Source organism: Drosophila rhopaloa, unplaced genomic scaffold (assembly GCF_018152115.1).
Source record: "Drosophila rhopaloa isolate 14029-0021.01 unplaced genomic scaffold, ASM1815211v1 contig_133, whole genome shotgun sequence".
Lineage (NCBI taxonomy): Eukaryota > Metazoa > Arthropoda > Insecta > Diptera > Drosophilidae > Drosophila > Drosophila rhopaloa.
The window spans coordinates 355,702-499,880 of NW_025335010.1; the positions used below are offsets into that span (position 1 = coordinate 355,702).

At 43.6% G+C, this 144,179-nt stretch overlaps 4 protein-coding genes across 4 annotated transcripts; 2 read left to right on the forward strand and 2 right to left on the reverse strand.

The window, feature by feature from the left end:
• Window positions 1–51,244: 51,244 nt before the first annotated feature.
• LOC123037101 lies at window positions 51,245–53,398 on the forward strand. Its single transcript, XM_044456596.1, has 4 exons — window positions 51,245–52,039; window positions 52,136–52,463; window positions 52,589–53,262; window positions 53,315–53,398. Exons 1-4 carry the CDS (start codon window positions 51,245–51,247, stop codon window positions 53,396–53,398), a joined length of 1,881 nt encoding a protein of 626 aa, XP_044312531.1.
• Window positions 53,399–79,185: 25,787 nt separating this feature from the next.
• Window positions 79,186–79,911, reverse strand: LOC123037102. The gene has a single exon (XM_044456597.1). It carries the CDS (start codon window positions 79,909–79,911, stop codon window positions 79,186–79,188), a length of 726 nt encoding a protein of 241 aa, XP_044312532.1.
• A 1,923-nt stretch (window positions 79,912–81,834) lies between these two features.
• Window positions 81,835–83,152, forward strand: LOC123037103 (polysialoglycoprotein-like). Its single transcript, XM_044456598.1, has 4 exons — window positions 81,835–81,863; window positions 81,901–82,261; window positions 82,376–82,532; window positions 82,623–83,152. The coding sequence occupies exons 1-4, from the start codon at window positions 81,835–81,837 to the stop codon at window positions 83,150–83,152; spliced, it is 1,077 nt and encodes a 358-aa protein (XP_044312533.1).
• A 14,280-nt stretch (window positions 83,153–97,432) lies between these two features.
• LOC123037104 lies at window positions 97,433–98,935 on the reverse strand. Its single transcript, XM_044456599.1, has 2 exons — window positions 98,828–98,935; window positions 97,433–98,773 (listed from the first exon to the last, which is right to left on the reverse strand). Exon 2 carries the CDS (start codon window positions 98,747–98,749, stop codon window positions 97,433–97,435), a length of 1,317 nt encoding a protein of 438 aa, XP_044312534.1. The 5' UTR covers window positions 98,750–98,773; window positions 98,828–98,935.
• Window positions 98,936–144,179: the final 45,244 nt, after the last annotated feature.

Genomic DNA, 144,179 nt, shown 5'->3' on the forward strand with positions numbered 1-144,179 from the left:
CATTGGTTGCACAACAAATGCCCCCAATAAGTTCACACGAGCTAAGCCACGTGCGCTGAGCTTGCACCTTTCGGTCAGCGATCGTGGGAATGCAGAATAGCCAATTGCCAAAGTTGATCGAACTTGGCCAAGTGCATACAACAAAAACTATAACGTTAGTGCATTGGCCAATGACAATTAAAATTGGCCAACAGCGACAGCGAAGAATAGCAGCAACCAATAATAACAAAGAACGTTATCAGAAGCAGCAACAGCGGCAGAGACGGCGGCAGCGATGGAACGACGCGTAGTCATAATGAATAATTGTTTAGCTTAATTAAAGTCAGTTCTTAATCCAACTCAATAAAGAAAAGTTTGATTTTTTAAAATAAAATTATAATCAATCTTTTAACTGGCGCCCGAGCAGGGACCTGATTAAAAGCCGCGAAAGGATAACAAGTTCCGCGCCTCGTGAAGTTCGGGAAAGAAAAAATCCCGACGTTTCGTTTGAACCCCCGCCTAATCCGTGAGAAGTGAAAAGAAAAATCCGAGACCCGGAAGTGCGAAAGTGCCGTTTAAAAAAACCGCCACAATATCGTCACTCCTGAAAAAACAGGACTTGTGCCTAGTGGACTAATCAGGCCAAACTTATCGCCGTGATCCCTTTAGTATCCGTTCGGAGGGAACGTGAGTAAGGTACAGAGGAGGCCCCTTAGTAAACCCGCACTCAGGAGAGATCGCTGCAGCGTGGGATAAACCGGAATCTGTCGATCCTGTCGTCACGAGAGCACGCCGAGATATGTTATTACTGTAAGAATAGTTTTAAGCAATCTATCAAAGGAAACAAATTTAAATTGAAAAATATTAAAAATACTACACGAAAGAAATTAAGAAATTAAGCTTAAAGAAAAAATCCACAGACAAAAAGTCAAAAACTTACACAATAATCAAAGACCCACACTATATTTCTTTAATTAATAACCTTCCGAATTCTGAGTAATCAAAATTAAAAGTTAAGCTCAACCTCTTATTGCTCATATCTCCCAAATGACTGAACAAGATTTAGCAGACAGACTCGCTAATCTTGTCACACCTTCGTCAGTTAGTAACGCACAATCAACCACGCGAATCATGACCGAGAGAGACATCGAGGAAAAAATTAAAACTGTCCTAGAGGCAAACCTAAGCAGCCTAGTTAAAGAAATACTTAATCCCAATAAAGATTTATCCAAGTATACAGACCAAACAATTAAAAGAGAATTAGCGCACAATCTTAGTGACTTAGACAAATTACCAGACATCGTGCGGACACTTAGAGATTTTTCGGGAAACAAAAGCGAATATTCTTCATGAAAAAAAGTGTAGAAAGGGTGTTAAAAATCTATGAAATGAGAATCGGCTCACCAAAATATTATGGAATTCTTTTAGCAATCCGAAACAAAATCATCGGACAAGCCGACGCAGTACTAGAATCCTATAATACCCCCTTAGATTGGACAGCTATCTCAAAATGTCTAACAGCGCATTTTGCTGACAAACGTGACCTAAAGACTCTCGAATATCAGCTTTATGCTCTTAATCAAGGTAGCGATAGTATAGTCGATTATTATCAAGCAGTGTACCAACAGCTATCACTAATCCTAAACCAAATTGGCAACTTAGATGCCTCACAAGAAACTGTGCAATCTCTGACAGCCATGTACAGAGAAAAAGCCTTAGACACCTTTGTCAGAGGCCTCAACCCAGACATAAGTAAGAGTAAGTTCACACGAACTAAGCCACGTGCGCTGAGCTTGCACCTTTCGGTCAGCGATCATGGGAATGCAGAAAAGCCAATTTCCAAATTGATTGAACTCGGCCAAGTGCATACAACAAAAACTATAACTTGAATGCATTGGCCAATGACAATTAAAATTGGCCAACAGCGACAGCGAAGAATAGCAGCAACCAATAATAATAAAGAACGTTAGCAGAAACAGCAGCAGCGGCAGAGACGGTGGCAGCGATGGAACGACGCGTAGTCATAATGAATAATTGTTTAGCTTAATTAAAGTTAGTTCTTAATCCAACTCAATAAAGAAAGGATAGATTTTTTTTATATAAAATTATAATCAATCTTTTAACTGGCGCCCGAACAGGGACCTGATTAAAAACCGCGAAAGGATAACAAGTGCCGCGTCTCGTGAAGTTCGGGAAAGTAAAAAATCCCGACGTTTCGTTTGAACCTCCGCCTAATCCGTGAAAAGTGAAAAGAAAAATCCGAGACCCGGAAGTGCGAAAGTGCCGTTTAAAAAACGCCACAATATCGTCACTCCTGGAAAAACAGGACTTGTGCCTAGTGGACTAATCAGGCCAAACTTATCGCCGTGATCCCCTTAGTATCCGTTCGGAGGGAACGTGAGTAAGGTACAGAGGAGGCCCTCTAGTAAACCCACACTTAGGAGAGATCGCTGCAACGTGGGATAAACCAGAATCTGTCGATCCTGTCGTCACGAGAGCACGCCGAGATATGTTATTACTGTAAGAATATTTTTAAGCAACCTATCAAAGGAAACAAATTTAAATTGAAAAATATTAAAAATACTATCCAAAAAGGAATTAAGAAATTAAGCTTTAAGAAAAAATCCACACACAACAAGTCAAAAATTTACACAATAATCAAAATTTAAAGTTAAGCTCAACCTCTTATTGCTCATATATCCCAAATGACTGAACAAGATTTAGCAGACAGACTCGCTAATCTTGCCGTACCTTCGTCAGTTAGTAACGCACAATCGGCCACGCGAATCATGACCGAGAGAGACATCGAGGAAAAAATTAAAACTGCCCTAGAGGCGAATCTAAGTAGCCTAGTAAAAGAAATACTTAATCCCCAAGTATACAGACCAAACAATTAAAAGATAATTAGCGCACAATCTTAGTGACTTAGACAAATTACCAGACATCGTGCGGACACTTAGAGATTTTTCGGTAAACAAAAGCTAATATTCTTCGTGGAAGAAAAGTATAGAAAGGGTGTTAAAAATCTACGAAATGAGAATCGGCTCACCAAAATATTATGGAATTCTTTTAGCAATCCGAAACAAAATCATCGGACAAGCAGACGCAGTACTAGAATTCTATAATACCCCCTTAGATTGGACAGCTATCTCAAAATGTCTAACAGCGCATTTTGCTGACAAACGTGACCTAAAGACACTGGAATATCAGCTTTATGCTCTTAATCAAGGTAGCGATAGTATAGTCGATTATTATCAAGCAGTTTACCAACAGCTATCATTAATCCTAAACCAAATTGGCAACTTAGATGCCTCACAAGAAACTGTGCAATCTTTGACAGCCATGTACAGAGAAAAAGCCTTAGACACCTTTGTTAGAGGCCTCAACGGCAACTTAGCACAACTACTGGCCATTAAAGAACTCCAAAATATAATACACAGTCAAATAAAATCAATAAAATAGAAAAACTAAATGAATCACGAAATAAATTAGAATTTGATACTAGATATCGACAAGCTCCACTAGTTAAATCAAAAACCACTAATCCGTTTAAAAAGACAGGAAAAATTACACAATTACGAAGAAGTTAACAGAGGAAGAAAAATAATACATTATAAGTCTAAATATAAGAAAACAAAGAAAATTAACGAAAATAAATGCGATAATTCCAGATTCACGCCAAATGAAAATCAAACATATCTTGTTGATCAACACTTTTAAGATCCGATTGATTGTAATACTTTCTAGAAACCAATAATAATCAAATATTGATCATTTCTCATATCCCAAATGACATAACAAAAACTTCAATATTCAAAATTTTGCCTTACCCAAATGAATTCAATGACATATTAACAGAACCTTTAGAAGACAAATACTATTTTCAAAATAAACAAACATTTTCATTTAATACAAAAGGAAGAGTTCCAAATAAATGCATTATAGGATTATTAAACTAAGCCAATTCCGAATGTAGGTACACAAAAATGTATAAAAAATATGAAACAAATTATATAGAACCAAATATTATAATTACTTGGAATTTACCTAAAACAATTTTAAACCAATGGATGGTAAATGGATCTCTGTGGGAAGACGGCTTTAGTTTCCGAGTCTTCAGCAAGTTTCAGTGCGGAATTTTAATCCCTTTAGTAGCCAGATCGCGAAAACTGTGCGGCAGTCATGAGAGAGCGGGAGGCAAACAGCTGGCGTTCATTTTTCGTTGGGTTTTTTTTTTACCTCGGTACTCAGACCGACGAGAAAAATACCAGAAAATTGCATAGCGTTGCTAGTCTGCTGAAATGAACTTTGGGTCAACCCCTAGCAAAAGATTAAAAAATTTTATTCAAAAACAAGAGAGAAGCTATAGTCAAGGTATCAAAGGAAACAAATTTAAATTGAAAAATATTAAAAATACTACACGAAAGAATTTTAAGAAATGGTACGCTTTAAAAAATAAAATCTACATTTCGATAGGTATTGATAAACACAATAAAATGTTTTTTTTTCAAAAATATTTACACAATTTTAAAATCGTATAAGACCGATTTGGCACTATATTTCTTTAATTAATAACCTTCCGAATTCTGGTAGTAACTCCTCAAATATTAAAAGTGCTAATCTTCAAGCTTTTATAGTTCCGTCTCGTTCATATCTCCCAGAAAGACAGACAGACGAAGATTTAGACAGACAGACGCACTAATGGCTATATCAGACCTTCGTCAGTTAGTAACCCGAACAATCAACCACGCGAATCATGACCGAGAGAGTACATCGAGCTGTTAATACTTTCAGAATAAATTAAAACCTTTGTCCTACGAGGGCAAACCTAAACAGCCTAAGTAAAAGAAATACTTAATCCCAATAAATTTGATTTGATCCAAGATATCGACCAGCACCAAACAATTAAAATCAATAATCACTAATCCATCTATAGAGACTTAGGACAAATTACCAAATTTAGATGGTAATCACTTAGAAGAATTTTTCAGGGAAACAAAAGTAATATTTCATGATAAGTTTAAAAAAGTCATATCCCAAAGGGCGTTACAAAATCTTCAATATATAAATAAATGTTAATTAATAAATAAAAATATCAGAAATCGGCATTTCATCCAAAAAAATAGTTAAAATGGAATTGCATTATAGGAATTTTAAACCAAGAGAATGCCGAATGTCGATACACAAAAATGCATAAAAACAAGACCGAACGCAGTACTAGAGTGCCTCGACTATTAGATACCCCCTTAGATTGGACAGCTATCTCAAAATGTTCTAAATTATCATTTTGCTGACATTCGGCGACTCTTAAAGTAGCTCTCGAATATCAGCTTTATGCTCTTAATCAAGGTAGCTGATAGTATAGTCGTTTATTATTTTGCAGTGCACCAACAGCTATCACTAATATCCTAAACTCAAATTGGCTAAACTTACATACATTCTCAAATAGTATTATGTACAGTCTCTAACAGCCTAAAATTATATAAAAACCCTTAGACACCTAAGTAAGAGTAAGCATTGATTGCACAGACAAATGCCCCCAATAAAGTTCACACGAACTAAGCCACGTGCGCTGAGCTTGCACCTTTCGGTCAGCGATCATGGGAATGCAGAAAAGCCAATTTCCAAATTGATTGAACTCGGCCAAGTGCATACAAAAAAACAAGAACTTGAATGCATTGGCCAATGACAATGAAATTTGGTCAACAGCGACAGCGAAGAAGAGCAGCATCCAATAATAATGAAGAACGTTAGCAGAAACGGCAGCAGCGGCAGAGACGGTGGCAGCGATGGAACGACGCGTAGTCATAATGAATAATTGTTGAGCTTAATTAAAATCAGTTCTTAGTCCAACTCAATAAAGTAAAGTGGATTTTTTATTTATAAAAATAATAATCTATCTTATAACTGGCGCCCGAACAGGGACCTGATTAAAAGCCGCGAAAGGAAAACAAGTTCCGCGTCTCGCAAAGTTCGGAAAAGTAAAAAATTCTGACGTTTCGTTCGAACCTTCGCCTAATCCGTGAGAAGTTAAAATAAAAATCTGAGACCCGGAAGTGCAAAAGTTCCGTTTAAAAAAAGCCACAATATTGTCGCTCATGAAAAGCAGGACTTGAGCCTAGCGGACTAATCAGGCCAAACTTATCGTCTTGATCCCTTTAGTATCCGTTCGGAGGGAACGTGAGTAAGGTACAGAGGAGGCCCCCTAGTAAGCCCGCACTCAGGAGAGATCGCTGCAGCGTGGGATAAACCGGAATCTGTCGATCCTGTCGTCACGAGAGCACGCCGAGATATGTTATTACTGTAAGAATAGTTTTAAGCAACCTATCAAAGGAAACAAATTTAAATTGAAAAATATTAAAAATACTATCCAAAAAGAAATTAAGAAATTAAGCTTTAAGAAAAAATCCACACACAACAAGTCAAAAATTTACACAATAATCAAAGACCCACACTATATTTCTTTAATTAATAACCTTCCGAATTCTGAGTAATCAAAATTTAAAGTTAAGCTCAACCTTTCATTGCTCATATATCCCAAATGACTGAACAAGGTTTAGCAGACAGACTCGCGAATCTTACCGGTCCTTCGTCAGTTAGTAACGCACAATCAACCACACGAATCATGACCGAGAGAGACATCGAGGAAAAAACTAAAACTGTTCTAGAGGCAAATCTGAGCAGCCTCGTATAAGAAATACTTAATCCCAATAAAAATTTTTCCAAGTATACAGACCAAACAATTAAAAGAGAATAAGCGCACAATCTTAGTGACTTAGATAAATTACCAGACATCGTGCGGACACTTAGAGATTTTTTCGGGAAACAAAAGAGAAAATTCTTCATGGAAGAAAAGTGTCGAAAGGGTGTTAAAAATTTACGAAATGAGAATCGGCTCACCAAAATATTATGGAATTCTTTTAGCAATCCGAAACAAAATCATCGGACAAGCAGACGCAGTACTAGAATCCTATAATACCCCCTTAGATTGGACAGCTGTCACTTAAAGACATTGGAATATCAGCTTTATGCTCTTAATCAAGGTAGCGATAGTATAATCGATTATTATCAGGCAGTGTACCAACAGCTATCACTAATTCTAAACCAAATTGGCAACTTAGATGCCTCACAAGAAACTGTGCAATCTCTGACAGCCATGTACAGAGAAAAAGCCTTAGACACCTTTGTCAGAGGCCTCAACGGCAACTTAGCACAACTACTGGCCATTAAAGAGCCACATGACTTAGGACACGCCCTACATCTGTGCAGTCTACTTGAGAATCAGAACACTAGGAATAGTCAAACACCAAAAATTTCATATTTAGGGAAGGCACCTTTACTACCTCCAAAACCCCAACAGTCATACAGATGGTAGCCGTCAAACAAAACTTCCATCCACAACTCTATCATAACCCGAACCAAATGCCATGGGTACCAGTAACTGGAGCAACCCCAATTACCCAGACTAACCAATTTAAACCTTATAAACAGCCCTATACAAATCAGGCCGGTGCAGTAGCATCCTACAGCACCCCTATGGAGGTCGATCAGTCAGTTCGCTCGCGTCATATAAATTACATGAACAGGCCGGCAAATAACGATTATGCAGGGAAAAGACCTCTTAGTGCTTCCAACGTTACAAACAATAACAAAATGCCACGGCGATTTCATATTCAGCCAGAGACAGAAAGCACCGCACAACAAAATTCAGAAGAAACTACACCAAGCCCAGAGCAAGAATATTATCAGTTGGTAGAAGAAAATAATGTAAACGAGCTTCAGGAAGAATATGTATGGCAAAACGATACTGAGCAGCAGGAATACATAGATATGTCCGAGCTTTAGTTTTTTAGAATAAATCGTTCCTCATTACCTTACTTTAAAGTAACCACGGGGAACGGAAAAATCCTAAAATTTTTAATAGACACGGGCTCAAATCAAAATTATATTCAAAAGCAATTAGTACCAAAACCAAAACAAAATGAGAAAAATTTTTCCGTTAGCTCAGTTTGAGGTACAACTAAAATAACACAACATGCAATACTTAAGCTCCCTAAAATTTCAGATTCACCCATGAAATTTTTTTTGCTAGAAACATTAAAAACCTTTCACGGTATACTGGGCAATGACACAATGAAAAGTCTAGGAGCCATTATAGATGTGAAGAACGATACATTAATTCTCGGAAATAAACGCAAAATTAAAATTCACCAATTAGCAACACAAGCAGTAAATACCATTGGACCGCAAATCAGCCATATGACCGAGTCTCAAAAATCAATTATAAATCTCCTCGTACAAAGTCACAAAACCCTCTTTGCAGATCCTGATACAAAGTTAGCGTACACAACTAAAGTAGTAGGTGAGATCAGAACTTCGTCCGATTCCCCAGTTTATGGAAAACATTACCCATACCCAATATCTTTAAAACAGGAAGTAGAAAAACAAATAAACGAGATGCTAAAAGATGGCATTATAAGACCTTCAAGATCGCCATATAATGCACCAGTATGGGTAGTTCCGAAAAAGTCCGGTCAGTCCGAAGAAAAAAAGTACAGATTAGTAATCGATTATAGGAAACTTAATGAAGTTACTATCTCAGATCGGTATCCGATCCCTGAGATAGGCGAAATTATTGCACAACTTGGGGACAACAAGTATTTTTCGGTATTGGACCTCAAGAGTGGTTTTCACCAAATACCATTGAAAGACACAGACATAGAGAAAACAGCATTCGCTGTAAACGGCGGAGAATACGAACTGAGAGAGTACATAGGGAAAATTTGCTATGTATACGTAGACGACATCATAGTCTTTAGCAAAAATGAAGTAGATCACGGTCAAAATCTCGAAAAGGTATTTTCAACCCTACAAAACGCAAACATGAGAGTCCAAATAGATAAATGCCATTTTTTCAAAAACGAAGTAGATTTCTTGGGTTACACAATATCAGAAAATGGAGTTAAAACAAATACACAAAAAATAAAAGCGATTACAAAATTTCCGGTCCCGAAAACATTAAAAAATCTTCGTTCTTTCCTGGGCATGACAGGATATTATAAGCGGTTTATAAAAGATTATGCAAAAATAGCAAAGCCCCTAACCATTCTCCTAAGAGGCGAAGAAGGCCGTATATCTAAGACCAAGTCAAGCAAAACTGCTATTAACCTAAGCAAAGATGCGATTACAGCGTTCGAAAAACTTAAAAATACCCTCGTCTCCAGGGATGTAACCCCTTTAATATTCAGATTTCGGAAAAGAATTCCAGTTAACTACCGATGCTTCAAGCTACGCAATAGGCGCAGTATTGGAACAAAATCATAGGCCAATAACGTTCATTTCACGCACCCTGTCAAAAACCGAAGAAAACTATGCAACCAACGAAAGAGAGATGCTTGCTATAGTTTGGGCTCTCCAGAGCTTAAGACATTATCTTTACGGGTATTCGAAGGTGGTAATATACACGGATCATCAACCCTTGAGTTTTTCAAATAGCGTAAACAATCATAACGCTAAACTATAACCACGAGATCAGGTATAAGCCCGGAGTAGCTAACGTAGTAGCGGATGCGCTATCCCGAGCCCCTGCTGAAATAAATTCAATCAGCTCCTCAGGATCAGTCCACAGCGACGAAAGCTCATCACACAACCTCATATTTTCGGTAGAAGCTCCAATCAATGTATTTAAAAATCAGATATACTTACTGACAGCTGACACAGATTCCTACAGTTTTGAAATACCATTTCCAACATACCACAGACATATAATTAAACAAAAGTCCTACACAGAAGAAAAACTTATAGCAATTCTAACTACCAGACTTGACCCTAAACTTGTAAACGGAATCATTACATCCGAAGAAGTAATGGGAAAAATTCAAAACATTTACCCTATACTATTTCAACTCATACAAAATAAGGTTTACTCAAAACGAAATAGACGATGTAACTTCAGAATCTCAACAAAACGAAATAATTACCCTCGAACATAAAAGAGCCCATAGAGAAGCAAAAGAAAATAAAATACAAATTTTAAAAAATTATTTTTTTCCACAAGCAATAAAGAAAATTCAAGCAATAGTTCAAGCCTGTCAAACTTGTAAAGAATCAAAATATGATAGACACCCCCCAAGAGGAGAAATCCAACCAACCCCCATTCCTAATTATCCAGGAGAAATAGTTCACATTGATATTTATATTACAGAAAAACATAGAATCTTAACAGGTATTTACAAATTTTCTAAATATGCTCAAATAAAAATTTTAGAGTCAAGGGCATCTGAAGATATTAAAAATCCGTTGAGGGAGATGTTGATTGCTTTCGGTATGCCGAAATGGATAATAATGGACAACGAACGCTCATTAGGCTCAGCAGCAATCAAGTTCATGTTAGAAGATGAACTCAAAATATCAGTACACACGACTGCTCCGTATGCATCGGCAAGTAACGGACAAATAGAGAGATTTCATTCAACCCTATCAGAAATCATGCGGTGCCTCAAAATATCAGTACACACGACTGCTCCGTATGCATCGGCAAGTAACGGACAAATAGAGAGATTTCATTCAACCCTATCAGAAATCATGCGGTGCCTCAAAAAAGACAACGGGAGCATAACATTTGAAGACTTAATTTTTAAAGCAGTTCAAGAATATAATAAATCGATCCATTCTGTAACAAAAGAAAGCCCCATAAATATATTTTTTAGAAGCACAATCTCCAGTTCAGTAGAAGACATAGAAAAAAATCGAGAAGAAATTAAACAGAAAATCCAGAAGAAACAAACAGCCGACCTCAAATATCACAATCGAGACAAAATACAACCAAAGCTTTTTAAACCTGGCGATGTAGTCCACTTAAAATAGATAAAAGGTTAGGAACTAAACTTACACCTAGATACAAAGCTGAGAAAGTGGCAGAAAACAAAATGACCACTATTAAAACACAAACCGGAAAAATCATACATAAAAATAATATAAGAACATAATTTTTCAGGCTATTTCTACCAACATGCCTGGGGATAACCACAGTGCTCGACTACTCCAACTCACAAATCATCTCACTCGAAACCGGATTAGCGGCTAAGCAAGACGGAACATTTAAAATCATCCACATCTTTAACATACACAGCTATGAAGAAACTCTGGCGAAGTTAGAAGATTCATTTCATTCACTCACCTCATCTCATCCATTACACCCCTACCTTTCATACGAACTAAAACAGATTCATACTGATTTACGCATTCTCCAAACACAAAAAGACAAAAAAGGGCAATAGAAGCAATAGGTACTGCATGGAAATGGCTGGCGGGATCACCAGACCACCACGATTATGAGATCTTAGAAAATAAGATAAATGAGCAATTAGAAAACAACAATAAACAAGTAGTAATTAACAGATTAATTAACCAAAAAATTAACCAACTTACTAATGCAACTAACGCAATACTAAAAGTTACCCAGAGCTCGGAAGAAATCGTAAATCAGAAAGCAAATAAAAGAAGAGATAACCAATATAATATACGCAATTACATGGGCCAAATCTAACACAATAAACTCTTTTGTATTAACAAGCACAGAAACCACAGTAGTGGAAGATATCTTTAAAAAGGAAAATGACTTATTTTTTAACATAGAAGAATTATTGGAATTTGCTAAAGTTAAATTAGCCACAAATGCAACGACCTCATCTATATTATTAGCCTCCCAACAATTAAAACAGATAATTGTAGAACTTTAAAAATTAAAGCAATAAAAAAAGCCCAAATAATCAATGATATAAAATACGAAAATTTGTTAGAGTGTAAGAGACAATTATTTGCAATTAAAAAACCTTGCGAATCCCATAATGATAAGACAATTTGTAATTCAGAAAATTTGTTAGATTTAAGCAATGACACTTGTGTAAACGCTCTCCTGAACCTTCAAGAACCTGAATGTAAGATGATCAACAATCAACACATACCAGATTTCGAGGAAATACTGCCAGGCACCATACTACTGAACAACTTCAATGGGCCAGTCTCGCTAGACGAAAAACTTCTACAACTGCAAGGCTCCTTTATAATACAATACCGTAATTCAACAGTAACTATTGGCGAAACTACTTACAAATCAAAAGAAGTCAACTTAGTCGAACCAGAACCACCGTTATTCCAACTAATGGGAGAAAAGACGAAGTTAGAGGAAGTTCTCTCACTACAAATGGTCAAGGAACTCAATATAAACAACACAAAAGCGCTGGAAAAACTAAGAAGCAAAACAACTATAGAATCTTCCGTTAGCTACGGATCGGCCATCATTCTACTTCTACTAATAATAGGATCGATCACGGAACTCCTACGAAGACGTAAATTAACGGAAAGTACATCAGCTTCCGTGCCAGAAACGCCAGAAAAGCCCCCACATTCTGGACCATTCTCTACGTCGTTGCGACCGAGGACAGTCGCGTTTAAGGAGGGAAGAGTTAACACCTAAAATTATATGAAGACCCAGACATAAGTAAGAGTAAGCATTGGTTGCACAACAAATGCCCCCAATAAGTTCACACGAGCTAAGCCACGTGCGCTGAGCTTGCACCTTTCGGTCAGCGATCGTGGGAATGCAGAATAGCCAATTTCCAAAGTTGATCGAACTTGGCCAAGTGCATACAACAAAAACTATAACGTTAATGCATTGGCCAATGACAATTAAAATTGGCCAACAGCGACAGCGAAGAATAGCAGCAACCAATAATAACAAAGAACGTTAGCAGAAGCAGCAACAGCGGCAGAGACGGCGGCAGCGATGGAACGACGCGTAGTCATAATGAATAATTGTTTAGCTTAATTAAAGTCAGTTCTTAATCCAACTCAATAAAGAAAAGTTTGATTTTTTTTAAATAAACTTATAATCAATCTTTTAACTAGTGTCTTGTAGAAATTTCTTTATTCAATAAATATGCTGCGGGCTGCTGACAGCGGCTAGCTTGAGAGAGGTAGTTGTAGTGGTAGTATATGTGCAGTCAAGGCATGGGAATCTGCTGACTTATGCACTTATGGTCTTCAAGGCAGAGCTCGGCTGATCGTGTTACGGTCAACTCGAACCATGCCTTGTGTTTATGTAAACACATGCAACAAAGTGTTACAGTGCGTATCCCTTAAGTACTCTTGGTAGAGTGGGTATTGGTTATATGTATACATACTACAAGATATTATCAATTTAGACACAGAATTTATAAACAATTATGACAATCAAAATGTACTGAATTTACTGAAAAATATACCACGATTTAAATATTATTAAAATACTTATATCACAAATAATATACGGTATAAGAGGTGTTAATGAATTAGGCACTATTTGGAAATGGATAGCAGGAGCACCAGATCATGATGATTTCATAACAGTCCAAAAAAAATCGATGATTTAATTCAAAATAAGTAATTCCGATGAATTTGAAATTAACTCAAAAATACACCGAAGTTATGGAATTTCCGATCAATCAGTTTAATGGCGGCTATAGGATACGGTCGGCCGATCCGGCCGAGACTAGTTTGCGTAGAAACAGACAGACGGACATGGCTATATCAACTCAGGAGGTGATCCTGATGAAGAATATATATACTTTATAGGGTCGGAGATGTCTCCTTCACTGCGTTGCACACTTTTGACCAAAATTATAATACCCTCTGCAAGGGTATAAAAATGGGAGCGAAATTAGGGAGCGAATCGGGAGCACGACACATGTCACCCACATAAGAAATTTTACTGCCACGATGAATAAATTCGCAGTCGTAGTCCAGTATTCTAATAAATAAATAAATTCTCTATTGACCTTAGCAATGGCGGAACAATCAGTAATGAGTCGGAAGGGCTTGCCTAGAATGTATACTCTGAACCTTTATAGCGTTTCTACGGCAGTCAAAGTTTTAAGGTCGTAGCTATGGTACCTACTTTCAGGGTTAGTACAGTGCCTACTAAAATAACACTCGGGTCGCCAATTCGTTTTGTCATGGGAATATGACTCCTGCTAGTCCGATTGCACTAGTATCTGTATGTACTTCACGATGAGCTGCAAAGTCGTAAAGTACTAAAACTGGAACGCAGCATAATTTGCGGATTAGCTATTGCCTGTTGTTGGCCATTTCCCCAACTAAAGCTATTTTGCTCTACTTTATACATAAGTCGTTTGAGGGATCTTGATATTAGAGAGTAGTACTCAACAAATTTTCGAAAGAACCAAAAATCTAACAAGTCTGACATCTTTACGATATTGGGGACTTTAGGGGTGCAGACGTGTTTCGTACATCACGATTTGCGACAAAGTAGACGCGAGATATTAATCGGTTCAAGAGCGGCAGAGATTCTAGATTTGAGGATAAAAAAAAATACTCTGAAGGGATCAAGCAAGTCATACTTAGATCGACAATTATTTAATATTAGGGGAATATCATTTCTAGTTAATCTACTTGGCACAGACAAGTTAAGCCGACCTACCAAGTCGGGGCCATCAAACTCACCATGAATTATTTTATAAATGAAGACAGTACCAATCATCGATCTACAGTTGGCTAGAAAGTATAAACCAATTTAAAGTAGTCTATTAGAATAAGAATGTAAGATACGATTTGCATCCCAATTTAGGCGCCGAAGGAAAAAGTATAAAGTTTTTTGTACTGATTCAATTCGGTTCATATGAATGTGCGTTCTCCAGACGGGAGACCCATACTTCAGAATATGACGAGATAGCGAAATAAAAAAGGATCATCGAAAGCTTTTGACCATTTTTTAATAAACCTAAGCACACCTCTGGCTTTATTAACCACGGACGAAATATGATCAGAATTTAAATTTAGTAAATTATACCGGCACCAGTTTTTAAAGTTATCTAAATAGAATTGTAACTTTAATATCCTCAAACTGCAGGCATAGTTTACCATAATCTGCGTATATAAGTACGCGAGAATGACTTATAATTGATGGAAGATCGTTAATAAATAATGTAAAAAGTAACGGACCCAGAATGCTCCCTTTTGGGACACCGGAGGTAACACGGAGAATTTTAGAAATTGAATTTTTAAAAAGGACCTTTTGTGACCTGCCATTCAGATAACTTGAGATTCATTTAAGTAGATCGACTGGAAAACCTAACAGGTCAAGAATAAGAAGTAAGTGATTTACAGAGTCAAATGCTTTACTTAAGTCAGTGTAAATGACGTCTGTTTGAAAACTACTATTGAAGCCTTTTATCACAAATGTAGTGAGCTCTAGAAGGTTTGTGATTGTGGATCTACGTTTAATAAATCCGTGTTGACACGGAGAATTGATTGATCTACAAAGGTGTTGCAAATGAGGAGTGACGATTTTTTCAAAAAGCTTTCGAATAGCTGACAACTTGGATATAGTTCTATAATTACTGGCTTTTAACTCGTTACCTTTTTTGTAACAATTGATTACATCCAAAAATTTGGAAAATGGGAAGTTTCTAGAGATATGGTAAACATCTTGTGGAGAGAATTGCACAGGGCCTTTCCGCAATACCTCAGCACGCACCCAGGAATACCATCGGGCCCTGGCGAATAAACAGGCTTAATACGAAGAAGATCCAAAAGAAGAGAGCTTTCTGTTAAAGTGGGACAGAATATGAGGTTTGACTTGGACATGGTGTAAGAATAAGGCTGTGATAAATAATCTAAAGTAGAGTAAGTCGTTAGAAAAAATTGGGCAAATAAATCGGCTATGGCCTGATCTGTGGTTGCCGTCCTGTTTTCGAACGACAGCGTGGAAGGATAAGAATTAGATTTACGCTTGGTGTTAACGAAGTTATAAGACTGTTTCGGGTCCTGAGAGAACTGGACCTTACAACGGCTTAAGTAACTATTATAACACTGAGCTTTAAGCACGGTATATCTTGACCGAGCACTTAAATATCTAGTTAAAACAGATTGAGAACCGGTATTTTTATATTTTATAAAAAGTCTGGACTTTACGTTTCTGTGTCAACTCTTTGCTAAACCAATATCTTACTAATATATATATATATATATATAAATATCTAGTAAAAACAGATTGAGAACCGGTATTTTTATATTATTATTTTATTTATATATATATATATATAAGTGACGTATACGCAAATACCCTAGCTACCAAACCCAACATACAACCTGTATATCCAGAGATACTCATTATTCCAATTGTCAATAACATAAGCCCAGAGCCTACTATTGCAGTTATTCAAATCAATCCGACATAAACATTTAACAATTGTCAATAACATAAGTCCAGAGCCTACTATTACAGTTATTCAAATCAATCCAACATAAACATTTAACCCCTCAGACATAAATCTTTCCCACGCCTTCGATCGGCGGCATCCGAATTATAAACACTTCACACGCCTTTATCGGCAGACATAAACAATATTCAGACCTTTAAACAAAGGGTCCAGCCTGAGAACCAATTTGTCAGCATAAAAGCTTTGGCCAATCCAAATTAATTAAACAAAAGATGCAGCCTAGAAACCAACCCATCAGGCCACAGTTTTGACCAATCAAAATTATCTAATCAAAGTCCACTTTCGCTGCTCGCGCGCTGTCACCGGTAGAAGCCATAGTTATAAGAATAATGCATTTTGTAAAATCAGTTTAAGATTGGGGATCTAACTTGAAAGAACTTTACCAATAAAGACTCCGCTATATATTAAAATAAAAATCGTTTTTTTTTAATATATTCCGAACCGAAAAACATAATTGGCGCAGCCGGTAGGATACAAGTAATATCCTCGCGAGTGACTACCTAAAAAGGAATTAAAAAATTACTTCGCGAAAATAAAACATTATTTGTATCCGCAAAACGAACTTACTTTTAAAAAAAAAAAAAAATTTTTTTAAAAAAACAACATTAGTTAAATCACGAATGAGGATTTCTAGTGTCTAAACCAGTGAAAATAATCTAAATTATTTCGCCTAAATACAACAACTAAAAAAAAAAAAAAAACATTAAATATGGATCTGCCATCAACATCAGCAGCAGCAGCAGCCGTAGCCGCAGCATCAAAAGCTGCACAAACCCTTTCAGATGTATCAATGAACCATTTCCTTCTGCAACTGAAGCAGATAAATAAATTTAATGGAGACCCACTCTATTTGGCTCTCTTCATAAAAGAAGTCGATGAATTAGTCTACCATTATCCTACAGCATCAGAAGGCCAAAATCGAAATCAAACACATTATTAAAACAAAACATGAAGAACCAATTTATAGGAGACCATATAGCTATCCGTATATTTACGATACAGAAGTAGAAAAACAAATTGAAGAAATGATAAGACAAGGTATTATCAGAAAATCAAAATCTCCTTATTGCAGTCCAATTGTAATGGTACCCAAGAAAAGGGATGCATCGGGCATACCCAAATTTCGTATGGCTATCGATTACAGAGGATTGAACGAAGTAACTATTAATGACAAATTCCCTATTCCGAACATGGACGAAATCTTAGACAAGTTAGGGAAATGTCAATATTTTACAACATTAGATCTTGCTAAAGGGTTCCATCAAATTGAAATGGACCCAGACTCTATTCAAAAAACTGCATTTTCCACTAAGAATATACTAGAATGCCCTTTGGTCTTAAAAACGCACCCGCTACATTTCAGCGTTGTATGAATAATGTATTACACGACATAATAGGTACCCATTGTCTAGTATATTTAGACGACATTGTTATATTTTCTACCTCTTTACAAGAGCACATTCAATCTCTTAAAAAAGTATTCGAACGTCTTCGCAGATCAAATCTCAAACTACAATTAGATAAATGTGAATTTGTGAAACAAGAAACGGAATTTTTGGGTCACATAATTTCAACCGAAGGAATCAAAGCAAATCCAAATAAAATTCAAGCTATTCAAGATTTTAAAATTCCAAACTCTCCAAAACAAATAAAATCATTTTTAGGCCTTTGTGGATTTTATCGAAAATTTTAAAAGACTTCGCAAAAATTGCAAAACCAATGACTCTTTGCTTAAAGAAAGGATCAAAAATAAATATAAGCGATCCTAATTACAATGAAGCGTTTGAAAAATTAAAAACTTTAATAAGTAACGATCCAATTCTCATTTATCCAGATTTTGAAAAGAAGTTCGATTTAACTACAGATGCAAGCAATTATGCATTAGGTGCAGTTCTATCCCAAGAAGGCAAACCCATTTGTTTTGCCAGTAGAACATTAAATGAACATGAGTTAAATTATGCAGCTATTGAAAAAGAATTATTAGCTATTGTATGGGCGACTAAGTATTTCCGCCCCTATCTCTTCGGAAGAAGTTTTAAAATATGCTCTGACCATAAACCGCTTGTTTGGTTACTTAACATAAAAGAACCTAATATGAAATTACAACGTTGGAAAATAAAACTTAGAGAGTTTGACTATGAAATAAAGTACATTAAAGGAAAAGAGAATTACGTAGCAGATGCTTTGTCAAGGATTACAAAGAAAGAAACTAAAGATAACAAAATTGAAGAAGTATTTCAAAATGAAGACGATTTAGATACTACTGCAGCAACGGTGCATAGTGCACAAGAAGATAACGGTGATTGCATACAAATTACCGAACGACCAGTTAACGTTTTTAATCACCAACTTATATTTGAAAAGGGAAATCAAGACACTAACGAACTTACTCACTACTTTAATAAAACTATTAATAAAATAATTTACAGTGACATGACTGAAATATTGGCAAAAGACATAATTATAAAATTTATATGTGGACACAATTTTGTTATGTACATTAATAATGACGAAGACTTTGCTATTTTTCAACGAGCCTATATGAAATTAATTAAACCAAATACTGGAACGAAATTAATGAAAACTTCAGTTATACTTCCCAACTTGCCCACATATGCAGACTTTCACGAGAAAATATTAGAAATACACGAAAAGACAATACATCAAGGTATAAAAAAAACTTATGACGATTTTAAAACTAAATACTATTTCCCAGACGCACAAAAATTTATTCAAAACATTATTAATAAATGTGAAATTTGTAATTTATGCAAAGCAGAGCACAGAAAAGTTGCTCTTCCTTTTGAAAAAACTCCAGAAACCAAAAATATTCGCGATAAATATGTTATAGACTATTATTTTATTGACCAACGTAAATTTTTAACATGTATCGACATTCATTCAAAATTCATTTCTATTATTGAAACCAAAACGACAGATTGGATTGAAAGTAAAAAAGCTCTTCTAAAAATTTTTAGTATGATAGGTAAACCAAAAACAATTAAAATGGATCAAGATCCTGGCCTAATATCTAAATCATTACAAAATTGGTTAAAAAAGGAAAATATCAATATTGAAATAACAACTAGCAAGAATGGTATAGCCGACATAGAAAGGGTCCATAAAACAATGAATGAAAAGCTCAGAATTATCAATACACTTACAGACGCAGAAGATAAATTAATGAATATAGAAAAAGCAACATACGTTTATAACCATGAAATAACCCATGATGCCACAGGTAAAACTCCTGCCGAAATATTTCTTTATGGCATAAAACCGAACAGAAATATACAAAAACGGAAAGAATACAAGATAGATAAAATTAATAAAAACCGCGAGGAACATGAAATAGATTTGGAATATACTAAAGTTGAAAAATATATAAAAGTTGAAAAGAAATGAAACGTAAAGCTAAATTAGTAAACCCATTCAAAAAGACAGGAGCATTAGAACAAAAATATGAAAAGCACTGGCAAGAAACTAATAGGGGTCATAAAGTAATAAAACACAGAAGTAAATTCAAAAAAGCTAAAATGCATAATCTTTCTCATCATTCCAGGGAGACTGACAGTACTAACTCTGATACTGAAATTGATCATGATACTGACATGGACGAAAATACCATTGATAACAGCTCAACAAATTAGCATTACACCCATTACTTCGAACAACGGTTATTTACTTCTGAACAAATTCTAAATTATGAACACCATATGATTAAAATAAATCAAACTAAAATATTTGAAACATATCAAGATTTTATAAAATACGAAAACCAATTTAAACACGTACCGGACATTGCTTTAACATTGAAACATTTAAAACATGAAATCAAGGGAATTACTTCGTCACAAAGACAAAAACGGGGATTAATCAACTTTGTAGGAATAGCTTACAAATATCTATTTGGAACATTAACTGAAGATGATAAAAAGGAGTTGGAAGATAAACTAGAAAACTTACAGGAAAAAATAATTGAAAACAAAGAATTTAATGACATAATTCAAATAATAAATGAGCAATCCAAACATATAAACAGACTCGTAAGAGATGAAGAAGAGGAAGATGCTTTGCACATTTTTAGATACTCCCTAAATATATTTCTAGAATACATTGAGGATTTACAAATGAGTTTACAATTAACAAGAGTAGGAATATTTAATCCTAAAATATTAAAACATGAAGAGTTAGAGAACATAAACGAAGAAAAATTACTATCAATCAAAACTTCAGCTTGGTTAAGCAGTCAAACTAAAGACACTTTTATTCTAGCCCATATACCCACTTCATTTAAAGAAACACAAAAATATAGAATTATAAAATACCCAGATAATATCGGACGACAAATTGACATTAATGACAATTATGAATATTTTATAAACGACGAAAAAAAGGTATTTTACTTGGAAAATTCACCAAATTCATTAACAACTATATTAGACCAAAAATTTATAATCACGGATCAATGTATCTCTCAAATCCTTACTAATCAATTAGCAAAATGTCAACACACTTTTGTATCAGAAAATGAATCTGTAAAATACATTGAACCTAACATCATTATTACTTATAATTTAAGTGAAACACAAATTAAGCACGATTGCGAAATGTTCAACAAAACAATTCAGGGTAACAATCTAATACAATTAAGTCAATGCTCCTTAGAAATAAGAGATATAAAATTTACAACTTCAAAGAATATAAATGAATATAAAATTATATTATCCAGCACTAATGTTACTTTATATGAACCAATACGATTGTTAAAAGTTAAAAATTCTATTACCCATCAACAAAAACAAGAATCAATCTATAAGTGGGTTGTTTTTACGATATTAATAATTATACTTTTAAGCATCACAACTTACATCATATTTACCTATAGGCGCCTAGCCACACAAAAAAGAAATTTTGTTTAAATTCAACAAGGATGTTGAATCTTCTAAAGGAGGGGCGAGTGACGTATACGCAAATACCCTAGCTACCAAACCCAACATACAACCTGTATATCCAGAGATACCCATTATTCCAATTGTCAATAACATAAGCCCAGAGCCTACTATTGCAGTTATTCAAATCAATCCGACATAAACATTTAACAATTGTCAATAACATAAGTCCAGAGCCTACTATTACAGTTATTCAAATCAATCCAACATAAACATTTAACCCCTCAGACATAAATCTTTCCCACGCCTTCGATCGGCGGCATCCGAATTATAAACACTTCACACGCCTTTATCGGCAGACATAAACAATATTCAGACCTTTAAACAAAGGGTCCAGCCTGAGAACCCATTTGTCAGCATAAAAGCTTTGGCCAATCCAAATTAATTAAACAAAAGATGCAGCCTAGAAACCAACCCATCAGGCCACAGTTTTGACCAATCAAAATTATCTAATCAAAGTCCACTTTCGCTGCTCGCGCGCTGTCACCGGTAGAAGCCATAGTTATAAGAATAATGCATTTTGTAAAATCAGTTTAAGATTGGGGATCTAACTTGAAAGAACTTTACCAATAAAGACTCCGCTATATATTAAAATAAAAATCGTTTTTTTTTAATATATTCCGAACCGAAAAACATAATTTATATATATATTCTTAAAATAATCAAACTTAAATTCAACTATATATATAAAAATGGTGCAAAAAATGTACGACATCGTAAAACAAGAGAACGGCTGGGCCGATTTGGCTCAAATTTTTTTTCAGTTGTTTGTAATTGCCAGAAGAAGCTTAATGCATAAGAAAATTTTCGGAAAACCTGCCGGAAAAGTCGCTATCGGCTCAAGAGATGTATTCATTGTTGTACATAAAACTGTTTAAACAGCAGGCTTTGGAAATAATGCCTTCATTGTTGTACATAAATCTGTAAAAAATCGAGTTAACGAAATATTGCCAAAGTTTTAATTGGAAATAATGCCTGCTTTGAGATCAAGACTTGGACGGCGTTCACGAAATGCGACACATTCTCAGAATGTCTGTAATAATCGAACGCAAGAGGTACGTTCAGAAATAAATGCATCGGCACGCGCCCGAATTGCACAGCTTCGCGCTGCACAAAGACCACCTCAAGCCCGACAAAATGTGAGTAGAAGAAGACCAGCCGCAAATGATAACTTGAATCGCGCTGCATTCGCATACAAATCCGAAACACCCTACAAAGATCATAGCTGCGTTGTTATTGGTTCATTGTCTGTCGTATGCCAGCATTGCAATGCACTGAAGTTTCGATTGGAAACCCCCGGCTTATGCTGTGCAGGTGGCAAAATTAAATAGCCCGTTTTGGCTCATCCATTAGAGCCATTGTATTCGCGACTATATGGAAATTCAGCCCAATCAAACAACTTCCTAAAGCTTGCACAAAAATATAACGGATGCTTTTAAATGACGTCATTTGGAGCCGAGGTTGTTCATCAACCAGGCTACAATCCGAGTTATAAGGTAATGGCGTCGCTTTATTATTTCTTTTTTTCAAAATTGCATCCCAACATTCAGATTCAAGGGCAAATTCACCATCGAGCGGGCGCTTTATTACCACCACCAAACAAAGATCATAAATTCCTTCAGATCTACTTCATTGGTGATTCGGAATCAGCGTTGTGCAATTTTCACTGCAACTAAACGTGAAATTATACAACAATTGCAAAATCTTCTGCATGAGCGTAATGAATTGGTCAGATTGTTCAAAACCGCATTGGATACAATGCATTCTGACGACCACAAAATCATTATCAGCGCCGACAAAAGGCCCACTGGAAGCCATGCAAGACAATTTAATGCTCCCACTATTAATGAAGTCGCAGTGGTGATTGTTGGCGAGAATGTGGGATCACGCGATATTGTTCTCAAGCGTCGGGATGATGGCCGATTGCAGCGAGTTTGTGAGACTCATCGGTCATATGATGCACTTTAATACCCGTTGATGTTCTGTCGTGGAGAAGATGGGTATCACTTCAACATAAAGATGGTCAATCCAACGACAGGTTTGTTTACAAGTCATTATTTCTTTTTGATTCTACAACTTGAATTCAAATTTTAGGAGAAGAAACGAATAAGGTCAGATCTATGAATTTTTATGCGTATCGATTGATGATTCGACTAGATGTTGACAATCATCTGTTGAGATACCGCCGTTTGTTTCAACAGTACTGTGTCGACATGTACGTCGAAGTAGAAACGGAGCGTCTCAATTTCATTCGTTTCAATCAGTCGAAGTTGCGCTCAGGCGAGTACATCCACATGCGTGACTCCATCGCTACTGAAGGACACGCGGCCAGCGTCGGTTGTTTGACCATTCTCCCAGCTACTTATGTTGGAAGCCCGCGCCATATGCATGAGTACGCTCAAGATGCGATGACGTATGTCCGTAATTACGGACGCCCGGATTTATTCATCACGTTCACATGCAATCTGAAATGGCCCGAAATTTCGAATCGGTTGCTTCCAGGACAAACATATAGCGATCGACCTGACATCACTGCACGAGTATTCAAGCAAAAGATCACAGAACTTACGAATTACATCGTTAAGCGGAAGGTTTTTGGCGCAGTTCGTTGTTAGATGTACTCGGTTGAGTGGCAGAAGAGTGGCTTACCACATGCGCACTTTCAGCTTTGGATGTTCGACAAGATCCGACCAGATCAAATTGATTCGATTATTTTATCCGAAATACCAGAAGTTTCACTCTGGGGTTATATGAAGTCGTGAAATTGTGGCGAGACAAAGTTCGCCGGGTGCTCTGGTTATTTATGAATCACAAGATTCATGATTTAAGGGGCTATCCGGGTCTTAAAGCACGAAAAAAGGCTTATTTTCGTGAATTTTTTTAAAAGATCTTACGACAATTTAACAAACTTAATTTGTTGTACATTAATGTATAAGGTTTGACCAACTTTGTGTAAAAATTTGAACCAAAAATATTACAAATTGAGCCGTTGAGGCAGGCTTGAACTTGACCACATCAAAAATTGTGTCCTTGTGGTAGGCAAAATATCTCCGTCAATTTTTATCTGAAATCAAAAAACCAAAGTTATTCTGATAGTGAATGTGTCTGGCTTGTTCATAAAAAGTGTAATTTTTTACGTAAATTTTGGCCATATTTTGGCTTATAAAATGATTTGTAATTGAAAATAAAAAAAATCCCTTCGTTAAGGACAACAAAAACATGTCTAAAAGAAGTGTGGAAAAGCAGAAGTGAATCGGTGCAATAGTTTTTGAGAAAACGTGACTACCGACTTCAAAAAAGTGGTTTTGAGAAAATCGGGTTTAAAGAGCCGCATCTGCTCGACGCCAGAGCCCGAATTGTCTGTTGTGACTCATTCGACGCGCCGGGGTTTATCTTCTCCCATTCCTAGTTTTGCTTCGATCGACTTGAAATTTTCGGACAACATTCCTGACACTTTGTACTATTATATAAAATAGTTTGAAAAAAATGAATTTTTTGAAGTGTCAAGACCCGGATAACCCCTTAAGTGACCATTCGCCATATATATATGGCATAAAATATAGAAAATTGGAAAATTCGCCCAACATGGGTCTTATAGATACAAAAACTGTCGATTCCAAATAAAATTGAATCAGAAAAAAAAGATACAGAAATGATAACAATATTGCTAATAATAATCGTCGTTATAATGGTAGCAAATACGTTTTTTAAACTATACAAATTGCACAACAAGTGCTTACTTAAAAAATTTCAAAGTCAAGCAAACGACTTAGACAAAATTTAAAACTTTCCAATAACGAATAACGATTATTATTAAAATATAACAAAAAAAATTAGGTTAAAAAAAAAGGAAATTGTTTTTCAAATACAAAACAATAATTTCCAACATTTTTGTTTATTTTTGTTGAACTATTTTGTTAAATAAATATGAACACATTAGAAGTAATACAGAAGGTTTACATTAGGAAACCAATTTCCGTGAAAGGATTCGAATATACTAATATAGAAATGTATAGATTAGACCTCTCTCCATTTATACATTGCGCAAGTACACAAAAAAAATATTATTGAGCACCATTCCAGGTGTACAAGTAAGATCTGTCATAGACGATCATGAAATACTTGGAAGAAATCTTATAATGATGGTTTCAAGGAATTAATTCATATTCCGTTAAATAATGGAATGGAATGAATTATATGAGGAGTTAAATAAATTAAAACGTGATTTTGACAAATCTTATAAGTCATTAACACAAAACAGAACAATACTGCAAATTACTATAAATAAACATGTTGAAATTTTAGTAACCCGTTTCAACACAACGCGTATACTAATACATGGCCATAGAGACCGGTTAGACAAAGCCCACTGGTCTCAAGTATCCAAGTTCTTGATCAAACTACGATCAAACTTAATATCAATAATATAAAGATACAATTTAACTATTTCGGTACCAACTATCTTGAATACTCAATATATCCTTATCAATATATAATTCAATGGTCAAAAATTGAATCAACGAAGATTCATAACAGCTGTCAAATTTGTTGACTTTACATAAGGACCTATTGAAGTAATTAAGTCGAAAATAGTATGATTAAAAATTGTGAGCATGGCAGACTAAAAACCATTCTAGAAGCTGGTAATTTTACAACGATGAACGATGCCGTCACGAAGTACATACAATGTAGTACGGAAATGACAGGCAACGCGAACTCCATATTATACGCACGTGGAGGACAAGCCCATCGAGGTATTTTTCGTGGTAAAGGAGGTCCTGGTAACTACAACGTTTACTACTACTACCAAAACAATGTATATTACCGAAACAACGGTTATAACCAAAATTATAATAACCCGACCAATAACTATAATAATAGAATTTTGTTCTCAAACGTTTTTTTATTTTATATGTATATATATTCAATGTAGTCCCCTTTTAGCTCGATACACTTATTCTAGCGATTTTCCAACTTCTTGATCCCATCCGAAAAGTAATTTTTCGGAAGGTCTGCAAATTACTCCTCTGCGGCGTCGATGACTTCCTCGCGTGAGCTGAATTTTTTATTAATGAGATATCTTTTCAGGTTCGGGAAGAGATAATAGTCCGAGGGAGTCAAATCGGGTGAATAAGGTGATTCCGAAGCAATTGGAGCCCTAAGTAACTTATTTTAGCCGTGGTTGCTACGCTCTTGTGCGTCGGTTCATTGTCTTGCAAAAACAAAATTTTTTTTCGCTTCATTTGAAGCCGTTTTCCAGCGATTTCGGCCTTCAATCGCTCCAACAATGCACAGTAATACTCGCTGTTGATGGTTTTTCCTTTTTTGAGGTAGTCCACGAAGAGTATGCCATGACAATCCTAAAAAACTGACTCCATAACCTTTCTGACCCATCGAGCCTCCCTCGGCCGGGCACTCATTCTGTTCTCTGGTGTGTAATAGTGGATCCAGGTTTCATCAACAGTTACCACTCGACGCCAAAAGTCCGCCGGATTCCGCATCAGTAAGTACAAACACTCTTTCGAACTGCTCTCGCGTTCGAGTTTTTGGTCCGGAGTGAGCATGCGCGGCAGGATAACTTTTTCATAGTTATCTCGCTCAAAATATGGCGTGTGCGCTCAGTACTGATCTTTGTGGCATCTGCTAACTCGCGCACTTTCACTTTGCGATCAGCCAATACCATTTCATGTATTTTTTTGACATTGTCCTCTGTAACCGCATCGGGAGGCCTGCCGCTGCGGACTTCATCGGTAGTGGAGTTGCGGCCACCACGAAACTCTCGAAACCAATATTTCACGGTGTAATCTGACGGATCATTTGCCCCATAATATTTGTCCAATTTTTCGCCGTTTTGCCTCTCAAAAAATAATGTTTTATGGGAGAACGAAAATAGTTTTTGTCCATATCCAACATGATGCCAAACACGTCAACAACAATCAGCTGCCAAAACCAAACTAAGGGCAGTATCGCACTGAAATTTGGTATGCTTGCCGAAATATGAACGCACCGTAAGGAACCATAACTTCTTTGCAGAAGTAGCTCATTCTGGCGGTCAATGAGGTTACTTTTCACCCCACCTAGTAATTCCCAACCAGGATATTCAAAATGGCATTTAAGTTGCAAACACAGTTGCAACTACCAAAAATGCATTTGTCCGATTACTGAATACAGCCAGTACTGATAAAATAATAAATATTAACGAGTTAGAATACGAAACACTTTCGAACTACGAAATAGTTCAAAATAGTCCCGAATTAAGAGAAAAACTGTCTTATCTCAACGAACAAAAAATTTTCGCCCACAATTCAAGTCAAAATTAACAGATATATACACCAAATATAGTTATATATATTCGGTTCGAAACCGAATCAATTTTCACAAATAATTTTTACAAGCAAAAGTTAAGATTGAAAAATGACGAACCAGTGTACATAAAAAATTATAGAAATCCTCATAGTCAAAAAGATGAAATTGAAGAACAAGTCCAAAAGCTAATTAACAACAAAATCGTGTAAGCCCCTGGATCACCATACAATAGCCCACTTTTGTTAGTACCGAAGAAATCTCTTTCCGGTTCTGACAAGAAAAAATGGCGATAGTAATTGACTATCGTCAGATTAATAAAAAACTGGTGTCGGATGAATTTCCACTACCTAGAATTGATGATATTTTAGATCAACTAGGAAGAGCGAAATATTTCTCATGTCTAGACTTAATGTCTGGTTTCCATCAAATTGAACTCGAAAAAAGTTTAAGGAACGTAACTTTTTTTCGACAAGCAATGGTTCATATCGCTTCCCGCGACTATCATTCGGCTTAAAAATAGCGCCAAATTCATTCCAGAGAATGATGACTATAGCAATATAGTTATTCCGGACTAGAACCTTCTCAAGATTTTCTTTACATGGATGACCTAATAGTCATCGGTTGTTTTGAAAATCATATGCTTAAAAATTTAACTGATGTTTTTGAGAACATACAATCTTAAATTACATCCTTAAAAATGTTCATTTTTTATGCATGAAGTAACATTTTTGGTACACAAATGTACAGACAAAGGAAACCTGCCAGACGACAAAAAATTACCCAGTCCCACATGATGCGGACAGCGCTAGAAGATTCATTGCTTTCTGCAATTATTATAGACGTTTTATCAAAAATTTTGCCGAATATTCTCGTCACATAACAAGAGTATGCAAATAGGATATTGTATTCGAATGGACAACTGATTGCCAGAGTGCCTTCGATCACCTCAAATCGGCACCAATAAATCCAAATTTATTACAATACCCAGACTTCAGCAACTTGAACTAGAGGAATATAATTTTACAGTAGAATATCTGAAGGGCAAGGATAACTATGTCGCAGATGCGTTATCAAGAATAACCATCCAAGAGTTAAAACCCATCACTGCAAATTTATTAAAAGTCACTACAAGACAAACAAGTAGACAAAAATCCTGCGCAGGAAAAGAACAAGTAGAATCGCCTAGGCAATCTCTACCAAAAGCTTCAAAGCCCAACGTATATGAAGTCATTCAAAATGATGAAGTACGTAAAGTAGTGACCTGGCATGTAAATACAAATTTCTGTTTATTTAAAAACGGAAAAAAAATTACAGCAAGATTTGATGTTAGCGACTTGTATACTAATGGAACCATTGATTTAGGTCAATTCTTGCAAAGGCTTGAAAAGCAGGCCGGTATTAACAAAATCAGCCAACTAAAAGTGGCACCGTGGGAAAATATCTTTGAACATGTTTCAAGTGATAATTTAAAAAAAATGGGCAATAAAATACTGAAATCATTGAGAGTAGCGCTACTCAACCCGGTGACCCTAATAACGAATAAAAAAGCTATATTGTCTACATTCCATGATGATCCAAAACAAGGAGGTCATACAGGCATTACAAAAACCTTAGCCAAGGTCCAAAGACACTATTATTGGAAAAATATGTCTAAGGATATAAATGATTACTTAAGAAAATGTCTTAAATGCCGAAAGTCTAAAACGACTAAACACACCAAGACCCCATTAACTATAACCGAAACTCCACAAAGAGCTTTCGATAGGGTAATTGTGGATACAATTGGTCCACTACCAAAATCGAACAATGGCAACGAATATGCAGTAACACTAATATGCGATTTGACCAAATATTTAGTAGCCATACCAATTCAAAATAAAAATGCAAAACTGTAGCTAAAGCAATTTTTGAAGAATTTATTGTGAAGTACGGTCCAATGAAGACGTTCATTACGGACATGGGTACAGAATAAAACAAGAGAAATCGCTATAGTCGAGTGCCTCGACTATTAGATACCCGTTACTCAGCTAAATAACTTTAGATTTTGCATTAACATAATGTGAATTAGAGTGACCACAGGAAAAAAGGACAAAAAGTTCAAATTATCAATTTGAATTCGGCGATCTCTTAGAGCTGGCAGCTTTACAGTTCGAGCATCAGCTCCAGCGCTGCTTTAGCGCAGGCAGCTTTTGTCCTGCACCAGCATACACACATACGCCATTGTTTGACTAAGACCTCTAATTTGGCTAACTTGATTTGATTTGCATAGTTCTTGGGATATAGTTCGGTATTGACAAATGAAAACCATCGCAATTTCCTTTAATAGAAATCCTTACAGAGAATTAACGTTGACTCTGTTGAGCACCTTGACCAGCTGTTCCAAAGTCATCCGTTAGATGGCTCTATTGTATTGCGCCATCTACCCCAAGACATTGGTACCACGGGCCATGAAAGGCGGAAATGTAGGCGCTAGCCAGGCTTAAGCGTTTAATGCGTTTTTGGGCGTTAGAGTGGGCGTGGCAAACTTTTATTAGGCCAATCGATAGGTATTGACGAAACAAATACATATCAATTAAAATTTTCATAATAGCATCAAAACTGTGGCCAGAGCTTATGGCTTGTGGGCGTCAGAGGGGGCGTGGCACCATTTTGAAACAAACTTGCGCTGCGTAGGAACTCCTAAAATCTACATGCAAAATGCCAATCTTCTAGCTTTTATAGTTTCCGAGATCTCAGCGTTCATACGGACAGACAGACAGACAGACGGACAGACAGACGGACAGACGGACATGGCTAGATCGACTCGGCTAGTGATCCTGAACAAGAATATATATACTTTATAGGGTCGGAAACGCTTCCTTCTACCTGTTACATACATACGAGTAACGGGTATAAAAACCCAATAATCAATGACTTATGCAAATACTTAAAAATTGACAATATAACATCTGCTGCACACCACCACCAAACAGTTGGAACAGTCGAAAGAAGCCATATAACCTTTAATGAATTCATTCGATCCTACATTTCAGTAGATAAAACTGATTGGGACGTATGGCTCCAATATTTCGTATACAGTTTCAATAAGACACCCTCTATGGCACATGATTATTGTCCATATGAGTAAGTTTTCGGTAAAATTAAGGTTTTTCCGATTGTTCCTATTGAAGCTATATAATATAGTCACCCGAACCAGAACTCTGCAACGAGTATCATCGAGTCAACTCGATCAGCGTGCCCAAATTTCGCTCAATTCAAATCAACTCATTCTGCAGAAATGTGATCGTGAGTGATTCACACCCGAAATTAAAATTCGGAGAACAATCATGCTCATGCATCATTTTGCCTTTGCGTTCTTTTAGCTCAATGTCGCGCTTCGGGTCGATCAAAATGCTGATTTTTAGCTTCGTGTTCGAGTCCATGAAATGAACGTTGTCGACCTCGCAATCATCTCGAACAGACCGTGATCGTTTCGATTTATTGTACAATGAGTAAATGAGTTGATTGTGAGTAAGACTAAAATACTCGAGTTGATTGCGATCAACAAATAAAATGAAAAGGAAAACTATTTGGAGGATTAAATGAACATGTTTTTTTCTTTTCATATTAGGTTAAAATTCAAAATTAAATTAAAAAATAAACAACCTTTTTCTTAAACAATATAAAATAAAAAAAATATTTCATTAAAAAAATATACAACTATTAACAAAAACATTTCATATTCTTGTTTTCATATGTACATATGTAGTCTTAAATCTAAACTAAGTATTATAATTTTTATAATAAGAATTTAAGAAAAGCAACGCGTGCCAAAAAACTCACAAAGTGGCACGAGCCAAAGTCGATCAAACCGATCTCAGACGAAAAGTTCCGTACGAAAAAACCACTCATGTAAACCATCTGAACACAAGCGAACCCAAATATTTGATCACAACAATCATGTATGAGAAATGTTGCACTCACGAACGATCATGCCTGCGGTTGAGAACGATCACACAAGGTCATTAATAAGCTTTGATCGTTTGATGCAACAGAAATGTTCACTCACAACGTTCGCTCACCGCTCATACTTTTTGGATCGAGCTAAGTGATTGGATCATACCAGATACCAGCACGTCTGAACATATTGACCGTCGATTGTTGTAACAGCCCGACACCAAGAAAACCACCGATAAGGATAAACAACGGCCTGAATTAGCTGGCATGCGAGTGCGGATGCAATTCTTGGTGATACCAACCATGTTGGATCGCGTGATATTAGGTATGTATTTCTTGGCGGCGATGGGAAAGCGGATACAGTGTGCAGAAACCACCCTTAAGGTAAAATTGAGCGCATCGGCGGAAGACCCCCGACTGCGGCCAAGTAAAATCGATCGGATGTCGTCAGAGAATACGAGCCCGGAAGTACTCGAAGGATGGAGTAAGACGGTTCTGGGGAATCAGGAATCCGACGACAAAGACACTAGGTATACAGAGCAGAGTGAGGTCGCCGCGAACAACCGGGTCCTGCGTCAGATGACCTCATCAGGAGAACGAAAGATCGACCACGGAGGAGACGATATCAGGAGGTGCAACGAGCCGGGAAGGGCCTTGGAGGACTTTCGGCCGGACGAAATCGACAAAGCAGAGGGTGGAGAACCAATGACGGAAGAGGATGTCCTAAGACCCGACCAGCGGGAATTCATCACCCGTGAGTTGGCGCTTTTCAAGGAGCTTCAAGGTGTATCGCAACCTTCCAACGCGCTTTGGATAGCGTGATTGGTGCGGACATAGAGCCGTTCGCCTTCGCCTATTTGGATATCATCGTTATAGGTGCCACGGAGGAACAAAATTTGGCCAACCTGGCCGAAGTCTTCCGTAGGCTGCGGAGGGCGAACATGAAGGTAAACTCAAAGAAGTGCACGTTCTTCAGGCGGAGATTAGTTTACCTAGGCCACGTGCTTAGCGCCGAAGGAGTCCAGACCGACCCGGAGAAAGTGACGGCCATTACCAACCTTAGAACCCCTACTTGTCTCAAGGAGCTCTGGCAGTGGCTAGCCATGGCATATGGGTATCGCCGGTTCGTCCCTAACTTCGCGACTATGGTACAACCGATGACGGCCCTTTTGAAGAAGGGACGGAAATGGGCATGGAGCCACGAACAACAGAACGTGATAGAAGGGGTGAAAAGGAGGTTAACCACTGCCCCCGTGTTAGGATGTCCCGACTTCGACAAGACGTTTGTTTTGCAAACTGACGCTAGTGACGTGGGACTAGGAGCTGTCCTGTCGCAAGACATGGAAGGCCAGGAGAAAGTTATCGCTTACGCCAGCCGTCGACTCACGGCCACGGATGGCAAGTACACAACGACCGAAAAGGAGTGTCTGGCCATCATATGGGCCATTACGAAAATGCTGTGTTACTTGGAAGGGTATCGGTTGGAAGTGGTTACCGATCACCTAGCCCTCAAGTGGTTGAACTCCATCGAAAGCCCCTCTGGTCAGGTAGCAAGATGGGCGCTGGAGTTACAACAGTTCCAGTTCGACGTGCGTTACCGACAAGGCAAATTGAACGTGGTGGCAGACGCATTATCACGACAACCCTGTGAAGTCTTGCAACAGATGGCCGAAGTGGAGGCACCCTGCAAATGGATCCAAGGTTCGAAAGTTAAGATAAGAGAATACCCCGAGAAGTTCTCGGATTACGGAGCTGATGACGAGGACTACTTACCGTGGAAACTGTGAGTCCCTAGTTCAAGTAGGGTACGAGTTCTCCAAGAATCCCATGACGCACCTACGGCTGGGCATCTGGGGGTCCGAAAGACCGTTTCTCGACTGTCCCAGAGGTATTTCTGGCCCAGCATGTTTAGAGTCGTTACGTTCCGCGCTGCGAGTAAAATGTTAACCCGTAACCCGTAACCCGTAACAAACGAACCGTTTGACATATTATACGCGGACTTTGTCGGCCCGCTACCCCGATCGAAACACGGAAACACCATGCTACTCGTATTTCATGACATCTTTTCCAAGTGGGTGGAGTTGATCCCGTTACGGGAAGCTACCGCCGCGCAAGTACAGAAGGCTTTCCAGGAACGTATACTAGGTTTCGCAGCCAAATTGGCGCCCAAATATGACGGCCCCTACACCGTAACGAGGTTCACATCCCCTAACCTTGTTCTTTTGCGACGCCCCGGAGAAAGACGCTCACTCTCCGACAACATCACCCAGCTGAAACCCTACTACTCTGAAGACTACGAGAATGCAGTCGCAGAAGAAGGTGACGAGGGTACCCAGGGAGTTGACACGAGAGGATAAGCAGGGTAGGATAATTTCTAAGTTGAATTGTACTAAGGGTCTCATATCTATAAGTTTAGTCTTCGCTTTTAGATGGAAGAAGTCATCGAGTTGTCGGATAGTTCCGACGATACTGAGAGTTTTCACCACGACCTTTCTGATCGCGACGAGTGGGTCGCGGAAGGGTACGACGGAGGAGGTTAGGAGGTATCGGAAGGCGAAGGCGAATGCATCGAGGAGGTCCAGGTCACCGACGATGGCGCCCAAGATGAAGAGGACGCATACGACTGCGCAGAGTCTTCCGACGACCAGGAGTCTGAAGACACGGGTAAGTCTCGGTTTGCGGGCCTGTGGAGGTAGGGCTCCTTTAGACTGAAAAAGAAAGACTAATGATGCTTAACGATAATTCACGAACATCATTTAATTCATATTATAAATTTGACAACTATAATCAGGGCAATCATGGCGTCTCAATAGAACAATCGATAATAATCAAAATTATTAATAATATTTGGACACAAGCGAACCATACTTACAATACTTAATTAATAATTTAATTGACACAGCCTGTTATAGAAAACAAGGCATTTACCAAAACGGGATAGAATTACCCATTTATAAAAGAGTGTTTACAGTCAATTGATACTCAAAAATTAAAAAATACCACTAAACAACAATTTTTCTAATGAAAGACATTTTTTATAAAATATAAGGTTTACAGGCAGATTTATTAATTTGATATAATTTATAAGAATGCTATTTAGGCTTACAAATGCGCCTTGAATCTTCCAGTGAGCAATGGACGATATACTTAGAGAACATAATGGGAAATTCTGTCATGTTTACATGGACGATATAAATATTTTTTCACACACCCTCGGCCAACATGAAGAAATCACTAGAAAATTACAATTTTTTAAATTAGAAACATAATTTCGAGGATATGTAGTATCACAAACCGTTCTTAAAACCGACCCTCCAAAGAAGAAACCATATCAAAATATCCAATTCCCAAAAATATAAGTAATAGAACAACTAATAAACAACAGACGCCTCCGCTTTCCCAAAACGGAAAACCAATCACCTTTATATCTAGAAACACTTAATAAAACCGAAAGAAATTAGGCTACCAACAGAACTAGCTTTTAACGAAAGTTGGCGCACTAAAAAACTTCAGAAATTATAATTACTATATATCAAAGAAATATTTTAATAAATAAAAAACCAGCAAAATAACATTTTGTTAAATATATTTTTTTTAATTTTTTTATTTTCCTATCTTTATTATATAGAGGTGTCCGACTTCAGTTTAATTAAAACCGTAATTCCATAGTATTTAAATATTACCAAGTCCTAAAGAAAATAAAAAAAATGTAAAACAACAAAGTTGGTATGATATAGTCGCCCGATCCGCTCGTTCCGACTTATATACTACCTGCAATAGAAAGACAACTTTTGGAAAATTTTAAAGCAGATAGCTTTAAAACAGAGGGACTAGTTTGCGAGTATGGAAATCTTCACAACAATGAACGAAGCCATCACCAAGTACATACAATGTAGTACTGAAATGACAGCTTATGCCAACTCAATATTATATACCAGAAGAGGACAGGCCTACTGTGGTAACAACATAGAGGTAATTACCGTGGTTCAAGCTATAGTGCACACCAACAAAATAATGGTTACTATCAAAATACCGGTATTAAGCAAAACTATAATAATCCGACCAATAAATATAATAGAGGTCGAGGAAATTATATAGGAAATAACCGTGATGGAACCGATAACAATAATGGAAACAGGCAACAACACCGTCCGAAAAGTACCAGCGAAGTCGGAAACGCAGTAAAATTTCCATTTCTTTACTAAAGGAAAATACAGATTAATTTACTAATATAGATTACAAAGACATTAAAGAAATATCAGGTATTGGCGAAAGAACAGCCAATACAAAAGCAATAGTATCAATAGAACTGTTTTTAATAACTATGCCATACTACATAATTTTCATTTAGTACATTCTGAATTTCTGATTCCAAGTGATGGAATAATAGGCTAGACTTCATGAAAAAATATAACTGCCAGAAAATGATTGGCTCATTCTGAGACCAGACAATCTCTATAATCCCATTAAAATTCCAATACACTCCGAAAAATTGATTTTAAAAACAGTATGCAGGTATATATTTATACCAAACCAAGAAATCGAAAATTAGATATTCAGTGCAAGCCCCATTGCCGATTTTGAAAACAGCTTTGTCCCATTTTGTAAATAAAACAAATATAAATGTAGTAGCTAAATAGGACACATTAAATATTAAATACACCGTAGCAATACCAATCGAGAAGAAAAGTGCGAGAACAGTAGCAAAATCTATATTTGAAGATTTTATTCTGAAGTATGGTCCAATAAAGACGTTCAACAGAATATATAAATTCAATAATTGAAGATTCATGCTGGAGTTTAAATATTCAGAAAATATCTTTTGCCGTGGAGCAAGGCGTGACACTTCAAAAAATTCATTTTTTTCAAACTTTTTTATATAATAGTACAAGGTGTCAGGAATGTTATCCGAAAATTTCAAGTAGATCGAAGCAAAACTGTGGGAATGGAAGAAATTTAAAGCCCAACGTGCGAATGAGTTACAACTGGCAATTCGGGATCTGGCGTCGAGCAGATGCGGCACTTTAAACGCGTTTTTCTCAAAACTACTTTATTAAAGTCGGTAGTCACCGATCGACTTCTCCTTTAGCACACTTCTTTTAGACATGTTTTTCTTGTCCTTAACGGAGGGATTTTTTTATTTCCAATTACAACTCATTTTATAAGCCAAAATATGGCCAAAATTTACGTAAAAAATTACACTTTTTATGAAAAGCGCTAAAGAAAAATTCAGTTTTTAATTAAAAAAAAAAAATGGCTCGTAGAGGACAAGCCAGACACATAACTATCAGAATAACTTTGGTTTTTTGATTTCAGATGAAAATTGACGGAGATATTTTGCCTACAGCAAGGACACAATCTTTTATGTCGTCAAGTTCAAGCCTGCCTAACGGCTTAATTTTTAAAATTTTTGGTTCAAATTTTTACACAATGTTGGTCAAACCTTAACATTAATGTACAATAAATGAAATTTGTGAAATTGTCGTAAGATCTTTTAAAAAAATTCACGAATATAGGCTTTTTTCGTGCTTCAAGATCCGGATAACACCTTAAGGAGTTCATGCTTCGAATATTGCTTTAACCCCCTCCATGGCACATGATTATTGTCCATATCAGTTAGTTTTTGGTAAAACATCAAATTTTTCAAAACATTTCAATAGTATCGATAAAATAGCACTATTATATAATATGAAGATTATCAGTCACCGACTAACTCTCTTCGAGCGCAGACGTTCGTGAATAATCCCGTGCCTTAACTCTATTTTGTTCGTGGTTTCAATCCCCTTCTCTTATAAGCAGTTGTTTTTTTTTCACGTGCAAGTGCCGCTGATTAGCTCTTGTAACCATGGGCCCAGGCCCTCCCAGATTAGGGGACAATCGCTAAATATTATAAGCAAAGAAATAGTAAACATCTCAACCCTTCGCGATGGAAACCCCGTATTGCTGGTGAAAACCAAAAATGTTGCAAAAAAATTCCTAAAATCCAAAAGTCTTGCTGGTATATTCGAAATGGATTGCAAACTCTATCAATCCCTTAACTTTGTCAAGGGCACTATTTATGCTTCCTTCCTTATAAACATTCCCGACGAAATCATGAAATAACTGGCTGACCGAAATGTGCACTTCGTATATAAGTTCTCGAGGAAAATAGACGGCAAACTAAAACCTTCTGGTGTTATACTTGTAACCTTTGATCAATACAACTTACCAATTGGTCATTGGTGATTGATCATCCAACCAAATTCTGCATAAATACGCCCACGTGCGAAACATGCAATCTGCCCCTCACACCCCCAACCTTGCTTACAAACCCAGTGCGCAAATCGCTTAGGCGCACACGTTTCCTCATCCTCCTCTTGCCAAGGATACCAACAACAAAAAGAGCAAAATTAAAACTACACGAAAATGTAGTATAAGAGAAGCTAGACTGATTTTCAAACAACATTCTCCTACAACAACCAATCTTTTACCTTATTATGCACATGCTGTGTCCAACTCAAAATCTACACGCAATACAAACAGTAATACTCAAAAAGAGAATACTATTAACGAAAACAACGACAATCACTCTAAAGAGTCTAAAAACCAAGACTCTCAATCGCAACCTCTCCTAATTCCACTTTCCACAAGTAAATCTATTAAACGCTCGTAGATTAGACCCACAATATCTAACAATAACGTGCCAACAAGCCCCAATATGAAAACAATTGAAAACATCGCAGAATACAATCGGTCAACCAATGCTCTCTCGCCCACCTCAAGCATAAACAGTAAACACTTACAGCTATCTATACCTTTAATGTATTCTGATTTTAAAGAGCGCTTGAAACATAGTCGTTCTCATAGATTAGAAGCAGATGAACTCTTAAATGATATGAAATCATATAGTAACTCTAGTAATCACTCATCGGATTCAGATGCATCAATGACTGAAGCCGACCACGCATCAGCCTTATCAACATCTTACAATGGAACATAAAATACATTTTAAATAATTATCACGAATTAGTATTACTCATAACCGAACGCTCTCCTTCAGGAGACCCACTTAAATTTAATAATTTTAATGCCCGCCGGTTATTTTTTGAACTCTCCCCATAATACTTCTGCAAAACAAGGCGTAGCTATACTCATAAAATGGCAAATACCACACTCCCAAATACTAATAAACTGTAACCTTCTCTGCACTGCTATTAAACTCGAACTCACTAACCTCGTTTCAATCATAAATATACCCATAAAATGCATTAAAACCACAAAAGCTTTGATAACTGACTCCAGTTCCATATCGAAAGAATTTAGGGAAGTCTGGGCCAAATACGTAGCTGATGCAATTTTTAGAAACTCTTACACAGGTCTCAAAGATTCATATCTGTCCACACCATACAACCCCACCTAAATATCCCCAACGGCATTAAGTATGGACACTTTATTTAAACTGCATAAAATCGAGGCAGCACTCCAAACAGCTAAGAGCAAATATCCTGGTGCTGATAGAATTTCCTATCCCATCCTTAAACAGATCACTCCATGCCTTTAGCAAAGATTACTTAACATATATAACTGCATGTTATCCACTGACAATTACCCCCACACCTGGCGATCTTCTATTGTTATTCCCATCCTAAAGCCCAATAAAAAATCTTCAGAAATTAATGGCTATCGCCCAATATCCCTAATACCCTGCCTAAGTAAAATAACTGAAAAAATGATTGCCCTCCGACTTATGTGGTTCATCAACCGCCATAATATGATCAGCGGCAACAAAATTGCATTCGAATGGAACCACAGTACTATGAACGCTCTACTCAAAATCCAACATTTCGTGTTGAATGCCATTTTGACTAGAAATCATGTCTCCATTCTGGCGACAGATTTCGAAAAGGCCTTCGATCGCGTGGGGCTACATGCAGTTCTCTCAAGACTCCAACTATGGGGCATTGGTCCAAGACTTTACAACCTGGAAAACGGAATCCCACAAGGCTCACCCTTAAAACTTTAGCAATGTAAAAAATACTTTCCTAAAAATTCTCGAGGAGTCAGTATCCTGGTGATTATCTTCAGGCACCTCTCTTGCTATAGAAAAATACCACACACTTCACATTTGTCGTAAAATCCGTTGTTGCTTACCAAATTTGGAGCTTAGAAATATGTCCATCGAACCAGTCAAGCATTTAAAAATACTTGGAATCACTTTCGACTCTAGGCTTAGCTTTAAGGAACACTGTATTACGTAAAGAAAACAATTTGAAGTCTGGGCTAACACAAAATTTCTGAGTTTTCGCACATCCATCCCAACATCCTAACAAACATAACCCGTGCCCTAGTCCTCTCCAAAGTCGAGTACGGACTCTCTCTCGGCTGGTGTTCAGCAACACACCTGAAGAAAATTCAAGCACCCTATAACACCTCAGTACGGAGATCAATCAATGCATTCCCAACATCGCCTATATGGTGCATTCTGGCCGAAGCAGGGCTTCCAAGCATTACCGACAGATTAAACGAAGCCACTATTAATTGAATACCTGGGCTTTTCATAAGCCCAAATCGATCGTTGGTTAAGGAATTCATAGCTTCCTTCAAAAAAAAAAGAACTCACAGGGTTTGGTCAACCCTCTACTAAACGCAGCCTGCGAAAAAACCATATTTCCCACCAACCTCAGTAAACTCGATCGTAGGATTTTCACCCGCCCTCCCTACCGCTTCTGCGGGGACAGGATTTCTTCAATAGACCATCTTCTTAACATTCCATTTTTGGATCCGTTACCCTTCCATCTTCCCTACTTACTTCCCTCTCCAAATCAAATATTAACCAAATTAAGAAATTTTTTAATAAAGCCCATCTCCGAATATAAAGCAACTAATTAAACTCCAATAGCCAGGCCGAAGGACTTCAGTTTCCAGTGCCATTTTCTTTTATATATTAATTTTAGTATTATAAAATAATGACAAAATAAAAAAAAACAAATAAATAAAAAATAAATAAATGAAGATTATACTAAAGAATCTAAATTCAGATTAGAACAGGCATATAAAAAAGCTAGAATAATGGTAGATACTAAAAAACAAAAATAAATTAAGTATGATAAAAGTATATTTTGAGTTCTAATAGTAGATTAGTTTTTATTAAATAATAAATCTGGCATTAAGCTAGAAATTTAATATACAAACCATATAAGGTAGAACAAAGAGAAAACAATTTCAATAAAAAAAATAAAAAGGAAATAGTGCATAAAGATAAGACTAAGGGAAACCCTTTAGGCACCTGTCAAGCTTTCATTGCTTGTTCTGTGACCAAACACAACCATTTTTGCATTAATTGCCAAGGACATTCAGTAAAGAAGTCCAATGCGGCAGTTTGTTCGAAACCCATTAACACGATTTTTTTACAGATACACAGCAGAGCCCAACCACCCGTTTAAGGCTCAGTACCTCATGTGCAATCCCAGACAAATTCAGTAGTTCTTGATCATCCTAATCAAGCCATGTAGCTAGCAGAAAAATCAAGCTTAGTTATTACCACAGTTGGGAAAAATGATTCAGTTGTGCGGCTCAAAGTCCACACTCCAGTTTATTCCCGGGATAGTTCTCACAGTTTTGCCACCGAATTTCGCGTTTTAAAATCAACTCGACCATGAAGTATCGAGCTTGCAGACTCTTGTTTCTACAAGCCTGCAAAGGTAGATTGACTGATTGGTGCAGAATCCTATTCCGAAGTAGTAATCGTATGTCAAATAAAGTTCGGTTTCCAACATCCATCAGTTCAGAAAACGTTATTGGGATGGATTGTTACGGGAAAATATACTCAAATACACACAATATATTTGGAGCATCACTAAAAATAAAAATATCGGTTCTCTCGACTGTCTGGTGAAACATTTTTTGGAATTGGAACAAGTCGCAGAGGGATGGAAGACTGTTTATATAGCTGTACAAGTTGCTTGCGAGAAAACCGTACAGAGGCTTTTGTCGGGTCGGTTCGAAGTGAAGCTACCATTTGGTCACAAGTGCTTTAATCTTGTCCTTTGAAACGGCAGATTTCTTGCATTAGAGCGGAGACTTACAAATAACCTGGAGCTACATGACATGTATCAACATTTTATAAAAGAGTACCTTACTATTGGTCATATATCATTACTTCTAAGCCTTCCTCCAGGACACCACTACTATATTCCGCTCCAATGTGTCCTGAGACCTGACTGTAGCACCACCAAGTTGTAAGTTGTAGCATCTCGAAAGAAGATCGGAACTTCAAACTAAATTATAGGTAAAAGTCCGGGGAAAAGATCAATTTTGTGCTATTGAAGTCAGTATTAATCGTTTTAAGAGCGACAGAGAATCAAGTTTTGAAATTAAAAGGAAAAATCTATTATAGTCAGAAGATAATACTTGAATAGTCAGAAATTAATAACTATTATTAATCTGTTTCCGTCAGGAAACAGCCACGATAATGAGGGACACGGTGTGGATCTGTAGAGTATAATTTTTCAACTGCCTTCACTGGCTTTAATAAAGTTCTCATATGCATAGAGCTTTAGCCGAGCGCAGCGGCTGCGTGTGCAAATACAAGAGAGGTGCCCTTCACGAGGTTGTGCTGATCTTTGGTCCACTTCTGCTTCTGTTGAAGGCTGAGAAGGTACTCTCTCAACCAGCTGGTCCAAAAGCGCTCCTTAATGGCAGACACGAACCGCCATCTGCTCAAGTAAGAAAGCTTGTCGTCGTTGACGCGTTGCACGGACACGGGTGGCAGCGCACCTAGCGTTCGACCAGCTATTAGATGTGCTGGGGTTATGGCTTGAATATCGTTCGGATTGGTGGTGACGGCTATTATTGGCCTGGTGTTCAGTATAGTTTCCACTTCCACGACGATTGTGTCGAGCTGGTCCTTGCTCAACAAAGCGCTGCCGATGGCCCGAATGAGAAGATGCTTGGCGACCTTCACTGCTGCTTCCCACAAGCCACCGAAGTGGGGGGCTCGAGGGGGAATGAAGACGAACTCTGTCCCGTGCGGTGCAGCATGTTCTACCATTGCGCAGCTGTGAGCAGTGAAAGCCTTGACAAAGTCTTGAAGTTCGCGAGCTGCTTCGACAAAATTACTTGCATTGTCGCTGTATAACCGAGCAACAGGCCATCGTCGTCCTATGAATCTGGAGAGACACATAATGAAAGAGTTAGAAGTCAAATCTGTGACAACGTCCAAGTGCACAGCCTTGGTGATAAAACACACAAAGACTGCAATATACATTTTGACAGGTGGCTTGCCACGCAACTTTAGCGAAACCTTAATTGGACCACAGAAGTCCACACCACTAACTTCGAATGGAAATTGTCCGTTTAATCTGTCAGCGGGTAGATTTTCCATGACTTGTGACAGTAATCGAGGTTTATATCTGAAGCAATGCGTACACTGCCTGACGATCGTGTTGCATAACTGACGTGCGTTGACGAGCCAGATTTGTTGCTGAAGTAAACCGACAAGTATGCGTGGGCCTGCGTGATGGTTGGACCTGTGAAGATGTTCTACGAATAGTTTAGCAAATTTTCAAGATTTTGGTAATAAAAGGGGGTGCTTTGCATCGTATGGCAATGGCGCATTTAGCAAACGACCACCGACGCGTAGAAGAGGAAGGTTTCGTTGTGCATCTTGATGCTTCCAAATAAATGGAGTTAGCTTTTGCAAGGATGGTTTAAGTATTTCCGATTTTTCTATCTTGCCAAACTCCTCAGCAAATTCGACTTGTTGTATGCTGTGTATTATTGTGAGAAAGGCATGTCTTAATTCTTGGGCCGTGATAACACCTGGTGTATACTGCTCAGCTCTGCGTCCTCGAACGAACCGTAGTATGGACGCGACAATTCTCAAGATTTTCAGATATCTTGACTAAGTTTCAAGTAAGGCAAGAATCTCGTCAGGTTGATGATTGATTGCTACTAAGACCGCTGCCGAGGAACGTTTTTCTAGTCGTTTTTCAACCTCTGAATGCGTAAAATGTGGATTTTGAGGCCAAAGTTCCATTTTTTCACTTAGGAATGATGGGCCATTGAACCACAAGGAATCATTCAGCTCTGTAATTGGGCATCTGCGAGACACAAGATCTGCTGCCATTCTTGTCTATCAGCAACTCTGTTTGCAACAAATACATTTAAGGTGGACGAATGCTGTTCTAACCAGTGTAAAACTACTTCGGAGTCAGACCAAAAGAAAATACACTCTACTGCGAAATCCAAATCTTCTCTTACGGTTTGCCATAGTTTTGCCAACAAATGTGCGGCGCATAACTCCAGCCTTGGGATCGTTTCAGTTTTTAATGGCGCAACCCTTGATTTCGCAGTGATAAGCCGGACTGAGATTCCATTGGGCGTAACAACACGAGCATACAAACAGCAGCCAAATGCCCTTGCCGAAGCGTCTGCGAATCCATGGATCTGGGTCGACCCTTTGTTAGTAACTCCAATATGTCGGGGTATAGACACTTTATCCAAATCAAGGAAACAGGAGGCCATTGATTCCCAACTTCGACGGAAGTCTTTCGGAAGTGGATCGTCACACCCGAGTTTACACAACCAAAGTTGTTGTATAAGGATTTTAGCGTTCGTTGTTATTGGGTTTAGTAAGCCAAGAGGGTCATAAAGGCGTGCTGAGAAAGATAAAATAGATCGCTTTGTGTGAACTTCGGTTGGACTTACAGCTGAGAAAGAATATTTACTAATATCTAAATTGGGGCTCCATATTAGACCTAATGTTTTAATGTCATCTTGGTCGCCAAGAATAATAGTTGTTGACGAGTTAATGTTTTCCGAGGCAACATTGGACGACCATTTCGCCAAAGACAGGCCTGCTGAACTTAAAATGTTTTCCAGTTCTTGGCGCATAACCCGAAGCTCTTCTACCGTCTCAGCTCCAGCTAGTAAGTCGTCTACATAAAAGTTTCTGGACAGAGCTTCGGCACCGAGAGGGTGAGAGCTAGCGTACAAATTACTAAGGTATTGAAGACATCTGACGGCTAGGTAGGGCGCTGATGCCGTCCCATATGTAATCGTATTTAGTCGATATGCTTGCACAGGTTCTGTTGGACTTTCTCTCCATACAATCATCTGGTATTGACGCTGACTCTCATCGATCTCGAATTGCCGATACATTTTTGTTTTGCAGATATTGCATATGCACGAATACGAAAGCGTAATAAGATAGAAAAGAGAGATGGTTGAATTGTTGGCCCAACCATAAGCAAATCATTTAAAGATAGCTGGGTTGACGACTTACACGATGCGTCAAAAACAACGCGTAATTTCGTTGTCGAACTTTGCGGTCTCAGCACACACTGGTGCGGCATAAAATAGTGTGGTTCACTGGGAATACCACTGTCGGCTAGTGACATGTGCCCTAAGGCTAAGTACTCCTTCATGAATGCGACGTATAAAGCTTGGACCTCAGGTTGTTTTTGAATCCTTCGCTCTAAGGACAAAAATCTTCGTTTGGCAGTTTCGAAGGAATTGCCCAAGCTCGCAGGGCTCGATTTGAAGGGTAAAGAAACTCTTAGCCGACCCGAGGGTAATCTTGTAACGGTTTGATTAAATAATTTCTCGCAAAGCTGTTGTTCTGGGCTATGTCGTTTTGTTGATGCGACGTTAGGAATTTCCTCAAGCTCCCAGAACTTCTGCACACTGACATCGAGGGATTGATCTTGGAGCGTGGTTAAATGACAGCTAAAGTCTTTTGGCTGACTAGTCAGGGATTTATATCGACCTGATACAACCCACCCAAACACAGTGTTTTGCAATGACAGCTTATCACTGGCTCCTTTAATGTGGCCTTCAGCTAGCAAGTCAAAGAATGCATCTGCACCCAATAGTAAATCTACCTTTTGGGGTTTGTAAAATAATGGATCAGCTAGCGAAAGGTGCTGTGGAATGCCTAACTCCGAGTTCCGAATTTCCTTTTCTGGTTGATATGACGAAATGGATGGCAAAACGCATAATTCTGCTGACATCTGGAAATTGCTGGTGCGAGAACATATTGAGGTTTGTACACAGGTCTCAGTTAAGGAGTTTGACTTCCCTATTCCAAGCAATCGGATCGGTTTTCTAATGCGGTGCAGTTTCAGAGTGTTGGCCAAACTTTCAGTTATGAAATTGACCTGGGATCCTGAGTCCAATAACACTCGAGCTACTTGATACTCCCCAAGGCGTCCCTTTATTTTAACCAAGGCTGTGGCTAACACTACCTGTCCTGCGTTGACTGACCGGGCATGATTGACAGCCACATCAGAAACTTGGTTTGAACTCGTTGCGGTACCTAAAGTCGGTTGTGCGGGTATTTTTCCACAATGTCACCAAATTTCACTTATATGCCAAAATTCAAATGAACAATTTTAAGATTTATTATAACAACAGAATTTCAATTTGATTATTTTGCTCAAATAACACTGCAATATGTTACCTGGTATTGAGTACTGGCGAGCTGCCGTGTGCAGTTACAGAAACCCATGTGTTTCAATTGTTTGAAACGATATATTATGTTAATACCAATTAACAATAAAGTCTAATCCAAAATCCGAGGAATCCGTGTGGTCCACCCGGGGGCGCCAAAATGAGTTGTCAGAAATTAATAACTATTATTAATCTGTTTCCGTCAGGAAACAGCCACGAAAATGAGGCACTCGGTGTGGATCTGTAGAGTATAATTTTTCAACTGCCTTCACTGGCTTTAATAAACTTCTCATATGCATAGAGCTTTAGCCGAGCGCAGCGGCTGCGTGTGCAAATACAAGAGAGGAAAGCTTAACATAAGTTCTGATCTTAACATTATGTGTTTACATTCGTTTTACTTCATTGCTTACAATTTTATTTATTTCATGATTTAATTTAATGTTTATCTAATACCGCGAAACGACTTAACAATACTCTTAAAGGCTCATTCAAGGCATAGTTAGATCTACAATGATTTAATATTAGGGGATATATTTTCTAGTTAATCTACTTGACACAGAAAAGATTAGTCGACTTACCAAGCCGGGGCTGTCAATCTTACCATTAATAAGGTTATAAAAGATGACAGTACCAAGCTTCGTTCTACGGTAGACTAGGGATGGTAAATTAATTAACAGTAGTCAGTTATTTTTGAACCATGCTTAAGGTACCACAAGCAAAAACGTATTTTAATTTCGTTCATTGGTTTCTGTAAGCCGCCCAAAAGCTATGCAGTCATCGCAGTACTATCGTTGGCCAATTTTCTCATATATGGCATCGAGACCCAGGCCAGACCCAGCTAAGATACTTGACATAATCAAATTTTTCGAAAAGAATACTCTTGCTGATTTGCGAACTGCAAAAAATATTCTGAATTTGCAGAGTCTTCTGGTTATCAATATTATTAACAGTGGTATTTAACAGTGGTATTCAAAACTATTAACAGTGGACTAAATACTCGGACGGTCTAAATAAGGACCAAGTACCTTAACTGGGGAAACTCTGCATGTGTTCTGGTGTTCCACGGTGCCGCTTTTTCTGTGTTATATAGCAACACACGATCTGTAAGGAAGTCCTTAATAATGGCTGCTAGGTGGTTTAGGACTCAAAACCAATGTCGGGAGTGAATCGATGGTTTTTGGTATATTTATTACTGTTTTGGGCCTTTTGTAGTTTCTTGTCAATGGATCGTTCCAATGCTTTGCCAGCTGTCGATCAGGCAGATCGGCCTAAAGAATGTGGATGGTTGCGGCTATAAGGCTATTAATTGTATCCGACATTATAATTTGAGCCATTTTGGCATACTATACTCTGCGTACATCGAAAATTTCTTTCGATTGGACTGAATCCAAAAAAAAATGTTGTTCTTTTCTTCGGAAATTTGAAAGCAAATAAATTTACCACCTTAAAGAAGTCCCTCCTGTTATCTTCCCCATTCGGTTCCATACCTTTTCATGGAGAGCTTACTTACCACAGGTATTTTATCCTATCTCTGCAGGGTCTAACAGAGGATCCATCCGCTAACGAAGTGTCACCGATTCCTGCGGCTATACGCAGAGAAACAAATGCTACTTATTTCTAATTAATCCAACCCCTCCAAACAGTTTGGTAAAATATGAATTAAAAAATAAAAGATCATTTATTTAGTGAAATCAGTAAATGCCACTTAAAAACTTTAAAAAAAGTGACTTAGTCACGATTTCTCCAGCATCCAAAGTTTCGGATTTTATATTTTTGTGCAAAAAATGATTATATTTTCGCAAAGCAGATCCAAAATTTGGTAAAATTTATTTCTTTTATAATCATTAATAATTTAAAAGGGTCTAACTTTAGCGCGCCGACACCACAAATATTCACAAAAAATACCATTCTGATTAGGCTTTGTGGACACAAACAAAGGCCGCATCGACCGCAATGACTATGAGCTTTTAATACCAATTATACAAATACATCTGAGTGGTTGACGGTCTTGTAAACGTAACACTCAGATTCAAAACCAATCTTTGAGGATTTCCGTGCCTGTTAGCACGTGTTTTTAAATTTATACTGGTAGATGTCAAACCGATTATATTAAGGGTGTTTTAGCATCGTTCTTTTTATTCAAGGAATACCAATCTTACTTTCCTTGACAGAGAAACTTAAAATTGTTTCACCTTGGATTTTGTATTGGATATATGCCGTTATATCCAGCGATGAAAACTCAGAACCGAGTCGCGGAACAAATATAACAAATGTTAACAAATGCATTTTTGGTACTTTAGAATTAGATCTGCATTAGTCGTATCGTCCGGTAGTGCGGTCGTAAAATCCATATGAGGTGTTGCGGTTACTATTTTATTTTGATCAGGCAAAGCGAATGTATCCATCTTCCTTAGAATATACTATCGAAATTTAAAATCAGTCAGGGAATATTGGATTGAGGTATGTGTCCGGCCATCCCGAAAGAGGGGGTTGGTGCTAATAGTTTTAATATAAATGTGTCTTATAGGCTGCAAATTAAGAGAGTTCAAAAGGTAACAGAATCATGCTCAGAATCAGGCTGACAAAAATAATATGACGATGAAAATTCACACTGGCAGCGACGTTGCGATCCGTGCGACTGAGAAATTTCACCAATTCGCACAAAGATAAAAGCTCTAACTCTTTTAAAAGTTAGCGAGGCAAGAAATCGAAAGAGGCGTATAATGCCATAATAGAACGCAAGCTGTGACAACGTGAAGCTGTAGCTTATTAGATTCAATCGCAATAAATGACTCGTTGGAAACTTCAATTTAAAATAACCAATTCCTAGGCACATGGGCTAGAGTAGATACATCTATTTTTTATCGAAGCTTTGCAATATATTTGCAAAACAATTTAATCAAAGTAATTGAGGGTGTATTTTCATCATTATCATACTTAATTCTTATATTAGACATAATCATGATTATCTTTATACCCTTGCAGAGGGTATTATAATTTTGGTCAAAAGTGTGCAACGCAGTGAAGGAGACATCTCCGACTCTATAAAGTATATATATTCTTGATCAGGATCACCTCCTGAGTTGATATAAGCATGTCCGTCTGTCCGTCTGTCTGTCCGTCTGTCTGTCCGTCTGTCTGTCCGTCTGTCTGTCCGTCGTCTGTCCGTCCGTTGTCTCTCTTGTCCGTCTGTCTGTCCGTCTGTCTGTCCGTCTGTCTGTCCGTCTGTCTGTCCGTCTGTCTGTCCGTCTGTCTGTCCGTCTGTCTGTCCGTCTGTCTGTCCGTCTGTCTGTCCGTATGTCTGTCCGTCTGTCTGTCCGTCTGTCTGTCCATCTGTCTGTTTCTACGCAAACTAGTCTCTCAGTTTTAGAGATATCGAATTGAAACTTTGCACACACCCTTCTTTCCTTTGCACGTAGTATATAAGTCTGAACGGCCGGGATCGGACGACTATATCCTATAGCTGCCATATAATTGAACGATCGGAAATGACATAACTTTGGTGTTTTTAAAGTTAGGAAGTTGGGATTTTCAATGGGTTTTATTTTTGGCCAATCAATCCGACCTACCAAATTTCATAAGGATCGGCGGACTATATCCCATAGCTGCCATATAACTGAACGATTGAAAATGCCATAACTTTGGTTTTTTTAAAGTTAGGAAGTTGGGATTTTTTATGAGTATTAAGAATGCATCATATGAATAATTTTGGAGAATATAATTTACATAGTATTCTGAAAGGGTATATCAACATCGGCTCCCCCCGAAGTTAGCTTTCCTTTCTTGTTATTTAGAAATAACTGAAATAACTGGCTTCAAGAAACGGTCATATGATCTGACTGTGGCAACCCGCTGCAAATAGCGAACCCTACAGCAGCGGAAGCGAAGGTGGCAACGCAGACAACGAGGCTAGCAGACCAACAGTGTGTGGTCTCGGAATACAGAGTGAATTAAGTTTGAATTATAAACGTGTTTTTATTGCTAAGACATATCCATTTTGTGGGTCATTACATTGCCGACGAGGTAAAACCGAGACCTATAATTAGTGAATTCTATACTTACATTTAAGAGGAATGGCTATTTTAGTGCGCATGTATGTGTGACTTGCAAGAACAGTCCTTCTGTTTCTTCCTTTCCGTCATTCCTTGCCGAATGGTGGGAATGACAGAGGAATTCGTGAATTCGAGAATACATCGGAACAATTGAGTCAAAAAGAGAATTTTGATTCAAAGGCAAAAAACGAATACATAGCTCCTGTTCGTGAACGCTTGCAGCTTTAATCATCTCTAATATATAGGCGCATAATGCCATCTCTATTCTATTCTATATAATTAATCTATGTACAAGAAAACATGTATATAATATCTTTTCGGTTTCTGGCAACGCCGCTAAGACGGCGTCATATTGCGAAATTCATTTCAGTGTCAAATAGGCTTTGCAACTGACAAGAATAAAATTAATACAGTCCACATATACGCAACTCAACTCTTTCTTATTTTTGACCATATTGTTGGTCCTTCGTTCCGGATTCTTCGACAGTTAGTGAAGTGGTTTGATTGTCAGGTTAATTGTTTGCTATGGAACAATTAAAAACATTGGTGAAAAGCCGTTCCAGACTCAAGGGCAACATCACACGTTGTCTCTCATGGGCTGAGCAAGCGGAATCTGCAACACAGAAGTTTGGAAGGAGTTCAACCAGTTCGGCGATTGCATTGCTCTCCACGAGGATGTAGAAGGTTACGTCGATCCAGATATTGATAACGCAATTTACGAAGAAAAGTACCTAGGGGCGAACGCAATTCTCAAGGACAGAAGTGATGCTCTACAACCGAGTACATCTACAGGCATTGTGAATGGCAGCAACGGTCTGCACTCCAACGGCGACGCAATTGTAAATTTGCTACAACAAAACCAACACCGCTTTGGAACGTCTGAAGGAAAGGTACAATCATCCACGGCACATTGTAAACTCATTTTTGGAGCAGTTTATGAGCCTACCAACAACTAAAAAGGTAGATGCATCAATTCTACGGAAGGTGTCAGACGGAGCAAACGAAATTATTCGCGGATTGGATGCAGTCAACCAGATGGGACGCGATTGCTGGATCATCTATCTGGCCCTGGAGAAACTGGACGCCGACACGCGGCGTAGGTGGATTGAGGGCAAATTTCAAATTTCTGGATTCTCGTTGCGAGGAACTGGAACTGAGTAAAAGGGAGCTTGCGACTGGTAGCAAGACAACAACCCATGCAGAAAAACCAAAAAGGCTCACACAATCGATGGCTGCGGTCGAAGGCAGTGGCTGCACCAAATGTAATTCAACAGAACACACTCTGTATAACTGTCAGCTGTTCTTGGATATGTCTGGGATGCAGAGGCGATCCTTTGTAAAGGAGAAATCACTGTGCTACAACTGCTTGCGACCTGGTCATGGGGTCAGCAAGTGCAAGTCGACATACAAATGTAGGCAATGCAGGGGAAATCATCACTCCCTTCTACATGTGCAAGCGAATCCACAGGCTATTGGGAATCTTGCCCAGATAGCAGGGAAGGACGAGCGAAACATAGGTGCGTCCAACAACACTTCGGTGACTCTCAGTCATTTCGCCCAAGGAGAGAGCACTCAATCGGTTGTATGTGCACAGGGCACTGCAAAATCTGCACAGGAAACGGAAATTAAGCGAAGCATATTACCAACTGCCTTGGTTTATGTTCAAAACTCAAAAGGTGACCACGTAACATGCCGTCTCTTATTAGACACAGGTTCAGAGCTTTCGTACGTATCCGAGCGTTGCATTCAAGCTCTCGGATTGACACGTTCGGCATCACGCATCTTGGTTACGGGAATCTCTTCGGTGAAAGCAGACACGACAAGGGGATGCAGCACCTTGTATATCAAGTCCCGTATATCCGAGGATCATTTGGTTGTCTACGTCCACGTGCTAGGCAGAATTACTTCTTCGCTGGAACGCCAAAACATCGATGCATCGGCACTCGAGGCATTCAAGGATCTGCAGTTGGCGGATACAGAATTCAACACAAACTCACCTGTTGACATTCTATTGGGATGCGAACACGTATGGTCGGTGTTTACAGGACGAAAGATGTACGACAACAACGGTAATCTTATCGCCATTTCTTCGGTGTTCGGATGGGTAATAACCTCACTCATCACATCAAATCCAAGCAACGCTATTGCACTGACTACAACAGTAGACATAGGCGCCACGCTTCACAAGTTTTGGCAATAGGAAAACGTTCAAAGCAGTGCAAAATTGGATCCGGAGGAAAACGGGAAGTATATCGTGGATCTTCCATTCAACACTGCAAGCCCCGATTTCGAAGAAACTCTACAAGGACGGCTCAAACGCTTTAAGTCGGTTGAGCGGCGGCTGAAACAGAACGAGCAGCTGCGTACACAGTACGTATACTTTATGCGGGAATACACAAATCTGGAGCACATGCGAGAGGTGCCACCTGAAGAAAACGCTACTGGAAATCAGATTTATCTACCACACCACCCAGTTCTGGGTTGGAAGCTACGAGTAGTTTTCGATGGATCTTTTCGTGACGCCAATGGTAAGGCTTTAAATGACACCCTGTTTACAGGTCCCAGTATCCAGCGCGATCTATTCGCTGTGTGCCTTCGTTTTCGAATGTACAAATTTGCATTCTCAGCGGATATCGTAAAAATGTTCCGCCAGATATGGGTCAACGAAAAGCACAGAAACTTGCAGAAAATCGTTTGGAGAGAAGCACTTCCAATCAATCAATCGATTCCATCAAGCACTTCCAATTGTGCACTGTAACCTACGGAACTTCATGCGCACCATTCCTGGCTGTGCGAGTGCTGGAACAACTTGCTGTAGATCATCAAGAGGAATACCCAAATGCGACGAAAATCCTGCTGGAGGATTTCTATGTAGATGACCTTCTTACTGGGTCAAACAGTGAGGATGAGCTACTTCGGAACCGAAACGAGCTGATTCAGCTGATGTCTCGTGCAAATCTTGAACTCGGGAAATGGGTATCCAATACACCATGTATACAAACGGATGATAGCGACACACAACCTGCACAAACGTCACCAGTAAAGGTTCTCGGACTGTACTGGCATCCTGGAAAAGACATTCTAACGTACAATGTCGGTCTAGCTAAAAATCCTGATTGCACAAAGAGACAAGTCTTGTCCGACGTCTCGAGGATATCTGATCCTCTCGGACTCTTGGCACCCATTGTAATCCAATTCAAAATCCTATTTCAAAAGCTATGGCTCTTGAATTTGGTTTGGGATGACCCACTCCCAACTAAACTGGCGAACAACTGGCTAAAGTGGAGAGCAGATCTGGACAATCTTCAAACATGGCTACGGGACAAGGTGCAGTATCTGGTAAAGTTAAACGACTCACGTTTCGGTTTATCTCTTACAGACAAACGCATTCAAGGAGAAGTCAAATCCAACTGTTTGGCTACACTGGCTGAAGCAAATCCGGTTCATCCACTTGATGAACTAACCGAGCGAGTGTCTTCTTGGATCAAGCTCGTTCATATTGTCGGCTACGTGAAGCGATTTATTCAACGTACACGAAACCTATCTCGCAAAAGGGAATCTAGCGCTCTCACATTTGATGAAATTAAGGAGGCAAGGATTCTGTGCATAAAACAAGCACAAGGTTGTTTCAAAGACGATTACCAATTGCTCCTCAGCAAAAAAACCCTTAAGGAACCGATCACAGCTGATCAAACTGGCACCCATAATCGACGAAAAAGATTTGCTGAGGGTAGGCGGACGACTGCACCAATCGCAGTTGTACCCATTGACAACTTATTCCCCCGAGAGCCCCTCACTGGGGAGGGAAATGGGAGTCGGCAGTTCGTTGTGTCCGGAAACTCAACGCTCACCTTGAACAGATGCGCACACTTCTTGCTCAAATAAGCGCAGTGATAAATTCATGCCACTTGTGCTACACACCGGATACGGAAACCAACTACCTATCACCCGCTCACTTCTTAATTGGGCGACCATTAACAACAGTGCCAGATCCCGATTTGAGTCACATCCCAGTGGGCCGATTAGGATATTGGCAAAGCATCCAGTCTATGCTTCAAGGATTCTGGAGAAAATGGCATCAGGAGTATCTGACTACTCTGCAGCAACGTCCAAAATGGACTACTTCAACACCCAACATCTCGACCGGTGATGTTGTGCTCGTAAAAAGTCCAATACACCACCGGCATCTTGGCACATCGCTCGGGTTATGGAAACCTATCCAGGGAAGGACAACCTCGTTCGAGCAATCAAATTGAAGACACCGACAGGAGAGATGATCAGACCCATCACGAAAGTTGCTGTATTGCTCCATTCAGAAACTGTGTTTCAGGGCGGGCCGGGCTGTTCGTGAACGCTTGCAACTTTAATCATCTCTAATATATAGGCGCATAATGCCATCTCTATTCTATTCTATATATTTAATCTATGTACAAGAAAACATGTATATAATATCTTTTCAGTTTCTGGCAACGCCGCTAAGACGGCGTCATATTGCGAAATTCATTTCAGTGTCAAATAGGCTTTGCAACTGACAAGAATAAAATTAATACAGTCCACATATACGCAACTCAACTCTTTTTATTTTTGACCAGCTCCACTTAATATTTTTACGTATTTTAATTTCGTTCATTGGTTTCTGTAAGCCGCCCAAAAGCTATGTAGTCATCGCATTAGTATCGTTGGCCAATTTTCTCATATATGGCATCGAGACCCAGGCCACAATAGCTAAGATACTTGACATAATCAAATTTATCGAAAAGAATACACTTGTTGGAGCTGCGTTCATCGCTGATTTGCGAACTTGTAAGAATGTTTCTACGGCTGGGATGGAGCTCAGTCTCCCCAGGATCCTTTAAAATCGAATTTGTAAATAAGCGGGAACGAGGAGAGGCGGGCAACCTGGACGCAGTCGCCGATCAATCGCGATGCGCGCGGCGGGCCTTATTGGCGGGTCAGAGCAGGCATTTGGGAATCGGATTTGGCCAGACGCGAACGAGTGAAAGCCGTCACGTGCGTGCCGGAGGAGGGGGATTGGCCCGTACCACTGTGTCAACTCCCGCCGCCTGGGGCGCTGTTTCACGCCCACGCAGAGGAATCGTCTCTAAACATGGACAGAAGTCAGCGCTCCCAGTTCTGGGACAGGCTCCCACTGTTTGGGATGGGAGTGCGTCGGTCGAAACCGAGAAGGAAAGCTATGCAAGCCGAAAGAAAACCCGTACTTGCGCGCCTTCACGTCTGTTCACGTGGTTGCCACCAAAGTCCAGTTGCGCAGAGGAATCTTCTCGAAAACGCAACCGGCTTGGCTTGGGCCACAGTTTGGCACACGCGGGTCGGGTTTGGGTTACTTGGGTTTTGGGTGCGTCGACCGGAATCGAAACGGAAAGCTATGCAAGCGGAAAGAAACCCGTACTTGCACGCCTTCACGTCTGTGCACGTGACTGCCACCAAGGTCCAGTTGCGCAGAGGAATCTTCTCGAAATCGCAACCGGCTTGGCTTAGGCCACTGTTTTAGCACACGCGGATCAGGGCTTTGAGGTCAGGGAAGAAATAAATCCAACTCGGTGTATGTTCGCTGTTCTTATTGTCCGTGCTTTGTTTTATTTTTCTTGGTTATCTTTTTGGGCTTTTCTTCCTCTTTTCTATATGTATATTTTCCCTAGCCGCACTATTTTCTTTCCCTGTCTCTCTCTATCTCTCTCACACTCTACTCACTACGGTCCTTCGTCCTCATCCTTGATGTCCTGCTTGTCCTTGGTGTCCTTGCGTGGTTCTTCTCTGCTTCGATGTTTGGTCTTTGACTTGTGGCGAATGAAAGAGAGCGGGACTGGCAGCCGCCGGGCTTATATAGCCAGCCGGGCTCTCGCTTCTCAACACTGGAAACGTGCGTAGATCGCCTAATCCGATCGTGTGTAGATCGCCTAACCCGCTGAGTAGAGCGCCTGATCAGCTGAGATCCTAATTAACACACTAAATAACGCCTGTTTGAACTACCGGCTAACGGCCGATTAACACACTAAATAACGCCTGTTTGAACTACTGGCTAACGGCCGAAGTTTTGAACTTAACGGCTCTTTTGGCTTCTTGCCTGCCTCCGTGGCCTATCCTAACTTAGTACTAGTTTTTCTTATTATCTACCAATATGTGTATGTATATGTATATCTTAAACTTACTCGCTGGATGTGGGGATCGAGCCAGCGGCTCATCTCCACTCTCGGATTGCTGCTCCCTGGAGTGGGCGGGATTAGTCCGTCTAGGGCGGCTTCCCTAGGACTCGGTGTCCGAGGGCTCTCAGGCGAGCCGGGCAGTGGCGTTGTTTGCTTGTCCTCCCGTTTTGGGTACCGGTCTTGAGCTCTCGAGCTTCCAACTTCGGGGATTCCCCTTCCCGGGGTAGCTGGAAGTGGCTCGTTCTGGGCTGCGGTCGTCTGGGGACTGGGGGTCGTGGCTTCGGCTTCTTCTGGCTGCGTTTCCCGCGTCGTCGGGCAGTCCGGTGTGGGATCCGTCCCTTATTCGCCTTCGTCCATCTGGTGCGGCTCGGCAGCTACGGCCTCCGCGTCGGCGTCGTCGCTCAGGGATCCACTCACCGAAGTACCCATAAACGAGTCTCCGGTGGCATTGGCTTCCCGTGAGGCGGTCGAGGCGGTGGGGGTGCGAGGCCGTGCTGCGTAACCGGCCCAAGCGTCGTTGGCCTCCGCTAGCGAGCACTGGAGGGGCACGGGTGGGCCTCCAGTCGCGAAGCGGCCATCCTCTCCAACTGACGAGTCGTCTGTAGACGGTGCCGGGTGTGGTACCCAGGCACGACTCTCCTGGACGCATCTTTCCTCAAATCCCTCAGCGAATGCCGGCGTCGCCACGCTCTCCAGCCAAGCGGTCACTAGGTAGCAGGCCGTGCTGTACCCGACTGCCAGGGATCCCGCGACGTTTAACCGTGCCAGCCTCACTGTAGTCAGCCCCCTGGTGTCGGGCTCGTCATCTTGAGCTGGCGGCTCCTCCTCCTGTCTTGGTTGTCCGTTCGATCCACTGCTCACCTCGCATTCGTACGAGGGTCGCGGAGGATGGTGGACTGGGAGTCGGCGTCTCCGTCGCAGGCAAGAGGTGGAGGCGGCGATGTCTCGGCCGGGTCGAACGGCGGCGACGCGATGCGCTCCGCGTGCTCCGATAGCACGGAGTCGGTGCTGATGGTGACAGCTGGTGGTGAGGGAGAGCGGGTGGAGTCGCTCCATGGGCGGTACTCGTACTCCTCGTTTTCGGACATGGTGACGGTGTGCTAGTAAATGTAACGTATTAGCTTAGGTCTTATTGTGTGAATCCTACCTATAGTGCGGCTTGAGAAACTTATGGTTCTAGATTACAAGTTCAGAGTTCTTAGCTTACTTGGCGGTGTACTAAGATGTTAAATCAAAACTCTGCATTTGATATTTATTTTTATTGAAGAATTAATTAATTATAACATGCGTTTTGTTCGGGGCTCTCTTCGTCAATGCTCCCGCTTTTCTTAAGAATAATTGGCTTGGCTTAGAATTCACATAGCTGCGCGAGCAGCGCCGCGGCCAAAGCTTATATATCTAAAAATCTATATAAATGTATATGTGCCACTGCAGAGCAGCGGTCAATGCTTATGCATAAGTGTATATATAAACGGCGCAAGTAGTAGCCGCGCATGAGGGAGAGGGTGTTATGCTCACACGGTAACCGAATGGACGGCCGCGCATGCAGACATGCCGGCTCAGCATTTAGGATGTTCATAACATTGTGTGTGGGTCGAATTACTCCGCACTTGAAGTGCTGGGAATATTAAGACCTAAATAAATGCCACAATGTTGCAGTGATATAAGTGGTACAGTGTGTACCCGATATGTGAGCATACTACATCTCCCTCCCTTTGAGAAATAACGTAATTTATGGAGTTATTTGTATTTATGTTGTATGTGTAATATATGTAAGTTAACACCAGCCAACTGCCCCCTTCCCTATACCCCTCTCGAGCCCTACGACACCGAACACCGCACCATTCACCCTTCTCGGTTACCCACAAACTGGAACCCATTCCGTTCACCCTACTCAGTCATCAACAGCAACAATATTAAAGTGGCTATAATTCCAAGTGGCTGCAATAACACCGCCGAATTATGAAACCAGCGAACGCCAACGACGACAGCGATGCAGCAACAGCGACCCAGCGACACAGCGACACAGCGACCCAGCGACCCAACGACCGAATGTCAACAACGTCGGAACGACAGCGACAGCGACGGAACGTCAGCGATCGAATTGCATCGGCAATAGCGCAATAGCGGAAGAACACCGAGCGTCGGCTAGTTGCCTCAGCTATAGCCGCCGCTACCCCTACCCTTCGCCGAGCCCAGGCATAAGTGCAGCGTTAGCATCTGGAGTGGAGAAACACTTCGGGTCAGACACCCAAAACCGTTGGTGCCGGCTTGGATATTTCCGCAACCGCTCTGCCAGCGGTCTGCTGACGTCGCGGCGCTGCCCAAGCCAACAAGCCACCAAAATATAATTGTTAGAATTAATTCTATTGGTACCCCCGAACTGAACACTACAATATTTCTAAATAATAAAACCGCTTGTAACGAAAGAAATCGATTACAGTTTTATTTTAAAGTAAAATCGTTTTTAAATAAAAAGGAAATAAGAAGGACGAAGGAAGAAGGACGAAGTAAGCAGGACGAAGGATCAGCAGGAAGGATCAGCATGAAAATAACATCTTTTAGGTAATATAAGGGGAATTATTCTCCCTCTGACCATGACTGGTCATAACTGGCGCCCGAGCAGTCTCCACTTCCCTGTGGAAGTGGAAGAAACCCCCCCAAAAAAAAGAAAAAAAAGAAAAGGAAAGGGGAACAAATTCAGAATATGGTGTAGTGTGTGTAAAACTAAGTAAAGTAAAATTTAAATAAAGGAAAAATGTTACTTGTGTGAAGAAAAAATATTGAAGTGAAAATATTAAAATATTGGTGAAAGTTACACAGTTATCCGCTGCGGTGGGGGTGCTGCCGTTCAGAGCTGCCACTCCCCACGGGCGCAAAAAAATTGTGAATAAAAAAATCGGTGAACCTGCCGCGGCGATTTGTCCACGCACACTGTTGCGCGGCATATTCGCGGGCACAAATAAAAAACCGAATTAACAAAAAAGAAGGCAATAGTCCGCTGCGGCGATAAGTCCACCCCAATGGGTAGCTTATTCGCGAGCGTAAAAAAATTGCGATAAATCACAATAAAAAAACAAGATAACCGCTGCGGCAATTAATTTGCGAGCGGAAAAATATTTAAATAAAAAAATATAATAAAAAAATATAATAATAATCAAAAACCAATATTTTAAAAACTGTGTGTGGCAATCTGCTGGAAAGGCTAACGAATGTGGAATGCATTCAAAAAAGCTGCCCAGTGGATTGTGTGGCAACCGTACCTTAGTAGGCGAAACGCCAAAACGGACAAATACGGACCATCGCGCCTATTAACACACTTACCAGATAAGAGAAAACACACAAATAAAAATTAAGGAAAAAATAAACCACACACACACCAAGAAATCTGACCAACATTTTTTTTTAAAAAACAAAAATACGAAAAACTAATTCTTATTTACTTTCAGAATAATAACCTTGTAAGAAGGAGTCTAAATAAACAACATTGAACAATTCCATTAAACACAAGCCAAAGAGGCCAATAAAAAGGATAAAAGGGTGAGTGAAACAATTTTATACACATATTTCCCTATTAATAAAAATAAAGAAAAATCGAAAATACAGTTAAAAAACAAATTAATACAAATAAGTTTATCAAAAAAAAAAAAAACAAAAAAATATAATTTAGAAATTAAATTCTTACAAATAAAAATTTATTTTACTATCTAATAAAAATTTGAAAAAGCTATTTAAACATAATTGTGATAACGGTTTGAATCCAAGAAATAAATCTGTTGCCAACCATCCCACTTCGACCCGAGATAAAAGAAAAACTTAAGACTCCCCATTAAACCAATTTCAACAAAAAATACCCTTTTACGATTCAAAATGGAGGAAATGAAGGAGGTACTAAACCGACTTGACTCCACTATTGCGGCCTTAACCACACAAATGGTGGGCATGAAGGAGGATGTTAAGAAAATGGGGGCTAGGGTAAATGTTCTCGAAACCGACCTCGAGCGGCGTAACCCAGTAGCAAATATACCGCTACCACTAACGCGCCCTCGTACAGAGTAAGAACTCAAAGAGTCTTCGGCAGTGCCGGATTGTGTAAAAGAACTTCTAACTTTCGAGGGGGATTCCGAGAAGTATGTTTCTTGGGTTAATAGGGCCCAATCGATTATTAACGACTATGAAGTCATCCGGGACAGACCCTTGTATAGGTCAGTTCTCGTCCAAATTAGGCAGAAGATTAGAGGCAACGCCGATATGGCGCTTAATGCCTACAACGTAAAGGATGATGACTGGGACGAAGTTAAAAGGGTACTAGCGCTACACTATGCCGACAAAAGAGATGTTGGTACGTTGGAGTATGAGCTAACCCAAATGACCCAGGGCAGTCAGAAATTAGAGGACTTCTACCTTAAGGTAAATAACCATATCTCCCTAATCATGAATAGGATAAAAAGCATGGGTTACTCCACGGAGATAACAAACGCTTTCCTTGCTGGGCAAAGGGACAAGGCTCTCAACGCCTTTATTAGAGGGCTAAGTGGCGACGCGTCTAGGCTTTTAATAATACGTAAGCCTGCGGACGTCCACGAAGCATACTCCATTTGTGTGGAGTTACAGAGAATGGAACCAAGGAACCCTACACCTAGAGCGCCCTTATTTAAACAAACCTTTAACCAAGGTTACCAAGGCTATAGACAGCCCAATTCACCGAGATTCCCTCAAACACATCAAATTAATTATAGGCCACAGATGAGTTCAGGTCACAACTATGCTCCAAGTGGAAGCATACAGGGCCCACCAAGATTTCAGGGAGCTAGACCAGCTATTAAATATGAGCCGAACCAATCAGGTCAGAGCTATAGGTCCAATTTCAACTCGCGTCAAGGAGAGGCCGGCGGCATCAAACGAAGCCCGAGCGCTAACTCCAACCTGAATCCCTTCCGTAAAGCACAAAGGCTTTACAATATACAATCCACTTCATTTTCGAACCCCGCCTCCAATGAATACTACCAACAAGAGTCTGGTAACGAGGCTGAGGAATTATCGGACCCACCTCAAGGGGTAGAACATTGTTCCCCCGTACAAGAAGTAGCCTGTGTTAGCGATGGGGAACCAAATTTTATGACCGACGCCTCTCTAGTATACCATACATAGAATATGAGACTAGAAATGGGGCTAAGCTACAATTCCTCATAGACACCGGCGCTAATAACAACTTTATAAGCCCCAAAAATTCCGCCGGTTCCACAACGTTATCTACACCATTCATTGTCCAATCTGCTGGGGGTGACATAAAAATCACACACAGTATAACGGGACCATTTTTTAAACCAATAGGAAACGATACAGTTGTCACGTTTTTTGTCCTTCCCGGACTCAAATCATTTGACGGCATTATTGGAGATGACACGTTAAAAACACTAAAGGTCCTTATCGATAGGAAAAACGAACTCCTAACGATATCACCCGGTATTAAAATACCCCTTCTTGCCAACAAATCATTGAATATACACCTACTAATAGATGCAACACACCCCGAATTCGCAAAAGAAGCCTTAAATGCGCTTATCAGCGAATATTCCAAAATTTTTGAACCACTTTCGCCCGGAGAGGCTGTAGACACTAGCGTCAGGGCTGAGATTCGCACAAGCACCTCAGACCCTATATACTCAAAGAGCTATCCCTACCCTACCAACATGAGAGGGGAAGTGGATAGACAAATAGAGGAACTCTTGCGGGATGGTATTATAAAACCATCAAAAAGTCCATATAACTCCCCGGTCTGGGTAGTTCCAAAAAAACCCAAACCGAACGGAGAAAAACAATACCGCATGGTCATCGATTTCAAGCGTTTGAACGCTGTCACAGTCGCGGACGCCTATCCAATACCAGATATAAATTCAATTCTAGCTAGTCTGGGGAAAGCTAAATACTTTACCACCCTCGATTTAACTTCGGGATTTCATCAAATCTACATGTTGGAATCCGACACCCCTAAAACGGCATTTTCAACATTAAATGGGAAATACGAATTTCTTCGTCTCCCGTTTGGACTGAAAAACGCCCCTGCGATTTTTCAAAGGATGATCGACGATGTATTAAGGGAACACATTGGCAAAATATGCTACGTGTACATCGACGACATAATAGTTTTTAGTGAGGACTATGATAGCCATTGGAAAAACCTACGTGCTGTCTTTGACAAACTGGAAAAAGCCAAACTCCAGGTAAATTTGGAGAAAACAAATTTCCTATCAACACATGTTGAATTTCTAGGATACGTGGTAACTGGAAACGGCATTAAAGCAGACGGAAAAAAGGTCGAGGGGGTCACGAAAATGAAACCACCCACCACCGTCAAAGAGTTAAAGAGTTTCCTTGGCATGACTTCCTACTATAGAAAATTCATCAAGGACTATGCAAAAGTCGCAAAACCCTTAACAAATTTAACCCGAGGGGAATTCGCTAGAGTGAAGGCCTCACAGTCCAAAAAAATTCCAGTCGAACTCGGTGAAGAAGCGTTGAAAGCCTTCAACGATTTAAAAACTCTGCTCTCATCTTCGGAAGTTTTAGCATTTCCAAACTTCTCTAAACCATTTCACCTGACCACGGATGCGTCAAACTACGCAATCGGAGCAGTCCTCTCTCAAGTGGACTCTGGCAAAGATCGGCCCATAGCGTATATCTCCCGATCTTTGAGTCAGACAGAGGAAAACTACGCCACTAATGAAAAGGAAATGCTCGCGATAGTATGGGCCTTAGATAACCTTCGCTCTTATCTGTATGGTGCTGGATCTATTAAGATTTACACCGATCACCAGCCTTTAACATTTGCTCTGGGTAATAGGAATTTTAACGCCAAGCTAAAACGCTGGAAGGCCCGTATTGAAGACTATAATTGTGAATTAATTTACAAACCTGGAAAATCGAACATAGTGGCCGATGCTCTGTCACGAGTCACAACATATGTAAATCACCTTGGCTCTGGCTCTGAGAAAGCCTCCGATTCTGATTCGATTGCTACAATTCATAGCGCTCTTCAAGATGCATCTCATTTTATTCCTCACGTAGAAACCCCGATTAATGCCTACAGAAATCAATTAATTTTTTGTCCAGATTTGTCTGATTATTTGTGCGAACACCCACAAGTTGGATATGTGCGCCATTCAATTCCGCTTGTTGACCATACACCATCAACCCTCATAGACTCATTTATAAAATATTTGAAACCCTCAGTAATTAATGGAATTAAAATCCCAGACGATTACTTGCAACTCCTACAAACCTGTTGCTCCCAGAATTTCAAATTATATAAAATTCGTATAACGCAACGCCTGGTAGAAGATATCACGGATAAAGAGCAAATTTGCGAAATAATCGAGAAAGAACATCGCAGAGCCCATAGAAGCCCGAAAGAAGTCCGCGTTCAAGTCTTGGAAAGATATTACTTCACCAGGATGGCGAGTATTATTCGTGCACAGCTTTCGACCTGCACCATTTGTAAGCTGCAAAAATACGACAGGCACCCCAATAAACCCTTGCTGCAACCAACCCCTATCCCAAATTACCCGTGTGAAATACTTCATATCGACGTTTTCACATTAGAAAAGAAAATTTATCTCAGTTGCATCGACAAATTCTCCAAGTTTGCCAAACTTTTTCCCTTACAATCAAAGTCAGCGATTCATCTCCGCGAGACCCTATTAGATGCACTTCATTATTTCACCGCACCTAGAATGATAGTGTCGGACAACGAAAGAGGTCTTCTGTGCCCAACTGTCCTGAATTATTTGCGAACACTAGGAATTGAGCTATACCATACTCCTACTCAAAAAAGCGAAGTAAACGGCCAGGTTGAAAGATTTCATTCTACATTCATGGAAATATATCGATGCTTGAAGAAGGAATATCCGACTTTTAAACCCACCGAACTTATACCTATTGTCACAGACAGGTACAATAACTCTGTCCACTCGGTGACGAATAAAAAACCCGTAGATATTTTCTTTAATCGTACCTCTAGAATAAATTACCAGGGTTTGGCCAATTTCAAAGAGCAAACTTTTGAAGATATTCGAGGTCTCATAGAACATAAACAAACACTGACCAACAATGGGCGCAATAAAAATAGAAGCGACCCAATTTCTTACGAACAGGGTGACACGGTATATGTCGCCAACAAACAGATTAAAACAAAAGAAAAGCAGCGATTCAAGCCTGAAGAGGTTCAGGATGACCGTAGGGTCACTATAAAAACAAGATCGGGAAAAATTTTTCACAAATCTCATTTAAAAAAGTAATTTGGGAACTCCTAAGGTAAAATTTTACTCTCGATCTCCAGACCGGGAGGGCTGCCAACAGATTATTTTCATTTTTTTACAACTGTTTCACAATAAAAACATAAAGGGAAGTGTGTATTAAATGTTTCACTAACTCATAACCTCCTTCAAAAACCAATTAAATCAACTAAAATTTTTTTAGCACTTAAGAAATATAAAAGAAAATAGTTAAGCAACACTTAGATTAAAAAGAAAAATATACTAAAGGATAAAGGGTAATGATAAGACACAAGAAAACACGAATACAAACACCTAGACTAAGAAAGAATAACGACCTAACTATAAGAATCTACATTTTTTATTTTAACCTTTTGCTGACACTATAAGCGCGTCCGCAATCTATGTGGCGGCAACCCTTCATATTTTTAAATATGATTCACCGGTCGTCCCCTTACAACAAGGCACCGTCTGGAGAACCAATGGCGTCTTCAAACTGGCTCACATCATAAGTTTAGGGCGCATGCAGCAGCTCATCGACCAGATAGCAGACGAAGCTAAGTTAATCACGGACCAACGGATCGGTGCTTTGGTGGACCACTATCTGCAACAGGCTTCAGAAGGGATCTCGCGCATGAATAGCGCACCGTCACGGAGGCAACGCTCGATCGACTGGCTAGGATCAGCTTGGAAATGGGTCGCGGGATCACCGGACAAATCGGACTGGAATGCCATTTTGAAAGAAGAAGACAGCCTGGCAAGGAACAACAACCAACAAATACGGATCAACAATAAGCTATTTGACTCAGCACAAGAATCAATCCAGAAGCTGAATGACGTAATAGGGACGGTCAACGCAATAGAAGGGGATTTCCACGTGACGACAGCCATTCTCCACAAAGCAATCATAATTGCGGACCAGGTCAACGAGATACTGAGAGCCTGCCAACTAGGAAAGACTGGAGTGGTCAACACAAACCTCTTGGACCACGAGGAAGTCGACACGATTCTGGCAGAGGTGGACAGCCTCCCGTATCAAAACGTCGTGGAAGCAGTTGAGTTTTCCCGACCTACAATCCTCACAAACGGGACTACTCTCCTGTATATCCTGGCAATGCCCAAAGTGGTGGATAGGAGATATCGACTGATGAAAATTTACCCAACGACATCGGATGGTAAACAAGTGGTACTGAAGTACACCACACTGGCAATGGACAGCCTGGAAACGTATGCGCTACTCGGAAATTGCATATCGATCGGTAACACAACCGTGTGCCGAGAAAAAGACCTACTCAAGTTGGATGAGGACAGTTGTATACCGAGATTGCTAAAAGGAGGCCAAGCCGAATGTGACTACCTGAGGACTAACCAGGAAACAGTGGAACTCATCGACGACGGGACAATCTTTCTTACTAACTTCAACGGATCGGTATCGACTCCGATTAAGAAACACCACTTGGAGGGTTCGTACATCGTACAATTTGACAACGAAACAATTATGATTGGTGACCGGAACTACAGCAGCTACTCGTCAACACACCTCATGGCAATGCCAGCCGTATTAACCCAAATAAAAACCACGGGTTACGAGCTTTCGTTGAAGTACGTCCACGAATTCAGCATGGAAAACCTGAAAAGATTATCAGTCATGTCCAATGAGATTTTGATATCTTTCTCAGTAGAAATAGTCATAGCCCTCTCCATAATGACAGCAGTATACCTCGTTTGGAAAAAGGTAACATCGACCAAAGGAATTCCTAAGCTGCGAGACCCGCCTGGAAACCTGGAAGCGCGGAGTACGCCGGAACCTGCAATCAAGGCCTAAATGATCTGTGGGACACAGATCTTGTGGTGGGGAGGAGTTAACACCAGCCAACTGCCCCCTTCCCTATACCCCTCTCGAGCCCTACGACACCGAACACCGCACCATTCACCCTTCTCGGTTACCCACAAACTGGAACCCATTCCGTTCACCCTACTCAGTCATCAACAGCAACAATATTAAAGTGGCTATAATTCCAAGTGGCTGCAATAACACCGCCGAATTATGAAACCAGCGAACGCCAACGACGACAGCGATGCAGCAACAGCGACCCAGCGACACAGCGACCCAACGACCGAATGTCAACAACGTCGGAACGACAGCGACAGCGACGGAACGTCAGCGATCGAATTGCATCGGCAATAGCGCAATAGCGGAAGAACACCGAGCGTCGGCTAGTTGCCTCAGCTATAGCCGCCGCTACCCCTACCCTTCGCCGAGCCCAGGCATAAGTGCAGCGTTAGCATCTGGAGTGGAGAAACACTTCGGGTCAGACACCCAAAACCGTTGGTGTCGGCTTGGATATTTCCGCAACCGCTCTGCCAGCGGTCTGCTGACGTCGCGGCGCTGCCCAAGCCAACAAGCCACCAAAATATAATTGTTAGAATTAATTCTATTGGTACCCCCGAACTGAACACTACAATATTTCTAAATAATAAAACCGCTTGTAACGAAAGAAATCGATTACAGTTTTATTTTAAAGTAAAATCGTTTTTAAATAAAAAGGAAATAAGAAGGACGAAGGAAGAAGGACGAAGTAAGCAGGACGAAGGATCAGCAGGAAGGATCAGCATGAAAATAACATCTTTTAGGTAATATAAGGGGAATTATTCTCCCTCTGACCATGACTGGTCATAACTTGTATGTATATAAAAATTAGAAAATTAGAATATAAAAATTTTTTTTTTGTGGTTAATATTGTAAATATTAGAAGAGTTAGTAAATCAAAACTTGAAAATTTATGCGACTATTTCTTATTATTTATTATTATTTTATATTTTTTCGTATATGAATTCCTATATTCATTATTATGGTGAAGAGATTAAATTTGATGTAATTTTATTTTTCTTTTATGAATGGCCATCCTACAAAATATATTCTATAAAAGTTTTTTTAATCTATCCTTGTGAACTATCTGAGTTTTGTTTTTTGTATTTAAAATTGTTATACTATTATTAGGTTGTATCTTCTTTACCGTATAGGGTCCTATATATTTAAAGTCTAGCTTATGGCCAGTTTAATTTTTTAATAAAACCTTATCTCCTATTTCTAATTCAAAATCTATGCTATCTTTTTCGTATCTATCTTTTTGTTTTTGCTTACTAGTTTCTAGCATTATTCTGGCTCTTTTACATGCTTGTTCTAATCTAAATTTAGATTCCTTAGCATAATCTTAAGTGTTCTGTGGCTTCGCTCCACTGTTCCGACAGTCTGTAGAATTTATGTTTTTGATATTTAAATTTTTACATAAATCTTCAATTATTGAATTCTTATATTCTGTTCCCATGTCCGTAATGAACGTCTTCATTGGACCGTACTTCAGAATAAAACCTTCAAATATAGCTTTGGCTATTGTTTTTGCACTTTTATTTGGAATTGATATTGCTACAAGGTATTTTGTTAAATCGCAGATTAAAGTAACTGCGTATTCATTCCCTTGTTCAGACTTAGGCAGTGGACCGATCGTGTCCACGATTACCCTGTCGAAAGCTGTTTGTGGTGTTTCAGTAATGGTTAATGGTGTTTTTGTGTGCGTGGTTATTTTCGCTTTTTGGCATTTTAGACATTTTCGTATGTACTCTTTAATATATCGAGTCATACCTTTCCAAAAGTAATGTCTTTTGACCTTGGCCAAGGTTTTGGTAATGCCAGTGTGACCTCCTTGAATTGGTTCATCATGGTATGTAGACATAATAGCTTCTTTTTCTTTCTCAGAATTTATTAGGGTCACCGGGTTGAGTAGCGCTACTCTCAATGATTTTAATGTTTTATTGCCCATTTTCTTGAAATTATCTATTGAAACGTGTTCAAAGATATTTTCCCACGGTGCCACTTTGAGTTGGCTGATTTTATGTATACCGGCTTGCGTTTCAAGCCTTTGGAAAAACTGACCTAAGTCGAGGACTCCATTGGTATATAAATCGCTAACATCATATCTTGCAGTAATTGTTTGTCCATGTTTAAATAAACATAGCATATTTTTTACATGCAAGGTCACTACTTTACGTACTTCGTCATTGTTTATGACTCTGTATACGTTGGGCTCTGAAGCTTTTTCTATAGATTGCCTCGGCAAGTCTATTTCTTTTTCTCCTGTGCAGGATTTCTGTCTACTTTGGGATCTTGTAGTGACTTTATTTATATTTCCGGTTATATTTTGTAGTTCTTTGATGGTTATTCTTGATAACGCATGTCTTTCCCCTTCAAATATTCAACTGTGAAGTTGTATTCTTCTAATTCTAGCCTCATACGTGTCAGTTTGGAGCTTGGGTTAGTCATTGAGAACAAGTATGTTAAAGGTCTGTGATCTGTTTTGATAGTGAAATGTTTGCCATAAATGTATGGTCGAAAATGTAATATTGCCCAGTGTATTGCAGCTAGTTCCTGTTCGGTAGTGCATTTATTACTTTCACCCTTGGTAAAGGCTCTTGATGCATATGCAATGGGGAGTTGGAGACCGTTATGGTTTTGAGTTAAAACCGCTCCACATGCTTGCTTACTTGCATCAGTAATTATACAAAATTCTTTACTGAAATCGGGATATTGTAGCAAGGTAGGTTCCATAAGTTTTGTTTTTAAATATTCGAATGCGTTTTGGCATTCAGCTGTCCATTCAAAAGGAACATTCTTTTTTCATAATCGTGTTATGTGCCGTGAATAGTCGGCGAAATTTTTTATAAATCGTCTGTAGTAATTGCAGAATGCTACAAAACGTCTTGCGCTGTCTGCATCATGTGGGACTGGATAATTCAGTATCACGTCAAATTTCTTGTCGTCTGGTAGTATTCCTTTATCTGTGCACTTATGTGTTAGAAAAGTCACTTCATGCATAAAGAATGAACATTTTTGTAGTGGTAACTTCAGGTTGTATTTCCTACATTTCTCAAAAACATCTGTTAAGTTTTTAAGCATATGTTTTTCGGAACAACCAATGACTATTAGATCATCCATGTAAAGGAATGCTTGAGAAGGCTCTAGTCCAGAGAATGCAATAGTCATCATTCTCTGAAATGAATTTGGCGCTATTTTTAAACCAAAAGGTAATCTCGTGAAGCGATACGAGCCATTGCTCGTTGAAAAGGAAGTTATATCTCTTGAGCTTTTTTCAAGTTCTATTTGGTGAAATCCTGACATTAAATCAAGACATGAGAAGTATTTTGCTCGACCAAGCTGATCTAAAATATCATCAATTCTAGGGAGTGGAAATTTATCGGACAGTAATTTCTTATTAATCTGACGATAGTCAATTACTAATCGCCATTTCTTTTCTTCGGAACCTGGAGCTGATTTTTTAGGGACAAGTAATAACGGGCTATTGTATTCAGATACAGAGGGTTCGACAATCCCGTCGGTGATTAATTTTCCGACTTGCTTTTGAATTTCGTCCGCCTGACTATGTGGGCTTCTATAGTTTTTTATGTATACAGGTTCATCATCTTTTAATCTCAGTTTTTGTTTGTAGAAATTATTCGTGCTAATTGGTTCTGTTTCTAATCCGAATATGTCATTATAATTTTTACATAAGTTTGAGAGTTGTGATTTAAATTGTGGGGGGAAATTTTTTGACAATTGGGATAATACAGACTTTTCTCTAGTTTCTTTGTTTCCTTCGACTACTTCGTAGTTCAAAAGTGATTCATATGATAAATTATTCGCACTGACCACTTTATCTACGTCTGTTGTATTCAGTAGTCTTATGAAAGCGTTTTGTGTTGTAGCTATGGTACTTGCTATATAAATTCCATGCTCAATTTCTTGAGTTGGAATTAATACACTGTCCTCTTTTGAATTTAATTTTATTTTTCTAATGACTTGTGATCTTGCTGGCAAAAGAATTGAGTTATTGCCAGAACTGTATGCTATTGGAACATAAATTGGAAATTTTAAATTGTTTGGTCTTATTATAAGCCAATCTTCAGATGGCTGAAAGTCTAGTTGGCAGTTGTATTTTTTAATGAAATCAATTCCTAAAATGCCATCACAAGGGACAGCTAAGTGTAAGTCTACGATATGAAAATCGTGTGGGATTATGTACTTGGTAGTCTGTATTTCAATTGATGTTAAGCCTTTGGATTTAGTAATTTCTTGGCTTATTCCCCGAATATCTATTATGTTATTATCTTGTATGTTTTGAAATATATCGGAATTTTCTTTTACTAAAGAGATTTCGGCACCTGTGTCTACCAAAAATACAAGTTCTTTTCCGGTAGCCACATGAGTGAATGAGACAAATATATTCTGACTGAGATTAATAGTATGGACTGTTACGTTCTCTACTGTTGAGTATTTAAAGGGGCTTGGGGGTTTTCCGAAGTGTCATTGGCTACTCTTACATTATTTGTATTATTGTTATTGTAGCCTCTATTCGAGTTGCCTCGGCCCCTTGAGTTTCCTCTGTAGTTGCCGGAACCATTATTATGGTTGGTATTGTTGTAGTAACTATAATTGTTACTACGACCTCTGAAATTACCTCTATAACTTCCGAGTTGCTTCTGTGCAACTGTTTACGAATTTTGAAACGGCGTCATTCATTGTGTTGAAATTGCCGGCTTGCATGATAAGTTTTACCTTATCAATCGTGCAGTTTTTAGTCATTGCTTTCACTGCATGCTATGTGGAATAACTTCTTGCTAGTTCTAGTGTTAAACCGTCTGTTATGTACGCACTTTCTAAAGCCTTCGTCATCTGCTCAATCTCTGATGTGTATTGATTTGCAGTTTTATTGCGTTGCTGTAGATTCATCAGCTTTGCTGACAATACTTCTACAGTCTCGCCTTTGACGTTACTTTTTAATTTGGCAATTACTTCACCTACCGTTGTTTCGTTTCCAATCAGATTTCTGGCTACACCCTTTAGCTTTGTCTTTATTATAGAGACTGCTAGGTTTTCGTGTTCGCCTTTTATTGACTCTATTATATGTAATGCATCAATGAAACTGGTTAAGTTTTCTGCTTTACCATCGAAAACTGGTATAAGCTTTGATGCGGTGTTAATGAAGTCAATATTTGTTTGTGCCATTTTAAAGTTGTTTTCAGTTATGCTTGCGCTTGAGTCTGAGTCTGAGTCTGTTGTATTATCTATGTTTGATAATAAAACGGCTGGGATAGTAAGATTATTTAAATCTTCTTCCTTTATTTTCGCGTTCAACTCTTCTGACTCTGTCTGATCGACGCCAGTTGACTCTTCCAATGTTAATTCTTCATCGGTTTCAACTGTTATTGCGGTATTAAGAGTGGTCGGTACAGAGATATCTAAGTTGAATTTTTCTTTTATCGATATTAGATTTTCTCTGAGACTTTTCAAAAATTTTGATACTTTTGACCAATGATCATCATTTAATTTTTCTCGTCGCCCATGTATTAAAATTCGCGCCTCGTTAAAGCAGTTTACTAGTATTTCTGCATGTTTCTTTATTGTGCTTTCTTGAATTTGTCTATTTTGATTAAGAGATTTGTAGGATTTATCGAATTCTGTTTTTATTTTATTCAATTTCGCATACAAATCGTTCCATTCCATGGTAATCTTATCTATGTAATTTTACCATAAGGATCGTGGTTTCACCGAGTACAAGATGGTAATGCACGACCTCCTTTACTGAGACGTATGGCAAAGTATTTAGGATTAAACCCTTTATTTTTTTATTGCAACCAAACAAAGGGCTGAATTTCAAATTGTACTTTTCCATATAGTCATATTCAAATTCAGTAATGGGAATGAAGGTTTTATGACAATGAAGAATGTTTAATGCACGCATTATAAATTGTGAGTCTTTAATAATTATTTCAGTAAGACATCTATTTAATTCTATATTATTGGATGCCATAATTTGATTTAGGTATTTCAATGGTTCTTAGAGATATCTTTTTATTTAATAAATGGGTATTGAATATGGGTATAATTAAACACTCTATCCTTTCTCCTTTTTTTTTTTATTCTTAGATCTTATCTAGATCGTTTGCTCTGCTCAAATACTTCTTCTTTATACATTTATTATGCAACTTGTACATTTTGTAAAAAATATTTGTGCTCATTATTACAACGATTATTATTAAGAGTACTTGTACACAATATAGGTCAATATTGTTTGGTTCTACTTTGTTAATAACGTTAGCAGTGGAGTCCACTGATTTAACGTCTACAATTCCCATTTTGGGTAGATATACTCCTAATATATAAGTATTATTATAATTACTATGGTTTTCTGTAGAGAATTTATTTATTTTATTGTTATTCATTCATTTAAATAAATTTTAAATAGATTTCTGTAAATATTCCTGTTTTCCATATTTCCCTGCCTAGCTTGATTTTAGGGCCACTGAGAAACACTCAGCAAAATAAAGTCAACAAAAAAAAATTTTGCATTTATAACAAGAATTTAGGAATTGAAATTTGATTAATTAAATAAATGTAATAAAGTGTCTGCTGGCATAATCGCCTAAATTTCCTTTCGATAATAAGAGTGAAAAAAAATATTTTTTTTTTTTTTGTTAGTTTTCATATAACTGATTTACAATATTTTGCTCTATATAAATCAATATCAGTTGTATGTTTTTAGTATATAGCCTAACAGTGATTAGTATTTTTCGAGCAGCGCTTTCGCGCATCGACTCGGGTTAGAAGTTTAAAATTAAAGGCAACTTAGGCATTGGCATAAATGCAGCCCTTGTTGCGTTACTTTGCTCGTTTACAAAGTATTTTGTCCAGTTCTTTAATATTTTTGTCATGCCCTTCCTTCTCCTGTGAGGTCGTTGCTATATTCCTGTAGTCCTTTAGCAGTCTTCTTTGCTGGAGGAGTTTTACCCTTTTTCCACTTCTTTTCCGTTTGTGGATGAGTTTGCTGGACTCCTGTCGTGCCCTGTACTCAGCTATTGTGAGGGGGCGAGGTCCATCGTTGGGACACAACTCTAGGGCCTCTTGTAGGCTTGGTGCGTCCCTTTGCTCGACAGGAACAGGTGTCTCCCACGATGGTGCAGAGGGCGGATTACCTTCCGCACTCATATGCCTCCTGCGTTGGTGTAGTCGGCAGTTTGCCTACCACAATTTATTTTCCTGCGTTGGCGTAGATTTTTTTTATAACAAATTAACAGTAAATAGTTAATGCTTAAGGACTTGAGTCATCCTCTTGTCCAGAGATCGGCGGGGTGTCTTCGCTTCAGTCTTCTTCTACACGTCGGGTTGGCCAGGGAAGCTGCTAGGTGGTTGGTGTGGACAGCGAGTCGATCGTTGTACCGACTCGAGTGGCGGTTTATCTGTTCCCTGACAGAAGGAATGTAGAGGTCATTTCTGATGTACCAGGGCGCATTTGCAATTTTGCGCAGCGCCCGGTTTTGGACTCTTTGAACTTTAGCCACATTAGAGTCTGAAGCCATGCCCCATAATTGGATGCAGTAGGTCATTGAGGGCACCACAATTGATTTATAGAGCAACACTTTGTTGCCAAGGCTGAGCTTGCTCGTAGGCTTAAGCATCCAATTCAGCTTCCTGAGTTTAGTGCGACAGGTGGCTGCAATTTTTTGGATGTGCCCTTTCCAGGTGAGCCGCTTGTCCAGGATCAGACCCAAGTACTGCGCCTGGGGTGATTGCGGGATGGTGATATGGTGGAGTTCAACTCTAGGAAGCACCTTTCCTCTAAGAGTAAAATTGCAATGCTGCGACTTTCTTCCATTGATAGCAATATTCCACCTGTTTGTCCACTTGCCGTACAGATCCAGGAAGCCCTGAGTGATCCTTGATGCCTCGACTCGGCAGGAGGAGTTCACAAGAAAGGCAGTGTCGTCAGCGTAGGTGGCCAGAAGTGTGCCTGGTTGTGTAGGACATGGCAGATCCGAAGTGTACAGAGTGTACATAATGGGACCCAGGACGCTTCCCTGTGGAACGCCAGCTCGAGCAGTTCTAATGTTTGACCTTTCCCCTCTTACCTCGACCATAAAACTTCGATCAAGCAAGTATGATTTTAGTAAGAGGAATTGGCCGGTCGGGAGCAGGGACTTCAACTTATGGAGTAATCCAGCGTGCCAAACGCGGTCAAAGGCTTGCTTGACGTCGAGGAAAATAGCAGAACTTGCTTATTGCTTATTTTCAAAGGCATTTAAAATGTGTTGAACGACTCTATGTGCTTGTTCTGGTGTCCCATGATGATGCCTAAAACCAAACTGGTGGTCGGGAATGGCGTCCTGCACGCTTCTTACGCCCATAATTTTACTAAGAAATATCCTCTCGAATATTTTAGAGAAAGTGGGCAGTAAGCTTATCGGTCGGTATGACTCGACAAGGTTCTCCGGTTTTCCTGGTTTTGGTATCATCGTTAGCACAGCACACTTCCATTGGGATGGAAAATGGTGGATACGTAGCATTGAATTATAAAGGAGAACAAGGAACAGGATTCCCTTTTTAGGCAAAGCTTTGGCAATTCTGCTATCAATGCCATCGAAACCAGGCGCCTTACTGGGATGTAACTTTCGAATATGAAGGTAGACTTCTTCTGGGCTAACATGTTGGATCGGTAGTGCATCCGGGGAAGGAGCATTAAGAAAGGCCCGTGTTTCTTCAACATCCTCAGGACTCGCGAGGTCAAAAGGCTGAAAGCGTTTTTCTAGTTCGTCTGCAAAAGCTAGAGAAATCTCTGAGTCAGATCTGCACCATGTGTCGTCAGCTTTTTTTATGGGGATCTTTCGAAGAGGCTGTCGTTTCATATTCCGTGTACATTTCCAAAGGTTGAAGCCGTACGATTTAGTGGGATCCGCGTTGAGGAGCATTTCATCGAAATATTCGCGCTTAGTTTGGTACAGAAGTTTTTTAAGATCATCTTCGGCACGACGATATGAGCTTTTGTCGACTGGATCTTGAGATCTCATATATCTGCGACGTAGGGATCTTTTTAACCTTACCAGTTCCATTACCTCAGGTTTTAAAAGAGCCTGAGGTGGGTTGAAAGTGTTTGGGACTTGTCCACAGGTTGAGGACTCGGCAGCGATATGAATATTCCGGACAAACATCTCCACAGCTTCGTTGATGACCTCAGGAGAGCTTAACACCATATTGAGGTCGGCTTGTTGACTGCTGCTTGAAAGCGAGGAAGGCTCGCAATTCGAGGAAGGATGCGAGGCCTGGAGCAAATTTTTTGCGCAGCGACTCTGAATTTGATGATTAATGGGATGTGATCAGAGCTAAGCTCAAGACTTTCTGTAATGGAAAGACACTCAGACCGTATCCCGCCGTATATAGCAAAGTCAATGGATAATGCGTAGGCCCTCCGGTTGCAAGGACCTGGCCATTGGATCTTTGAACAAGGTCTGCGAGAGCTCTTCCGCGGGTGGTTGAGTTTCAAGACCCCCACAAACGGTGGTGTGCATTGCAGTCCCCTGCGATTATGAAATTTGATCCCAGATCGTCAAAGAGCTTTTCAAAGTCGTCAGCAGAACATTGAAAGTTTGGTGGACAATATATAGACGCAATAGCTGTCTCGCCAAAGTCGGTTTTGACTTTGACTGAGACACATTGAACATTTTGACTTTGTAGACTATAGAACTGGTAACATTGTAGACAGGATTTTATTATAATTGCAGATCCACAAAGAGCACAAAGAGCTCCAGCTCAAGGCCTTTGTTGGCAAGTCCGTCGGCGTTCCACACACCAATGTTAAGGCCGATTTGACTCATGGTTGTGTTACATTAACTGGGAGAGATCCAGCTAATGATTGAGCTGTTCCTGGAGTATTTTGGGGTAACAGTCTTGTGACAAGTCCCATCATCGACACCATCATTTGGAATAACTTGTCGATCTGAGCAACAAGGACCAACATTCTTTCGTTGGATTGCAGGAACATTTGCTCTTGACGCTGCCATTGCTGGTCGTTGATCAATTGCTGCGGGTTGCGTCGGTGTTGTTGACGGAGAGACTGCTGCTGGTGATCCGGCTGTTGTTGTTGTTGAGGAGCCAATTGTTGCTGTGATGGTTGCTGCTGCTGTCGAGGCGGTGCTTTTTGATGCTGACCCTGCATCCTGTTGTTGCTGCTCAGTGGAGGAAACTGTTGGCTCTGTGGAAGAGTCATAGGAACTTGATGGAGCTGGTGACTGCTAACTTGACCACGGACAGCATTGGTATAGGAGATTGGGTTAGCAGAGTTTGACCGACCATTTTTGGGAGTTAGCTGTTTGGGAACGGTGCTGCGATGGGATGTGACATTTTTCCGTCGATTTGCAAACTGCTGGTATACGACACAGCCTTTATAGCTAGCTGTATGGTTTCCGCCACAGTTAACGCATTTGACAGGGTGAATATCTTTTAAGCAGGCCTCCACACCGTGTTGCAGGCCACATCTGACGCAGTTGAAGAGTTTTTGGCAATGATTTTTTGTGTGTCCAAATGCTTGGCACCGGTGACATTGAACGACATCATCCTTTTTGTAGGGGAGTTCAACTTGAACCCTTTGCCGACAAAGTGTCTTAAGCTCATGGATGTCTTTGTTATTTGCCGCCGGTTCTAGTTCAACAAAAACCAGGTTGACGAACTTGGTTTTGTCAAAGCGGCTTCTAGGTCTATTGATAAATCGAACCGCGTGTCCAGCCGAAATAATACTTTCCTTAATATTATCATCCGGGACGGAATGATGGACACCACGGATGACTACACGATAGGATCTATCTTCTTTCAACTGCCAGGAATGGTATGGCACTTTTTTAAGGGTAAGGGATTTTGTTATAGCTCTGTATGCATCTGAATCTGCAGCTATAATGGAAACGGAGTTGTTGGGATGGCATTTGAGGGAGTATTTGGACGGGTCAACGATCTTGTCTGTGGATCTAATAAGTCCGTTCAGGCTCTCACAATGATCAACCACAATTGGGGGTGGTTTGTGGGAGGGAATTTGTTCCTGGCTGCCAGATGGACGGCAGAGATTTTTATTGTTTCCGATATTGTTGCCAACTTTGGTGTGGACAACGTTGTTGCTGCTAGGGTTGTTGGTAGAGCTGTTGCCGTTGCTGATGTTGCAGCTGACCTGTCTTAAGCCGATGGAAGTACTGGCTTTTTCAGAATCATTGGGGCTGACCGTATGAGGAACTTGGACGTGTCCCATGTCTGTGTCCATGTCCGACAGTTCTGAGAATCGGTTGGCCGAAACATTCGTTTTTGGGGAATTGGAATTTCTCAGAATTTTGGTGATTGGTGATGCTGAATTCGATGACCTTGAGTCAAGACGGCGTTTGTTGTTAGCCGATCTTGGGGTCCACCAGTCCTCATCGTCGCCATTTAGGGCTGCTAGTTCCGGTTCCGGCTCATTGTCTGACGATGGTGCAATGTTGTACGAGGGGGAGGTATATGGAAGTCTAGCTTGCCTTAGTATCTCTTTCGTTTTTTGCTGATTTCGTGCCACAATCTTATTAATGTTTAAGTCATCTTCGGAGTCCGAAAGACCAGACATTATAGGTGTTATGCACTGCTTTACCGACTTCTTTAATATTTAGACCCTTTGCCTGGATTCCGAAAAGTGTGATCGTAGCCTAGTGGGCAAGGCGTAGGCCCCGCACTTGGGAGGAACCCAGCTCAAACCCTCCAAAGGCGAATGAAATTCAAATTTATTTTTTTTTTTTTATTGGGAGAAAGTTATTAAGACCAAAATAAAATTCGATTTCGAATTTGGACAAACTAGCGGAGTTTTGCACTTGCTTTGGCTTTCTGTTCCACTTGTTCTCACGACTTTAGAAGTCGGAAAGGGCATGAATTTTGCCACGGAGGTGGACTTGTCCATAGACTCTTCACAATGAAATTCGCAGCGATAGAGAAACGCGTCTGCACTCCACGAAAGCATGATCGTTGGCGTAGAAGGATTTGCCATTCCTTCCACACTTTTTCGGTTCTGCTGCTGGTTTTTGTTGTTTTATTTTTGTACTTTTTTTTTGTTGACCGGGCCTTTTGGACTCAGGCGGAGCCGGTGCTGGTCATCGCACAGGCTGATTGTTTTTAGTTTTGTATTATTTTTTTTGTTTTATTTTTTTTTGTGTCCAGGCCTTTTGGACTCAGGCGGCGCCGGTGCTGGTCATCGCACAGGCTGATAATAATTTTCTTTTTAAAAATAGTCTTTCATTTACAGTTTTTATATATATTTTTTTTTTTAAATTTCACAGCACTTTATCATATTTTCTTTTTTTTCTATTGTTTTTCGGTTTATTTAAATACAATTTTTATGTTTTTATTCGAAGATTGCACTTATTCACTGTCACGGTCGCCATGTACTAAGATGTAAAATCAAAACTCTGCATTTGATATTTATTTTTATTGAAGAATTAATTAATTATAACATGCGTTTTGTTCGGGGCTCTCTTCGTTAATGCTCCCGCTTTTTTTAAGAATAATTGGCTTGGCTTAGAATTCACATAGCTGCGCGAGCAGCGCCGCGGCCAAAGCTTATATATCTAAAAATCTATATAAATGTATATGTGCCACTGCAGAGCAGCGGTCAATGCTTATGCATAAGTGTATATATAAACGGCGCAAGTAGTAGCCGCGCATGAGGGAGAGGGTGTTATGCTCACACGGTAACCGAATGGACGGCCGCGCATGCAGACATGCCGGCTCAGCATTTAGGATGTTCATAACATTGTGTGTGGGTCGAATTACTCCACACTTGAAGTGCTGGGAATATTAAGACCTAAATAAATGCCACAATGTTGCAGTGATATAAGTGGTACATGTGAGCATACTACAGCGGCTTAACCTAACTATGGCAGCGCGGGTGCCCGGCTTGACTCACGTGACCCTGCGTGATGTTGGTTTATTCGGAGTGTACTCGTCGATGGGTGGCTTTCTTGGGCTGGGTACGCTGCTCAGTGACTTGGGCATCCTGGTTGCTCTCCTGGCCGAGTATCTCCTGCTGGTCCCCCAGAGCTTGGGAGTCTTCTGGATCCACGTTTGGGGGTTCGGAGGCGAACGCTTCTGTGTATGGCTCTGCCTCGTTGTCCGCTGTATCTTCTTCGTCGTCGGCTTCTCCGGTCCTGTACTCTTTGAGATCCGGGAGACTGGCAGTCCGCCGTTTCCTAGAGCCCCGCAGTTGTAGGAGCACTACATTATGGGACAGGAACTTCACCACTTTGTATGGTCCGGTGTACTTCGGAGCCAACTTGGCGTTGAATCCCTCGCTGGCCTTGGACAGGTGAAGGGTACGGACCAGCACCCATGATCCCACCAACGGTCGCCAAGCGCGCCGCCGTAAATTGTAGTACCGCTGCTGTTCCTGGGATGCCCGCTCGTTGTTCTCTCGTGCGATGGCATATGCCTCCTGTAATCCTTTAGCCCGGTCATCGGGTGGCTGTGGCGTGGTACTTGAGCTCGGGGTCACCTTGTCGTACCAGGCCCCCGGCAGGCGTGGCTCGCGGCCCTGGACTAAATAGGCGGGGCTGAATCCCGTGCTGTCCGAGATGCTGGAATTCACTGCGAGCGAGATCTCTGGCAGTAGCTGGTCCCAGGATCGCTGGTCGTCCGCGGTGTATTGGGCGATCATAGTTTCGTCCGGTTCGCACGCTCGGTCGGGTTCTGTTGCGGCGAGTACGGAGCCGTGTACTGGATCTGGACGCCGGCCCGTTTGCAGAGTGCCTTAAACCCTCGACTCGTGAATTGCGCGCCGTTGTCGCATATCAGCGTGCGTGGGGTTCCGAATCGGGAGAGGATGCGCTCTCGAAACGCCAGTTCCAGCTGGGCCGTCGTCGCCTTCCGCAGCGGTATGATCTCGACCCATTTCGAGAAGACGTCCAGGAAGACCAGCAGCATTGTATTCCCGCGACGAGACCGGGGTAGGGGTTCGATGAAGTCTGCGCTGACCATTGTGAAGGGTTCCTCTGGGCGACGGGTGAGCATCTTCCCCACGGGCTTGAGCTGACTCGCCTTGAACCGCTGGCAGGTCGCAGCACCTTACGTGTCGGCGAACGTCCCGATGCATTCCAGGCCAGAAATAGCGCTGTCCAACTCGTCGGATCGTCTTGCGGATCCCTAGATGCCCTGCCGAGAGGTGGTCGTGGCACTCCTCCAGCACGTGTCGCCAGTGCTCCGTGGGAACTGACAGCTTCCAAGGGTTGATGCCCTCGTCGGGTGATGGATCGCCGAGGTGGCGGTACAGCTGTCCGTTCTCTCTGGCGTAGTCCGGAAACGTTTCCGGTTGGACGTCGATTTGTTCCAGTTTGGCTCGGATCCACTTGCATGGTGATACTGCTTCCTGTAGTTGGTGGAGCGTGTCCAGTGGTTGGCGCGACAGTGCATCAGCGACCACGTTCTGGTTACCCTTCCTGTAGTGCACGTCGAATTGGAACTGCTGGAGCTCCAGCGCCCAGCGAGCGATACGCCCGGTCGGGTTTTCAATGTTATTCAGCCATTTCAGGGCTAAATGGTCTGTGATAACATCGAACCGATACCCTTCGAGGAGCACCGGAGTTTCCGAATGGCCCAGACGATGGCGAGGCATTCTTTCTCGGTGGCCGAGTAGTTTTTTCTCGGATTTCACCAGTCGCCGGCTAGCGTACGCCACCACTCGTTCGCCTTCTTCGGCTTGCTGCGTCAGGACTGCTCCGAGCCCGTAGTCGCTGGCGTCGGTTTGCAACTGAAACTTCCGGGTGAAGCTTGCTCTTCAGATCTTCGAACGCGAGTTGCTGTGGTTCCTCCCAAAGACATCGTTTCCCCTTCCGTAGCAACATGGACATCGGCTGCACTATGGCGGCGAAGTTGGGTACAAATCGCCTATACCATGAAGCGACTCCCAGACATCGCCGCAGCTCCTTGCAATTGGTAAGGGGTTGTAGCCCCTTTATGGCCGCGATCTTGTCCGGATCGGTCTGGATACCGGCCTCACTGATCACATGCCCCAAGTATACTAGGCTTCGGCAGAAGAACTTGCACTTGGCCCGGTTCAGCCGTAGGTTGGCATTCTGAAGCCGCTTGAAGACCTCCTTTATGTTTTGCATATGTTCTTCCCGCGTAGCTCCTGTGACGATGATATCGTCTAGGTAGGCAAAAGCGTGAGGCTCTAGGTCTGGCCCGATGACGCTATCCAGGGCCCTTTGAAATGTCGCTGGAGCCGAATGTAATCCAAGCGGCAATACTCGCCACTGGAATAATCCTCGTCCAGGCACGGTGAATGCGGTACAAGCGCGACTTTCCTGCGCCACTGGGATCTGCCGTTAGCCGTTTTTCAGGTCCAGCGTCGAGATATAGCGCGCGTTCCGCAGGCGCTCCAGGATGTTGTTGATGCGCGGAAGCGGGTACGCGTCCGGCACGCTGTGTGCGTTTAACTGCCGGAAATCGAGACACATTCGCATTTCCCCAGTCTTCTTCCTCACTAGGACAATGGAATTCCTCCTCGAGGAACGCTAGGGTTCGGGGTTCCATAGGCTCGCCGGTGAGTGTCTGTGGCTGCTGTTCTTCCAGACATTCGGCGATGGCGGCGAGATTTGCCGTAGGCTTATCGTGGCTGGCCTGGTTTCGGAACTTCTGCATCGGCTAGTGGAGTCAATCCGTACTCGCTGGCCCCTCCGGTAACAGCAGGTGGCGGGGGATCGGATGACATAGTTGGACCCGGTCGTCCTGGAGGCCGGGAGGGTGCGGCTGGTACCGCTCGAGAGTTCGGGGACGGCGGCGACGATGATGTAGCCGTGGCGGCCCTTGGAGCCGATGGCGACGACGATGTGGCCGTGGTGGCCCCGGGAGGCGGCAGCGACGATGATGTGGCCGTGGTGGCCCTTGGCGACGATGACGATGATGATGCATCCGTGGTGGTTCTTGACGACGATGACATGGCTCGAGAGCCCGCTGCTGAGATGACCGGTCTGGTCCTTGGAGACGGCGATGACGATGATGTGGCCGTGGTGGCCCTTGGCGACGATGACGATGACGATGCGGTGGCCGTGGTGGCCCTTGGAGACGGCGATGACGATGATGTGTCCGTGGTGGCCCTTGGCGACGATGACGATGACGATGAGGTGGCCGTGGTGGCCCTTGGACACGGCAGCGGCGACGATGTGGCCGTGGCGGCCCTTGCAGCCGATGGCGGCGACGATGCCGATGGCGATGCGGATGCACCCGTGGTGGTTCTTGACGACGATGACATGGCTCGAGAGCCCGCTGCTGAGGTGACCGGTCTGGTCCTTGGAGACGGCGATGACGATGATGTGGCCGTGGTGGCCCTTGGCGACGATGACGATGAGGTGGCCGTGGTGGCCCTTGGAGACGGCGATGACGATGATGTGGTCGTGGTGGCCCTTGACGATGAGGTGGCCGTGGTGGCCCTTGGACACGGCAGCGGCGACGATGTGGCCGTGGCGGCCCTTGCAGCCGATGGCGGCGACGATGCCGATGGCGACGCGGATGCACCCGTGTTGGTTTCTGGAGACGGCAGCGGCGATGGTGTGGCCGCGGTGGCCCTTGGAGCCGATGGCGGCGACGATGCGGCCGTGGTGGCCCTTGGAGCCGATCGCGGCGATGATGCGGCCGTGGTGGCCCTTGGAGACGGCAGCGACGATGCTGTGGCCGTGACGGCCCTTGGCGATGATGACGATGGCGACGAGGGTGCATCTCCGGTGGCCCTTGGCGGCGATGACGCTGGCGATGAGGATGCATCCTTGGTGGCTCGAGAGTTCGATGATAACACAGTCCGAGAGCCCGATGACGCTGTGGCGTCACTTGACTGCTGGAGTGGATCCCGTGGGTGTCCACCGATTACGACACCCTGCGACCACAGATCAGGGACGCCTGGATGACGCACAAGAAGTCGATCCCTAGGATCGTGGGTAACACCAGGAGGGGTAGCTCGGCCTCTTGCTGGTCCAGTTTGACGCGTGCCCACATGGCCTTGCTGACTTCTTGGGAGGAGCCGTCAGCCAAGGAGATCCGCGTTCGCACTGCCCTCTTGTTGGTGGTGGTGGCCAGAGTTTGGGCCACTCGCTCGCTCGCGAAGCTGCGCGACGCTCCAGTGTCCAGCGGGGCCAGAAATGGTCAAGTCCAGTCGAAGTGGTGGCTTTACGGGTTGGGAAGTGTGCTGGCTGTCCACGGCCGCTCCCAATTCGAGCGGGGATGCTGTCCGTTTCCCGACTGCCGACAACAGTTCACAGTCCGCACGCCTCTGCGTCCGCAATCCCAACAGAATAGGCGGGGCGGCCCAGTGCACTCTTTGGCGAAGTGGCCTGCGCAGCGACGGCAGGCACGCTGTATGTCCACCGGCAGCCTGTCCTCGTCGGAGATCATGTGATTCGTAGCCCCGATGGGCAGGGGGACGGCGTTGGGTTCTCTTGCAGCCGTAGTCCTAGGGTATGGTGGTGACTTTTGCGCTTGGTCCGTCAGCGTTTCGAGGGTGGAGAACTCGTGGCGACGAATAAAGAGCTGATATTCTGGCAACAAGTTCTCATATATCCTTTCGAGCTCGTCTGCCAGAGTGTACTTCGCGCGCTGCATCATGAGTCTCAGGTCCACAAGGAAGTTCTTGAATGGCTCCTGCGGCTGTTGATACCGGGTGCGGATCGTGTCCTCCAACCTCTGAAAGTACCTCGGAGGCAGGAAGAACTCCAAGAACTCGGTCTTAAATAGGAGCCATGGCACAGAGTGCATGCGATAGGCTCGGTACCAGCCTTCCGCTCTTCCAGATAGTAATCCGGAGATGGCTCTGGGTACGTCGCTGATCCGGAGGTTGTAGGCGGCTGCTCCTTCCTCGACTCGTTCCACGAAATGGACCGGGTCCGTTTGTCCGTCGAAGAGGATTCCCCAGCTCCGTAGCTTCTCGGTCAGTACCGCTGCGGATATGGCGTCGCGCGGTGCTCGGTTAGTGGAGGCCGTGGTTGCATTCTGGGCTTCCGCGCTGGTGGTCATGCGTCCTGGTGAGGATGACCGCCCGGGTACGATCAGCTTCATGGCCCCGCTTCCGGCATTGGGGACGTGGACCGTGATTGCATTTCTTGCGGATGGTGCCTCGGGATAGAGGGCTTCTAGCTGTGCGAGTCGAGACAGTCTGGCTATGCTCTGTCTTCCCGATAAAGTCGGCTAGTCGTGCTCGCAGCTCGACTACCGTTCCCGCCGTTTCTAATCCGAACTCCTTGAGAAGTCCCTCCAGTTCCTCTTTCCGGACGCCCATGGTGGCCGGCTTTTCCTCACTTCCGGTTGCTACGACTAATTCCTCCAGGTTGTCGTCCGGCGTGGGTTTCCGGGTGGTCTTTGATGTCCAGTTCCTTTATCCTTGGCGTCAGTGTCCAACGACCACGTTGGCGGCGACGTAGAGTGGCCGGAACGAGGCTTAGTGGCGATGTTGAACTGTGTTGATGGCCAACAACCACGTGTGCGGTGGCACGAAGCGGCCGGAACGAGGCCTAGCAAAGCTGCACTACGTCGGTGGTGGTCCACGACCACGTTGGAGCGACGTTGAGCAGCCTGGCCGAAATCCGGTGCGGCTCAGTGGCGTTGATGGCCAACGACCACGTTGGCGGCGATGCTGGGCGGCTTGTCCGAAATCCGGTAGGGATCAGCGGCGTCGATGGCCGACGACCAAGTTGGCGGCGATGCTGGGCGGCTTGGCCAAAATCCGGTGGGGATCAGCGGCGTCGGTGGCCGGAACGAGGCCTGGTGGCGGCGCTGTGCTGCCGAGCCGAGGTCTGGTGAGGACCGGTGGCGTCGATGGCCAATGCTCACGTTGGCGGCGATGCTGAGCGGCTTTGCCGAAATCCGGTGAGGATCGGTGGAGTCGATGGCCAATGCTCACGTTGGCGGCGGCGTCAAGCGGCCGGAACGAGGCCTGGCTAAGATGCGCTTCGTCGGTGATGCTATGCGTCGGTGGCGGCGCTGCGTCGGTGGCGATGCTTGACCACGTTGGTGGCGCTGAGTGGCCTTGCCGAAAATCCGGCAGGGATCAGTGGCGTCGATGGCCAGAACGAGGGCTGGCAGAGCTGCGCTGCGTCAGTGGTGGCTCTACGTCGGTGGCGGCGCTGCGTCGGTGGTGGTGCTTGAACACGTTGGTGGCGCTGAGTGCCCTTGCCAAAAATCCGGCAGGGATCAGTGGCTTCGATGGCCGGAACGAGGGCTGGTGGCGCTGCGCTGCGTCGGTGAGGCTTCCCGACCACGTTGGTGGCGGCGCTGAGCGGCCTGGACAGCAATCCGGCGAGGATCCGCGGCGTCGATGGCCGGGACAAGGGCTGGCGAAGCTGAGCTGCGTGAGCGGTGGCTGTCGGTCACGTTAGCGGCGGCGTTAAGCGGCCGGAACGAGGCCTAGTGATGATGCACTGCGTCGGTGATGCTTCCCGACTGCGTTGGTGGCGGCGCTGCGCGGCCTGGACACAAATACGGCGCGGATTCGCGGCGTCGATGGCCGGAACGAAGGCTGGCGACGGCGCTGTGCGGCCGAACCGAGGTTTGGCGAGGATCGGTGGTGTCGTTGGCGACGGCCACGTTTAAATGGAACGATAAAAGTTCCCCGTTGCAAATAGAGGTGAGAGAGCCCCAACCAAAACTATGGCGGCAGTCGTGTGCGTATCAAAAATTGTTTTTCTATTGTCGTGTGTGTTTACTTGGTTTTGCCACTTTGGTTTTCTGGTACTTGGCGCGTGTAACGACCCTGTCTGTTTTGCTGAGCTGGCGTGCGCCTGACGTGTGCGACCCTGTCTGTGGCGAAAAATATCTCCTAGCGTCGCTGCTGGTGTGCGCGGTGACCCTTGGTGGCCTAAGCGGTGTCTGGCCAGGATTTATATATGCTGCCGTGATCGGCACGCGTGCGGGGCGGTTTGCGGCGATGCCGGGCGCTCTGGGTGGCCGGGCGGCTCGGCGACGGCCAGCGGCGTCTTATGGGTCTTAAGGCCATAAATTTGGTGGACCCCGGCTCGTCCTCCGCGCGTCCCTGCTCGGGCGCCAGACTGTAATGATGTTTCTACGGCTGGGATGGAGCTGAGTCTCCCCAGGATCCTTTACAATCGAATTTGTAAATAAGCGGGGACGAGGAGAGGCGGGCAACCTGGACGCAGTCGCCGATCAGTCGCGATGCGCGCGGCGGGCCTTATTGGCGGGTCAGAGCAGGCATTTGGGACTCGGATTTGGCCAGACGCGAACGAGTGAAAGCCGTCACGTGCGTGCCGGAGGAGGCACAGTGGGGGGATTGGCCCGTACCACTGTGTCAACTCCCGCCGCCTGGGGCGCTGTTTCACGCCCACGCAGAGGAATCGTCTCCAAACATGGACAGAAGTTAGCGCTCCCAGTTCTGGGACAGGCTCCCACTGTTCGGGATGGGCGTGCGTCGGTCGAAACCGAGAAGGAAAGCTATGCAAGCCGAAAGAAAACCCGTACTTGCACGCCTTCACGTCTGTTCACGTGGTTGCCACCAAAGTCCAGTTGCGCAGAGGAATCTTCTCGAAAACGCAACCGGCTTGGCTTGGGCCACAGTTTAACACACGCGGGTCGGGTTTGGGTTACTTGGGGCTTGGGTGCGTCGACCGGAATCGAGACGGAAAGCTATGCAAGCGGAAAGAAACCCGTACTTGCACGCCTTCACGTCTGTGCACGTGACTGCCACCAAGGTCCAGTTGCGCAGAGGAATCTTTTCGACATCGCAACCGGCTTGGCTTAGGCCACTGTTTTAGCACACGCGGATCAGGGCTTTGAGGTCAGGGAAGAAATAAATCCAACTCGGTGTATGTTCGCTGTTCTTATTGTCCGTGCTTTGTTTTATTTTTCTTGGTTATCTTTTTGGGCTTTTCTTCCTCTTTTCTATATGTATATTTTCCCTAGCCGCACTATTTTCTTTCCCTGTCTCTCTCTATCTCTCTCACACTCTACTCACTACGGTCCTTCGTCCTGATCCTTGATGTCCTGCGTGTCCTTGGTGTCCTTGCGTGGTTTTTCTCTGCTTCGATGTTTGGTCTTTGACTTGTGGCGAATGAAAGAGAGCGGGACTGGCAGCCGCCGGGCTTATATAGCCAGCCGGGCTCTCGCTTCTCAACACTGGAAACGTGCGTAGATCGCCTAATCCGATCGTGTGTAGATCGCCTAACCCGCTGAGTAGAGCGCCTGATCAGCTGAGATCCTAATTAACACACTAAATAACGCCTGTTTGAACTACCGGCTAACGGCCGATTAACACACTAAATAACGCCTGTTTGAACTACTGGCTAACGGCCGAAATTTTGAACTTAACGGCTCTTTTGGCTTCTTGCCTGCCTCCGTGGCCTATCCTAACTTAGTCTTATATCTATCAATATGTGTATGTATATGTATATCTTAAACTTACTCGCTGGATGTGGGGCATCTTTTACGATGCCTCACAAACTTAAAAAAAATATGCTGAATTTGCAGAGTCTTCTTGTATTCAAAATTATTAACAGTGGACTAAATACTCGGACGGTCTAAATAAGGGCCAAGTACCTTAACTGGGGAAACTCTGCATGTGTTCTGGTGTTCCACGGTGCCGCTTTTTCGGTGTTATATAGCAACACACGATCTCTAAGGAAGTCCTTAATAATGGCTGCTAGGTGGTTTAAGACTCAAAACCAATGTCGGGAGTGAATTGATGGTTTTTATGTATATTTATTACTGTTTTGGGCCTTTTGTAGTTTCTTGTCAATGGATCGTTCCAATGCTTTGCCAGCTGTCGATCAGGCAGATCGGCCTAAAGAATGCGGCTATAAGGCTATTAATTGTATCCGACATTATAATTTGAGCCATTTTGGCATACTATACTCTGCGTACATCGAAAATTTCTTTCGATTGGACTGAATCCAAAAAAAATGTTCTTTTCTTCGGAAATTTGAAAGCAAATAAATTTACCACCTTAATGAAGTCCCTCCTGGTATCTTCCCCATTCGGTTCCATACCTTTTCATGGAGAGCTTACTTACCACAGGTATTTTATCCTATCTCTGCAGGGTCTAACAGAGGATCCATCCGATTCCTGCGGCTAAACGCAGAGAAACAAATGCTACTTATTTCTAATTAATCCAACCCCTACAAACAGTTTGGTAAAATATGAATTAAAAAATAAAAGACAATTTATTTAGTGAAATCAGTAAATGCCACTTAAAAACTTAAAAAAAAGTGACTTAGCCACGATTTCTCCAGCATTCAAAGTTTCGGATTTTATATTTTTGTGCAAAAAATGATTATATTTTCGCAAGGCAGATACAAAATTTGGTAAAATTTATTTCTTTTATAATCATTAATAAATTAAAAGGGTATAACTTTAGCGCGCCGACACCACAAATACTTACAAAAATACCATTCTTATTAGGCTTTGTGGACACAAACAAAGGCCGCATTGACCGCAACGACTATGAGCTTTTGATACCAATTATACAAATACATCTGAGTGGTTGACAGTCTTGTAAACGTAACACTCAGATTCAAAACCAATCTTTGAGGATTTCCATGCCTGTTAGCACGTGTTTTTAAATTTATACTGTTCTTCTTATTCCTTTTATTGTTAGGTAGATGCCAAACCGATTATATTAAGGGTGTTTTAGCATCGTTCTCTTAATTCAAGGAATACCAATCTTACTTTCCTTGACAGAGAAACTTAAAATTGTTTCACCTTGGATTTTGTATTGGATATATGCCGTTATATCCAGCGATGAAAACTCAGAACCGAGTCGCGGAACAAATATAACAAATGTTGACAAATGCATTTTTGGTACTTTAGAATTAGATCTGCATTAGTCGTATCGTCCGGTAGTGCGGTCGTAAAATCCATATGAGGTGTTGGGGTCACTATTTTATTTTGATCAGGCAAAGCGAATGTATCCATCTTCCTTAGAATATACTATCGAAATTTCAAATCAGTCAGGGAAGATTGGCTTGAGGTATGTGTCCGGCCATCCCGAAAGAGGGGGTTGGTGCTAATAGTTTTAATATAAATGTGTATAGGCTGCAAATTAAGAGAGTTCAAAAGGTAACAGAATCATGCTCAGAATCAGGCTGACAAAAATAATATGACGATGAAAATTCACATGGGCTAGAGTAGATACATCTAGATATTTTTTATCGATGCTTTGAAACGTCATATTTGCAAAACAATTTAATCAAAGTAATTGAGGGTGTATTTTCATCATTATCATACTTAATTCTTATATTAGACATAATCATGGTTATCTTTATACCCTTGCAGAGGGTATTATAATTTTGGTCAGAAGTGTGCAACGCAGTGAAGAAGACATCCCCGACTCTATAAAGTATATATATTCCTGATCAGGATCACCTCCTGAGTTGATATAAGCATGTCCGTCTGTCCGTCTGTCTGTCCGTCTGTCTGTCCGTCTGTCTGTTTCTACGCAAACTAGTCTCTCAGTTTTAGAGATATCGAATTGAAGCTTTGCACACACCCTTCTTTCCTTTGCACGCAGTATATAAGTCAGAACGACTATATCCTATAGCTGCCATATAACTGATTGATCGGAAATGCCATAACTTTGGTGTTTGTAAAGTTAGGAAGTGGGATTTTCTATGGGGTTTATTTTTGGCCAATCAATCCGACCTACCAAAGATTATAAGGATCGGCCGACTATATCCTATAGCTGCCATATAACTAAACGATTGGAAATGCCATAACTTTGGTGTTTTTAAAGTTAGGAAGTTGGGATTTTTTATGAGTATTAAGAGTGGATCATATGAACAATTTTGGAGAATATAATTTAAAGAGTATTCTGCAAGGGTATATCAACTTCGGCTCCGAAGTTAGCTTTCCTTTCTTTCTTTCCAGCAAACAAAATAATTCTCGGATTGACGAAAACTGTTCGTCAGTCATGAGAGAGAGCGACAGGAAAACAGCTGGAGTACACTTTGCGACAGGCTTTTTTTACACCTCGGTACTCAGATCGACGAAAAGATACCAGAAAATTTCATAGCTTTTCCAGTCTGGTGAAATGAACTTTGGGTGAACCCCAGGGAAAAGAATAAAAAATGTAATCTTTTGGAGTGAGCTTCTCACTGAACATTTTAAAAAATGGAGGGAAAAAATAAAAAAAAAAACTCACAAAAGTCGATTGCAGAAGTTTACTCGTGAGGACAAAATATCATTAATACGATCTGTGGAGTCCCGCCCAGAATTGTGGGATTTGTCAAATAAAAAACATTTTAATGCAACCATTATAAAAAGAGCGTGGGAGGAAATAGCCTGGATAAAGATAGTAAGTCTACAATTATGATTTACTATCTTTATTATTATTTGTTATTAAATATTTGTTAACGTGGACATATACAATATTTATGTTTAGATAATAGTTGCAAGCTGGCGTGGAAGTCGCTGAGGGACAGCTATAAATACCACCTAAAACGCAAGCGACCGAAGAGTGGAAGTGCTGGAGGAGTCCCCCTGGAAAAGCCAACGGGTGTTAATCTTTTGGGGTGCCTCTTGTCAGAGCAAAGTGTTTCTTATGTCAAAAATGTAAGAAAAAACACAATAGAAAAAGCCTGTTAGAACTAAGTGCAGCTATGAACTTTAAATTAGCAAATAAGTATCAGTAAATTAAAAAAAAAAACAACTTAAATTTAAATTGAATTGTTTTTTAATTGTTTTGTTTTTTTTTGATCTGAGTACTGGGCTTATAGCTTTAAAATTAAGAGACTAGTTAGCGTAGATACGGACAGCTGAACGAACGGAAAGCTAAAAGAACGGACGTATGAAAAATCGGACATGGCTAGATCAGTGATGCTGATCACGAATATATATACTTTATAGACACTGAAAAAATTTGATCCTAATTAATATTTTAGGTGTCTGTACTAACACGTATAGCTTTTTTATTTAGAAAATCTCAAGAAACAGTCATATGATCTGACTGTGGCAACCCGTTGCAAATAGCGAACCCTACAGCAGCGGAAGCGAAGGTGGCAACGCTGACAACGAGGCATGAGGAATGCCGGCAGTCTATTGTATACCGCTAGCAGACCAGACCAACAGTGTGTGGTCTCGGAATACAGAGTGAATTAAGTTTGAAATATAAACGTGTTTTTATTGCTAAGACATATCCATTTTGTGGGTCATTACATTGGCGACGAGGTAAAACCGAGACCTATAATTGGTGAATTCTAAACTTACATTTAAGAGGAATGGCTATTTTAGTGCGCATGTATGTGTGACTTGCAAGAACAGTCCTTCTGTTTCTTCCTTTCCGTCATTCGTTGCCGAATGGTGGGAATGACAGAGGAATTCGTGAATTCGAGAATACATCGGAACAATTGAGTCAAAAAGAGAATTTTGATTCAAATGCAAAAAACGAATACATAGCTCCACTTAAGAGAGGGACTGAGTGACACTAAGTTGCAAGTCAAGAGTATTATTGTAAAAGCGCAGAGGAAAACGCAAAACAGAAATGCGAAATAATTAACTGAGGAACAGTTGGTTTCAAGTTAAAAATGAAAATAATTTTGAATCGAATTATTGGTTACTATTGAGACCGTAAGCCGAATCATGAGCTGACACGGTCAGAGGAAGTTTGCCAAATCATAAGCTGACATGGTCAGAGGCAGTTAGCCGAAATCACAATTGACGCGGTCAGAGGCAGTTAGCCGTAATAAAAAGTTTAAAAAAAAATGTTCTATTACTTTCAGAAATTAAATAACAAGATGTGTGAAAATATTATTAAACCGTTTCTTTGTGAAACAATAGAAAGATCTTTATTGCGGAGCGAGTGGGAAAAATGGCTTCGGGCAATTAAAATATATATCGACGCAGAGGACATTGAAACACCAATTAAAGAAAAAACTATTGGAGAAAGAACACACGTTGGCTGAAATTATTGAAGCTTGTCAGGTAGACGAGGAAATTAGTAAGCAATCCAAATAGATGCTTGCCAAATCGGATAAGGAGACAATAAACAAGATATTCAACCGGAAGTCTGAAAAGGAAACCGAATGTGGCAGATGTAGTCGCATCGGGCGCGCGGATGATAACGCCACATGCCCTGCACGGCAGGTTAAGTGCACAACAAGTGCACTCGCATCGGACATTTCGACCGGAAATGCAGAACAAGTTTCAAACGCCAGTACACACATCCCAATAATAATGGCGCCAAGCGATTACGGTCACACGTACGATTGGTTCAATATGCAGATACCTATTCTGAAGTGAAGGCAACGAAAGAAAATTGTTTCCGTATCTATAGTGATGGTGAAGACGATGAATCGATTGATTGCTACATCGGTGGCCAACTTGTTTCTCTAATAATTGACTCAGGATCCCGTTTTAATTTAATCTGTCAAACGGACAACCAGTCATTGACAACCATGTCAATGGAACAAAACAAAGCAGTAGTCTTCAACATCAGATCAAATTCCGAGAGACAGTTTCGTGGCTACGCCTCAAACAAATTGCTCAGCGTAATTTATGTTTTCGAGGCTCCCATTTCAGTCGCATCATTTTATGTAATTGAAAATGGGACACAATCACTATTAGGCCGAGATACCGCCATACAATTGAAGATCCTCGCATTGGGATTGCAAGTAAATCGAATGGAATGCCCCGTTTCCCAAGTGGAAAGGAGTGACGGTCAAGCTCTTAATTGACCCGAAAGTGAGACCCGTACAACAGCCTATGAGACGCATCCCAGTTGCGGTCAAAAATATGGTTTTGGCTAAATTGGAAGAAACATTAAACAACGACATTATAGAGCCAGTGCACGGCCATAGCCCTTGGATCTAACCAATCGTGGTAGTTTTTAAAGAAAATGGCGATATAAGTTTGTGCCTGGACATGCGGATGGCGAATAAATCGGTAAAAAGGGAACACTACCCACTGCCAAAGTTTTGAGCAATTCATGACTAGGTTGGAAGGTGCCAAATTTTTTTCGCGAATTGATTTAAAGGATGCCTACCACCAATTAGAACTGGATGAGGAGAGCCGACAGATAACAACATTCATAACGCCAAAGAGGTTGTTCCGGTACAAGCGTATAATGTTCGGAATAAATTCAGCTCCAACGGCGGCTCGAAGAATGTGCGCTGATTGCGTTCCAAGGTGTGGTGGCCTGGGATTGACCGGAAGGCTGAAAAATTCGTAAAATCTTGTTAAGATTGTCTTTTAGTCTCCCAAGCTAGCAATCCAGCACCGATGAACAGAACGACGTTTCCAACGGGTCCGTGACAAAAAAAATACATTTTCTGCCGACTTGGGTTTCCAAAATACTTAAAGACAGACAATGGACGACATTACATCAGCAACGAATTTAAAGAATATTGTAAGATCTCTGGAATCGAACAGATTAGAACTCCGCCCTACTGGCCCCAAGCAAACGGCGAGGTAGAAAATATGAACAAGTCACTAGGGAAGAGATTTAAAGATAGCTCATCAAAACAATTTGTTCATATGTATAACGTAACTCCACATGGCAGTACAGGCACTGCACCCACGATGTTAATGTTCAACAGATTGATTCGAGATAAGATGCCGGGAATTCAAGACTTAGGAGGCGAAATGTTAGATTCGGCTGAGCGAGACCACGATGTTTGTGTTAAGCAAAAGGGAAAAGATTTAGCTGACAAAAGAGAGGGGCGAGGGATATCGACATCGAAGTAGACAAGGAGACAAGGTACTAATCAAGAATGTTGTATTCCCGCACAGACTAACACCCAGTGTCGACCCCACTACATATGCTGTAATTGAAAGGAAGGGGAACATCGTAACAGTGTCAGGAGATGGTCGCGTTTTAACGCGGAACATCAGTCACCTTAAAAAGGTACCCATTGAGAGCTCACCGAACGATATCTCCGAACCTGGTCTCTTACCCGAAGCACAGCTGATTTCCCCAGAAGATTTCCAGGATGCACAGCAGTCTGAACTTCAACCACCGCAGGCATCCATATGAAAGAAACGAGCCCGGACCAAGGATTGAAACTGAGACTGGAAAAAAAAGGAGGGATGTGGCAACCTTCCCTCCGAGCTCCAATGCTACTAGTTGATCCAATATTTCATTGTCAATTTCGCTAATTTGATTGCAGAGATTACGTTGTTGTTTGTAAACGTGTTTTAGAGTGGGCACTGTCTTAGAAAGATTTTAGCTGCAAAAGGCAAGAAAGATTAAACCGAAATGACTTCTTAAAATATATGGATTTTATGCATCCTTATTAAAGTCAGGACCAGTATACAGAGAAATCCGATGCTCTTAGTATATATAACTTGTATTTTGAGTTTTCTAATGCTTTGACTCACTTCAAAAGATCACAGACATTCTTTTAGAAATAATTCCTAAATTAAAAATGTATTAAAATGCAACTTAAAAGCGATTCGGAAGCTGTAGATCACTTCTTTATAAACAAGATACAAAAATATTTTACGGCGCGGTCTGAATTTAAAAGCTTTTACAGGAAATGAAATAATTTCCCTTTTTCCTCGACGAGAGATGTTATTATTTTATTTGTAATAAGGCCAGATCCATCCTTTAAGAGACAAAACTTTCGTAATAAGTGGAGATTACTTAAAAAGTACTACATCTCTGATTTAAATGTTATAAAAAAAACTGGATACATTTTAAAGCAAGCCGCAAGACAAAAGACCAGACAAATAAAATCAGTTACTGTGTTTAATCTTGATTTTATGACAATTTATCACTAACACATATTAGTAAGTCACCATGTTGATTCTAAAAAGTCACAGCTAATGCGTAACAATTTTCTTTGTTTTTTAGAGACCTTTTTTTGTTATCGATAACAACAAATATCTAATATTCCTAGTAGGATTTTTATTCTCCACAAATGGAAGGTTGATTGGTTTCCGCACTTAAAAAAAATTAAATTGGCGGCCATTAGTGGAAAGTACAAAATTGACCTTTTCAATTTGTTCGTATATAAAATTAAACTTTTCTAATAGATTCCGAACTACGAAAATTTTCCAACACCTTGTGACGGCGATTCCGATGCCGCCACAATTATTCCCGATCCCCACGGAGAAGAGGAGGAAATATGCGTATTTTTATTATTAATATTATTGTTATTCCTTTGATTTTTTAGCTTTAAGAGAAAAACAATGAATTAATAATTAGCATAATAAGCCTAGGCAAAAACAAACATAAGTACATTATTTAATAAGTGGAAAAGGGAGGGGAGAGCGGGGAAGAGAGGAGAGCGGGGAAGAGAGGCGAAACCGGGAACAACTCCTACGCAGTTGCCTAAGGAATTCACCCCAAAAAGAGAATGAGAGAGGAGTAAATTGAACGACCTGAACGGAGTGCAAAGCCCACCTCAGCGACTGCGCTGTCGACGACAACGGAGAGCGAGAGGGAATATCGAAAAGCGAGCTGGGCAGAGCAGAGTAGTTGCTGTTGCCAAAAGGAGAAAGGGAGTCGCGAAATCGAACTTCACCACTGCGACTGCGTGGTAAGAAGATGGTGAGATCGGAGAGGCCAAGGGCACGAGAACAAGATTTGAAAAAACGTGTAAGTACTTTTCTTAGGCTGGGATAGACTTCAGTCCGGCCAGAGTCCTCTACAGTTAAATTTGTAGAAACACAGGAGACGAAACGGGACTGGGAGTTGCCGCCGGGATTTTGTTTACGGGATCACCTGTTCTGGGTCTCCACCTCTACGTGGCGTAGATCGCTCGGAGGCGTAATGTCAACTGGCCGACACCAATCAGCACCCGGGGTTAGCTGTTCCGGTCCGGCAAGCGTCCGTATTGCACAGAGAAAACCTCGGAAGCGCAATACGGGGACTTGTCCGACGCGAAGGAGCACGCGTACAGCCTCGTCGTCCGTGTTGCGTAGAGAAAAGAACCTCGGAAACGCAACACGAAAAACAGGGCCGTCACAAATTAACTCGAGAGGGATGTTCGACTGGGCCTGAGCGTGGGCGATCGGCGATAGCTTTTCCGGTCCGGCAAGCGTCCGTATTGCACAGAGAAAGCCTCGGAAGCGCAATACGGTAACTTGTCCGACGTGTATAGGCCCGCGGGCAGCTTTGGCGTCCGCGTTGCGCGGAGAAAATAAACCTCAGAAAACGCAACTCAGAAGCCTCACTGACCCGAAAGCCCCTCCGCGAGATGCACTAAATCTTATTAGCCTCTATCTAACCTTAGCGTGTGCAGAAAGGGCCGGCGATAGTTTCCCTCGTTTTTTCTCTAGTCTGGTAAACGTTCGTATTGCGCAGAGAAAATAAACCTCTGAAACGCAATACGAGAACTTGCCCGACCTGGAGTAGCACGTGGGTAGCTTTGGTATCCGCGTTGCGAAGAGATAATAAACCTCGGAAACGCAATACGGTAACCTAGCCGACCCGGAAAAACACTCAGCGAAGTTCACTAAATTTTAGTAGCCAGGCTTGGGGTTTGAGTTTCACAACTTTATGTTTATTTTATTCACTTGGTCTTTCTCCCTAACCTTCGCACTCAGTATCTGGGTTTCTAACCTCTGCCTTTTGTCTTACTCTATGCCTTTGATATGGCGTTGCCGTCCGCGGGAGTCTCTGCTGCTGGTGTGGTCCTTGTGGTCTGAGCTGCTTGGCTGCCGGAAAAGAATGAGGCCAATCTCCGTCGATCGCGGTTCCACGTCGACACGCTTTTTCCCTTTACAGCACGCGTTTTATTATTAACAGCACGAAGCTTGTCCTTAGTCGCACGCTTTGCGCTTAACAGCCCGCGTTTTATTATTAACAGCACTAAGCTTGTCCTTAGTCGCACGCTTTGCGCTTAACAGCCCGCGTTTTATTATTAACAGCACTAAGCTTGCCCTTAGTCGCACGCTTTGCGCTTAACAGCCCGCGCGCTTATTCACGGGTGATTTGCGATAACTCATCGATACTGTTGGCCATTCGCCCCGACTGGCCAGCGGACTGATCCTGCTGATCAATACTGGTGCCCTCGCGCGCGCTTTTTTGAAAACTAGGATTACTTAGGTTTTTAGACTTAAATATATATATTTTAGAAACTTAATAACTAGTCAGTCCTTCAGTGGCTGTGACTTAAGTTTTTGGCCTCCAATGGCTGAGATTATATAAGTTTTTTGGCCTCCAAGGGCTGAGATTATATAAGTTTTGGCCTCCAAGGGCTGAGATTATATAAGTTTTGAGAGGCGCCTTTAAGCGTCCTCACACCCCCCCTTTACTTCGTGGTGGTTATTGAGACGGGCGGAGGGTCACGGAGACTTCGCCTCGTGCGGTCACGCTGACTCGGAATTTGGCCCCGTCGAAGTGGCGTAGATACCGAACGCGTCGGCGATCCTGGGCCTGAATGGACGCGACGAGGATGGGGGGCAGTCGGCGATCTGGAGTGTCTACCCTCTGGGGCCTCGATCCAGTGGGCGTCACCCCTGACTGGGTCCTCTGCTGGGTCCTCCTGGAGAGCCTGAAGCACCTCATGTTGCTCTCCGCCGGTGAGGAACAGCTGCAGGTCCAGCTCCTCGTCTCCGCTTTGGGACGACGCCTGCGTCGAGGGTCTTAGGAACAGGTCCATGACCGCATGGGGGATGGATCGGGCGGGTGTGGGTGGTGCTTCCCGCTGAGAGGGTCCGAGGCCGGGTGACAGCGCGGGCGACGACAGCTCCAGGCGCGGACGTACCGCGTTGGTGGGGGTCCGCGGGGACTCCGTTTGGCAGCGTCTCGGTGTGGACGGGGGGTTGGAGCGTGCTGGAGTTCCGGGTGGAGTTTGGTCCTGCGGGTTCTCGGCTATAGCGGGAACGTGCTCCTCGGGTACGGCCAAGTCGGGGCCGACCTCCCTTGCGTGGATGTACAGCACATCCTCTCCCTCGTCGTCGCTGTCCCCCTGGCTGGAGCAGAGGCCACTCTCAGGCTCGGATCCCTCCGGAGCTGGTGCGACGTTGCCAGCGTAGCCGTCCCAGGCCCGGTTCGCCTCGGCTATGGCACGCTCGACCTGGGCTTGCGGGCGGTCCCTCCAAAATCGCCCGTCGACTCCGACGTCCGAGTCGTCGGTGGACGTTGGGCTCGCTGGGGAACTCTGGTGGGCCTCCCAGAGGCATCGTTGCAGGTGTCCAGGAGCAAAGGCGTGATGGTCCTGACCTTGCAGCCATGCGCCCACCAGGATGTGGGTGGTCGATGCCCCGGGCTCGTCCTCGTCGTCCACCTGTAGCCGGGCCAGGCGTGCAATCGTGGGGGTGGTTGGCTCCTCCTCCTCGTCGTCTCCGGGTAGGGGCTCAAATACTTCCGGCACGTCTCCGCTGACGACCATGCTGACGTCTGGAGACCGAACCTCGGTCGACACGGAGTCGGCGTTGTCCGGTGGATTAAGACTAGCGGGTCCTTCGGGCGATCTCATTCCTTGCCATGGGCTGAACGGGGGTGGAGTCGGGCTGTGGGTGGATAACACCGAGTCGCCGCCTTGGGACTCTCCGCTATTGCTGGCCGTAGATCCTCCTCGGTGGTCGACGGGTCTGTACTCTCCCTCCACATGATAGGGATCCATTTGTTGCACGCTGTTGTCTTTTTTCTGAAAGGTGTCCAAATAGTTAGCCTAGTACTACGTTTTCCTAACTTGCCTAACCTGAGTGCGAAGATCAACTGTCTTTAATTAGCCTATTCGATACAATTTTCCCGCTTAAAATAACTTGCTGGCGAGTACGCCACTTATGTTTACCCTTGCAGTGGTGTAACGGGCACGTCATCAGGTGCGTGGTGCGAATCGCTCCTTCTGGGGCTTTCTGAAGAGTCGTCTAGTTGTTCTTCTCGCTGATGATACTCTTTTAGATCGCCTATGCCAGCTGTACGCCTTTTCCGGCCGTCTATCTGTTGTAGCCGCACGACGTTTGATGATAGAAATTTCACCACCTTAAACGGGCCCGCGTACTTCGGCGCAAGTTTTGCGTTAAAGCCCTCGCTGGCTTTGGACAGATGGTGAAGGCGGACTAGCACCTGTGAGCCTAGTTGGGGTCGCCACTCACGTCGCCTCAGGTTGTAGTGTCGACTTTGTTCCTGAGAAGATATCTGGTTGGTTTCTAGGGCGGTGCGGAACGCTTCTTGAAGCCTTCTGGCTCGTTCCGTTGGATCCAATGGCGAGGCCTGTAAGTCGGGTGCGACCGCATCGAAGAGGGCACCTGGCAACCTAGGCTCCCGACCCTGTACTAGGTAAGCCGGACTAAACCCCGTGCTATCTGAGATGTTAGTGTTTATGGCGTGGGAGATCTCGGGCAGTAGCTGGTCCCACGACCGGTGATCCTGGTTCACATATTGTGCTATCATGGTCTTGATAGTGCGGTTGGCGCGTTCCGTCGGATTTTGCTGGGGAGAGTACGGCGCGGTGTATTCCAGTTGAATGCCGTTGTTCCTGCAGAACACCCGGAAGCTTCGGCTGGTGAACTGCGTGCCATTGTCGCAAATCAACCTTCTGGGGGCTCCAAAGCGAGAGAGGATCCTTTCTCGGAATCCGAACTCCAGTTGGGCGGAGGTGGCTTTCCTCAATGGGATGAGCTCAACCCACTTGGAGAATACATCTATAAAAACCAAGAGCATGGTGTTTCCTCGCCGGGTCCGGGGAAGGGGTCCAACGAAGTCGGCTCCGACGAGCGCGAACGGCTCTGTAGGTTGGCGAGTGAGCATCTTGCCGGCTGGTTTATACTGACTAACCTTGTACTGTTGGCAGGTCAGACAGCTAGTAACGTAGCGTACCACGTCCCGATGAAGTCCAGGCCAGAAGTAACGCTGGGCGATCCTCCTGAGCGTCTTCCGGATGCCTAGGTGTCCGGCGGCGGGTGGTCGTGGCATTCTCCCAGCACGCGTTGACGCTGTTCTCGCGGCACGCACAACTTCCAGGGTTGCCTACTCTGATGCCTACGGGATGCCCTATGCGTTTATAGAGCTTCCATTATCCAGGAGTAATCCGGAAACTTCTCGGGGTGTCTTTGGACCTGCTTCTGCATCTTTCGTACCCATTTGCAGTGGCACTTAAGTTCTGCGAGTAACTGGAGTCTTCCAAGTGGTTGCCGGGAGAGGGCGTCGGCGATCACGTTGTATTTGCCCTTCCGGTAGAGTACGTCGAACTGGTACTGCTGGAGCTCCAGTGCCCACCGTGCTATACGTCCCGTGGGGTTGTTAATGGAGTTCAACCATTTAATGGCCAGGTGATCCGTGATAACGTCGAACTTGTAACCCTCCAGGTAGCAACGTAGCTTTCGGGTGGCCCACACAATGGCGAGGCACTCCTTTTCAGTGGCCGAGTAATTTTCCTCCGCCCGCTCGAGTCGGTGGCTCACGTAGGCGATTACCCGTTCGTCGCCCTCAATATTCTGGGTGAGGACCGCGCCGAGTCCTTTGTCGCTGGCGTCCGTCTGAAGTTGGAACTTATACTCGAAGTTTGGGCAGGCCAATACAGGAGCGGACGTCAGTCGAGCCTTAAGCGAATCAAACGCCTGCTGTTGGGGTTCTTCCCAGGTCCACTTTACTCCCTTCCTCAGGAGTCGTGACATTGGTTGTACGAGTGAAGCAAAGTCTGGGACAAAACGTCTGTACCAGGATGCGATTCCGAGTTGGCGGCGAAGTTCCTTGACATTAGTCGGGGGATGTAGCCCCTGGATGGCCGCTATTTTGTCGGGGTCTGTCCTGATGCCTTCCCCGCTGATCAGGTGACCCAAATTCACTAGTTTTCTTTGGAAGAACTTGCACTTACCCCGATTTAAGCGTAGATTCGCTTCTCGAAGGCGCCGGAAGACTTCCCTCAGATTGCGCGCATGGTTCTCCCACGTTGCCCCGATGACGATGATGTCGTCTAAATAGGCGAAGGCGTGGGGTTCCATATCGGGGCCGATGACGCTGTCCAGAGCTCGTTGGAAAGTCGCTGGGGCGGAGTGGAGCCCAAACGGCATGACCTTCCAGTGGAAGAGTCCACGTCCGGGGACAGTGAATGCGGTGCATTCTCGACTGCCTTCTGCCATGGGAATCTGCCAATACCCGTTTTTAAGGTCCAACGTGGAGATGAACCGGGCATTCCGTAGGCGTTCCAGGATATGGTTGATGCGTGGAAGCGGGTACGCGTCGGGTATGGAGTGTGCGTTGAGTTGACGATAGTCAACGCACATCCGCATGTCCCCCGTCTTCTTTCGGACTAGCACCAGCGGTGCGCTGTGCGGACTTCGAGAGGGTTCGATTCGTCCATCCTGCAGCAGTTCGTCCACCTGCTCGTTGATGATACGCTGCATGGCCGGGTTCTTGGGATAATACCGCTGTTTCAGCGGTTTGTCTCCCCGAAGGGTGATGGTGTGCTCGGCTATATCCGTCGTTCCTTGCAGCTGGTCGAAATACCTAAGCTCCTCTTGAAGGAACCGGAGGGTTACTGCGTCGAGAGGTTCCTCAGACACTAGCGATCCCGGCGGGGATTCCGCGACTGTGGCCAGGTGTCCGTGAGGGCAATGCCTCCGGAACGGATTGCGCCTCTGAGCGTCCTTTGTATCCGGCTGGGCGAGTAGCTGGTACTTCCCGGTTCTTAGCGGCCTTCCCGGGGAAGAACGTGGCGTATCCGGGGAAGAACGTGGCGTATCCGGGTCGTCGGGGGACGTTCCTGTTGTTGTACTGGCTAAACGGTCCTGACCCGCGAGATACCTCCGAAAAGGGCTCCTTTTCTTGGCCACGGCGGCATCCGGTAGTGGCTGGAGGCTGTACCTGCCTTCCTTGACGGTGACATCGGCCTTCGTGATTCCCGTGGTAGTGGCGGGAGGAACCGGTGGTGGCGAGCGTTCCGATGGAACTGGAGCTGGGTTCCGTCCCGCGGTGATGCGCTGTCTTGGGGCGGGTATGGGACCCGTTGTGGCCTCCTTGTTGGTCCTTGTTGTCCGCCGGGTAGGAGTCTGTGGGTCCGAAAGGTGGGCGACCGCCGCTGTTGGCGCCGCTCGGGTGGCTTGGCCTGGTTCGGCTCTTCGTGTGGTGGGCGGAGCTAGTTGGAGGCACACCTGGCCGCAGATTAGGGTTGCCCGGATGCCACAGAGAAAGTCGATCCCGAGGATCACCTCGTCCAAGATCGTTGGCAGGACCAGGAGGGTCATGCGGACATGTTGTTGGTCCAGGCGCACTTGTGCGTGCAGAGCCTTGGTGACTTCCTTCGGGGATCCGTCCGCCAGGGATATTTGGGTGCGAACCTCTTTGATGTTTTGACCCGAATCGAGCCGGTTGGCCAGCGCTTCGCTGACAAAGCTTCTGGAGGCCCCCGTGTCGATGGTTGCCGCGAAGAGTTGCCCCTCGATGGTAGCCGTGGCGACGATCCGGCCTCCCGTCAAGCGGAGCGGTGGATTTAATGATGGGGGAGCGCTGAGTGGGTCGCCGCCTGCTCCCTGTGTGTGCGAGGACCCCGGTTGTTTCCCGACTGCCGGCAGCAGTCAATGGTGCGAGTACCACGTTTCCCGCAGTCCCAGCAGTATAGGACAGGCGGATTCTGGCATTCCCGAACGGGTCACGTCGACAGGTGCTTCGGCCTCCTGGGAAATCATCCGGTTTGTAATCGCTGGATTCGATGTGCCGAAAGGCGTCGCCGCTGGTCGTATGGGCTCCCGTCGGCGAGGGCCGGGCGGAGGGCTGCTCCTCGTAGTGTAGTTTCCACTGGCGGGTGGAACTAGTGCTGCTTGTCGGACTGGGTCTCGGTCCCGAGCAATTTCGAAAGCGGTGGCTAGTTGTGTCAACCCTTCCAGCGAGGAGAATTCGTGACGCCTTATGAAGAGGTGATACTCCGGTAGCAGATTCTCGTAAATCCTTTCGAGCTCCTGTTCGAACGAGTAATTTGCCCGCTGTATCATCAGGCGTAGTTCTACCACATAGAACTTAAAAGGCTCGCCGCCTTGTTGGTGTCGGGTCCTGATCGCATCCTCCAGGCGCTGGTAGTACCGTGGAGGTAGAAAAAATTCCAAGAACTCCCGCTTGAAAGTTTCCCAGGGCTCGGCGTGCATCTGGTAGGCTCGGTACCAGCCTTCGGCACGGCCCGACAGTAATCCGGCGATGGCTCGTGGGATGTCGCTGTTCCGTACGCTGTATGACGTAGCGCCTTCCTCGACTCGTTCCATGAAGTGCAGGGGGTTGGCTTGTCCATCGAAATGGACGCCCCATCCCCGAAGCTTCTCGGCGAATGCGGCTGCGGACATGTGCTGGGATGGCGATTGGGCAGCGGGGTGGGAGCCTTGGACTCCACGTCCTGGGCTCGTGTGACGGTGTTCTGGGGGTGGCACGGAGAGAAGGGTGTCCCCTGCGCCGGGCATCGGTGAGGTGGACCGGTTGGTCACTACCTTTGATGTGGGAGCCTCTGGGTAGATGGCCTCCAATGCGGCAAAGCGTTCCCGGAGCGCCGGACTGTGGTTGGACCCTTCGATGAACGATGCAAGCCTGGGTCGCAGTTCGTCCACCTGGCCCTGGGTGTTCAAACCGAACTCCTTGAGGATAGCTTGGAGTTCGTCCTTCCGCCGGTAGGAAATCCACCTGACCCCCATGGCTCGGGTCGTGGATGCGTCGTCGGATTCGGAGAAGCTCCCCTCCTCGATCTGTCTGGCATCTGATGTAGCGGGTTTTTGTTCGGCGTCCTCCGACGCTTTTTCATCAGTCGACCCGGTGAACGGTGTGGCTGGGTGCCCGCTGCTGTTGGGCCTCTGAGTGGGCGTCACGCGGATGCTGATGTGGGAGTGGCTGGGTCTCCCGACTAGCGAATGGTGGTGGCGCAGGAGCGACTCTCCTGGCGGCGAGTGATCCTGGGTCCACGGTGAGCGTGGCGACTGTTTTCCTCGTCGCGGTGCGTGCTGTAGTCGGCACGGTAAGTGGCGCTGCTGGGGGGCGCAAGCCGGGCGACGAAGCGGTCTCTAGGGTCGTTCCCGAAGGCGAGCGCGGCTGATCGCTGGGCTGCTCGTGGTGTGGCTCTGCTGAGCTTTGGACTCGTTCCTGATGTGAGCGGCCTCTGGGAGTGCTCTCGGTAAGCGGCGCAGGTGGCCCACTGGGATGCTGGAGGGCCCTCAGCAGGCGGCGCTAAGGCGACGGCGCGGATGGACTCCAGAGTGCTCCTGATGTGAGCGGGCTGGGTAGGCGCTCGGGGTGCTCATAGTAAGCGGCGCAGTTGCGGAGTAGATCGGCGTTGTCGTAAGTGGCAGTACAGATTCCCCTATTTGCTCTCTAACTAGGCTTTTTTAAAACTTGGGTGTTCCTAATCAAAAAAATTTCCCACGGCTGGGCATGGGTCTTTAAGCCCCGCGGTTGATACTGAAAACCCAACTCCTACAGGATACCTAGGTCGTCCCTGAGTCGTCCCTGCTCGGGCGCCAAACTGTAAGGACTTTTCTTAGGCTGGGATAGACTTCAGTCCGGCCAGAGTCCTCTACAGTTAAATTTGTAGAAACACAGGAGACGAAACGGGACTGGGAGTTGCCGCCGGGATTTTGTTTACGGGATCACCTGTTCTGGGTCTCCACCTCTACGTGGCGTAGATCGCTCGGAGGCGTAATGTCAACTGGCCGACACCAATCAGCACCCGGGGTTAGCTGTTCCGGTCCGGCAAGCGTCCGTATTGCACAGAGAAAACCTCGGAAGCGCAATACGGGGACTTGTCCGACGCGAAGGAGCACGCGTACAGCCTCGTCGTCCGTGTTGCGTAGAGAAAAGAACCTCGGAAACGCAACACGAAAAACAGGGCCGTCACAAATTAACTCGAGAGGGATGTTCGACTGGGCCTGAGCGTGGGCGATCGGCGATAGCTTTTCCGGTCCGGCAAGCGTCCGTATTGCACAGAGAAAGCCTCTGAAGCGCAATACGGTAACTTGTCCGACGTGAATAGGCCCGCGGGCAGCTTTGGCGTCCGCGTTGCGCGGAGAAAATAAACCTCAGAAAACGCAACTCAGAAGCCTCACTGACCCGAAAGCCCCTCCGCGAGATGCACTAAATCTTATTAGCCTCTCCCTAACCTGAGCGTGTGCAGAAAGGGCCGGCGATAGTTTCCCGCGTTTTTTCTCTAGTCTGGTAAACGTTCGTATTGCGCAGGGAAAATAAACCTCTGCAACGCAATACGAAAACTTGCCCGACCTGGAGTAGCACGTGGGTAGCTTTGGTATCCGCGTTGCGAAGAGATAATAAACCTCGGAAACGCAATACGGTAACCTAGCCGACCCGGAAAAACACTCAGCGAAGTTCACTAAATTTTAGTAGCCAGGCTTGGGGTTTGAGTTTCACAACTTTATGTTTATTTTATTCACTTGGTCTTTCTCCCTAACCTTCGCACTCAGTATCTGGGCTTCTAACCTCTGCCTTTTGTCTTACTCTATGCCTTTGATATGGCGTTGCCGTCCGCGGGAGTCTCTGCTGCTGGTGTGGTCCTTGTGGTCTGAGCTGCTTGGCTGCCGGAAAAGAATGAGGCCGATCTCCGTCGATCGCGGTTCCACGTCGACACGCTTTTTCCCTTTACAGCACGCGTTTTATTATTAACAGCACGAAGTTTGTCCTTAGTCGCACGCTTTGCGCTTAACAGCCCGCGTTTTATTATTAACAGCACTAAGCTTGTCCTTAGTCGCACGCTTTGCGCTTAACAGCCCGCGTTTTATTATTAACAGCACTAAGCTTGCCCTTAGTCGCACGCTTTGCGCTTAACAGCCCGCGCGCTTATTCACGGGTGATTTGCGATAACTCATCGATACTGTTGGCCATTCGCCCCGACTGGCCAGCGGACTGATCCTGCTGATCAATACTGGTGCCCTCGCGCGCGCTTTTTTGAAAACTAGGATTACTTAGGTTTTTAGACTTAAATATATATATTTTAGAAACTTAATAACTAGTCAGTCCTTCAGTGGCTGTGACTTAAGTTTTTGGCCTCCAATGGCTGAGATTATATAAGTTTTTTGGCCTCCAAGGGCTGAGATTATATAAGTTTTGGCCTCCAAGGGCTGAGATTATATAAGTTTTGAGAGGCGCCTTTAAGCGTCCTCACAAACGCAAGGGACTGACACGCGAACATCGAAGCCGGACGGTACAGTCGTGCAGAATTTAACTGGTGCAGCGAGAAACGCGATTAGATCGTAAAATTGTAGGACGAAGATTGGTGAATTAATGTGAACAAGACGAAAAGGCGAAAGAAGCCAACAGTGAATAAAGACAAACAAATTAATGAATTATAATTTCGACAACGAGTGCGTATTCTTTTTTTCCCTGACCTTTGACCCGTCTAAATCAAGCCCGCTGAATAAATAAAGTAACTATAACAAGTGATAATAACTCTAACCTGAGAATCGATCTAACTCAACAGAACCGTGACCCCGACGCATAATCAACTAACATATCGGCCGTTAATACAGTGGTATCGTAGTTGTTAATAAAACCCTGGGTCCGCCCGAGTTCTACTGTAGTTATTATTAAAGCCCTGGGTCTGCCCGAGTTTTACCTTAGTTATTATTAAAGCCCTGGGTCCGCCCGAGTTTTACCGTAGTTATTATTAAAGCCCTGGGTCTGCCCGAGTTTTACCGTAGTTATTATTAAAGCCCTGGGTCCACCCGAGTTTTACCGTAGTTATTATTAAAGCCCTGGGTCTGCCCAAGTTTTACCGTAGTTATTATTAAAACCCTGGGTCCGCCCGAGTTTTACCGTAATTATTATTAAAGCCCTGGGTCCGCCCGAATTTTACTGTAGTTATTATTAAAGCCCTGGGTCCGCCCGAGTTTTACCGTAGTTATTATTAAAGCCCTGGGTCCGCCCGAGTTTTATCGTAGTACTTATTAAAAACCTGAGTCTGCCCGAATTATATCGTAGTAATTATTAAAAATCCAAGGGGGCTACCCAAGTTTTACTGTAACCAAACCCTGCCTCGACCAAATTTATGGTAGCCACCGATAAAGCCTATCACTGACATAGGTTCCTACGATAACTGTTTACTAAGTCCAGGGTCTGCCCGGGCTCAATAGCCAGTCTTAGGTACAGCCACGTACCTTTTGTCGCGGTTTCTTCTCCTAATTATAAGGACCACGCCTAAAAACTCACTCGATTAACCCACATCGTCCACTGTAAATTTATAAATATTTTGTGGAGGCCCTAGCCAACCCCTGAGCATATCCTGCCTGGGAAAACATCCTTACAAATGGCGCCCGAGCAGGGACAAATGTGGGGCTGATCACGATCGATCAGCAACAAAAACATCAAGCGGATTAAAGACCCGTACAGTGTGAGGCTGGCTAAAATAGTTAAGGAGTAAGAACGTCGATCAGGAACGGATTGCTGACAGGAAGCGCAAAGGGAGCACACCAGATATAATACAATGACAGAAAACGAACATAGGGACTCGTTGGATCTATACGCTAAGAAAGGACGAATTACTCATCTTCGCACAGGAATTCGGATTCGACGACACAGGCAAGGTGGACGAGATGAGAAGGCGTTTCGCAGAAATCGTCAAAGCAGGTGAGCTCTCTCCATCCCAAAGGGCCCGATTGGTCCGATTAGAAGCCGGATTCGCGAATGGGGGAGTGAACGACGACGTGAAAAGGGTAGAGGAAGTCGACCTAGACCCCAGGTCAATCCAATTACAGGTGCCAGGATTTTTCACCCCTAGAGGTGGGAGCCCTGTCGACCACGAACGAGCAATTTCTACGGAGGGAACCACCGGCCGTAATAATACCAAATGTAATGTTACACGGGAGAACGAAATGGCTTGGGGTGGAAATTTTGGCCGGGCCACAGCACACGGTGTCATAGCAGAGCAAGTCCGAAAATGGGGACTCAAATTCAATGCCCAGGTATGGCCGGTATCCGGCGGGAGTTCTTGGACTTTTTCTTACCACCACATTATTTTCGACGATTAGAAGACGACATCAGAGCTCGTTACCAACGTGAGGGAGAGGGCTTCAAGGATTATGTAATCGAGATCCGAACGCTGATGCGACACGCAGGGTACGATCAGACGAAGGAGTTAGATAGGATTTACGAGAACTGCCTCCCCACATACCAGATGTACGTAAAACGTGGCGACTTTGAGACCTTAGGCCAGCTTTTACAGTTCGCAGTCGAGTTCGAGAGTATACAACATCGTGACCGTATGCGATTACAGTCCCAAGATCTCTCGTACAGGAGTCTCGGCCAAACTCACGGGAACGCCCGAGAGTCTCCGAAGTCACAGGTGCCGGCGAACCCCATCCAGGTTCGCAACCCTTTCCGAGGAAACCCGCAAACCCCCTTACAACTTGGTCCCAATCCCATGCCACGGGAAGAAATCTCGAATAGGATGATGAACCAGGAGTCGCTACAAACACCTCCCGAAAGTCGGGGTTGTTTCAACTGTGGGGCAGAGGGCCACTTTGCGAGGGAGTGCCGGAACCCCCGACGGTTAGTGTGTTGGGATTGTAGAAGGGAAGGGATCAGGACTATTGATTGTTGTAGGCGTCCCGAGTCGGGAAACGACCAGCGTCCTCGACCAACCCGGGAGCAGTTGGGGACGAGAGTACCCGAGAACCGGGAATAGGCGCACCCCTGCGCGTAGAAGACGAAAAGCTCGTAGCGCAAGTATTAGTCGCTGACATCTCTGTGTTAGCCACTGTCGATAGCGGGGCCACGAGGAGTTTCATCAACGAAACACTCCTCAGACAGCTGAAGGCATCAGTGACGGTGAGAGAGGTGTGCACCGGCATACGCTTGGCAGACGGGACCAGCGTCAGTATCACAGGAATGGTAGTCACCAACATCGATCTCGGAGGACAAGTAGTAGAATTAGCGCTACTGGTAATGGACTCTATGCTAGATAAAGTAATATTAGGACTTGACTTTCTCTGCGCAATCGGCACTACAATACGATGTGGACGGGCTCGACTACATCTTCGTGAGGCGGGACCGAGAACCACCTGCACCAACGAGGACCACCACGCAGGGAACCGGCCGGTCATGGCTAATTGGCAGGGGCTCGGGACAGAAGTGACCCGAGAGGGATCTACCGTCGACATGGAAGACGTGCGCAAGGCGAACTCGGAGATAACGGAAATCGGAAAGAGGACCAAGAAACCCACTGGAAATGGACTGGAGAAAGGAGAGAAAATACAGAAGAACCAGGGGACACAGGAGAACCAAGGAGTACAGGAAAACCAGGGAACACAGGAAAACCAGGGAACACAGGAAAACCCGGAAGAAGAAGTCACGCCCCCTCGGCGAGAAGGGGAATGGTCAGTAGAGGACCAAGAACATATAGATCGATTCCTCCAACGAGAGCTGAGAGAATTCGAAGGGATGTCGGGGGTATCACACATCGCACAACATACGATCACAATGCGAGACGATCGACCGGTGAAACAACGATACTACCCCAAGAATCCTGCGATGCAACGAATTATCGACGATCAGGTGAACGAATTGTTAACCGCAGGACAGATAGAACCGTCCAAAAGCCCATATAGTGCACCCATCGTCTTAGTGCGTAAAAAGAATGAAGAGTGGCGGATGTGTGTCGACTTTCGACAATTAAACGCTAGGTCAAAGCCAGACGCGTATCCGACACCTCGTATTAACTATATCCTAGAGAGACTAAGCCAGGTCCTAGTCTTGTCGACATTAGATCTGAAAAGCGGCTACTGGCAAATACCCATGGCATCAGACAGTAAACAGTACACTGCATTCACAGTCCCGGGTCGGGGTCTCTTCCAGTGGCGTGTCATGCCGTTCGGGTTACACTCCTGAGCTGCCACTTCCCAACGCGCCCTAGATAGTGTCATCGGGCTCGAACTAGATCCGTTCGCGTTTGCGTACTTGGATGACATCGTTGTAATTGGGAGAGACTTAGCAGAACATACACGAAACCTACGAGAGGTATTTCGGAGACTCAGGGCTGCTAATCTACGCATTAACAGGGAGAAATGCTCATTTTTTAAAAGAAAGTTCAAGTACCTGGGCCACATGGTAAGCGAAGATGGTATTCATACGGACCCCGATAAAGTAGCAGCAGTAAGGGAGTTACGACCACCTACCTCTCTGAAGGAACTGAGAAGATGCCTAGGCATGGCATCGTGGTACCGTAGATTCGTACCGAACTTTGCGACGATCGTTCAGCCGATGACCAAGCTCCTAAGAAAGAGCGTTAAGTGGCGCTGGGATACTGAAGAACAGGCTGCCTTCGACACACTTAAAGGACGTCTCACGAGTGCCCCCACCCTGGCCTGCCCAAACTTTGACCAACGATTCACGGTCCAGACAGATGCGAGTGACGTCGGATTGGGAGCAATATTGACTCAGGAGATGGATGGAACGGAAAGGGTAATCGCCTACATAAGCCGTCGGCTAGAGAAGGCTGAGGAAAATTATACCACGACCGAAAAGGAGTGTTTGGCGATCGTATGGGCCACCCGGAAGTGGCGCTGCTATCTCGAAGGATACGAGTTCACCATTATCACGGATCATCTAGCATTAAAATGGCTGAATTCAATTGAAAGTCCATCCGGACGGGTAGCTCGAAGGGCCCTTGAATTACAACAGTTTCGATACTCGGTCAAGTACCGGAGGGGCTGTCCAAACGTCGTGGCGGACGCCCTGTCCCGCCAACCCCTAGCGTTATTACAGTGTACAGAAACAGACAAGGAGAATTTCCCTGACTTTACCTATGAGAACGGAGAACTATATCGTCGTCTAGGGACCCGACCAGACGACGCCGATTTCGTGCCATGGAAGCTGTGCGTACCTCAACACCACCGGAGACGAGTACTGGCAGAGTGTCACGATGCACCAACGGCAGGACACCTTGGCATACGGAAGACGATCCTACGAGTCGCTTCGAAGTACTACTGGCCAGGGATGTATCGAGATGAGAAAAGGTATGTGCAAAACTGTCAAACCTGTCAAAGGTTCAAGTCTGACCAACAGAAGCCGGCGGGACGGATGCTGTCTCGTAGAATAGAGGAACCCTGTTCGACATGGTGTGCCGACTTTGTGGGACCTTTGCCGAAATCGAAGTCAGGAAACACAATGTTGTTGGTTTTTTTCGATGCGTTTGCCAAATGGGTTGAGCTCATCCCACTCAAGAGGGCCACCACCGCGACCCTAATCAAAGCATTCCGCGAACGTATTCTTGGACACTTCGGGGTCCCACGCACGTTCGTGTGTGACAACGGCACGCAGTTTACAAGCCGCGCCTTCAAAGAATATATGCGGGAACTAGGATGTGAGTTACAATATACGGCGCCCTACTCGCCACACGAGAATCCTACGGAGCGTGCAAACCGCACTGTAAAAACCATGATCGCGCAATTCATCGAAGGTGAACAGTCAAGCTGGGACAACCTTCTGCCGGAGATGACACTGGCAGTCAACTCTAGAATCTCCGATACTACAAACTTCAGCCCCATTTTCCTGATGCAAGGTCGAGAACCAAGGATGCCCAAGGCGCTATTCGAGGAGAAGACACGAGGGAACGGGAACACCCCAGAAGATTTCACGATCAAAGCGGACAAGATGAAGGAAATATTCGAGGTTGTAAAAATTAATGCGGAACGGGCGAGTGCCGACCAGATGCGCCACTATAACCTGAGAAGACGTGAATGGCGCCCCGCCTTGGGCTCGCTCGTGTTAGTAAAACAGCACCAACTGTCCAGAGGAGTCGACGGCTTCGAGGCGAAATTGGCGCCGAAATATGACGGCCCATTCCGGGTACTTAAGTTTATATCGCCGAACATCGTACGGATCCAGAGGCCCGGGGAACGTAAAAGGAAAGTGGCCAACATTGCAGAGCTGAGAGAATTCCGGGACGATGAGACAGGGGAGGGCGAAGAACTAACGTAAGGTATCATTAACTAACATCAAGTATCTTAAGATTGTAATTAGATATAAGGCGTTTATTGTAATCTGCACCAGTAGGCAGGGAAATCTTAGGGTCAGTTATATAAAGTAAGTTATCTACCCACTACAGATACAATGGAAGAAGGAGAGTCAGACTCCACTCAAGAGTGGACCGGCGAAGATGGCGAGATGGACGACGGTGGTTTCGAACCTGAAGAAGTTCCTGTCGACCTCACCCTGGCGGACACGGAAGATAGCGACGAGGAGGCGGTGACGGGAGCAGAAAGGGACAACCTATCGTACTCGAGCGAGCTACCAGACGAGTCAACCCGGGGCACCTCACTTGGTAGTACATCCCCCCGGGGCACGTCCCCACGGTACGCGTCTCCACGGTACGTATCTCCCGGGTACGCGTTTCCACGGTACGCATCTCCCCGGTATGCGTCCCCACGCTACGCGTCTTCCCAGCATGCGTCACCCCACTACGTGCCCTGGTACGAATATAACCCACACTGGGCAACGGAAGAACCACCTCCCTCGACGTACAGGCCTTTCCCTCGCGGACGGTGTCAGTCCCCTCATCCAGCATCCTTTGCCAACCTGGGGGGCATACGTATGAGCCCCGACACGACCACTATTCGCCTACCAGAGGTCGCTCACGTGACCCAAGACGAGGGCAAGGTGTATACCAGCGTACAACCGAGGCAACTGTGGACCGATATAGCGAAGTTCAAGAGTCCGAAGAGGAGGAGGATGAAGACAGCGAGTGGACTGCCAGCTTCATTAGGGAACGGGAGGATTACCACTGGGCGACAATCCCTGGGGGATATCGGGTCACCCAAGTCCGGCAGGTGACGATGGACATAATTCCACCTCTAGGACAAGGCCCCGCGTTCCAGTTTGAAGCAAACTGCGGCAGAACTCGTGCACCCCCACTGGCCGCACGAGCGGCATGGAGCGAAGGATGCCGCAATGAGAACACCCAGGTGGCCCGGGAGCCCACGCCCCCACCCCAGGAGGTAGACGACGATACCAGGCAGAGTCGCGAAGACAGGCGAAGCACAGGACAGCCGATAAATGATGGGCAAGATGTCGCTGAGGGAACTGGAACCGCACGACTCCGCCGGATACGCCCGCGGAAGTACTGCACCTGGGACTCCATCACGTCCGAGGAAGAACAAGAGGATGATCAACCGCTCCTACGGCGTAGATACACTGAGTCGTCCGGGGACGAGTGGGAAGTTTCCCAAGATACCAGCTTCCCGACTCTGAGTCTCCGGCGACGCAACTCTAGGGCCACGACGATTGAGCCCGAAGAACCCCAAGCTATACCGGAGGCAGAACCCGGAACAGGGGCCGGAGTAGAGGACCTAGACGTGATCGATTTCGGCCTGGGACTAGAAGGCGACGAAGAGGGTTATGGGGTAGAGGAGTTGCTGCAGGACATCGAGGCGCTAGAGCGAGCCGCAACCGAGACCTCTCGACAGACGCTGTTGGAAGCACCAGAGACCTGGAGGGTCTACACGCCCGGCCGTATGCTCCCGGAGGAGCTAGTGAACGAATTGTCCAGATTCGTGCCACAGGGACCAAAGAGGGATCGCTTCACCCGAGAAATCGACGGAGGCGTGTATCGAGTGACACGGAATGTCGATGCTGAAGGGAAAACGGCTCTGACCGTAGTCCTTCGTCCACCCAAGTAAGGGGGGGTGTGACGGCGATTCCGATGCCGCCACAATTATTCCCGATCCCCACGGAGGGGAGGAGGAAATATGCGTATTTTTATTATTGATATTATTGTTATTCCTTTGATTTTTTAGCTTTAAGAGAAAAACAATGAATTAATAATTAGCATAATAAGCCTAGGCAAAAACAAACATAAGTACATTATTTAATAAGTGGAAAAGAGAGGGGAGAGCGGAGAAGAGAGGAGAGCGGGGAAGAGAGGCGAAACCGGGAACAACTCCTACGCAGTTGCCTAAGGAATTCACCCCAAAAAGAGCATGAGAGAGGAGTAAATTGAACGACCTGAATGGAGTGCAAAGCCCACCTCAGCGACTGCGCGGTCGACGACAACGGAGAGCGAGAGGGAATATCGAAAAGCGAGCTGGGCAGAGCAGAGTAGTTGCTGTTGCCAAAAGGAGAAAGGGAGTCGCGAAATCGAACTTCACCACTGCGACTGCGTGGTAAGAAGATGGTGAGATCGGAGAGGCCAAGGGCACGAGAACAAAATTTGAAAGAACGCAAGGGACTGACACGCGAACATCGGAGCCGGATAGTCGTACATGAAAAACGAGATAAGTCGCCATCAGGCAGAACACGTGGGTTATTTTCTAGTCGGTAAGCGAAACGGTACAGTCGTGCAGAATTTAACTGGTGCAGCGAGAAACGCGATTAGATCGTAAAATTGTAGGACGAAGATTGGTGAATTAATGTGAACAAGACGAAAAGGCGAAAGAAGCCAACAGTGAATAAAGACAAACAAATTAATGAATTATAATTTCGACAACGAGTGCGTATTCTTTTTTCCCTGACCTTTGACCCGTCTAATTTTTTTTTTTTTTTTTTTTATACTTTATTCTTATTTATTGGATCTTCTCTATTACTTAAGAGACTGACAATAAGTTTTCAAATCTTAATCTATGTTACGTTAACTTATGTTATTGAAAAAGGGATGGGAAATCATTCCGCTGTAGACGGGAATGATAACTTAGCCGGTTGAGTTGTCTGGCAAGCAGGTTTGGGTGATTTGATAATCTGGCTTCATATTTAATTTTTCTGGAAACAATTTCTTCCTTTACGGGATTTATATCCAGGTCTCTCTGGATGTTTGCATTGCGGATGTACCAGGGGGCTCCAGTTATTGTTCGTAGGGTCTTTGATTGTACTCTTTGAATAATTTCTATATTGCTGCTGCTTGCGTTTCCCCAGAGCTCGGAACCGTAGGTCCAGATCGGCTTTAAGCACGAGTTATACAGTAGTACTTTATATTCGAGTGGAAGGGGGAGCGGTAGTTCATGAGCCAGTGAAGGCTGCTGGCCTTTAGTTTTAAATGGGTCTTCTTTGCTTCTGTATGCTTTCTCCAGGTAAGCCTCCTGTCTAGGTGTATGCCGAGATAGGTGACTTCGTCTGCTTGTGGAACCGGCTTGTTGTTTAGCGTCAGTGGTAGGCATTTTGACAAGTTTAGTGTAAATGTAATGTGCTTACACTTTTGCTCATTGACTTTGATACGCCAGTCTGCGAGCCATTTTTCTACAGCTACCAGGTGTTCTTTTAAATGGGCTGTAGCTGTTTTTGGGCATTTCGAGCGGCTGACAATGGCAGTGTCGTCAGCAAAGGTTGAGATGAGGGTCTGGCGGCTTGTTGGAATGTCTGCCGTGTAAAGGATGTACAAGATTGGTCCAAGCACACTTCCTTGGGGTACTCCAGCTTCGATGTTACGGATGGTTGAAGTAAAGGTTTTACATCTCACGGTGAAAACTCTGTTTCTGAGGTATGACTCAAGCAACTTGTGAGTGTTTTCCGGTAGGAGGGTTTTGATTTTGTATACCAGACCGTCGATCCAGACGCGATCAAATGTCTGTGATACGTCCAGAAATAAGGCACTGCAATATTGCTTGTGTTCGAAAGCCGTGCGAATTTCAGATGTTAAGCGGTTTACCTGTTCGATAGTTCCATGCTTTTCCCTAAATCCGAATTGGTGCAGAGGGATCGTTCTGTTGTTTTGAAGATGTGTTACTAGATGAACAAGAAGCAGTTTTTCAAAAAGCTTTGATAGACATGGGAGCAGACTGATGGGCCGGTACGAGGAAGGCTGGGATTTGTCTTTTCCTGGCTTCGGGATCATTGTAATGACAGACTTTTTCCATTGGTCAGGAAAGTAGCCCCATTTCAATATTGAGTTAAATATAAATGCGATGCATCTGACTACGCATGCAGGTAATTCAATTATCATTCTTGCAGAAATAAAATCGTGACCAGGAGCCTTTTTTGGGTTTATGTGTTCTTTAATAGCCTTAAGTATTGTGCTGGTTTCAAGGGTAACTGGGGAGGACGGCGACGCTAGCGAGACATTCGGTAGAGTGAATTGGTTGGATGGCGGGTGGGGCTTATAGACGTTTTCCAAGTGATGGGCAAAGGTGTTAGCTCTTTCTTCGTCACTGCGCGCCCAGGCACCTGTTTGTGATCGAATTGGCCAATCGGGATCTATTGGTGGCTGCATGTTTGGGTGCGCTCTCCATAGTGGGAATTTATTACCCGTCGGGGATAGTTTCGCAATGTAGGCCCGTTGGGCCTGGTTCTTTTCGGTAGAGAGGGCCTTCGACAATTTTCGAGATGCTTCATTAAGTCTTTTCTTAGTAGCTGGGGACCGATGAGTCTGCCAGTCTCTGCGAAGTCTACGTTTTTCAAGTAGGAGAGACTCGATCTGGATACTTGAGCGTCCAGTTCTTAGCGGGTTTGTGGATGAGGGTTCTGGCGTAGAATGTTTGGCGGCAGAGGACATTACGTCCGTGAGGTGTTTAAGCGACTTGTCAATGTCAGATTCAGAGGAAATTTCAGGATCAAGTTCGATGTGTGCACTTACATATTTTTTGTACTTCAGCCAGTTTGTTTTGTTTGATGTTAGATGTTGGGGGCGTTCCAGAAGCTGCGGCTGTTCAGATAGACAGAGGAGAACTGGCGAATGGTCCGATGTAAGCTCTTCTAAGGTTTTTATGTATATCAGCCTGTGCGAGACTCTTCTAATAACAGCGAAATCGATAATGTCAGGTTGTTTATTTGGATCTGTGGGCCAGTATGTAGGCCTAGCTGGTGAGACAAAGTCAAGCGCATTACCAGGAGTGATAATAGCGTTGTATAATTGGCGGCCTTTGGGGTTGATAAGACGAGATCCCCAGTGGGGATGCTTTGCGTTATAATCACCGGCAGCTATAAAGCAGCGTCCTAGTGAGTTGTAGAAATTCATAAACTCATTTTCTGCAATACTGAAGCGTGGGGGGCAATATATGGCGGATAGGGTAAGTGGGCCGCCAATTAGGTTTATACGTAGGGATGTGGCCTGCAGGTAGTTAGTAGCGAATGTCTCCAAGGGATGATGTTTTATGCGTTGTTTTATGAGTATACCGGTACCTCCGTGTGCTTTACCGTCCGGGTGGTTGGTCGCGTGGAATATATATCCGATGATAAGGAAGTAGTTTTTATTAGTTAGATGGGTTTCAGAAAGTAGCATGATATCTGAAAAATTAGAGAGTTTTCTAATTATTAAGTTCCGAAAAAAACTTGGCGGTGGCTAAAATTATTATTTGCGATAAACGAAAACGAAAAGAAAAGGTGTCGACGGCTCAAATCAATTTCAACGAATACTTCTATATTTTTCGACAAAGTACTTAGAGCCTAGCTTAACGAAGGTTGGCGAAGACGGGGCGACTTCGCCGAGAGCGAGAGAAAACTTTATTGTGCTCCCGCCTTCGCCCTAAACTAACTTACACTAAACTTCAAGTTTTTTAACAATTTCATTAAAAATTCAAATTTGCGCGAACACCGGCCCCGTTGAACACCCATCGGGCTTCAACACAATGGAAGCGGCGCCAACTTATGAATGGCCCGCCGAAAAAGGCCTCCTCCACTAGTTCGCACGTCGACGACCCTGACCATGCCGTCCTCCCCTGCGTGCCTGGCGACTATTCTGCCGAGGAGCCATTGTTGGGGCGGCAGGTTGTCCTCGGCCACGAGGACGAGATCTCCCTCGCTGATGTTGGGCTGCTGCTGGTGCCACTTCCCCCGTATTTGGAGGCCCAGGACATATTCCCGGGACCATCGCCGCCAGAACATTTGCCTGACTGACGAGACAAGCCGCCATCGCCGCAAGCAGTTGAGACCCTCCTGGTCCGGGGTCCGGAGTGCTGGTGTGGCGAGTAGCGGCCCGCCCGTCAGTAGGTGCCCGGGTGTCAGCGCCTCTCCGTCGCTTGGGTCGCTGCTGATTGCTCCGAGCGGCCGGGAGTTCATCACCGCCTCGATTCCCACGAGGACTGTCCCCAGCTCTTCTGCGCTTAGGAGCGCGCTGCCCACCGCCCGTAGGAGTAGGTTCTTGGCAGTTTTGACACCTGCCTCCCATAGTCCGCCCATGTGCGGAGCCCGCGGTGGTGTGAAGACAAATTCGCATCCGCTTCTTGATGCGAATTCGCGTATCGCGTCGGCTTCGTCCTCTATCCTCTCTCGAAGGGCCCGGAAGTGGCGACTCGCTCCGACGAAGTTCGTCCCGTTGTCGCAATGGACGACTTGGGGACATCCTCGGCGCCCAACGAACCTTTGAAAAGCCAATAAAAAGGAATCTGTGGTTAAATCTGAAACAACTTCTAGATGAACCGCTTTGGACGCAAAACAAACGAAGAGCGCAATGTAGGACTTATATGGAGGCCTACCACGAATTTTCAATGTCGTATAGACAGGGCCACAAAAATCGACGCCACATATAGCAAATGGGCGGAGAGCACGGAGACGATCTGCGGGTAAATTTCCCATAATTTGTGTCATTAGTCGAGGCTTACACTTAAAGCAGCGTATGCATGATCGAACTATCTGACTGCAGACCTCCTGAGCGTTTACGATCCAAATACGCTGTCGAAGGAGACTCACAAGGGCTCGTGGACCAACATGAAAATTGGAATGGTGAAGATGCCGAACATAGCTCTGCACAAATTGGGAGCGTTTTGTCAACAACAATGGAAACTTGGCATCGTATGATATAGGAGCATTAGCTAGTCGCCCCCCAACTCGCAACAAAGAAAAGTGACACCAAGTCCCCTTGTCTTCATGGATGAATGGATTCAATCGCTGAAGACTTGGGCCAACTCTGGATCCTTTACGAACTTTTTCTCTTTCTTCATGATACTCGTGCTTCTGTAATATCTCGACAATTTTTAGAAAAGCTTCATTATATTCAGTCGGCGACAAAGTTTTTTCAAATACCATACTTTTGTCTTTGCATTTTCTTATGAAGCGGAACATATAAACGAATACCCGAAGCAGTTTAAGGTGTGACGAAAATCCCTCGATGACATCTACCAAATCCAAATTTCTTACAGCAGCGGTCAGTCCGACCGCAGTCTTCCTCGATTCTTGTAGTAGGACTTCTTCATCTAGTTCAAAGTGTGCATTCTGGGGCCAGTTTGCATCTTCCTCTTTTAAAAACGCAGGTCCAGTAAACCATATTGACTGTATAATTTCGTCGACATCACAACCTCTTGATACAATATCTGCTGGGTTTTGTTTCGTTGGAACATGCCGCCACGTAGCTTCACCTGACCACTCTTGAATCTCCGCTACTCTAATCGATACGAATGTGGATAATGAAGATGGATGAGACCGGATCCAATGAAGCGTAACTTCAGAATCCGACCAATAAACAATCCGTTCGATAGGTACCTTTAATAGGGGCTTGATTCTGTGGCAGAGATCTGCGAGAAGGTGAGCGGCACATAACTCAAGCCTTGGGAGTGTTTTAGTCTTGAGCGGCGCTACTTTAGACTTTGAAGTCAACAGCGATATTTTATAACCTTCTGCAGTTTTGCTACGAATGTAGACGCAAGCTCCATAAGCTCTTAAGGATGCGTCAGCAAAGGCATGTAATTGGACCGGTGACATCGGATCGGTATGCACAAACCGGGGAATAGATATTTCCTCTAATTTAGACAATGTAATTTTTATCATATTCCAAGCTGTTTCCAAATGAATAGGAATCGACTCATCCCAATCTAACTTATTAAGCCAAAGTTCCTGCAATAGGATCTTTCCTTTAATTACAATAGGACTTAATAAGCCGAGGGGGTCAAACAGCTTCGATGTCACCGATAGTATGTTCCGTTTTGTCGCTCGGAGACCCATGACAGCAGTGTCAATTTGAAATTTGAAGGCATCTTCGTTAGGCAACCACGATATTCCTAACGCCTTAGTTGACTCTGAGTCCGAGATGGGTATGGATTTAACTGTGCTCTCAGATGCGGTAACGTCAGGTGAGTTTGAAAACCACTTTGTCAATTCAAAACCTGCAGTTTGAAGAACCTGAGATACTTCAGACTTAATAGTCTTTAACTCCTCTACGCATGCAGCACCAGTCAACATATCATCGACATAAAAGTCGGATCCAATAACCTTAGCAGCTCTAGGAAAAGAAACTTTGGCAGACTCACTTAACCTTTTTAAACACCGAATAGCCAAAAACGGGGCTGGTCCAGTACCATATGTTACGGTGTTGAGCTTGTATAATCTCAAGGACTCAGAGGGGTCTCTTCTCCACACTATAAGTTGAAACTGCCTATCTGCTTCATTCACCATCACTTGGCGATACATTTTCTTTACATCGGCGGTCAGGGCAAACCTATGCAGCCGGAAGCGCAGTAACGTTGAGTACAACTCATCTTGGATTGTCGGCCCAACCATCAAAATGTCATTTAGAGACTTCTGAGTTGACGATTTACAAGACGCATCGAAAACGACACGTAACTTGGTTGACATTGATGTGGGATAACATAATGTGGAGCAGAAGGAAGTTTATCTGTAAGAGACATATGACCTAAGGAAAGGTACTCCTCCATAAATTCTAGGTACATTTCCTTCATCTCAGGGTCTCGAGACAGCCTTCTTTCAAGCGACAAAAACCGCCGTTTTGCAACTTCAAAAGAGTTGCCTAACTCATTTGGATCCGATTTAAACGGCAGTCTTACTTCAAACCGACCTGATGGCAAAACCTGAGTAGTCTTCCGGTAGTGTTCTTCACATAACTTTTGCTCAGGTGACAGAATTTTCTTTAGAGATGGCATTTCTTCCAGTGACCAAAACTTCTGTAGTGTGCTGTCAATAGACACTAAAATCTCTTCACTACAACTGAAACTTTTCACAACTTCTGTAGGGGAAGATGCCTTATATCTACCCGATACAACCCAGCCGAAGAGGGTTTTCTGCAGAGTTGGAAAGTCAGGACCTTGTCTAATTTGTCCAACAGCTAATAATTCGAAAAATGATTCTGCTCCTATTAACATATCTATTCTTTGTGGCTTGTAGAAATAGGGGTCTGCTAGTGGTAGGTTCTTTGGAATTTTCCAGTCATTGATATTGACCGACTGGTCAGGATGATATCCTGATATTGATTTCAAAATCCAAAAATCGAAGGAGAACTCACTACCATTTATACGCGACTTCACCATTGTGTGTACCTTTTTCTTAACTTGAGAATTGGACTCGCCAATACCAAGTAAGTTTATACACGACTCCTCTTTACGGATCTGTAAGCGGTGAGCAAGGTCCTCTGTTATAAAATTCGTTTGGGACCCAGAGTCAAGAAGTGCTCGGGCCCAAATATATTCACCGTTTTTAGTTCTTACACTTACGATCGACGTGGCTAAAATCACTCTGTCCAATGATGTCGCATGCATAACATGTGACGTGGAAGGCTGATCTTGATTTAAAGAGGGAGAAAGAATCTCTTGGGGTGGTGGCAACGCTAAACTATTTTCGGACACTGTATATCTATGCAGTAAAACGTGATGCGAGCGGCCACAAACTCGACATTTATTAAATTTGCATTTTGAAACAGTGTGACCCTTTCGCATACAATTGATGCATAAGGAAGCAGATTTTACAAAGTCAAACCTTTGCATTACCGAAAGGCGACCAAACGGACCACAGTTCGCTAGGATATGGTCTCCTGCATTGCAATAGCTACAACTTTGCTGTGATTTACTGTTGGACGAAGAACAAGAAAATGAGCTGCGATTATGTGGCTTGCTCGACATAACTTTATCTTGCTTTGGTTTCGTCGATTCTTCAGCGGATAAATGCTGGTATCGGCGGTTTAACATTTTTTCAAAATCGGACCAAAGCGGTAACCTTTCATAATCTAATTGTTCTTCCCATTTTTGTTTGGTCACTGGGTCTACTCTGTTCAAAACAAGATAGATCAACATTGCATTCGAAATCTTGGTGTCGTCTCCTATCGATAACAAAGAACCGTATATAGACGATACGGTGTCGTTAATATTTCTTAAAGACGACGCTGATTGTTGTGTTATTTTCGGAAGACTAAACAATGTTGAAATATTATTCATAAAAATTAAATATTCGTTATCATACACTTTTTTCATAATTGCTCTCGGTGACTTGGTAGGCCTTAATAGTTCCCAAAACTTCACCAGAAAGACAAGAAATTAAGTGATTGAATTTTTTAATGATGAACAAGAGTTTTGAAAAGGCTTATGAAATTCTTAAACTCCGAATATTTGCCGCTGAATTTCGGCAATGCCAAATTCGGAAGTCGAGCTCGAGTTGGGGCTATAGAAGCTGATCCAATTATTTTGGTTTCGCTTGCCGTCTTCAAGGCTGAGATAAGCGACATTATTTTTGCCTTGGTAATTATTGAAAGCTCTTCCAACTCTTCTCCGAACTCATCGCCATCATCTAAATCTTCGATCTGTTCTTGTATTTGAGTTGCCTTAATAATAGAAGCATTTAAAATCTCTAGCCGACAAGTTAGTTCTACTTCTTGGATCGGAATCTGGCCGGCTTCTATTCGATCATTTAATCGGCGGATGCTCATCACTGGTTTTTTGAGCTTATTTTTAAGATCCGCAAGAAGTTCAAGAGATTTTGGCTTATCTGGACTCATTTTAATTTATTTTTTTTTTTTATATAAACCACGAAATAAATAAATATATATATAAATAAATTATTTATCCAAGAATAATAATTAATAAAATAAATAAGTTTTAAAAGAGGATAATTGTTCAATTAGAATGACGACAAAATGTTAAATAAATTTTCGAAACAAAATACTAAGAGTAATAACAATTTAATTTAATTATTAAATTTGTTCGAAAAAATTATTTTAATAATTATCCACAACGAAAACGACGAAAAAAAATATTAAATTGAATATCGAGCCACGAGGTATCAAAATTAACAGTGGTTGCAATGACGGCAAAAATCAGTATACCCGTCCGAATGCAGGGTAGCGCGTCACTTTGATCTTTAGCGCGCCAAACCAAAAGTCCAACAACAATTACAACGATGCTAACGGCAGACAAGCGAAGCGAAAAAGGAAAACGAAAAAGTTAACCGCTGCAGCTGCTTGTATATGAGGACTTATGTATTGGTTATATATAGCGGCTGGGATAATTTTACCAACTATTAATTTTCGAGTTTCAATAAATAAATTGGGGGCGACAGTGATTGCAATAATATAACACAATTATGTAAATGTTGCGTCCAACGGAGGTTCAAATAGGTTATAATATGTATGTGTATGTATGTGTATATGTATGTGTATATAATAAATTTTAATATAATTTTTTATTTTTATTTATTATAAATAAATGCATGCACAACTAGCTCTACTATATCGATACGTCTGTGCCAAGAATTGAAAGCGAGGTGCAATTTTTCAGCACAAGACAATAAACAATTAAATTGTTTTTCTTATAAACTCAAGCTTTCAATTTTTTGCACAAATACCTCAGGTTCTGCGTTAGGGTCTTTCAATCCAGCTGCCACTTTCCTTTTGCACATTGAGCAGTCGCAGGGCATCCCTCTGGCAGCAGTTCTTTTTGGCGAACAGAGTATTTCGCGACCGGCACGATATTTTAAGCAGGAGCTGCTGTGTATTTTTTATCCACACCGACACGCCGCGGGCAACAAAATCACGGTGTATGTATGTAATTGAGTGCTTTGAACTCCACTTGCACTTGCACTTTATATTTTTGGTTTATGTGTCACTGTCACTAGTTTCCAAATAAATAATAACTTTAACGTCCACCCGGGAGCGCCATGAAAAATTAGAGAGTTTTCTAATTATTAAGTTCCGAAAAAACTTGGCGGTGGCTAAAATTATTATTTGCGATAAACGAAAACGAAAAGAAAAGGTGTCGACGGCTCAAATCAATTTCAACGAATACTTCTATATTTTTCGACAAAGTACTTAGAGCCTAGCTTAACGAAGGTTGGCGAAGACGGGGCGACTTCGCCGAGAGCGAGAGAAAACTTTATTGTGCTCCCGCCTTCGCCCTAAACTAACTTACACTAAACTTCAAGTTTTTTAACAATTTCATTAAAAATTCAAATTTGCGCGAACAATATCGATATTGTGGCTGTTTAGGAACTGTAGGAGTTCGTTTTTGTGCCGGGAAACGCCGTTTGCGTTCCAGAAGCATATTCTTAAGGAGTCCATTTATACAGACTTTTGGTTGATCAGCAGTTCCATTAGAAGGCTCTGGTTTCGCTGTAGTTCTTGAAGGGAACTTTGAATCGTCATCATGACGTTTGCAAGAGTAGCTAGTGTAGATTCTAGACCGCTAAGTGTTTGTGGGGGAAGAGTTTGGTTTTGCTGCGTAGAAGGTTGACTTGTTGTTTGGCCATTTTGGCTTAAGAGCGGAAAATCATTTAGGTTTGATATGGGTGGCTGTGGACGCAATGCTGCAGGTTGGGCGGTAGATGTTTGTGAGATTCCAGGGTAGCGGAGTGCGTTGGCAAAGGAGACACCAGGAGTGGTTGTTGATGGGGTGAAGATGTTTGGTTGGGCAGAGTGTTGAGCCGCGAGTGGATTACTGCGTCTCTGATTTAGGCGGCTCTTGAGTTCTTTGTAGACGGGACAGCCCCGGTAGTTGGCAGTCTAAATCAAGCCCGCTGAATAAAAAAAGTAACTATAACAAGTGATAATAACCCTATCCTGAGAATCGATCTAACTCAACAGAACCGTGACCCCGACGCATAATCAACTAACATATCGGCCGTTAATAGAGTGGTATCGTAGTTGTTAATAAAACCCTGGGTCCGCCCGAGTTTTACTGTAGTTATTATTAAAGCCCTGGGTCTGCCCGAGTTTTACCGTAGTTATTATTAAAGCCCTGGGTCCGCCCGAGTTTTACCGTAGTTATTATTAAAGCCCTGGGTCTGCCCGAGTTTTACCGTAGTTATTATTAAAGCCCTGGGTCCGCCCGAGTTTTACCGTAGTTATTATTAAAGCCCTGGGTCTGCCCGAGTTTTACCGTAGTTATTATTAAAACCCTGGGTCCGCCCGAGTTTTACCGTAGTTATTATTAAAGCCCTGGATCTGCCCGAGTTTTACCGTAATTATTATTAAAGCCCTGGGTCCGCCCGAGTTTTACTGTAGTTATTATTAAAGCCCTGGGTCCGCCCGAGTTTTACCGTAGTTATTATTAAAGCCCTGGGTCCGCCCGAGTTTTATCGTAGTACTTATTAAAAACCTGAGTCTGCCCGAATTATATCGTAGTAATTATTAAAAATCCAAGGGGGCTACCCAAGTTTTACTGTAACCAAACCCTGCCTCGACCAAATTTATGGTAGCCACCGATAAAGCCTATCACTGACATAGGTTCCTACGATAACTGTTTACTAAGTCCAGGGTCTGCCCGGGCTCAGTAGCCAGTCTTAGGTACAGCCACGTACATTTTGTCGCGGTTTCTTCTCCTAATTATAAGGACCACGCCTAAAAACTCACTCGATTAACCCACATCGTCCACTGTAAATTTATAAATATTTAGTGGAGGCCCTAGCCAACCCCTGAGCATATCCTGGCTGGGAAAACATCCTTACAACCTAAACGTTTTCTGATATTCTACTTAAAATTTTAGGATTCTTATAATTTTTATCAGGAACTAGCTGTACCCGGCGCGACTTCGTTCGCTTAAAATTAGTTTTGAGTATGGTTGTCAAGACTTTCCCATTTCCACACCACCCCTGAGGTAGAGAAATTGGCGCGTTTTTTTTTAATGTGGTATCTCCAATTAGACCTATTCCACTGAAACTTTCTAGGTTTAATAATGTTAATTAATATGATTACTTTAAAACCTCTGTGTAAACAACATTTTTAGAAGATCCTTCAGGAGCGAGAATAAAAAGGCTACTGGCAGAGCTAACTCTTGAGCATGCGACATAAAATTGTCCATGAGAGAAGCAATCTTTTCTAAGATCTAGTCCAGCCAGCTTCAAAGTCTGCCCCTGCGATTTATTTATAGTTATTGCAAAGCAAACTTTTAGAGGGAATTGTAGCCTTTTAAACTTAAACGGCAGACTGGATGGTATTAATGGGATCCTGGGTATAAACACTGTTTCCCCCTTCGCGCACCCCGTAAATACTGTTGCTTCGATTACATTCTTATGAAGACCTTTTATCTGCAATCGTGTCCCATTGCATAACTTTGGGGGACTTAAATTTCGCAATAACATTACGGGTGCTCCAATCCTAAGAGACAGATTATGCTGAGGAATTCCTGGAGGATTAAAAGAATTTAAAAATTCAACAGTGTAGTGAACAGCATTATCAGCATCAGGAACAGAGTCGAGCGATTTATAGGAGACTTCTAAACCATTAAATGAGTTTAGCAATAAATTATTTATAGTGGTTGCTCTTTCATTTTTCGTTGTCAAAATGGCGCGCTCAGATAGCCAATCTAAGCTTTTACATGATATGTTGGAAATGTCAGGAAATATTTTGGATGTAAGGTCTTGAACGTTTTTGACTACATTTCCTAAGCGTGATGTTATAACTATTTTTCCATAAACTGTTGGATGGACGCCACTCCCAATTTTTAAAAGAGTTTCGGCAAAAATTCCTGCAGAACTGTCTCCTTTTAAGTGCACTCGCATATTTTCGTGACTGCTAGTTTTTTTATCTGTGGCCATAAAAATGAAGATTTTAAACAGGCCTTTATTTCGTCAGCTCTTGTACCTACCTTTGAAATAGAGCAATGAGGTGTTTCTAAATTAACTAAATCCAAAGGAAGTTTAAATGTAGAATGAGCAGTTCGACCTCCATTGAGCAGGGTAGCAGCTATACCGGAAGATGCTACAGCTAGGGCTATTTTTTTTTAACTTCGAACTTTTGCCAACAATAAGTTTGTCAAGAAGGTTTTACCTGTCCCTCCAGGTGCATCCAAAAAAATATTTCACCCATCTCAGCCCCAACGCTTTGTAAAATTGTATTGTATACGACTTTTTGCTCGTTCGCTTAATATTAGTTTGGAGTTAGGAAATTGGGTTGTCAGGACTTTCTTATTTCTTATTTGCGCGTTTTTTGAAAACCTTTGTGTTAACAACCTTTGTAGAAGATCCTTCACGAGAGAGAATCAGAAGGATACTGGCAGAGATATATAATAAATGAAAGTGATCCAAGTAAAAGTCGTGAGCTTGTATACTTTTTATCAGTTACAATGTTATCAATGCAATTTTAATTTGCGCACAAATATGTATACTTGTTTGTAAATTGGAATTTGTTATTTTCAAATTTCTTGTTTTGAATGTACACACAGTAAAAGTTTGGCACCCAATACAAAAACAGCAAAGTAACGTATTATTTTCAGATTCCACATTTGATCGATAAACGGGTATAATAAATCATTTTATTTGTATTTAAGCACATTATCTACTTTCGAATAGAAACATACACACACATTGTATGTATGTACATGTATTGTACATATAAGCAAATCAAAACATATCCAAATATACACATGTACATACGTATTTGGTCAAAAGTTCGAATCTTAAGATTAATATTTAACTTGGAAACATTTTGGCTTTGCTTACAGAATTTGTAGTAATTTTCTATTTTTTTTAATGGTGGAAATTAATTAAGGCTCTTACTTCTGCTACAAAATAAAAAATAAAACCTAAGCATTTGATCCACAGGACTGACTATTGATCGAAAATTATATTGATCGGAGCAGCAGTTTAAGTTTTTAAAATCCAAAACAAATTTAACTTAAATTGCCTCTTTCCCCTCCCCTTTCCCTGCAGCACTACCCCTCCCCCTCATCAGTTTTCTTGGCTGTTGCTCTCTCGGCCGTCGTTCTCTTGGCATCCGCTCTCTGGGAAAAAACCAAATATCGAAATTCCAACCACTTTAGAAGTTAAGCTTAAATACATCAACTTTTTTTTGCTCAGAATAATGTATGTTGGAGCTGTATGGGGCCACTGGGGGGACATATCGGATCTTAGTGGGCGCCCACGCCCCCAATGGAATACTGTGAAAAAATTTGGCTGCTCTTGCTCTTACGGTTTGGGCTGTGGCCGTATCCCCTTAAAAATCGGTCTTTCATTTTATAATCTTTAGGGATGAAAGTGATCCAAGTAAAAGTCGTGAGCTTGTATACTTTTTATCAGTTACAATGTTATCAATGCAATTTTAATTTGCGCACAAATATGTATACTTGTTTGTAAATTGGAATTTGTTATTTTCAAATTTCTTGTTTTGAATGAAACGAAAACCTTTGTACACACAGTAAAAGATTGGCATCCAATACAAAAACAGCAAAGTAACGTATTATTTTCAGATTCCACATTTGATCGATAAACGGGTATAATAAATCATTTTATTTGTATTTAAGCACATTATCTTACTTTCGAATAGAAACATACACACACATTGTATGTATGTACATGTATTGTACATATAAGCATATCAAAACATATCCAAATATACATATGTACATACGTATTTGGTCAAAAGTTCGAATCTTAAGATTAATATTTAACTTGAACACATTTTGGATTTGCTTACAGAATTTGTAGTAATTTTCTATTTTCTTCCATGGTGGAAATTAATTAAGGCTCTTACTTCTGCTACAAAATGAAAAATAAAACCTAAGCATTTGATCCACAGGACTGACTATTGATCGAAAATCATATTGATCGGAGCAGCAGTTTAAGTTTTTAAAATCCAAAACAAATTTAACTTAAATTGCCTCTTTCCCCTCCCCTTTCCCTGCAGCACTACCCCTCCCCCTCATCAGTTTTCTTGGCTGTTGCTCTCTCGGCCGTCGCTCTCTTGGCATCCGCTCTCTGGGTTTCGCTCTCTCGACAAACTCCCGCAAAATGCAACGCAATAACTTAGAAAATCTAAATAAATTCGTTAAAAATACTTAAAAAAGTGTTAAAAACTTGAAAAATTAAACTTAAGCATTTGGGCCATAGAATAACTATTGAGCGAAAAATCATCTTGATCGGAGCAGCGGTTTAGATTTTTTAAATCGAAAAGTTAATTTTAAATGTAGCCCCCAAATTATGGGGGATATCGAAATTTCTTTTAGATTTCTAATTAGGCCTTTTCAAAACCTAAAATTCGGAAAACACCAAATATCGAAATTCCAACCACTTAAGAAGTTAAGCTTAAATACATCAACTTTTTTTTGCTCAGAATAATGGATGTTGGAGCTGTTTGGGGCCACTGGGGGGACATATCGGATCTTAGTGGGCGCCCACGCCCCCAATGGAATACTGTGAAAAAATTTGGCTGCTCTTGCTCTTACGGTTTGGGCTGTGGCCGTATCCCCTTAAAAATCGGTCTTTTATTTTATAATCTTTAGGGATGAAAGTGATCCAAGTAAAAGTCGTGAGCTTGTATACTTTTTATCAGTTACAATGTTATCAATGCAATTTTAATTTGCGCACAAATATGTATACTTGTTTGTAAATTGGAATTTGTTATTTTCAAATTTCTTGTTTTGAATGAAACGAAAACCTTTGTACACACAGTAAAAGATTGGCATCCAATACAAAAACAGCAAAGTAACGTATTATTTTCAGATTCCACATTTGATCGATAAACGGGTATAATAAATCATTTTATTTGTATTTAAGCACATTATCTACTTTCGAATAGAAACATACACACACATTGTATGTATGTACATGTATTGTACATATAAGCAAATCAAAACATTTCCAAATATACATATATACATACGTATTTGGTCAAAAGTTGGAATCTTAAGATTAATATTTAACTTGGAAACATTTTGGCTTTGCTTACAGAATTTGTAGTAATTTTCTATTTTCTTCCATGGTGGAAATTAATTAAGGCTCTTACTTCTGCTACAAAATGAAAAATAAAACATAAGCATTTGATCCACAGGACTGACTATTGATCGAAAATCATATTGATCGGAGCAGCAGTTTAAGTTTTTAAAATCCAAAACAAATTTAACTTAAATTGCCTCTTTCCCCTCCCCTTTCCCTGCAGCACTACCCCTCCCCCTCATCAGTTTTCTTGGCTGTTGCTCTCTCGGCCGTCGCTCTCTTGGCATCCGCTCTCTGGGTTTCGCTCTCTCGACAAACTCCCGCCAAATGCAACGCAATAACTTAGAAAATCTAAATAAATTCGTTAAAAATACTTAAAAAAATGTTAAAAACTTGAAAAATTAAACTTAAGCATTTGGGCCATAGAATAACTATTGAGCGAAAAATCATCTTGATCAGAGCAACGGTTTAGATTTTTTAAATCTGTGACGATCCCGCCTGACGGCTAGGCCGCCACAATATATATTTAAGCAATAGTTATCTAAGTTTCACATTATTACCATTAGTATGTAAGAGATTTAAAATGAAGTATTATAATTTAGTAATGGTTAAGCGGTCTTATGGATTTTAGGGTATAAAACCAAAATAGGTCAAGTTTGGTTCCGCACCACCTGCCCGAGGTGGCAACCATAGAGAAAAATACTGGAAAATAGGGAAAATACCAAACCTTCCTTGGTGAGAAAAGGTCCAAAAGGATGAGAGGGTCACACGGCGGTTTCCGGCACTCTCTCGGCTCTTGAACTTCGAAGCGATCGGTCGCGCACGCGGACAAAGTAAAAATAAAGGAAACACGTGTGAAAGAGAACGCGGTCGGTAGGAAATAAGGTTAGTGAATCAGTGTAATCGGCGCAGTGAAACACAGGGACGTTTTAAAACCAAAGAATTAAATGGAGTGAACTCGTACGAAAAGAAACGTCAAGCCGGATTGTTATGCATTTTATTTTTACCCCGTACCCCTTTGTTCCCCGAGTGATTCAGGCCGTTAGCGACTGATGAGCCAATTGGAAGCGGTAAATTATTTGCACCATATACATACACGTTATCCCGATCTACTGAATTTCACCCACTTACCTGCCTGCGTAGTGAGGCGGAAGATCCCCTCATTCTCCTACTTAATCCCCCTCCCCGCGAAGTGGCAGATCCCTTCGTGCCCCACTAACCCCCGCGGCGAGACGGAAGAAGTCGGTCACTTTAGGCGGGGTTGTACTAACCCACGTCTGAACTTTTGTTGGGACTGCGGTCGAAGGAACACATTGACCGTCGACTGTTGTCGCCGGGATACCCCGGGAAACGAACAACGTCTTCGCCGAGATGCGGGCGCAGCGGAGACGAATGCAGTAACAGCCCAGCACCAAGAAACCCACCATTAAGGATAAGCAACGGCCTGATCACTGCTTCCGTGCAGATTGGAGGCCGATGGGTGGATGCCACGATGGATACAGGAGCGTCGAGGAGCTTTGCGAGTGAAGGGTACGCTCGTATGGTAGCAAGACCTGAGGAGATGCAGGAGATCATCACTACGATAGCGTTAGCTGATCGGTCAAGCCTGGCAGTGAAGAAGTTATGGCGTACTCGCGTGGAGTTAGCTGGCACGCGAGTGTGGATGCCATTCTTGGTGATGCCAACCATGTTGGATCGCGTGATATTAGGTATGGATTTCTTGGCGGCAATGGGAACACGGATACAGTGCGGAGAAGCTACCTTAAAGGTAAAATTGCGCCCGTCGGTGGAAGACCCCCGACTGCGGCCGAGCAAAGTCGATTGGATGTCATCAGAGGATACGAACTCGGAAATACTCGAAGGAAGGAGTATGACGGTTCTAGGGGGTCAAGAACCCGACGATAAGGACACCAGGTATGCAGAGCAGAGTGAGGTCCCCGCTCACAACCGGATCATGCGTCAGATGGCCCCATCAGGAGAATTAAAGAACGACGGAGGAGACGGGACCGGGAGGCACGACGAACCGGGAAGGGCCTTGCAGGACTTTCCAGATGAAATCGACGAAGCAGAGGGCGAAGAACCAACGGCGGAAGAGGATGATCTGAGACCCGACCAGCGGGAATTCATCACTCGCGAGTTGGCGCTTTTCAAGGAGCTTCAAGGCGTATCACACGTGGCGGAGCATCGGATTGTAATGCGAGACGATAAACCCTTGAAACAAAGGTACTACCCAAGGAATCCGGCAATGCAGAGCGTGATCGACACCCAAGTGGACGAACTACTCCGCGAAGACGCCATCGAACCGTCACGGAGTCCACATAGCGCACCCATAGTGTTGGTCAAAAAGAAGACGGGTGAATGGCGCATGTGTGTTGATTATAGGCAATTGAACGCTCACTCAGTACCCGACGCGTACCCCGTCCCCAGGATCAACCATATTCTGGAGAAGCTACGACAAGCCCGATACATTTCGACGCTGGACTTAAAGCACGGTTATTGGCAAATACCCATGGCCAAGGACAGCCGTCAATTCACAGCCTTCACCGTTCCGGGCAGAGGCCTATACCAGTGGAAGGTCATGCCCTTCGGCCTTCACTCGGCCAGCGCAACCTTCCAACGCGCTTTGGATGGCGTGATCGGTGTGGACATGGAGCCGTTCGCCTTCGCCTATTTGGACGATATCATCGTTATAGGCGCCACGGAGGAACAACATTTGTCTTTGTATAGGCTGCGGAGGGCAAACCTGAAGGTGAATCCAAAGAAGTGCGCGTTCTTTAGGAGGAGGTTAGTTTACCTAGGCCACGTGATTAGCGCCGAAGGGGTACAAACCGACCCGGAGAAAGTGACGGCCGTTACCAACCTTAAGTCCCCTACCTGTCTCAAGGAGCTCCGGCAGTGGCTAGGCATGGCATCTTGGTATCGCCGGTTCGTCCCTAACTTCGCAACCGTGGTCCAACCGATGACGGCCCTGTTAAAGAAAGGCCGGAAGTGGTCGTGGGGTCCCGAACAACAGAGTGCGCTGGAGGAGGTGAAAAGGAGGTTAACCACCGCCCCCATGTTAGGATGTCCCGACTTCGACAAGACGTTTGTGTTGCAAACTGACGCTAGCGACGTGGGACTAGGAGCAGTCTTGTCGCAAGATATCGAAGGCCAGGAGAGGGTCATCGCGTACGCCAGCCGTCGACTCACGGCCGCGGAGGGCAATTATACGACGACGGAAAAAGAGTGTCTGGCCATTATATGGGCCATTAGGAAAATGAGGTGCTACTTGGAAGGGTATCGGTTCGAAGTGGTTACCGACCACCTAGCCCTCAAATGGTTGAACTCCATCGAAAGCCCCTCCGGTCGGGTAGCCAGATGGGCGCTGGAGTTGCAACAATTCCAGTTCGACGTGCGGTACCGCCGAGGCAAATTGAACGTGGTGGCGGACGCGTTATCCCGGCAACCCTGTGAAGTCTTGCAACAGATGACCGAGATGGAGACACCCTGTAAATGGATCCAAGGTATGCAAGTTAAGATAAAAGAGTGCCCAGAGAAGTTCTCAGACTACATGACGGAAAATGGACAACTATACCGGAATTTGGGACATTGAGCGGATGACGAGGACTACTTCCCATGGAAACTGTGCCTCCCTAGTTCAAACAGGGTCCGAGTCCTCCGAGAATGCCACGACGCGCCCACGGCTGGACATTTGGGCGTCCGAAAAACCGTTTCCCGACTATCGCAGAGGTATTTCTGGCCCGGCATGTTTAGAGACGCGAAGCGTTACGTCCAGCGCTGCGAGTCGTGCCAGAAGTTTAAAAAAAATCATCTTGATCGGAGCAGCGGTTTAGATTTTTTAAATCGAAAAGTTAATTTTAAATGTAGCCCCCAAATTATGGGGGATATCGAAATTTCTTTTAGATTTCTAATTAGGCCTTTTCAAAACCTAAAATTCGGAAAAAACCAAATATCGAAATTCCAACCACTTTAGAAGTTAAGCTTAAATACATCAACTTTTTTTTGCTCAGAATAATGGATGTTGGAGCTGTTTGGGGCCACTGGGGGGACATATCGGATCTTAGTGGGCGCCCACGCCTCCAATGGAATACTGTGAAAATATTTGGCTGCTCTTGCTCTTACGGTTTGGGCTGTGGCCGTATCCCCTTAAAAATCGGTCTTTCATTTTATAATCTTTAGGGATGAAAGTGATCCAAGTAAAAGTCGTGAGCTTGTATACTTTTTATCAGTTACAATGTTATCAATGCAATTTTAATTTGCGCACAAATATGTATACTTGTTTGTAAATTGGAATTTGTTATTTTCAAATTTCTTGTTTTGAATGAAACGAAAACCTTTGTACACACAGTAAAAGATTGGCATCCAATACAAAAACAGCAAAGTAACGTATTATTTTCAGATTCCATATTTGATCGATAAACGGGTATAATAAATCATTTTATTTGTATTTAAGCACATTATCTACTTTCGAATAGAAACATACACACACATTGTATGTATGTACATGTATTGTACATATAAGCAAATCAAAACATTTCCAAATATACATATATACATACGTATTTGGTCAAAAGTTGGAATCTTAAGATTAATATTTAACTTGGAAACATTTTGGCTTTGCTTACAGAATTTGTAGTAATTTTCTATTTTCTTCCATGGTGGAAATTAATTAAGGCTCTTACTTCTGCTACAAAATGAAAAATAAAACATAAGCATTTGATCCACAGGACTGACTATTGATCGAAAATCATATTGATCGGAGCAGCAGTTTAAGTTTTTAAAATCCAAAACAAATTTAACTTAAATTGCCTCTTTCCCCTCCCCTTTCCCTGCAGCACTACCCCTCCCCCTCATCAGTTTTCTTGGCTGTTGCTCTCTCGGCCGTCGCTCTCTTGGCATCCGCTCTCTGGGTTTCGCTCTCTCGACAAACTCCCGCCAAATGCAACGCAATAACTTAGAAAATCTAAATAAATTCGTTAAAAATACTTAAAAAAATGTTAAAAACTTGAAAAATTAAACTTAAGCATTTGGGCCATAGAATAACTATTGAGCGAAAAATCATCTTGATCAGAGCAGCGGTTTAGATTTTTTAAATCTGTGACGATCCCGCCTGACGGCTAGGCCGCCACAATATATATTTAAGCAATAGTTATCTAAGTTTCACATTATTACCATTAGTATGTAAGAGATTTAAAATGAAGTATTATAATTTAGTAATGGTTAAGCGGTCTTATGGATTTTAGGGTATAAAACCAAAATAGGTCAAGTTTGGTTCCGCACCACCTGCCCGAGGTGGCAACCATAGAGAAAAATACTGGAAAATAGGGAAAATACCAAACCTTCCTTGGTGAGAAAAGGTCCAAAAGGATGAGAGGGTCACACGGCGGTTTCCGGCACTCTCTCGGCTCTTGAACTTCGAAGCGATCGGTCGCGCACGCGGACAAAGTAAAAATAAAGGAAACACGTGTGAAAGAGAACGCGGTCGGTAGGAAATAAGGTTAGTGAATCAGTGTAATCGGCGCAGTGAAACACAGGGACGTTTTAAAACCAAAGAATTAAATGGAGTGAACTCGTACGAAAAGAAACGTCAAGCCGGATTGTTATGCATTTTATTTTTACCCCGTACCCCTTTGTTCCCCGAGTGATTCAGGCCGTTAGCGACTGATGAGCCAATTGGAAGCGGTAAATTATTTGCACCATATACATACACGTTATCCCGATCTACTGAATTTCACCCACTTACCTGCCTGCGTAGTGAGGCGGAAGATCCCCTCATTCTCCTACTTAATCCCCCTCCCCCGCGAAGTGGCAGATCCCTTCGTGCCCCACTAACCCCCGCGGCGAGACGGAAGAAGTCGGTCACTTTAGGCGGGGTTGTACTAACCCACGTCTGAACTTTTGTTGGGACTGCGGTCGAAGGAACACATTGACCGTCGACTGTTGTCGCCGGGATACCCCGGGAAACGAACAACGTCTTCGCCGAGATGCGGGCGCAGCGGAGACGAATGCAGTAACAGCCCAGCACCAAGAAACCCACCATTAAGGATAAGCAACGGCCTGATCACTGCTTCCGTGCAGATTGGAGGCCGATGGGTGGATGCCACGATGGATACAGGAGCGTCGAGGAGCTTTGCGAGTGAAGGGTACGCTCGTATGGTAGCAAGACCTGAGGAGATGCAGGAGATCATCACTACGATAGCGTTAGCTGATCGGTCAAGCCTGGCAGTGAAGAAGTTATGGCGTACTCGCGTGGAGTTAGCTGGCACGCGAGTGTGGATGCCATTCTTGGTGATGCCAACCATGTTGGATCGCGTGATATTAGGTATGGATTTCTTGGCGGCAATGGGAACACGGATACAGTGCGGAGAAGCTACCTTAAAGGTAAAATTGCGCCCGTCGGTGGAAGACCCCCGACTGCGGCCGAGCAAAGTCGATTGGATGTCATCAGAGGATACGAACTCGGAAATACTCGAAGGAAGGAGTATGACGGTTCTAGGGGGTCAAGAACCCGACGATAAGGACACCAGGTATGCAGAGCAGAGTGAGGTCCCCGCTCACAACCGGATCATGCGTCAGATGGCCCCATCAGGAGAATTAAAGAACGACGGAGGAGACGGGACCGGGAGGCACGACGAACCGGGAAGGGCCTTGCAGGACTTTCCAGATGAAATCGACGAAGCAGAGGGCGAAGAACCAACGGCGGAAGAGGATGATCTGAGACCCGACCAGCGGGAATTCATCACTCGCGAGTTGGCGCTTTTCAAGGAGCTTCAAGGCGTATCACACGTGGCGGAGCATCGGATTGTAATGCGAGACGATAAACCCTTGAAACAAAGGTACTACCCAAGGAATCCGGCAATGCAGAGCGTGATCGACACCCAAGTGGACGAACTACTCCGCGAAGACGCCATCGAACCGTCACGGAGTCCACATAGCGCACCCATAGTGTTGGTCAAAAAGAAGACGGGTGAATGGCGCATGTGTGTTGATTATAGGCAATTGAACGCTCACTCAGTACCCGACGCGTACCCCGTCCCCAGGATCAACCATATTCTGGAGAAGCTACGACAAGCCCGATACATTTCGACGCTGGACTTAAAGCACGGTTATTGGCAAATACCCATGGCCAAGGACAGCCGTCAATTCACAGCCGTCACCGTTCCGGGCAGAGGCCTATACCAGTGGAAGGTCATGCCCTTCGGCCTTCACTCGGCCAGCGCAACCTTCCAACGCGCTTTGGATGGCGTGATCGGTGTGGACATGGAGCCGTTCGCCTTCGCCTATTTGGACGATATCATCGTTATAGGCGCCACGGAGGAACAACATTTGTCTTTGTATAGGCTGCGGAGGGCAAACCTGAAGGTGAATCCAAAGAAGTGCGCGTTCTTTAGGAGGAGGTTAGTTTACCTAGGCCACGTGATTAGCGCCGAAGGGGTACAAACCGACCCGGAGAAAGTGACGGCCGTTACCAACCTTAAGTCCCCTACCTGTCTCAAGGAGCTCCGGCAGTGGCTAGGCATGGCATCTTGGTATCGCCGGTTCGTCCCTAACTTCGCAACCGTGGTCCAACCGATGACGGCCCTGTTAAAGAAAGGCCGGAAGTGGTCGTGGGGTCCCGAACAACAGAGTGCGCTGGAGGAGGTGAAAAGGAGGTTAACCACCGCCCCCATGTTAGGATGTCCCGACTTCGACAAGACGTTTGTGTTGCAAACTGACGCTAGCGACGTGGGACTAGGAGCAGTCTTGTCGCAAGATATCGAAGGCCAGGAGAGGGTCATCGCGTACGCCAGCCGTCGACTCACGGCCGCGGAGGGCAATTATACGACGACGGAAAAAGAGTGTCTGGCCATTATATGGGCCATTAGGAAAATGAGGTGCTACTTGGAAGGGTATCGGTTCGAAGTGGTTACCGACCACCTAGCCCTCAAATGGTTGAACTCCATCGAAAGCCCCTCCGGTCGGGTAGCCAGATGGGCGCTGGAGTTGCAACAATTCCAGTTCGACGTGCGGTACCGCCGAGGCAAATTGAACGTGGTGGCGGACGCGTTATCCCGGCAACCCTGTGAAGTCTTGCAACAGATGACCGAGATGGAGACACCCTGTAAATGGATCCAAGGTATGCAAGTTAAGATAAAAGAGTGCCCAGAGAAGTTCTCAGACTACATGACGGAAAATGGACAACTATACCGGAATTTGGGACATTGAGCGGATGACGAGGACTACTTCCCATGGAAACTGTGCCTCCCTAGTTCAAACAGGGTCCGAGTCCTCCGAGAATGCCACGACGCGCCCACGGCTGGACATTTGGGCGTCCGAAAAACCGTTTCCCGACTATCGCAGAGGTATTTCTGGCCCGGCATGTTTAGAGACGCGAAGCGTTACGTCCAGCGCTGCGAGTCGTGCCAGAAGTTTAAAACCGCCCAGACGAAGGCGGCAGGCAAAATGCTAACCCGCGTAACAAGCGAACCGTTTGACGTTCTATGCGCAGACTTTGTCGGCCCGCTACCTCGGTCAAAGCACGGAAACACCATGCTCCTCGTGTTTCATGACATCTTTTCCAAATGGGTGGAGTTGATCCCGTTACGGAAAGCTACCACCGCCCAGGTTCAGAAGGCATTCCGGGAACGGATACTGGGTCGGGTCGGCATCCCTCGGAAGTTCGTCTGCGATAATGGTACTCAATTCACCAGTCGCACTTTGAAAGAGTATTTCAGCACGATAGGGGTAGAGGTCCAATATACTGCCCCATACTGTCCACAAGAGAACCCTACCGAGAGGACGAATCGGACTGTCAAGACGATGATAGCCCAACTCACCGAGGGAGACCAAAGTTCCTGGGACGAGCTGTTACCGGAAATAGCGCTCGCCATCAACGCAAGTGTATCGGACTCGACGGGATACAGTCCCGCCTTTCTGACGCAAGGACGCGAACCCAGACTCCCTACTATGTTATACGACGAGGTCACCCCTGGATCGGCGGTGATATCTAAGGACCCCGCAGGAAAAGCGTTCCAACTCAGAGGAATCTTCGACATCGTCAGATCCAACCTCCAACGTGCTTCCCAAGAGCAAGCACGTCATTACAACCTTCGACGCCGTGAGTGGAGACCGAAGCTCGGTGACAAAGTGTGGGTACGCCAACATCCCCTCTCGAAGGCAGCCGAGGGTTTCGCCGCCAAATTGGCCCCCAAATATGACGGTCCCTACACCGTAACGAGGTTCACATCCCCTAACCTTGTTCTGTTGCGAAGCCCCGGAGAAAGACGTTCACGCTCCGCCAACATCAGCCAACTGAAACCCTATTACTCAGAGGACTTCGAGAATGCCGCCGCAGAAGAAGATGACGAGGCTTCCCAGGGGGCCGACACGAGAGGTTAAGTAGGATACAAGGTCATACGGTAATTTCTAAGCTGAATTGTACTAACACACCCTATGTTATTATCTAAGTATTCTAAGTAGAGGTTTCGCTGCACCGATAGGTAGGGAGCTTAATCAATAAGGGTCTCGTATCTATAAGTTTAGTCTCCGCTTTCAGATGGAAGAAGTCATCGAGTTGTCGGATGGTTCCGACGATACCGAATCTTTTCATCACGACCTTTCCGATCGCGACGAGTGGGTCGCGGAAGGATACAGCGGAGGAGATTCGGACACATCGGGGGACGAAGAGGGAGGGATCGCAGAGGACCAGGTTACGGACGATGGCCAAGGTGAAGAAGACCCACACGGCGGCGCTGAGTCTTCCGACGACCAGGAGCCTAGGGGTACAGGTGGGTCGCGGTTTGCGGGCATGTGGAGCCCTAAACCCGGCGAAACACGACGACCCGATCGACCATCGGCAGCGTTCAACGTCGAGGACGACTCCAGCAACGAGAGCGACAGCGACGAACGCGACGAGCCTCAGGATTACACGAGAGGTCGTCGCTCACAGGGGCCAGGGTATTACGCACCGGGAGGAGACGACGAACAGCCGTGGACCAGGCGAGATCCTCGAGGCGGTCACCCGCGATACACCGAGTCCCACCAACGTCCCTTCATTGAACACTCGTGTCATCGTACGGTCGAAGACCAAGTCAGCCGCTGGGAAGGGCATGTCGCGATGATGCGCATCGAGGTCAAGTAGGTTGTGTTTAAGACACCCTGGATACACGCCGAAGGTCCTTACGTGGACGAACCTCCCTCACCACCGCTACCCCCCGCTCTGGATTGGGACGCGACGTTCCGTCCCCAGGCAGAGGTCCCGACGTCCCCCGTCGGCCGCCGTGCTCGCCGAAGAAGACCCGCGCGCAGGAGACGCAGACAACCCCGACTTGCTGGCAGCGTTCGCCGAAGCAGACCCGTGCTCGGTCTGTCCAGACATCGCCAACTTGCCGACGACGCTCGCCGAGGGAGACTCGCGTCCAGGCGGTCCAGACATCCACAGTCGGACTACGGCGCTCACCACGGGAGACCGGAGGGCAGGAGACGAATCGTTGCCGCGTGAGCTCGCACCACGGGACTCACCACGTGAAATATTTTATGGAGTGCGAGTTGGCAACCGACAGCGAGGACGGGGTAGAAGATCGCCCCCTGTTCCGTCGGGTATTCCAGAACTCGGAGGCAGCGGAGGCCAGTACGGCAGACCCGGACCCGACGGACCAGGCCAAGGAGGACGACGTTGCAGTCCAATCGACGTCACACCAATCCCCGATCTGCGCACCGCCAGGAGCACCACTGACCGAATGGGAGGACGGAGTTCTCGATCAGGTCTTGACCGAGATCCAGGGGACCGGTTGGGACGGGTCGTTCATGGAGGAGTTGACCTCATCCATAGCAACTCCGGAGGTACCTCGAGACGAGTTAGCCCCGTTACCTGAAGGTTGGATTGGGACGGGCGAACTGCGGCGATTGCCGACATCGGCCATTCTAATCGCCGAGAGGGCGGCCGAACAAGCCGGACGAGGACATCGCGTTCGCTTCGCCGTTAAGGGACTGGATTGGCACTACGTCGTCACCGTGAAGAGCGACGGGCGGTTCATCATCAGCCCCCGGTAGGAAAGGGGGGGTGTGACGATCCCGCCTGACGGCTAGGCCGCCACAATATATATTTAAGCAATAGTTATCTAAGTTTCACATTATTACCATTAGTATGTAAGAGATTTAAAATGAAGTATTATAATTTAGTAATGGTTAAGCGGTCTTATGGATTTTAGGGTATAAAACCAAAATAGGTCAAGTTTGGTTCCGCACCACCTGCCCGAGGTGGCAACCATAGAGAAAAATACTGGAAAATAGGGAAAATACCAAACCTTCCTTGGTGAGAAAAGGTCCAAAAGGATGAGAGGGTCACACGGCGGTTTCCGGCACTCTCTCGGCTCTTGAACTTCGAAGCGATCGGTCGCGCACGCGGACAAAGTAAAAATAAAGGAAACACGTGTGAAAGAGAACGCGGTCGGTAGGAAATAAGGTTAGTGAATCAGTGTAATCGGCGCAGTGAAACACAGGGACGTTTTAAAACCAAAGAATTAAATGGAGTGAACTCGTACGAAAAGAAACGTCAAGCCGGATTGTTATGCATTTTATTTTTACCCCGTACCCCTTTGTTCCCCGAGTGATTCAGGCCGTTAGCGACTGATGAGCCAATTGGAAGCGGTAAATTATTTGCACCATATACATACACGTTATCCCGATCTACTGAATTTCACCCACTTACCTGCCTGCGTAGTGAGGCGGAAGATCCCCTCATTCTCCTACTTAATCCCCCTCCCCCGCGAAGTGGCAGATCCCTTCGTGCCCCACTAACCCCCGCGGCGAGACGGAAGATCCTCTCACGCATCCCCCTCTAATATCCTACCGCGAAGTGGCAGATCCCTTCGTGTCCTACTAACCCCCGCGGCGAGACGGAAGATCCTCTCACGCATCCCCCTCTAATATCCTACCGCGAAGTGGCAGATCCCTTCGTGTCCTACTAACCCCCCGCGGCGAGACGGAAGATCCTCTCACGCATCCTCTCCTCGTATCCTACCGCGAAGTGGCAGATCCCTTCGTATCCTATTAACTCCGACGGTGAGATGGAAGATCCTCTCACCGGCCCCTATTAATCCCACATCTTAACGGAAAGGCAGATCCTTCCGACTAATCAAACTTGTTTCCAGCCGGTCAACCACGATAGAATCCGGCTGCGGCCTCGCCCGAAGGTCCAGCCCGTGGGATTCTTGGCCCCTCGAACCACGTATTTCGGCCAACCGCGATAGAATCCGGCTGCGGCCTCGCCCGAAGGTCCAGCCCGTGGGATTCTTGACCCCTCGAACCACGTATTTCGGCCAACCGCGATAGAATCCGGCTGCGGCCTCGCCCGAAGGTCCAGCCCGTGGGATTCTTGGCCCCTCGAACCACGTATTTCGGGCAACCGCGATAGAATCCGGCTGCGGCCTCGCCCGAAGGTCCAGCCCGTGGGATTCTTGGCCCCTCGAACCACGTATTTCGGCCAACCGCGATAGAATCCGGCTGCGGCCTCGCCCGAAGGTCCAGCCCGTGGGATTCTTGGCCCCTCGGACCACGTATCTCGGCCAACCACGATAGGACCCGGCTGCGGCCTCGCCCGAAGGTCCAGCCCGTGGAATTTTTCGTCCCGGGAGGACTTGGTGGTCTGACGTTATCGTACCCTCGAAGGTCCTGGGGCACTTCGGGATAATTGATCAAAAATCGTCGTTCGCCGCGCGAACATTACTCTCTAGCCCTATGTCTCAGTGACTTTACAAATTTCTTGTAAAAGGACCTCTGGATCCGACTGAGAGTTGTATCCTGGCCAAATCGAAAAGTTAATTTTAAATGTAGCCCCCAAATTATGGGGGATATCGAAATTTCTTTTAGATTTCTAATTAGGCCTTTACAAAACCTAAAATTCGGAAAAAACCAAATATCGAAATTCCAACCACTTTAGAAGTTAAGCTTAAATACATCAACTTTTTTTTGCTCAGAATAATGGATGTTGGAGCTGTTTGGGGCCACTGGGGGAACATATCGGATCTTAGTGGGCGCCCACGCCCCCAATGGAATACTGTGAAAAAATTTGGCTGCTCTTGCTCTTACGGTTTGGGCTGTGGCCGTATCCCCTTAAAAATCGGTCTTTCATTTTATAATCTTTAGGGATGAAAGTGATCCAAGTAAAAGTCGTGAGCTTGTATACTTTTTATCAGTTACAATGTTATCAATGCAATTTTAATTTGCGCACAAATATGTATACTTGTTTGTAAATTGGAATTTGTTATTTTCAAATTTCTTGTTTTGAATGAAACGAAAACCTTTGTACACACAGTAAAAGATTGGCATCCAATACAAAAACAGCAAAGTAACGTATTATTTTCAGATTCCACATTTGATCGATAAACGGGTATAATAAATCATTTTATTTGTATTTAAGCACATTATCTACTTTCGAATAGAAACATACACACACATTGTATGTATGTACATGAATTGTACATATAAGCAAATCAAAACATTTCCAAATATACATATGTACATACGTATTTGGTCAAAAGTTCGAATCTTAAGATTAATATTTAACTTGGAAACATTTTGGCTTTGCTTACAGAATTTGTAGTAATTTTCTATTTTCTTCCATGGTGGAAATTAAATAAGGCTCTTACTTCTGCTACAAAATGAAAAATAAAACCTAAGCATTTGATCCACAGGACTGACTATTGATCGAAAATCATATTGATCGGAGCAGCAGTTTAAGTTTTTAAAATCCAAAACAAATTTAACTTAAATTGCCTCTTTCCCCTCCCCTTTCCCTGCAGCACTACCCCTCACCCTCATCAGTTTTCTTGGCTGTTGCTCTCTCGGCCGTCGCTCTCCTGGCATCCGCTCTCTGGGTTTCGCTCTCTTGACAGGCTCCCGCAAAATGCAACGCAATAACTTAGAAAATCTAAATAAATTCGTTAAAAATACTTTAAAAAAATGTTAAAAACTTGAAAAATTAAAATTAAGCATTTGGGCCATAGAATAACTATTGAGCGAAAAATCATCTTGATCGGAGCAGCGGTTTAGATTTTTTAAATCGAAAAGTTAATTTTAAATGTAGCCCCCAAATTATGGGGGATATCGAAATTTCTTTTAGATTTCTAATTAGGCCTTTTCGAAACCTAAAATTCGGAAAAAACCAAATATCGAAATTCCAACCACTTTAGAAGTTAAGCTTAAATACATCAACTTTTTTTTGCTCAGAATAATGGATGTTGGAGCTGTTTGGGGTCACTGGGGGAACATATCGGATCTTAGTGGGCGCCCACGCCCCCAATGGAATACTGTGAAAAAATTTTGCTGCTCTTGCTCTTACGGTTTGGGCTATGGCTGTATCCCCTTAAAAATCGGTC

Bases quoted from the DNA above. Each gene is read 5' to 3' on its own strand.
- LOC123037101 (XM_044456596.1), top strand. From the start codon at position 51,245: ATGTCTGGGATGCAGAGGCGATCCTTTGTAAAGGAGAAATCACTGTGC. The intron at 52,464-52,588 runs GTAAGGCTTTAA...ATGTTCCGCCAG, and splicing joins ATCTTTTCGTGACGCCAATG to ATATGGGTCAACGAAAAGCA. The intron at 53,263-53,314 runs GTGCAGTATCTG...TATCTCTTACAG, and splicing joins AAACATGGCTACGGGACAAG to ACAAACGCATTCAAGGAGAA.
- LOC123037104 (XM_044456599.1), bottom strand. From the start codon at position 98,749: ATGGATCCCTATCATGTGGAGGGAGAGTACAGACCCGTCGACCACCGA.
- LOC123037103 (XM_044456598.1), top strand. From the start codon at position 81,835: ATGGCGGCGAGATTTGCCGTAGGCTTATC. The intron at 81,864-81,900 runs GTGGCTGGCCTG...TGCATCGGCTAG, and splicing joins AGATTTGCCGTAGGCTTATC to TGGAGTCAATCCGTACTCGC. The intron at 82,533-82,622 runs GTCTGGTCCTTG...TGGCCCTTGGAG, and splicing joins GCCCGCTGCTGAGGTGACCG to ACGGCGATGACGATGATGTG.
- LOC123037102 (XM_044456597.1), bottom strand. From the start codon at position 79,911: ATGATCGCCCAATACACCGCGGACGACCAGCGATCCTGGGACCAGCTA.